This window comes from Psittacula echo (assembly GCF_963264785.1).
Source record: "Psittacula echo genome assembly, chromosome: 4".
Lineage (NCBI taxonomy): Eukaryota > Metazoa > Chordata > Aves > Psittaciformes > Psittacidae > Psittacula > Psittacula echo.
Genome location: NC_137738.1, coordinates 20,001,830 through 20,142,246, shown reverse-complemented (window position 1 = coordinate 20,142,246; position 140,417 = coordinate 20,001,830). Strand labels below are relative to the sequence as shown.

The following is a 140,417-nucleotide window of genomic DNA, read 5'->3' as shown; positions in this document are numbered from 1 at the left end:
GAACAACATTCTTATATCCTCTATTCATCTTGCATCCTCCTCAGCAAAAAGCCTAAAAGAGCAGCCTGCTATGAAGGTTAGCTCTGGATTAGACCTTTTAGGTCGTGGAGACTTCACCTTAACCTGCTTTGCAGGTGGTACAACATCCAGTTGCTGCTGGAGCATGTAAGAAATGCCACAGGAGGTGGGATTTAGTCTTGGGTGCAGTGGGAGAGAGGACTCCAGAGGCAGATTGCTTCTGTAATGCCACTGCAGTCCCACGACATGTAATGTCTGTCTTGTATTAAAATATGTCAGCGGTTGGATGGTGGGGATCTGGGTAAGGCTGCGGCAGCAGCCACAAGTTGAATGTTTCTCACAAATACACATGAAAACAAGCCTCTGAGGTAAAGTGTCTCCAACAGTGCACCTGCAACGCTCACTGCTCCCTGGACTGCTGCAGGGACTCCAGCCGTGCTGCTTCCCGGTTGGCCCACAGGATCTGGTGAACAAGGTACTCGGTCTCCTCGCCCACCCCCGCCATGCGGAGGTCGAACTCGGTCAGAACCTTGTTACCTACCAGCCCTTCCAGCATCTGCTTCCCACCGTCCTGCAAGTGGGTGAGAAGGGAGGGTTAAAGGAGATCAGACAGTGAAATGTGTTGCTTCCCTGCCCTCCTCCCCAGGGCAATCTCAGCTGCAGGCAGTGGGAAGTCAGTGGGAAGATGGTGCCAAAAGGGATAAAGGCCTTCACCCAAGCCCGAAATGTTGCTCACAGAAGAAGTACAGGGAAAGAGTATAACCTTATGCAGCACTCAGTGATATGACATATGCTAATGACTCCCTCTGGGTACAATGTCAGGAGTCCTCAAGCTCAAGCTGGTTAATAGCATGGCTGGTGATGATAACCATGAGAGGAGTCTCTGCTGTCCCCTGTCCCCCAGTTCCCTGCTCACTGCTGGCTAGGGATAAATGGCACTCTGATTAGTGTGCTGCTCCTCATCTTGGCAGTGCCAAGAGCCACAGTGCTGGCAGTGTCCTATCTGGATGCCATTTTCCATTTGGTGAGATGAGGGGAACATCGCATGCAGCTGAAATCCAGCCTGCATGGGACAGAAAATGCAGTGTAGATAGCCTTAGGGAGGCCACTCACTTTGGGGGATTGCTCTCCCTTACCTAAAGCACTGTCTTTAGGGATGTGACAATTTGACTTTTTTCCCCCCACAGCTATTCTTTTTCAGCTAACAAATAACACCTCCTGTCCCCATCTCCTTCATGCAGGTAGTCCGTTTATCCCAGCATCCCGCCTCTTAGACCTTTTGCCAAATAAGTTGGAACAAAAAGGGAAGGAGTCTCTTTTTCATGGGGTACAAAGGTCAGAATTTGATGCATCTCTAGCAAAAAAACCCCATTTCCCCAAGGATAATACCACCAACCCTCTTGCTGGGCTGCTGTGGAGCTTCACAAATGGGTAACAGGAGAGCTCATTGGAAGGAAGATGCTAAGTATAGACATTATTATTTACTAAGCAAAAATCCTTCTATCCTTTCCAACCTTTGCCCCCTTGTATCATTAAACTCAAATGGTTTTCCACATCCAGGATCATAAAACTCAGAACTCACAAAAGGTTTTCTGCCATCAAATCCTTTTAAAACCGTTGTCAAACACGTTGATGCCAATATTCCTGCTAGCAGGGACAGCTGGTCTTGCTGCCTCTTTATTGTGACAGCGAGAAAAATTGAGGCAGTGCAGAAAGTTTAAAAGCCAGCATGATTGCATTTGGCTGTCTAGTTTCAGATTTCTAAAGCTCTTTTTAATCAGCAGAAGAGAAGCAGTCTGGTTGGTGGGCATGTTGCGTACTGCAGCTTTTAGGGATGTAGTAAGATTTGTGGATGTTCTTCTGTCTTGAAAATGTAAGCCTGTGTTTTAGGAGCCACTTACAAGCACCCAGATGGGGCGCTTTTGACCTACCACAGCATTCCAGAGCTGCGGGGTGAGCTAAAGGAGTTTGACAACCGAGCCAATTTTCTAACAGTCTCCTGTGAGTGCATGATGGACAGGAGAGATTCTGGGAAGGGTGATACTATCTATGTGCTACTGAGTGACAGATGGCATAGCAGATCCAAAGCACAGAGGCTATGCATTAGCCCCTCGTCTCATACCACCTATCATTATTATCTACTCCCACATGTGTGAAGCGGCTGTGATTTTTCACAGGCATACTCCCTAGTTTTCAGTTTCCTGGGGGAAAATCCTTCTCTGCCCAAAAGCCCAAAGCCTGGAAGCCAGATTCAGCCCTGTGAACAAGCTGACTGAGATAAATGGATGTGTGTGCATGGAAGATATCCTTCTTCCTGCCATCTGCTAGAGTCTCTTATCTGCTCTCAAATGATTGTTATCGCAGCAAGACTGCAAAGTGAAGGATGCATTTGCCCCTGTGGCTTCAAGGCAGGGCAGGCTGAGCCTCTGCTTTGCAAGGCCACCACACAGGCTCAGAAACTGCGGGGAGAAGGGATTTCTCTTACCAGCCCCAGGTGGTTGCATGAGAAGTTGATGCTCGTCAGGGTGGTGTTCTGAGCCAGGACCTGGGAGAAAAGTGCAGCGGTTGGCTCTGACAGCTTATTGCTTCCCAGGTGGAGAGACTGCAGGGTGGCGTTGGTCAGCAGCGCACGGCCGATGGCCTCCCCGCCTTTGTCCTCCACACAGTTGAGGCGCAGATTCAGGGAGGTCAGGGTGGAGCTCTCTGCCAGGGCTTGAGCAAGAGCCTGAGCCCCTAGGTCATGGACCTGGTTGTTACACAGGTCGAGGGTTTCTAATTTGCTGTGTTTGATCAACTTGGCAATAGCTCGTGCCCCCTTGTCGCTGATGAGATTGTGGGACAAGTTCAGCTCCACCAGGCAGGGGTGATCCAGCAAGTTGTGGGCCAGCAGCCCGGTCTTGTCATCATCCACTCTGCTTTGCGTCAGCTTGAAAACCTGTGGGGATAATGGACAGCAACATTAAAACATTCAGTGCTTTGGGTTGAGCTTTGTATAAGACCTCAAAGGAGTTAAGCCTATGGTCCTCCAAGACAGGATTCATCTCCCTTCATGACAGAAACCTTTAGCCAGTAGGCTGAAGTAGTTGCTTTTAGAGTGGCCAGATACTTCCAGCAGACAGGTTATGCCACTGATGTCCCATGCTTATTTTAGAGAGACATGGTTCATCTCTTGGTAGTGCCTGTTCCTTTCTTCTGACTCTGTGTGATCTCTAACACAGGGGGCAAAATTAAACCAAGATAAAGCCACCAAAATGTCTGCAGAGAATAACAGCAAATCAACAGTTGAACAGTGTCTGAATGAGCACATGCACCCATGGTAACCACATCAGTCTCTGTGAAGGGCAATGGCCTGCATGGCCAGGGCACCTCACCACAGGAGAGGTAATTTCTTTTCTGGAAGCCAAGCAGACAAATATTTCCCAAAGCGTGCCAATCCATGGGGAGAGCACCCAGCCAGCTTGCCCTGGCTGCGCTCCGGCCAGCAGTGACTGCTGGTGGCTTGGAGGGGCTGAGTATCTGCACAGCAGTTGCCACAGAACTGAAGATGGTGTTACTGCCCAGAAGGAAAACCCCTCGTCACCCTAAGGCAAATCTATTACCCCATGCTGTTCTTAGGGGTCTCTGCTCCTCTGGGGCATGTTGACACGTATTTACTGAGCATGACTACCAAAAACTCCTTATGAAAAACTCTCTGGGCTTTTTCTCTCCTCCTTCACAGAACTATGTGAGGACTCAAAGCAGGAGTGTTGCTTTCTCTTGTGCTATAGGGAACATGTTTTGTGGGAGTATTTTTCCCACCGACCCTCTGACAACCTGTTCTAACAAGGATATATGCAGAACAAGGTACTCGGCACTAGGCCAGCAAGTTAACATCTCTGCACTCTGCCAGACTGCAAATTGCAAAAGGAAGGGTGCTGCCAGCAAGTAAAAATGGTCCCTGGGTTTCTATCCCCAAGCAATTTGAAGATTGAGCTGAGGGAGGAAGGTTTGGTTTGGGGTACGTTACTTTCAAGTTCTGGCACATCTTCACAGCGACAGCCAGGTTGCAGCAGTCCTGGTAGGTGAAGTTAAAGAGGTTCCACTCAAAGTTCATGCCACAGTCCTTCACACCGTAAGTGAGATGAAGCTCTTCAAGGTGAGGGAGAGCAGTAACGAGGACTCTCAGGTCGTAGTGGTGCATGGAGGCCTTGCTGAATTCCATATCACTCTCTGACTTAGAGAGGTCATCCCTCTCCTCATTTTGATCCGCCTCCAACGGTGGCAGGAACTGGTCAACCACCAGTTTCCGCACATAGTCTTTGCAGAGCGGGATGAGCTCTAGGACCTGGTTGGGGTCCGTGGTGTTGGGGATGAAACATTTCAGGATGTTCTCCAGGTGACGTTCAAGGAACATCCTTTTCCAGCTGCCTCCATAGCTGGAGATGTCACACACCTGCCAGCGCTTGGTGCAGCACCTCTTCCAGTAGTCCTCATCGCTTATGAGGTTGGCAGTGATAGCAAGTGGAAGGCCAGTGGGAAGCCTGTCTAGTACTTTCCTTTGGTGTTCAGGCAAAAGACGGTCCAAAGTAGGGTTCTCTGTAGGAGATGAATAGAAGGAGAGGTTGGTCTGGGCTGTAGGAACCCTGGCTGGCACTGTGGTTTTGCCCCTGCCCTTTCCCCAGCTGCATGCCCATGCCCTCCCTTCTGCTGGTACTGGCTCTCTGCTCAGTTGCCAGCGACTGGTGTGAGGAGCAAAGCTGGCAGGAACATGTAGGATTCACCTCCTACAGTTCTGTGCAGGATTCCTAACTTTTACAGTAAGACACGAGTTCAACTGGGTTTACTCTGTCATACTTGGGAACTGCATCAGAAACTTATCTCCCAGTTTAAATTCAGTTTGAATGTAGTTTATACTCAGAGCAGGACTTCTGCTCCCAAGAGAGCTAGTTCAGCCTTACAGCGATGGGAGTGCTTGGCTTGCCATTTGCTGAACTTGCTCCCTTTGATTTCTAAGCATACTGAAGGACGATATTTGAGAACAACTGTGTGCTCCTCATGCAAGTCCTTGTGCCTTTTTATCTTAACTCAGGTGTCTGTCTTACCCCAGATTGATTCCTGTTTCTTTCCACTGAGATACGCTCAGCCTTTAGGCTCGTCTTGTTTAACTAAAAGATCTCTTTTCCCAGGAGCTTTCTCCCCTCAGCCTCTTTCCGAATGCTCACCCTAAGCCTCAGCTGGCTTCTGTCTGGTGGAAGTTTTTTGTGGTAAGAACCGCCACAGAAAAGCTGTACGTACTCACACCCTGAATGCTTGGTGACGTACACGGCAGTGCTGAGTAACAGAAGTCATCAGGGGATCAGATTTTGAGACACAAGTGAGGTTAGCTTTGTATTTCCTCCGTCTCTCTGGCTTTTCCTCCAGAAGAAAACCCTGTAGTTTTACCTCAGCCTCTTCCTGGAGCCCAGCTCAGACCGCCAGGTATCATAAGCTCCTGGTGTAAGGCAGCACTGAGCTCCTCTTTACTGTCTTATAGTCCCAATGTGGACACAGCCTTAGACCTATCTTTGGTCTTTGCTGCCATGTCACCAAGTCAGCCAAAAAGACGTATAGGCCCTTCCTTCTCCCCTCCCAGTCAATTCCCAGGTAAGACATCCTTTTTCTGTTTTGCCATGTTTCATCAGTCCACCTGCTTCACAAGCACATTCCCTGCCTGAGGATATAACTTGTCACATCACCACCAAAAGCCATGGAGAAGGCTTGAGACTGTGAGTACAATATGTATTCTGAGATGGTAGCTCCTCTGAGCAGGAAGCAATTCTCTATCTCTTTGTACATCACTCAGCACAATGCGGCTCCATCCTCAAGTACTACCGTAACGTGCATGAATCAAGAGAAGGAAACAGTGACTCCGCAGCCCTGGCTATGGTTGAGGTAAGTGAGTCCAGCAGAGTGGAGAATGAAGAAGAAATGATAGGACAAGGTTAGGGCAGAGTCACATCCTGGATGGCAGCCCAGAGGACTACAGCCATCCCTGGAGTGTACAAGTATATACTTAGCAACTAAACAGTTTGTTTAACTAGCTGCCCGAGGGGATATTTCTTCCCATCTGTTCCTTTGGCAGGGTTGGGTACTGCACTGTTCCCTTCAGATGCATCTGCCTGCCTTGTTGACCCTCTGCTCCCCAGGACTGATGCTCTCTCTCTGTGCGTCCCAGAGGAAACACGCTCCCACTTACTTTCGAAATTGTGAACAATGTGTTGGAGGCAGAGCTCGGTGAGGCAGGGGACAGTGGCGAGGGACCACTCGGGATCCTCGATGAGACGGTGTGCACAGTACGAGCCAGCAGAAAGGCTGGCCTCCAATGAATGCTGCGAGGGAACTGCTGTGCTCCTGTCACCAGCCACTGGCTGCTGCATCCTGCTCAGGACCCACTTCTTCTTCAGGAGAAGCAAAAGGAAAATTGCTTGAGAGTCACCGCTGCATTTTCCAGCTGCAACAGAAAAAGGCAACTTTAGAAAGAGGCCAGTGATGAGAATGGGCTGCTCACACTCCTCCCCTGTAATACACTTGGCTCCTGCCTTTTACTTGCTTGCACTGGAAGCACTGCAGCAAAACGATTTTTCAGCCTTATCTTTACACACTGCCCTGCATAGAAGGGGGGTAATAAGCAGATGTATGTAATATATAATAAGCAGATAATAATGTGGTGTTAATTCAGAGTGCTGTTGAAGAGGATGGGCAGGGATTGATTGTTTACTGTCTTTTCCAGTAAAAGAAATGGGTGGAGAGAGCAAGAGCTGGGTTTTAAGAAAAGGAAAATGATGGTTCTTCACACAGCCTGCAGTTGAACTGAGGAATTCCTTGCCATGGGAAGTTGTGGATGCTGAGAGTTTGTGCAGGTTCCAGGATGAGTCCATGGAAGAGAAACTCCTTGAGACTGCCTCAACGCGCAGAAACAATATCTGGCTCAATATGAGTTGAACATGGATGGAGGGAGAAAGAGTGCTTCTGTTTCTAGCCACTGTTGGAGGTGGGATACTGGGCCAGACTCCTCCCTGGTTTGATCCAGTATGCCTGTTCTTATGATTCTTTGAAGACAGATGCTTTGCAGATGAATACACTATAACTGTATTATTTTTTCTGCACTTCCCAATGCACTCTCCAGCTGAACTCTTTCCAAATATCCATTAACTGATGAGATGAGTGAGACCTGTTCAAACCACACTGGCCTAAGCAGATACGAGCTAAAAGAACCAGCCTGGAGCAGAAGGAAGGATGCTCAGTTCTACTATCTCTGCAGAGCTTCCCCAGACCAAAGTTTCCCATTTGCTGTTTCCTACCCCAACCTGAGGACCTGTGGTCTCAGCTCCCAGGTTCCCACATGTATAGATATGCCTAGAAGTCCTAACGGTTCCCTTACCAGCCCTACCCGTCTGAAAGAGGCAGAGAAGACACTAGGAAGGAATCTGCCCTTGAGTTCAGAGTTCAACAAAAGTACCCAGGCTTGGTGAGCATCTCTCAAGGCATACAGACCCATGCAGATCCTTACTGGGGCTAACTGGACATAACAGGGCTGCAGTGCATGGCTGGAGGGTAGGAGACTGCAGGACACTTAAAAGAAGCATGAGGCAGATGGCTGGATGGCGATGTCAGAGGAGAGGACAGCGTCCTGCAAGACCAAGAGGAGGCCTCAGGGCAAAGGTGGCCTTGCACCCTAGTAGAGTCAAAACGACTCTGCAGTGACATCCTGCACAGAAGGTAACTGCCATGTAGCATCTTGTGCCACGGCATCCCTCAGCCAAACATCACTCTGATCCCAAACAGCTCCTCCTTTGTGAAGGGCATGAGCCAGAGAGCACTCCCCAGATGAAACATCTTAGGTCCTTCCCCTGCACAAGGCTGCTTCCTTCTCCTCTTCCCTCCCAGTCTGTGCTGCCTCAGCCAGCACAGGCCCCTCTCTCTCTGAAAGCTTTGTAACTGGCCTTTCTAGAGCTACTCCCTCTGCTCCTTCCCCCTCCAAAAGACATTTGAGGAACAGCCTGCAAAGAACTGGCAAAAGGCAGGAAGGAAGGGACTAGAGGAGAGAAGCAAAATGATTCATGCAGTAGCAGCAAATATGCCAGCAAAGGCTTCTTCAAATGCACTTGAAGCAGGTCCCAGAAGACAGTAACCGGTTCAGAATGAGAGTGAAGAAAGGATGGAGATGGCAGTGGCAGGGCATCCCTCAGCACAAAGCAGTTGGATGAAGAGCACAGAGGGAAGCTCTATTTCCTGCAAAGCACTGATGTACAGATGACAAAGCAAAGGCTGTAGGAAAATGAAGCCTGGTTTGTCTGAAGAAGGGCAGGTGTGGAAGGACAAGGGAAATGTGGGGACCATGAGTCCTTTCTTTGCAAACCTCCCTGCTCCCAAAGGAAGGTGCTGTGCCACCATTGAGGGGAAGAGAACTGATTCTCCACAGCATGCTGACCCAGCTGAAACCCAGCTTTTGGTGCTTGATGGACTTCAGCAGAAGGGCACAGCTGCATGGCAGTGAGTTGGCATTAACAGAGTAGAAGTGACTGGGAAAAACGTTTTCTCCTTGCTCAGTCCTTCGTCCTATTCAAAAAGCATCTGTCTCACCCTGTCCCCCAGGCCAGTCACAGCTAATTGGAGTTCCTGATGGCTTTCCTGACCTTTTGGAAGCAATTGTTAAAAGCTTCTTGTGGAAACCCCGTGTAGCATCCGTGGCCTAGGATTCACGGCTGGAATGCATGGCTGCATTCCAGCAGGTGATCTGATTGCCATTTTACCTATGGCAGATTGATTTTTAGAGGGTATGTAACCTATGACACATACAGGATGATGGGAAGGACCCCTAAGCACCAGCCGGGAGACAGAGCTGCCCTCAGACAGAGCCAAAACCCAGCTATGGAAACAGTGCAGCCCCTCCATGCATTGCATGAAGCTCACTGGGCAAAGCTCGCTTCCAGCAGGTCAGCCGGTGTGCGCTACCCAGGGACGGTCCAGCCCCTACTTATGATGGCCTCAAAGGAGATGCATACATCTTTGAGTGTCTGTGTCCTGGCTGCTGGGGAGCCCCCCTCGACCTGAGCTCCATGGGTCAGCTCAGCTGGCTCTGTCACCCTACTCATCATCGGTGGGAAGCAAGAGCAAGGCTGTTGTCGCTGCGACAGCCAGCACACAAGGTGTCTGAATCAACCCCACGCCCGTGGTGCTGGGGAAGGGGGGCTGAGTCTGGTGCTGAGTCACTGCTCTTACAGTGCCCGTTCTCATCCCACCACCCCAGCACAGTAAGCTCCCTGCTTACCACCAGGGGATGGGCCTCTTTCACCGCTGCATCCCCTCCACCCTGGCTGCAGGAGTCTCACTCAGCCACAGCACACACGCCAAGTCAGTTTCTACAGCGAGGCTTGCTAAACATGTATTTAAACACCAGAGAAGCGTTGTAATTCATTATCGGTAAGCCAAGTCAAGAGCATTAATGTATGCTCCTTCCCACCCACTACATACACATCAGCCACCTACACTAAAAGGTTTTATGAAATTATAGACAATGAATGTGGTCATGGAGTAAATTCCCAGTTTATGTCATTTAACACTCAGATTAAGCTGAAAGGTAAATTATACTAAAACTTCTATATACATAAAAAAATTAGAAATCACACTTCCCTTTCCAGGAAGAAAGCCACTCACACAGCCAACTTCTGCTGCTACCTGCATGCCTAACAAACCTTCTTCAGCTGAACCTGTTCTGACCTGGGAATAAAAGATTTCTGCTCTTTTCATTCACACCAAAGCCCAGAGAAACCTAAAGAGGAGTTGCACGGAAACTAGTGACCTTTGGCTGATAGCTCCTACCAGCAGTACAAGTGATCCAAGAATCGGAGCAACTGTAAATGTTGCGTTTACTGAAGAGTTTGCAAGTGCAGGAGAAATTCCTTTGGAGTTAGGGTATTCCCCAGCCAAGATCACATCTGCACTGAAGCTCAGCCTACCCAGAAATAGAGGGAGCCCTCACGTCAGTGCAGCAGCATCCTGGCCTTTGTGCTATTCCCTCTACACCGGGCAGGCTAGCAGGGACATTGGCATGCGGTTGACTGGCTAACACACCCCTGATGCCCCTGCCACATGTAGAGACTCGCCACACCTCCTTACACTCAGAAAAGCTGATGCTAAGTGTGCATTATGGCAGCGTATCGCAGGCTTATCAAGGGGCTGAGTCTCTGCAATGGGCTTTAAGGAAGTTTAAACAAAAGGGTGCCAAATGAGGTATCCATTTAGCTTCAGATATAATGGAATTTGCCTGCAATGGGAAGCTGGGCAGAGTAAGGCCAGCCAGCCCTTTGGGGATATGTTTAATGCCCTCACCATAATGCAGGCAGTGCAAGGGGCCAGCGCTGTGGTTCCGGGTCTGTCACCATGTCCAGGTGAGGGTCACTGCCCCACAGGGGGGTCGGAAACACGAAAGCCCTTTGAGACCTGTTGCCCACTGCAGCCCGCGGCGAGGCTCCCCTCCAGAGTCCCCGAGGGGGCGGGATGCTCATTAGCGCGGCCAACCGGTTAACAACCAGAGCTGCAGACGGCCGGGGGCGTGGGGGACGGGTGTCCCCCGAGGCGACCCGAGCTCACGGGGAAGGGGACAGCGATGCCGGGTGTGAAACACGGGGGCCCCTCCTCGCCCTTCGGGGTTTCGGCCGCCCACGGCCGCGGGGTACGAACAGCCCGGCCCCCCCGGCCCGCCCGCTTCTCACCCGCCGCTGCTGCCGCCGGTCGCTGCGGACGCGGACGCGGCCGTTGCCGGGGCGGGGAGGTGGAGCCGGGCGGTGCGGGGGGCCCGGGCTCTGCGCTCAGTATCGGGTGTGTGACGAGCGTCCCCAGCCTGCGCCCTTTGGGAGCACACATCACACTGCTGCCAGCTCTCACGGCAGTCCTGCAAGTCCCACAGGAGCTGGCAGATTCGGGAAGCTTCGCGGACTCTCATACAAAACAGATCTGGTGGTCGTGACGAAGATGTTACAAATGTGATCCGAGATTACCCGAAAGGCTGAGCAACAAAATAATACATGCAAAGAGGCACAGATTAAACAGAAGGATCAAGTGTCTGAGGCCTCCTTTGTGAGTGTCAGAGATCGGGAGTTAGGCTTTGGCAGCAATGTGCCTCTTTTCTAGGTGTGGCCTGGTTCTGTCACTCAGCTCTGGAGAGGACAGTGACACCGCCTGTGAGCCAAGCTGGTGTTTAACACAGCGGGGGTGTCAGCAGCCTTGCAAAGCCTGTCACAAACACTGGCCTCACACGGACCGTATTATTCCCAGGAGCGTATCATCAGGGCTTTTGAGATCTTGAAAAGCAGAAGTGAGAGCAATATAAAGATAGAAATACTTTCTCTTGAACTGATTTCCATGCACGCATTCAGTTTGACTTGAGAGAACTCAACTGCACCCACAGAAATAGCCCTGCTGAGTTGCCTCCACAATTTTGAGCTGAGCCTTCGAAGAGCCATCATCACTGAGGTCTTTAGCCTACCTTTACGGCTGATATAATACAAACGTCATGTTTTGAAGACTGCCCTCTGGGGTCATTGATTCCCAGAGACAGCGTTGCCCAAGTACTGCAGTCAGTTGTTGAACAGGATGCAATCATAAGCTGAAAACAGGTAATGTCGGCTGATAAAAATAGCTGTATTAACTCTTTATCTACCTTAGCATTTATTTCCATGCGTGTAGACATTAGCATGTGTTTCCACGGGGTATGCAGTTGCAGTTTCTCCTCAGGTGCCATGGAGTAGCTGACTGCATGGAGGGTAAAACACCTATATCCAATCCCATATCCATTCCCATTCCTCCTGTTCACATCTGAGGGAGGGAATGGCAGAAGGCACAGCTTCCTGCCCTTAGTAACTAGAGCATTATCCTACCAGCAAATTCCAGCTGCCCTCTATATCCCTCTTGCTGCCAGGTCTCAGATTTCCACCAGACAGCGCTTGTGATGGTGGTGTGCATTATCAGCTCTTCTGTCTTTGCCTGGAGTTTGAGGACAGTGTAACAGTAGCTGAACAACAAATAAACAGGAGAGGATCCAGGTCCTTCAGTGTCTTCTGTGGGGGGAACATACCCCACACAGCATCTTCTGTGGCTAAGGTGAGGATTTGAGTGCTGTTCAGGAGACAGAGCTATGGCTGTAGGGTGACAACCCCTTTTAATGTCCTAGGCATGACGGACTAGAAATGTGTTATCCTACCTGGCTTCTCCCACTTTGATTTCTTAGTCTCTTTGAGGGTGTTTGTAAAGACTTGCTGGGAGAGGAGCCATGTGGGGATGACGGCAGCACCATGACATCCTGGGAAGGGAAGAGAAGGGAAAATCTTTGCTTTTTTTTGACCCGTGTCCTAAAGCTCACTCAGCTGGGTGTGATTTCTAGAGCTGTGGCACCAGAAGCTCAGGCTTTGTCAGAAAGCTCCAAACTGCTCCATCCACAAATGGTCTTTCATAGCATGTCCAGGGAGAGAGACTGTTGGCCTGTATGCAGTCCGTGTGCTTCAAGGACCTGCAGAAATTAAGGACCAAGTTGCCCATCCATGGCTGGCCTGGGAAGCTCCCTCTTTCGACCCAAATATCCACTCTTACATTTCCCTTCTCAGCTGTTGCCCTGGTTTCTTTCAGTAATAGGCTCCAGCAAGAAGCAGAGCTTGGCTTCTCTCAAAGAAGGTGCTGAATGTGGCCCCTCTCAATCTAGGAATCTTCCACTTCAAGGTGAGCAGCTGAGAGAAGGGAGCTCAAGGGGAACCCTCACCCCAGCAGCTCTGAGTGCAAGAAGTGCAGCACCAGCAGTGACTGTGCTAGTTGTTGCTGCGACAGGGACTATTGCTAGGTATTGCCTAGTGCCAGAGTAGGAGAGGACAGTGCCTGGGCACAGAAAGGTGCCTTTTTCTCCTCTGGCCTGCTTTGCCCAGCCACCAAGACAGCCCGCAGCCAAGCAGCTCTCCTCTAATCTGCTTCTTGGTTCCTCCCTGGTGGGGTGGCACCGGCACCAGCTGTCTCCTCAGGGACTGCACAGACACATCTGGTGAGGTTTTTGCCCATGGCAGGCAGCAGCCTGTTTGTTCTTAGTGGCAGCTGGAGGTAGCAGGAAGGGAAGGGAATGGAAAACCACCCTCTGTGCACATGTTGCCCTGTTAGTACATCTCCTGCAGCCCACTTTGTCCTCACATCATGCTGTGACAGCCAGAAGTCACGGTACCCGTTCAGGATATCGTTCTATTTGAGTCCTTTACACCATGTGAGGCAGTTTCTTTAGCTGATGCCTTCAGCGAGGCAGCCCCCGTCTGTCAGATGCGGTTCATCTCTCCCGGGGGGGAAGAGCTGCGGGTACAGCTGAAGGTCAGGTTTGAGAGAAGGCAATTGGTGTTTGATGTCTGCCTGACACCAAAGGGATTCACTGGGGCAGGAGCCAGCAAGGTCTGTCCTTGGCACTGGGGGAGTCCCCTTGCACGGGTGGCTTCTACCCTTCCAGTGAGGAGCACAGAAAGTTGCCAAAACTGGGAGTGGCCAGCAGATTGAGGATGCTGAGGAGCAGGAACTGGCTCCAAAGCCCTGTGTCCAGGCTCTCCTCTGGCTGGCTCTCTGCAGCTCTTGCTGGAAAACTGCTTAAAAGCAGCTAGTGTCTGCTGGAATCATGGGGGAAGTAGCAAAAGAAACAGCATCCGGGAAGGAGGGAAAGGCCCCCTGCACGGCTGGCACTGAAGGATGGGGAGCAGGATGCTCCCTGTGCTGCCGCTCCTCCCAAAGCTTTCTGCTATCCCTGGGTCCCAGCAGGAGCTGTGCAGCTGCTGACAGCTATTAATAGGTAGGGAGAACGTGGGCTCTGTCTCCTACCGCTTCCTGGGATGAATGGTAATTACCCTTAATTAGACTGGATTTGGTTCCACCACCTACCTTCCAGCTCCCTTGCCTGCGCTGGCAGGGGGAGACCAGCCCATCTGCTGCCTGTGCTGGCTCTGTGGGGAGCAGGGATCAGCACTGGGAACAGAGGCTCATCTCCCCAGGACATCCCGCAGGCCTTGCCCATGAACGGTGGGCAAGGGAGGAGCAGAGCTAGCAGCTGGCAGGCTGCAGGCACTGGGCTCACCCTGGTCTTTCCAATGGCACGCAGGAGCCCTGCAGGGAGTGCGATAAACAATCCCACCAAAGCCTGATGGTGCAGATGAGTTGGATGCTCTCTCTTTGAGTTTAATTAAAGAAACAAGACAGGAGAAGAAATAATGAGGGGCTCTGACCTGTCATTATGGTTGGCATCCCCACCACCATGCATCACACTGAGTTCTGTGAAAAAGGGCATCCTTCCTCTGCTGCCAGTGCAGGATACAGTGGGACTTGTCCCCCATTTCCCACAGGGCACAGCCCAGCTGCAGTGGGGTTAGTCAGGATGCGACCTGCCCAAGGGGGTGTTTTTTTCCTTCTTATGCCACTACACCTCTGGCCTGAGCTCTGAAACAGGAGTTTTCTTTCATCCAGGTTATTTTAGTGCAGATGCAGGAATAGTGCAGGAGGTTTTCTTCATCCACTGAGGCTGCACCTCCCAGGAATCACATCCCAAGAAGATGGAGGCAGAACTGGATGCTGTTAGATCTTTCCTGTACATCTCAGACCCCGGCTCTGGAGCAGAACGACCTTTGCCCTGGTGTCTACCTGAGATGCTCGGTAAGGCTGCACTTCACTAACCCCACCTCTGTGCCATCCTGTCCGTCTGAACAGCCACAGTGTCTCAACAAACCCTTGCTGCTCCTCCAAAACTTGGATTTATCCCTGCCTGGTTCAGCTCAGTAGCTGGTAACACTTCTGCTGTGGGAATCCTCTTCCTTCAACTACCATTTCTGCTTGTGGCAGGGAGAGAGGGAAAGGGCAGACACACTGCCTCATCCTGCCAAGCTGAAGCTCCCCAGACAAGGCAGTTTCATTTGCCTCTCCTTAGGTTTTCATTTCTTTTCCCACATTGTATGTTTGTTCTTGACTGAATCACGAAAACCCTCCTGCAGGCGGGATCCATGCCTAGGGACCTACTGGCTCCCATTAGCAAACGCCTCCCTCCGTGCTGCTGGAGCCCTCTCTCCTTCCCTCTCTCTGAGATCCCTCCAACGTCAGGCCAGAAGATTCAGGTCCCTCTGCTGACTCCCACTCAGCCCAGCGTGTTGCATCCAAATGCCAGATGGCACACTAGGCTCAGGCAGGAGCGGTGCCAGGCTCTCCTCCCTTTCTCTCCACCCTTGGGTCCACAGAAAAGAGATGGAGAACCAGCACAGCCAGATTCCAGACTGCCGTGTTTGCTACAGCTTCCCTGGTCTTCAGCCCCACTCACTGTGGGATTGACACGGGAGGTGCTGGTAGAGCCCCAGTGTGCCAGGGAGGAGAGGACCTGCTCTGAGCCTGTCCCCTGTGCTAAGATTAACAAGCAATGCTCAGGACTGGACCACAGCTGCTGTTTCCTCTGTGCTCACTCACCCCTGTTCCTTTCCTTCCTTGTTGGAAAATACCTTGTTTGGCCAGGGTTGCTCACCACCACTGAGTAACTGCCTGCAAAGGTCTGAAGGTTCAGCAAGCTTCTCTCAGCCCCTAACCCCCTCTTAAAGAAATGAAGAGGAGGAGAGGAAAAGCAAAGCAACTGTCCTGCCTGAAAGCGTGGTTTGGAAGCTGTGGGCAGCAGAAACATCCTATTTTCAGTCTTTGGGCAGCAAAACAGACTCAGGGAGGATTTGCTCAGATTTTCCCAGCCTTTCTGCTTCAGATGGCTGCATTAGCAGAATATCTGCTGCTTTTGGCTCAGAACTGGGTGGCCCCTAGAGCAACCCTCCCTTTTCTGTAGGGAATCGAACACTTTCTGCTGGCTCTTCTTGATACCCTGAGATAGGCATCTCCGTTATCACTGCCTGAGCTCTAGGATCTCCACTCTCACAGTAATCCCCACAGATCCTATCCCTGGAGCATGTGTCCCCTCTCTGCCAGGATGCTGCCACTCAGCTCCTTGGAGGGCAGGGGCAAGACACCTTCCTTAGCAGAGTCCAGGAGGGGACATGCACAGAAACAGTGCTACCTGCAGCAGGTCGCACCATTGAGGATGCAATCAGTATAGAAACGCTGGCCACTGGATGCTTTTCCTCACCTTTCTCCTCTGCTCCTTTATTCCTGTGAAATGGGGTGCCGGCTGTGCCCAGCTCCCCTCAGATGTGCTGGTCATGTGCCTCCCTGCCCTGGCACATGGCTGCTGCCTGCAGGGCTCTCCGGCATGGATGGCATCCCCTCGCTCCACAAACCTGGCAGTGGGTGCGTGAGCCAGGCTGGGGCACCATGTGGGAGAGCAGAGCTGGCTGCGTTCTCCCTCGGAGGAGGGAAAGCATCTAGTCAGTGACTTCTATTCCTGGCTGGGCTTGTTGCAGCCTTCACGACATTCAGAGCAGGTGTGAAGCTTTTCCCTTCCCAGGCTGGGGATGGGAGCTAGTGGGAGGTTGTTTTCCAGCACTTTCATGGAGATAGTCTGTTGGTTTTGCATGGTGTCTTTTTTTTCCCCACGGTGATCCATGCTTTGCGTTTATCTTGTGACTCTGTGTCATTCCATTCCCTGCCCCAATTTCCACCTCTCCCTGTTGTGCTGTGTTTTGATAAACCCAAGGTGCTTGGTGCTTGCAGTCAGGGGTAAGAGGTCTTGAGGGATGCGGTGGGGGATCAGGTCCTACAGCACAGTCTGTGCACAGGGAGATTTTTGGAAAAGGCCAGGGCAGGCAGTGCAGCATCTTTTCCTCCTTGTGGCCAACAGAAAGCAGCTCAGAAGTTCAGGAGTTTTGTTAGATTTGAAATGAGGGCATCGTCCCTTCTTGCCTTTTTTACTCTCAAGCCCAGCTTGGCTGTGATACCTGTTACAGAGGGACACCTGGTACCCCTTGCAGGGGCCACCCCTTCCCTTGAAGGCTGGGGATGCTCCTCAGAGCCTGGTCCACAGAAGAGGAAGACCTGCGGGTAGGGGGTTGAGCTCTTCCAGCACCCCTGGGGCTGCGGGGCTGCATGGTGGTGGGGGTACCTGGGGAAGAAGGTCCTATTTCCATCTCTCAGTGTTCCCTAGCATCCTGCATACATCCTGCATCAGCATTTCCAGAGCGTGGAATGGGTGCTCAGAAGGGGAGCCCCATCCACCGTGTTGCAGCAAGGACAACATCGGGGCGGACGCTGATGGAATAGGACAGCCCGGGCGCTTGCACGCCACGGGCTGCTGAGTTGCTGCTGTCCTCTGGTGCCCTTTTCCCACCACAGCAGAGCCCGGCACCGGCAGGGCTTGGAGCTGCCAGCTGCCATCACCGTCCTCCAGAGCCATGCTCCATGACAGATCCGCTTCCCCCTGCTGCTGCGCCCTGCTCCTGGGCGCTCCCCAGCCCCGCAGCGGGGAGCTGGGGCCATGGCACAGCCTCGGCTCCCTCCGTGCTCCCATTCAGGGCTTGGCTGGTGGAGCAGTGCAGCCCGAGGCATTACACTCGTGCTGGGAGGGCTGGGTGAGCGCTGCCGAACGCGTCCTGCTGCAGCTCTGCCACCGCTTGTCTGAATGTCTCTGCCGTGTCTGGCAGCACCGCAGCCAGCTCCGGGAGAGCCATCGGGCTTCCCCCTTGTGCCCTGCCACCGCATCGGGATTGCACTGACAAAGGGCCCCGGGCTCAGTCCCAGCACGCTGCAGGCTCTGCTTGCTGAGCTGGGCTATCTGCAAACTGCACCTTGAGGGTTTGTTCAAGGGCCCTTGAATCCACAAGGAATGACCTGGAGTGTTCCCAAGGACAGTGATGTGCCAAGTCCAGCTGCTGCCTCTGTACCTGGCCTGTCTCCAGGTTATGCCCTGTGGTGCTTCCGCCAGGCCAGTATGAAACCTTCCATGCCTGATTTCTAAGTCCAGCTGTGCCTCTCTGTTATAAGGCTTCCGGGGCCAACAGGTCCTTCTCAGTAGCGCTGCACCTTGGTGGGACTTTCCTTCTTCTAATTCTCTGGCTGGGTACTCAGGGCTGGGTGCCCAGGGTGATGCTCACCCAGGTGAGCTGGGAACACCAGCCACAGAGCCCTCGCTTGCTGTTTTCTCAGCAAGAAACTGACAGCGTTGGTAGCTCCCCAGTCCTCAGATGTGAACAAGGGGTCTCTTCTCCTGGAGCCTGACTCTGGCAGGGAACGGTGGTGCCCATATTAGGGACATTGCAGACATCCCATCCCATGCTGCTGCTCTGGGGCTGTGAAACCCAGCAGCTCTTTGGTTGCTCTCAGGCGGACCAGCCCTCTGCAGGGAACAATCCTGGCTCTCTGGGCCTCTGGTCTGTTCCAGGTGGGTGATTCCTGTGTTTCTAACAAGGCAGGGGAAGAAAATTGAAAGTGCGAGTGAGCAAAGCAGCCAGGCTGAGCCAGGACACGTCAGAGCTGTCTCTGTCAATACCGCTGCCGAGGCAAGCAGGCAGGCAGGACCTTAATTATTGATGGTACTTATAAATAAATGCTGGGGCAGGGAGAGGAAGGTTACAGAGGAGCAGCTGCTGGGAGGGGGAGGGAACCTGAGAGCTCACTTGGTTGAAAGGTCATTCAGTTTGGCATCTCTTGCCCCTTCCTCTGTAAAACTCGGTGATATTGGAGTCGATGGATTATCTTCCTTGTGTGTCTTCTTCTTGCCTCTGCCTAACCCGGCCAGACGGGAGGACAAGGAGGAAGAAGAGGGAGGAAAGACACTCGCAAGAGGGGGCAGTGAGGGAAAGAAAGGGGAGGGAAGGAAACGCCATCAGAAATGTGGGACAAACAGACAAATGAGGAGACAACAAAATTAGTAGAGCAGCAAATCCCAACCCGAGTGTAAATAATTCTTCACCATGTGAAAAGAAGGTCTATGTAGACTCAGATTCATCTTCCTCTTCCTGGGGCTCAAGCCCAGGAAGCGCATGAAATGAGGATGGACAAGGACTAGAAGGAGACATAGCAATCTGGACTGGGGACTGGAATAGTAACCCAGCATCTGTGTAGCCTCAGTCACTTAGGGTGGAGCATCCCAGGAAGACCAGACTATCTGATGGCAATAGCTCTGGGGTAGGGATCCCGCAGCCAGCTGAAAACACAGGAAGGACTTTGGACTGGAATCGCAGAAGGTCTTACAGGTTGACAGCCTCCATGGGAGTCTTAAGTGACTGTGGATGATAGGACTTCACAACTCAGTCTGAAGCTCCCCAGCTTGCAAAAGTGACACACAGGCATTGGGTGCAATATGGACTCAGGCAAGATGGAGCTCCTTTCAGCCTCCCCAAGAGCAGACTCTGCAGGACATGGTCTCCTTCCATCCTCTCTTTGGTCCCAGGGGAGCCATTTCACGTGGTGGGCAGCAGCACCCCAATGTCTGGGGCTGGACATGGGTGTAGCTTTGCTCATCGTCCCACTGAGAGCCTGATCTGGTTGCATGAGGGCAGTGTGTAGTGAATGCCGCAGTCTGGATCTGGATGCAAACCGGGTGATGTGCTGGGCCTCCTCCAGTAGACTAAGCCCCAGAATGACATAAATCAATCAAAATGCATCCCTTGATTTCCCTCCAGTGGGCTGTGTGCAGCTCAGGAGGGTGGGCTGAGCAGCACGGTGCTCCTGACAGCTGTAGGGCTCGTGGTGGAGAGGATGGAGAGGAAGCCCCCTTCTCCCAGCGCTGCGGCTTGTGCTGGTGCTCTCTGGAGCAGAGGTGCCTGTGCTGCAGCTGAGCGAATCGCGCCTCCCCGCAAGCGGCAGAAAACACAGCTGCAATCCGGGCTGACTGCAGGGAGCCGGCTGGTTGTGGAGGGCACGCAGCAGAGGAGAGGGAGCTGCGGGATCCCTCCTGAATTGCCTCTGCTGCCCCCTCGGGCTGTTGGCTCGCCGCTGCGGACAGCGTTCTGCTGAGTTGGAAACGTGGTCCAGCTCCAGCAATGCTTCCCGGGAGCCGGGAACCCAGGGACAGAGGAGGGATTTCAGCCATGGGCAGCTCCTGCCCTGCCCACATGCCCTAACGCTGCGCCTGTCCCTCAGCTGAGCACCTCTAGCGCAGAGCCATCCCCTCGTTTCCCAGACAGCTGCGGTGCAGAAGGTGAGGCAGCACCAGCTCCAGGTGGCCCTGAGCTGCCCCCGCGGGATGGGATGTCCCACCTCACCAGGGGTGCTCTGGGTCTGCGGTTCACTGCTGCAGCCTTGTGTGGGCCGCGCATGGGCACTGCATGGCATGAGTGCCTGACTGCTGTGGGGGAAGAGAGCAGTGTGTGGCTCAGCTCTGCTACCACTGCTAAGATCCCAGCACCTCCCTGGAACGAGTTGCGGGATGCAGCAGCCTGCCCCAGGTCTGGGTGGCAGGGGTGCCAAGGGAGAGCTGGGCTTCTCTGCGTGGTACCCTTCCACTTTGCAGCCCAGGCTATTGAGAGTGATGCTCCTGCAGCAAAGTGGGGTGCAGAAAGGCAAGCAAGTACTTGCTTGCTCTCCTGCTGAAGCCAGGTAGTTGCTTGCAATTGTGGCTGGCAAGCCCTTGCATTGCACGTGCCCTTAAGGGACCTCGGGGTCCATCTGGACTTACGGAGGTGTTGCCAACCTGACAGCACCTGCTCGCAGCAAAAATACCATTGTCTCTTAATGAGTTTCCTGCTTCCTGCCGTCCCTTCTACGGACGTGTTTGGAGTTGCCAATGTGTGCCCAGGGTACTGCTCGCCCCTTAGGTCCTTGATGGCTGTAAGAGAATGTAGGCTACTATTCTGGCCAGAGAACTATATTTAAACCCTTTGTTTCATTCCCCAGAGCCCTCCCAGCTAAGCGCTGTTTGACCTGCCTCTAAAAACAGAGCATCCCGGGCAGAAATGTGGCAGCTACTGTGCTGCGGCACAGGGTGCGAATGCACTGTCCTTGTGTGGCAGGGAAAGGGAAGGACAGGATGTAAGTCTGTGCAATGGGGGTTCATCAGGAGACCAGCAGGAAATGCTCTCTCCCAGGACCAGTGATAGCCTGGTATGGCCACGGCCCAAACCCCAGAATTGCTACTGCAATGACCCATTTACCAGCCTGGGACAATATGGGCACCACAGGTGCCTCCACAGAACTACTCTTTTGTAGGACAGCATCCTTTTCTACCTTCAGTTACAGAGCAGGTTTAGTGCTGCTGAGCTCATGAGATCTAGTCAGATCATGATTTGGTTATGCAGTGACCCTGTAAATCCTTGCAGGCTCAGAAAGAGGAAGGGAAATTCTGAATTCCGTGCCCAGAAAGGTCAAGAGCAGCAAATGAGAAGAAAGAAAATGGGCTCCAAGCTGGAGGGTCCCTCCAAGAGTTCCCTGGCTGAGGCAGGAGATGAACAGCACCATCACAGCAGGCTGCAGCCCCTTAGGGGGCTGGGCAGAAGTCTAAAAGGGGTCAGTAGTTTTTCAACTAAAAATCAGGCCAAAGGGGTTTAATTTTGTGAGGCTGCTGCTGGAGAGCTCAAGCTCTGCTTTTGTAGCATGGTGCAGGAGCTGCTTAACCCAGTATTCCTCTCCTCCTCCTCACACCTACTCTCCAATACCGAAAGGAGACATCATCTCCTGTAGCAGCTATTAATATAGCAACACAAAAAGCACTCTGGGAAGGTGCTTTCCCAGTAAGCTAGAGCACCCCTTCACCTCCCCACATCTGGTATCACTGTGGCTCAAGTGAAACACAGGAGCTGTGCAACACCAGCCACTAACGTTGCTTTCAGCTGACAGCATGAACCATCTCCTGGGACTCCACAAACCCTAAGCGAGCCTCGTCCCAAGGCCCCGAAGCACTGAGCTGGATGTTCCAACTCTCTCCTGTGTTCAGGTTCCTTGCAGACACGTTATGAGGACCTCTGCATCCAGAAACAGAAAGAAACTTGAAAAAGCACTCAGCTGGCTCCGCTACAGCATATAGGAACAGAGGCAGAGTCTGGGGTGAGCAGCAACCTGCCCACTGGCAGGGGGATGGCTGAACTCTTGGCAGCAGAACCTTGGCTCGCAGTCCCCTTTGCAGCAGCTGTGCTTTAAGCTCCTTAGCTGGAAGCAGTATTTACTGAATGAAAGGCTGAAGGCCTATGCTCTTGCTGCAGCTGTCTCTGGGAGCAGAGGAGGACAGTGGGGAGTACCACCGGCCCTTAAAGCCTCCCCATTCCTTCTGCCTCTGAGTCCTCACATTTATGTCTGACACTTATCCAAGTGCAAAATCAGCTCCTGGCACTTTGCAAGATGAGTAGGAGCCACATGAAGCGTTAGGGACAACACACGAGACTGTGGGATGGACAGGCACTGACAAAGGGAAGAAATCCCCTTGTTCTCTAATGATACGATCAAGTCCACCTCTTTTTCCCCAGGTGAGCTGTTCACCGAAGAGAAAAGGGAGAGGAGGCTCTGCTCACAGCAGCTATTCACCCTCTCCCCCTCAGGCAGACAGCTAAAAGTTGTATGTCCCTCATTAGGAAACTGAGCCATTCTCCACTACATCCTCACTAATCCTTATTTATGTGACAGCCATTTCCTGCTCCCCATCCATCAGCATCACTGTGCTTCCACCTCTCCTCCCCCTCTCCCCAAAAGCTTGCAGCTACTGCCGCCTCCACCTCCCTCCACAGTGCCAGGCAACTACCTGCTGGTGAAACCTATCCCTCTGAGCCTGCTGCTCACAGGGTGAAACCTGCTTATATCACTATCCTGTTGCACTTTTGCCTCAGCTACAGTTTGTGATCTCTCTTCATTTAGGTCAATACTGTATGTAAAATAATGGTGCTTTGGCCAGGAGCTCAACATATGACTAACAATGAGTTGAGTTTGCTGGGCCTGCTAATGCTTGTGACAAACAACCAGTTTAGGAGAGAGACCTGCTCACCTCAAGACTAAGGAGCTAACTGCTGCAGGGAGTTCCATGCTGCAACACAGCAATGCCATTCACACAGCTCACCACATCCATGGTGTTTTTTAGGTAGGTGCTGGCAAGGAAGAAGTCAGAAGGCAGTGTGAGAAGGAGTTACAAGGGAGTGGCAGGAAGAAACAAGGGTAAGAACATTCATCCAAAGCAAAGAGGTGGAGGCAGGGATGATTAGAAGGTGCAGCTAACAAGAAACATCAGAGGACTGGACACTCTCTACCCTTTAATGGCTTTAGGATAACACTGTGCCATTCTCCCTATGCTCTCACAGAACATTTATGCTGGTCTTGTGGCAAGAACCGCACCCTTCCAGGAGAAGCAGGATCTGCTGTTGCAACTCATGCTTTCTCAGGCTCAATCCCCATACGCTCATGCTGACAACAGGTAGTGTTCATTGTCAAGTTCCATTGTCAGTGGAATCAGGAGTGGGGTCTCTGCTGATACTGAACGGTCAGAAATCAAGTTCTCCAATGCACTGGTTGCAGCAATGCTCAGCGTGGGAGCTGTTAAACCTTTCAGATCAGCAGGATATGTATTCTGCATCAAGTGTCCACGTAGCTTGCAGCTGGGGTACATACAGCTGTCCTGCCACCAAAGCATCACAGTTTACTCTGAGCAAACTTCAGTGCAGTAGTGAGGGCTCCTTGCATGCCCTTGGCATTTCCACTGCCCTTAGCGACAACGGGAGAGCCTCCTGCCTTCCCTTCCATCTGTGCACAGACAGCCACAGCCCAGTCAGCAGCAGAGAACACAGGGAGGCAATTCTGGGGAAGAGACACAAGAACAAAATCATTTAGACTGGTGAGCACTCTGCAATCTGGATAAAGCAAGGTAACAACATCTTCTCCTCACCCAGCCTGGGCCCTCCCTAACCTGAGGCAGTCGTGACTGTGAGGACAGAAAAGGATGAACTTACATGTTAATACTGTTTGCCCCTGGGAAATACATGTTTACCCCTGGGCAAACATGGCCTGGAACATCCAGAGAAATCTGTGCCCAGCAGAGACTGAAAGCTTATCTGGTCCCAGTACAGTCATCTCACATCCTCCCACTGAGTGATTACCCTCCAACACTGTGCAGATCCCAGAAAAAGCCTCAACGGGGACCTGCTGAGTAGCAGGTCCAATCCCTCTTTGTGGGCAGGGTTATGCTTACCTTGGCCACCTGACAGGCACAGAGCACCTCACCAGAAGCCTGAGGACTGAGCAGCAGGACTGATGTGCCAGGAGACTTGTCACACAGCTGGTTCACTACCTTCATGAGGATCTAGGAAAGGCAGGGAGCAGAGGGATCAGGCTACAGCAAAGGTAACTGGCATGCAGCAGAAAATGTGCCCAGCAGGTCCTTCTTACTGCATGCAGCACCTGAGGCCAACAAGAATTACCCTTGTAAGAATTACAAGTGGATTACTCACAGAGAGGGAATCAGCTGGGACAGTATCAACAATGACAGGTTGGCTGCAATGTTTTGCTAGCAGGCTTTGTGCCTTCTTTTCAGCCTAGAAGAGGAAACAAACAGCACTTGAGGGGCTACAGGTGGCAGAGCTGGCTGGATGGCGATCTATGCATGCAACACATATAAAAAAGGGAATGGAAGTGCTGGTCTGTGGGACAGAGGGGATATGTATGTCAACACCAGTCAAAGTAGGACTGGCAGACTGAAATCTCCACATGGAGACCTGTACAACTCTCCCTCCCCAAAATCAAGCAGATATGAACCCTGTCAAAAGTGGAATAGACAGTGACCCGTTCACTCCCCAGCCTCTCTCCTGGACACACACATTGCCACGTATCTCAGGAGGGCTTCTGTGGCAAGATGCTCCTTCTTTAAGAAAAAGATGGGTTTTGCTGAGAACACTAAGTGACCAATAAGCACTTCCAAAGGGCTTTTAATAATGCAATATCCATATGGCTGGGAGAAATGCTCTGTCCTGCCACCGTCTTACTGTATAACTTCATCAAGCCCACTGTCAGGGCCATCTCCTCCATGTATAAACAAGGAGGCAATGCCTATATGCCCGTTGGTGTTTGCTAGAAGCGCTGGTACGGGGCTGTCCATCCTCACAGGCAGACACACACAGTGTCAAAAGCCCAGCCAGTCACTCACTGCATTTTAAATGATGGCCCTGGTTAATGCCAGTGAAATCAACCTAACAGAGGGCTTGTGTTGCACTGTGTGTGATTGTACCTGCTTTCTAATGCGACTCTAGTGAGCAAGTGGCTGTGAAGTTTGACAGAGACACCAGCTCTGCTGGTATATGCCACACAGTGCTATCAGCAGGCTGCAGGTTAGGGTGCTGCTGCCACAGTACCTGCTTTATCTCCAGTTTCTTGACAGCCGTGTTAGCTGTTCGCTGCAGCACTTTAAGGATGGTCTCTAGTTCTTTTCTTTGCCACTGGGGCATTGCAGTCTCAGTCACCACCTGCAAGACAATTTGCTGTGTAAGGACACTAAACTGTATCTAGACATTATCTGCTAGTTCTCTGGGAAGTCAGGCTGGAGCCTGGCCTCTTCACAGACCCTCCTACACCCCTACGTCATCAGACCCAGCAGTCACTGTGGTGTGTAGCTTTCTTTTCAGCTGGCCACCTAAAGCCTGAGAACCCTCTTTCACTGCTTTACCCTCTCCGCCATTGTCTTCTCTCACATTCCCTCTGGCAGCATGTCACCTGCAACAGAGGCACCTAGACACTGGCAGAAATTTTTGTGATCAAAGAGGCAACAGCACATAGCAACTTGCCCTTGCTATTGACCATGGTAAGTTCTGAACCTGTCAGGAAAGAAGTCACGTGCCTCAAGTCTATAGAGCCTGTGCTGGCATCTTTCTGTAAAGGACTGTAATCCTTACTCTGGTCAACTGGCCCACTTCTTTGGAGAGGTTCTGCATCTCAGGAATAGACGTGCTCCTCTGCTTCATTCGTAGAGAGAGAGAGTCCACTTCCATAGCCAAGCACTGGCCTACTTCCCGAGCCTGAGAGATGGAAAGAAAGAACGCGCCAAATGCAGCAACAGAAAGAATGAGCAGGGATGGAGAACGTGGGGAGGCAGCAGGGTCATAAGCACTGAAGTGCTCTCAGGATCTAGTGGGAAGACACCTACAGAGGCTTTAAGAACAAATGTCTTAAAAAGACTCTATTCGAAAGTTTCCCTCTAGACTTGCAACCGACACTAGACAGTCACACCCTGGGGAACAAGCTGTCGTGCATTCATGCTTCCTCAGTATCTCACACCAACTCATCAGGATTTCCAGGAGAAAAACTTGGCAGCCCCGTTTACTTCTCAGAGCTCATTTTTCATTATCAGAATTATTCATTATCATATTTCATTATCAAAAGCAATCTTGAAACTACTGACTAAAGAAACAAAAGAAACACTAAAACTAAAGTGTTTTAAGTGTCATCAGCTGTTCAAGCATAATTTCCTGAGTTCAGCTGATCTTGGTGTACGTTTCTTATTGCTTTCCCCAACACCAATGCTACAATTAGTAATAACCCTCCTCCTCACACACACACAAAAACCCCTCAAAAACTTAATACAAGTGCTTTGTAGCATTTCCTCCCTTCCAGATTTCTGTGCCCATGATGGTCCTGCAAGACTTTAGACCAGGACAGCAGAGAGTATATAAGACAAGCTGTGGACAGTGAGAATTGCTGTGTGTAGCTTGGACACACGTCCCTTGTTTCAAATCACTCACTCTCTCCGATTACTCTCCCCTGTCTGCTTAACACATGTACAGAGCTTGTCTTGGGGTCTCTCCAGGTCAGCACATCCAGCAAAGCATGCAGATGTGCCCTGCAGCTTTTCATTCCCCTGCACTAAGAAAAGCCTTCCAAGGGACACAGATGCAGAGGGGACAGCCAGCCAAAAAGCAACAGATTTGCAGGGGTGGGCTTTGCCTTTAGTCTTCCCAGTTCCACCGACAGTGAGTCACTCTCCTCTGACTGCAGCCTTAAAGGAAGCAGGCAAACTCGTGGGGCCCCCTGACACTTCCAGATATTTAAAGGACAGTGTGATCTTAGAGACACAACAGCAGGTTTCTTACTTTTTATAGAGACCAGAACCACATTTTGGAAGAAAAAAAGACTAAAGAAAAGAAGCAAAAGGGCTGTATGAATGAGGCCAGAACCCTGTAATCATGAAGTGCAAATCCAACTGTGATGGGCAGGAGGTGAGCAAGAGGTGAAACCAAAGCACAAAAGATCACACCTTTGTGCACCTACCCAAGGACTGAAATTTGTAGTCCAGAGGAGATATGGCTAGGTGATATATATGTATATCAAACAGCTTCCTGGTATTTTTGTGCCAAGTGCTTATCTTGGAAAAGGGGTCTGAGGCTCAGAATGAAAACCAAGGAGACAGGAGACTATGATGGGGGGGATGGATGTGAAGAGTGAGGTATGGCAACAGAGCTGAGTTCAGCGGTGAAGAAGGAAGCCAGATGAGGTGCAGCAGGGACACTCCAGCCAAAGCACAGGGAAGCTAATTGTCTGTGCAGGAACCTACCAAATTGAGTCCTTTTGGCATTATCTCAACATGTCAGAAATCTCAGTTCCCCCTTTCTTACCTGTTTGGCTTGTCTCCCTGTCACTGCAATGACACGGCTAATCCCTTTAACAAGCTGACGCTCATTGATGATAGACAGATCTTCCACAGCTCCTGTTCGTAGAAGGTGCCTGCAAAGTCAGCAGAGAACAGGAAACAAAACAAGCTGCTCTCTGGGAACAGAAATCAGGAAGCCAGCTTTCTCCTTAGACAAGGCTCAAGTCCAGCAGCCCCTCACCAATCCAAATAGCTTCAATCTTTTCTCATCCCTAAAATCCTGATGGTACCCTGTCATGCAACAGACAGAAAGTTGAGGCTACTCTAGAGGAACCTATGTGCTACCCACTCAGCAGGCTGCTATCAAATGGTGCATAACAGCCAAGTTCTGCCTTACTTTCCTTCAGCAGTGGGATGAATTGGGATTTTTCTCTTCTACTTGGCTGCTACTAGATCTTGTAAAAAGTACTTTTTTCCTCCAACTCCACCATTCTCTTGTCAGGCCAGCTCAGAGAGTGGCCAGCAGGCTCCAGTCATAATGTACTTGTACAGACACAGGGCACTGACAACCTCTCCTTTCTTTCTTGGCTCTTCAACACTGGGTATGAAAACAAGTAGAGCGTCTTAGATTCTGTTACCACAAGTAACAGAATTTCAGCTTCACAATTTTTTCACAAAAAACTTCAGCAAGTAATTTCAGCTTCACAACAATTGATCATCTCTGCTCCCATGCAGTTTCTTGTCCCACTACTCCCACAAGAATGATCTCATTACTAGAAAATTGTTCATCTTCAGCTGTATCTACTCAAAGGCCAATTTGTTCCTGTTTGGGTTTTTTTTGTGTGTATCAGCATTGTATTGAGATTGATTAACTCTCCTTTGACTCTCATAACTGCTAAAAGCAGAAGAGGGCAAAGATGATTAATTAGAATGATCAGAGCGGTCTCAAGGTCTGACAACCCTCTCAGATCTTCTGCTGGGTTCGCAGCCCTCCTGCAACTCCAAAGCTTTGTAATGCTGGTGTAACAGGCCACACACTCCTTGTCCACCCTTTGCTGGTGCCTTGTTGCTTCCAGATTGGTTTCAGACTATGAAGCAAGGAAAAATGCTTTGCATTTCACTGGAGTGTTCTCACCCTGAGACTTCCAAAGCTTCATAACTAGCACATCCTGTTCTCACAAGATCTTTCTGGTGAGGAAACTGAGCTGCACAGGGACAGAGAGGGGAGCTTGCAAGAATGTCTCTACCTCAGCCACCAGTGCCCACAAACATAACTTCTGACTGCAAGCAAAAGTCACTTACGTCCCACAGCAGAGCTCCACAGAGGTCTGCAATGCAGCCTCAGAGTCGCGGGTCAGCACACTCTCCACAGGGACCCCCAGGGACACTATCCTCACTGGATCTGGATACCCCTGACAGAGGAGACAGGGATCAGCAGCTAACAACATGGTCCTTCAGGGGCCCTTAAACACTAACTACTGGCTTCAGGTGTCTGCCTCTTTTTTCCCCTGTTCTAGAGTAGCCCCAGAGTCAGGGCAGCACTGCTTTTTCCCCAATACCAATCAGTACAGGGAGGAAGAACAACTGGGTGACACGCAAGCTTCTGGTCAAGAAAAATGAGCAGAAAGCCTGTGCATCACCAGCCTCCACATTTTACAACACAGTGTCCCAAAATCTCATCTCTGTCCTATTTTCCTTTTTGAGTTTTGGCAGTCATTTCCCTTGCAGAAACCCGTTGCATCAATATCTCTTGTGACCCAGATGATCGCTGCTGAAGGAGAACACCTGTGAAGATGCATGCTGCCATCCTGTCATACCTCATTCACTGCACGGAGTCCCTGAACTCTTCTTGCCAGTGTGAGGGGGACCTCAGCCATATGCACAACCTCGTTTTGTTTGATCACATCCTGGACCACTTGCTCTACTTGCTGCAGCTGCTCCACAGTCACAGGGCCCTGAGGAAGTAAATCAGACACCTTCAAGAGAAGTCTCCTGAGAAGTGTACAACAAAGGAAGGAGAACTGGGACAGCCCCCTCCAAGGAACAGCTTGGGGACACCATTTCCCCCTGCATCTCATCTTCCCTACTTGTAAAAGGGAATTGAGAGCATCATGACCATCCCACCAACTCCTCCCATGAGGGATAAGGATTTTTGATACAAGAGAATCAACCAAACTCTTCAAGAGAGATGCTGCAGTGAGTGACAGGTTATCAGGGCCAGTGCTCGGTCTGATCCAACAGCTTTCAGTTCCTGACTGCTCTCACCTGGATGACATCAGGAAATGTGCCACAGCCAAGCTGGTGAATCTTTCAGGCACCTCTACGCTACTCAAGTAGGTGTCATGACTGGTTTTGCTAAGTCCTTTCCCTTCTGACCCTCATTCATCTGCTCAGCAAGCCCTGCTCAGAGTCAGGTCAATGCAAAGCAGAGCCAGTCATCTCCAGAGAACCAAGTTTCCTTGCTCAGATAAACCATGACCTGTCTCTGAAAGAGTGATTATGGCAAGAGGACAAAAAGCCCTGGGGAGAAGGCCAGCACTGGGATGTTGGTACTGCTGAGAACAAGCAAACACAAGTCCATAGTCACCTTGGCGTCAAAGTCAAAGCGCAGCCGCTCTGCTGTCACATGGGACCCTCGCTGCTCTGTGTGCTCACCCAGGACATGGCGGAGCGCGAAGTTCAGCACGTGGGTTGCGGTGTGGTTTGTCATGCACGCCAGCCGCCGGGCCTGAGAGCAAAGACAGGTTGGCAGGGCGTGCTGGTTCTTCACAGCTCAGGGGAGCAGGGGTGGCAGGAAGACAGGGGAAAGGCTGCACATGAGGGAATGGGAAGACAAACAATGGGTAGTACAGCTGTCAGATTAATTTATGTCACAGGGCAGATCTAACTTCTTTTGCCATGGGATCACCTCTGTAAAACAGCAAAGGGTAGGCTGGATACCTCTGGACAGACCAGTGACTTATAGATTAGAGTCACTTGTGAGGTCTCTTTCCCACTGCACAACATGATGAAGAGCAATCTCAGGAATACATGGGACAAGGCTCTGATGTGCCCAGGTTACTCAGGATTCTCAAAGTAAGGTTGGGAAAAGGTTAAAAGCAGTGAGTTATCACCTCATCCACAAAGAGCTGCACTTGATCACCAGCACGCAGGGTTTCCACAGCAATGACCTCATGGATCACGTAACCACCACAGAGACGAACTGACTCTACAGGGAAGAGTATGTCCTAAGCAAAAAGACACAAAGATGAGCTTTAGGACACAGGGAAAATCCAAATAGGTGCCTGCTTGATCTGACTGGGAAACACAACCCCCACTGATCCCTAAAAGACAGTGACAGGGTGGCAAAAGCAGGGAGAAACTTACTGTGAATGCAACCAGAGAGTCTCAGACCTTCCCTGCATCCAGACACTCACTGCACAACATGTTGAGGCTGTCAGCTGGCAGTGGAAGGGCAGAAACACCACCAATGCTGATGAATCCTAACAAGGATGCTTGTCAATGAGAAAATGGACAGCAGCTGCCAAGGCACTTGTCTCAGGCAGCCAAGGTGCCATTTCTGCCTCACTGGGCTGGCAACAGAAACTTGATCCCCACTTCAGCTTGAGAAGTGCTGAGCAAGGCACTATCGCATTCTGCAAGGCTAAAAAGGCAGCATCAGTGCCCAGGGGTAATTCTCAAGAACTGGTATGTGGAAGGAAAAAAAGCTGCACCCCATGTAACTTCCCAAGAGAGGGTCAAAGTTTTCCCTCTGGCAAGGTTGAAGGAATATGCTGCAGAAGTGGAGGTCCTCCCTGATGCTTTTTGGAGGGATAAGAGTTTTTGCACAGGGTCTCAGGTGGGGCACTGCTTGCAGTTGTCCAGGACTGGCCAGAGATGTTACTCAGCTCACAGACTCTCTGATCATTGATTGCCTTCTCTCTGCATTGCAACCTCAGCTGACAAGAATGCAGCACACTGAAGGGAGACCCAAGAAGACTTCACAGTCTTCCTCTGCAAGACAGAATTTCAAAGGGCTGACAGAGACAACCACAGCAGCAGGTACACCTCTGTGAAGATATTGCTGCTTCTTATTCATCCTACCAACCCTGATGCAAAGCCAAGGGAACTGTCACAAGTCAGCAGCTAGTAGATTAACATAGCAAACCAGCCTATCATTTGGGGTATTCTGCCTGGCCTCAGTACTCACAGTGGCCTTGGGTTCAGGAAGCAAAGGGTCTTACCTGCTGCCCTAACCGTATCATGTAGCCTTTGTCACAGTCCTGCCCGCCTTGCTCTGCATAGAAGTTAGTCCTGTCCAAGATGACACCACAGTGTTGCCCTGCCCCAACCTCCTTCTGGAGAGACTGATCTCTGTACAGCATCAGGACAGTGGCCTGGCATGGGCTGAACTCTGTCAGGAGAAAGAATATGACAGCAATTAGTGCAAACACCCTACCAGATTGCTGCAGGAAAGGAGGGACCACTTCCCTGTGCCAACCCTGTCAATACCCAGTCTATTCTGAAAGCTGGCGTTTTCCTTTGCCTTGGTAGGAGTGGAACAGCTGTTGGCAGAAAGCACAAAGGAGCTGTTGTTTGGAACTACGTCACCCTTCACTTACTTAGTGACAGACCTGCTGAGTAGTAGGTAAGCTGGCAGGGACACCCAGTCTAGCTCCACATGAGCCTGATAGAACAAGATGTGGCACAGACACATCTGCAGCTCTCTACACTGCAACCTTGTTACACCTGCCTGCCTTCTATGAAGGGATGACAGACCTGGTGGACAAGAGATAACAGTGATGTTGCCTTCCTTGATGCAGCAAGCTTCTAACATGCTCTTCTGTAGGCTCCTTGAAGCCAAATTTAGGCAATATGGGCTGGGCGGGTAGACCATAAGGTGGGTACTAGCTGGGTGGCTGACCCCACACAAAACTGCTTCATAGTTCAATATTCCTTTACTAGTAGAGCTACTTGGTGGCTGATATTAGGGCATATACCATTTGAGACCGTTCTCTAATGACTACACACTACAAGATGGGATATACCCATATCCTGCTTGTGTATGGCAATGAACTGCTGGGGACTGGTTGACACACTGAAGAGCAGGGCTGCTTTTCAGAAGCATCACAGCAGGCCAAAGAAACGGACTGACAGAAACCTTGAGGTCCTCAGGAGCAAGCTGAACACAAGTCACCAGGGTGCCCCTGCAGCAAGGAAGACTGCCTGCCTGCTGGGCTGTATGAATGCAAACACAGCCAGCAGGTCAAAGAAAGTGGTTATTCACCCCTATTTAGCATTTGTGAGACTACATCTAGAGAGCAGGAAATTCTGGTTGTAAATAGACTTTTTCACTCTGAGTGATAAAGAATAGGGAACAGAGATCTCTGTCATTAAAGATACTGAAAACTTAAATAGAAAAGGCTCTGAGCAACTTGAGCTGATTGTGTAGCTGATGTTCCTTAGATCAAGATATCCACAGATCCCCTCCAACCTGAATTATTCCACAATTCAGAGACTGAGGAGGTGAGGCAGCTCTAGCTTGGAGATTTCAGCCAATGTTACTGCCGGGCTTTTTTCCTCCATTATGCTCTTGCTGTAGGATATATAGCTTGATTTGCCTCACTTTCTGCTTAGTGTGGTTGCCACCAGCGCACTGGGTGTGAGAGAGCTGGCTGTACTCAGCTATCTCTAATTGATTATGACAGCCACACCATCTCTTGCTCTCTGTGGTTTAGCTTTATGCTTCCCCTAGAGCACCAGCAACCTCAGATACCGTCAGTGATAAAAAGCCTGCACTGGCATCTAGTGGGCTGCCAAAGAAATAGCAAGTGCGAGGCTTTAAACTGCTACCTAAACCCTTTGCATAATTCTTCATTCTTCCTAGCACTCACACCCAGAAGCCTAATTGTTGGGGACAGAGTCATGGCTAGAAGAAATCAACAGTCTCTTTTCACCACTGCACAGTAATACCAGACCACAGCTCACAGCCTTGTCACTAGCTCTTGTCACTGGGACACACCAGCAGCAATAAGAAAAGAACCTACTTTGGGATGAGGTATAGGGGCAGGGAAAAGATGTGACAGCAAGGTGAACAGGTTTGAACCACAAAGTGCATGCTCTGCACACATGAGGTTAGGCAGCAGAAGTAGTCTTGTGAGTGATTCTAGTGCCCTCAGGCAGAACTTGCCTTACAGACAGGACCTGGCCACTTACCGTACTGCCCATGCAGCCCAAGTGTGTAGGAGTACTTTGGAGAGTCATCAGTAGCAGGCACGTTGTTGCTCTGCAGCTGAGCCAGCGAGTGCACATCAAGGTGTGTGTTTGTGTCTTCCACCTGTCCTCCCTGTGGGCCACGAGCCTTCCGCTATGGCAGAGAATCACAGAATCAACTAACTTGGAAAACACCTCTAAAGTCATCAAATCCAACCATTACCCCAGGACTGCCAAGACCACAAATAAAGCGTAACATTGAGGGGTATGAGCAAATGATGGGAGATACCTGGGAGCACTCAAACTGATAACTGGAGCTACAAGGCTAGGAAATAACTTATTCACCTTCCTGGAAAAGGCTTGTTTAGATCCAAGCTGATGGAGCTTACTGCTAAACCAACCCCATTCCTTCAAACCCCACAAGCACTCAACACTGCCTTGTGCTAGTCTTGAGGCAGGCCGTAAGCAACAGGTAACACAACCCTCCCGGCACAGCTTGCTGTGTAGCCGTGCAACTTCCAGGCCATTAAAGCTCAGAAGACCAAGACCTTGAACCAATTACTGCATGGGTGCGTGTGTGTGTGTGGTGGGCAATGCAAGTCTTCCAGCACTACAGAGACCAAGGACATTTTGTAAACTCTTCATAAATCACTTATTGTTTGGGCTGTCTAAGCTGGCTCTGCTCTGGGTGCGGAGTTGGACTAAATGATTGACAGGACACTCCTGAACTATATAATGCTACGATAGCCTTCACTCCAGCAACAGTCAGCATCATAAAACACTTCTACTGATCTGAAGAGAATCACCAGCCAACACCTGTCAGTCCCACACCTGAAAGCAAAGGCATTGTGACCCCACTGAGATCTCAGACCTACTTCCCCTTCAGGGAAAAGGCACATGGCCCTGTGGTGCATTCAAAGAGCCTCAGCAGTGACAGGAATTCTGCATCCATGCTCACAGGGGAGAGGGAAGGCTCTGAATTATTTTGACAGAGTGAGTCTCCCTCTTACCTTCGCATCTTCCAGAGCAAGTTCATTAAAAGCAGCTGAATCCAAACTGATTCCCTTTTCTTCAAGCATCAAGTCAATCAGATCCAGAGGAAATCCCAGATTCCCATAGAGAGACCAGGCTACTTCAGCTGTAGGACAAAAAGAAGGACATGAATTCTGTGTAAACACAGAAAACAAAGGTATCTCAAAATCTGCTTTGACGGGACCAGTCTAATATGTGCCTTGGTAACTGTATTCATTTATGAACTGTATTCACATGTGTTGTGTTCAACCAGTAATGGGGAAGAAAAGCCATGCAGTTGTTCTTGCATGAGACTGAGTATTCACAATGCCCCACAGCCCTATTCCTGCTAAAATTCAGTGCAGCACATCTAGACAGCCAGCTGTGCTGGTTGGGCCCCCAGTTCCTTCTTTCAGCTGTGACTTGTAAGAACCTAGTTAACTGGTCAGTAAAGCAGCAAGGGAATGTTTCTAATTTGCCTGGTGCCTAGTTGTGAGAACAAAGTGCCAGAAAACAACTGCAGTCTGGAGAAAGGAGCAACATCTGCTCCTCTGCCAGGGCTACTGAAAACAAGTGGGAGATGCAGATATCCACCAGTTTTGACTGCAATGCTTTGTGAGGGCCTGGATCAAACCATCTTTAAGTTCAGCTTGTCACAGGAGAGAGACTCACCTGGGAAGTTTGTGGAGGGCTCCATCTGCTGCACTGTCCGCTCAATGATGCGCCTCCCGCGCTCAAGGGAGGACAGAAAAGCGGCCTCGTTCTCATTGATGATATCCATGATCTGCTCAAGGATCAGAAGAAGGGTTAGCCACAACACCTTGGGGAGTTTCCCAGCTCACCTCAGCCCTGCTACAGTCAGCTCAAAGCAAATCAAGCAGGTGTCTAACACAGTGTCTGCTTGAACCAGCCTTTTTGTTCTCTAAGTGTCCATCACAACATCGCTTTGATGCATTACTGAACAGTGCCAAAATCACTGTGACTCCTATCACTGTTCCTGTCAAGGAAATACTGAGCATCCACCTGGGGAAGGTTTTAGGCTGACAAATGCTCCCTGTCAGACATTCACGTCTGTGGCCCAATTAAAATTGCATGGCTGGAACAGCCAGCAAAATTGCTCATCACAGTTGCTGTCAGCAGAAGCAAGCCAGGACTGGTCTGAAATCACCAATCCACTTTGGACAAAGAATACCCAGGCTAGGACAGGCTGTACTTGCACTCAACAAAAGTAGCTTTTTTAGAGCAACAGCTGCATCATACCAGGACAAGCAGTCCCTGGTAAGGATCTAGTAGAGCTCCCGCAAGAAAATCTGCCACAGATACCTCTGGTACCCACATACAAACCTGTTCCCAGCATGTCTCAGCCCACCATGAGAACATGGTTATGGAGGAGCCTATACAAACTCTTTCAGCTAAGTCCCAATGAAGGGCTGGCTTTGCCTGACAGCAGCGCCTCACAAAGACAATGAGAGATGGGATTTCTCTCCAGGAGATTCCATATCACTTACCTGGTCTGTATTCTTTGTCAGCTCTGGATAGGCATCTCCCTGTGGAGTGAGCCTCAGTTAGTGATAACATCCTCAGCATCTTCCTCAGGGGATCTAACAGTGTGCTAAAAGTATTACAGAGGCTTCTCAAGGATGTGAGCGTGAAGGGAGCCCTAGCACACAGCTCCAGGGCCAGCAGCACAGGGGAAGAATCACACTTAGAACTTTTAGCTGCTATCTCTTGGTTATCTCCCTGTGACCTGCCTCTGCTAGCCTCTGCACAGCATCTCTTGGCAAACACATCCATTCACCATGGGAAGAAAGCATCATCTTTTAGGATGCTGTTAGTACTCACAGGGACCAATTTCAGATGTTTTAAACAAGATGTAACAGCTTGGAAGCCACAGCATTTAAGGAACAATGTGTGCTTGCATACACTTATACTTGTGCTGACAGTATCTCTGGTCAAACAGGGGCCCATCCCATCACAAATGATCAAGTGACTAGAGATTTTTACTGCTGCGATGCACAGCACCAGATACACCCTCTTGGAGCTTCAAGGTTCACATCCAAGAATGTCTCCTGACAGCATACAGTAAAGGGACATGGGGCTGAACAGGACATGTATGATACTCTTTTCCCCCAGGGCAGCAGTTTTTACTCACCAGCACTTCCACTACAGTAGGCACCAGGGAGGCCAGGAGCCCAGGTGGAGCATGAAGGACTTCAGAGCAAAAGCGGACAGCCCTGCGCAGGATCCGACGCACCACCAGTCTGAAAACAGGGCAGGATTTGCTGGACAGCCATGTAAGCATCCCTGCCCAGCTCCCACGTCCAGCACACCACAGCTCCTCTGGCCTCATCTACTGCCACAGGCCAGCTTCTCTGGGCACTCTACACCCACCCAAGGATAAGCCTGCAGATCAGAACCTCTCCCAGGCTCTCACCTTCCTGCCTCCCCAAAGCTCATGCACTCCCTATATTGGGCCCACACCAGAACCTCTCCCCTGCCTGTCCATATTCCTTTCTAGAGCTAACTCACTCCATCCAATGCCATTTCCTTATGTTCTTACTCTGCTCCAGAGAAGCCAGGGTAGACGCCATCAGTGATGCACACGCACAAGGTGCGCACGTGATCTGCCACCACACGGTAAGCCATATTCACACGGCCAACATCAGCATCCCCAACCAGACCTTGGTATCTGGGCCCTCTGCAGCCCTTAAAAAAAACAGTAAGGAGACAGATCAGCAGAAATTAATAGCAGCAGAAAGAAAAGTTTCAATGCATGAGGCAGCCAGCTACACTTGACATCGTGCTTCTCAACTACCTCTGAACCATGTGCATTTAAGATGCACTCATTAAATTCTTCCAGAGCATTGCAGACCAAGACTTCCAGGTCAGCCAATGCTGTGGCACTGAGGAATTTAAGAAACTGGAGGAAAAATGCATCAGCAGTGCTAATAATCTAGCACATTTCCAGCCTGGAATTCTCCCCAGTTTCCCCAGAATGATGCTCTGGACCTGGCTGGACATACTTCCTTTCTCAAGCTACTACACAGTGGCATATGTAGAGAAGGCTGTGCCATGGCACCAGGCAAGAAGTCTGCATTCATGCAGCTTCTGCTTAGCTATGACTCCAAGCAGAAGCACTGTTACCTTGTGAATGGCATCCAAGATGGGAGTGAAGAGATCCGTATCGTAGTTGGAGCGTTTATTCTGCAGAACTGTCACCAGCCTTTCCAGGCCCATTCCTGTATCCACGTGATGCTGTGGCAAGGGAAGCAGATTCCCGTCCACCTCTCTGTCAGCCAGCCAGGGAAAAAAAAATGCAAAAGAAAAGCAAGGGTCAATTCAGGCACGAAGAAAAGGAGCAGGTAAATCACAGAAAATGAGAGAGTGATGGGTGACAGAAACAGCAGGTGACCCAACAAAAGGAAGTTCAGAGACAAGACTTAACAGCAGCCTGCCTTGTCAGGCACTGTCAGACAGCCAGGATCTGAACATCAGATAGTCAGGATAGACAGCAACATAGGGAAAAAGGCCTTCTAGACAGCAGTCAAAGGTCACTTCTCCATTTGCAGGTGTCTCCAGGCTGCTGCAGACCTCAAGAGACCTCTGGGATGCAGCAGTGAAGGAGAATAAGCAACAGAGGTTGAAGACAGACAGGACAAATAAAACAAAGGGGATCAAAAACCACACTGGATGCATATCCAGAGCTTCCCTTCTTGCTCCTGTGCTGTAACCTCCTGGAAAGCAGCGAGATGTCTGAGAATACAGACATACAATTTTGGAGTCAAACAAGGGGGAAAGACTGGAATTCAGACTAGATGCCTGATACCTGTTGTACTGCATGAAGACCAGGTTCCAGATCTCCACTACATCAGGGTTGCCCTGGTTCACCAGGGCTGCAGCATTTCTGCCACCACCCACGTGGTCATAGTGGATCTCTGTGCAGGGACCACAGGGACCTGTGTCCCCCATCTCCCAGAAGTTGTCTTTCAATGGAAAAGGAAGCACATGGCTGGCAGGCACCCTGGAAAGGCAAACAACATGTGGGGCATGCACACAAAGCATACAGTAGCCTAGATCATACAGCAAGTTGGAAGGGAGGAATCCTTTGTGACTACTACAAACTCAATAACCAAACACATTAGGATTCCTTTGCTTCTGTTCACACAGAATTATTCTCCTTAGCAGGAAGAACCTGGACCAAACCAGACAGGATCTATTCACTGCCCAGAACGGCTGGCAAACATAGTCTGGCTCCTGCTGACAGAGACAGGGTCTCCACTAATGAGCTGCCTTCCTCCTTGGAGTGAATACCAGCACAGCTAAAACCTGATCACAGCGGACAAGGGTGAACACCAACAGCAGCACAGAGCTGGCTGCCTTGGGCTCAAAACCCACATAAAGCCCAGAACAAGATCCCAAAGCACAGCAGCACTCCCTGCAATGGCTTCACACTGAAGCAGCCATTGCTAGCTTTCAGAGAATATACTTTCTGCAGCTCATGACCGAGAAGAAGCAAAGGATCAGAGATCCTTCACACACTTCATCCAGGCCAGCCAGACTCAGGTACACATCTCCCCAGGCTGATGACATCTGAGAAACAGCTTAAAGGTCAAGTGCCCCAGAGCCCAGCTGACTTTTAACAGCTCAAACAAAACAGAAACAAAACGAGTTTAAAACACAACTTTTGGCCCCTACATCTCATTCCCGTCAACTAAAGAGCAAATGGGGGACTATGGAGACAGAAGTGTCAGCCCTACTGCTCAGAACCTCTTCTCTAGCACGCTTACCCCAGGCGAAGCCATATGTCTCTGCACTCCTCATCTGCGCTCAGCCCCAGCAAGGAGTCTCCACCAAAATAGGTGACATAGAGACGATCTCTGGGGATCCTGTAGACCTCTGTCAAGAGCTCCCAGGCCATGCTACATGCCTCCTCCTGAGCAGGCAGGGAACACAAATGAAGCACAGTAATCCAGGATGCAGAACGATGCAGTAAAGCTCTTTAGAATGAGAGTCAAACACCAAAGAAGTTAATTTCTGCTGCCCTCTCCCTTCTGAATTTTAAGGCATATGGCAAAGAGGATGAGGGTCAGGCAAGTGAGACAGCTCACTGCTGCCTGTGTGAAACTGCCATCATTACCTTGCTGGGAGACCTTCAGGATCACAGCACTGTCTACAACCATGTACTTACTAGCAGAGTTACTGCCAAAAAAAAAATAGCATCTTTTATCATTCTCCCCTTTTCAAACTTTGTAGTAAGAAGCACCAAATGAACTGGTAATCTTTTTGCAACATACTGAATGGTCAACATTGGCATCCACATAGAGAACCGTGATTTGTACGTGCTGTTCACAGCTTTGACAGGCTGAGCGCTTCCAGAGCCTGCAGAGCACATTTAGTGGTTCAGAACACCAGCTGACTACATGTACCCCAGGCCACAGAGCTCCCAAGACATAATCTGGAGCTTACCAAAATGCTTTCTGCACAGTCTTGTGTCACTACAGCACAGCTCTGAAAGAAAGGCTGTCTTTCCCCCCCAGAGAAGGCTTGCTCCTACCACCTCACCTTAAAGTAATCCCCAAAGGACCAGTTCCCCAGCATCTCAAAGAACGTGTGATGGTAAGTGTCGCGGCCCACATCCTCCAAGTCATTGTGCTTCCCTCCTGCTCGCACACACTTCTGGCTGTTCACCACCCGCCGGTGCTGCACCAGTTCACTCCGGGGGTGCACCGTGCCTAGGAAGATGGGCTTGAACTGGAAATCAGGGCAGAGAAACATACGCTATTGCTGGATGCCACTGGCACTGGGGGCTGTGCCTTCCTAGCCAGAGATGAATGGGAGGGCAGGGGTGTGATAAGCCCATGTGGGAGGCTGCCCTGCCACAGTTCTAGGCCCCTCACTACAAGTGAGATGTTGAGTTGCTGGAACAGGTCCAGAGAAGGGCAATGAAGCTGGTGAAGGGTCTGGAGAATAAGTCTTATGATGAACAGCTGAGAGAACTGGGGGTGTTTAGTCTGAAGAAGAGAAGGCTCAGGAGGGACCTTATCACTCTCTACAACTACATGAAAGGAGAGCATAGTGAGGTCAGGATTGGTCTCTTCTCACGAGTAACAAGCGTCAGGACAAGAGGAAATGGCCTCAAGCTGTGCCAAAGGAGGGTTAGATTGGATATTAGGAAAAAATTCTTCACAGAGAGGGTGCTCAGGCATTAGTGCAGGCTGCCCAGGGAAATGGTGGAATCACCATCCCCTACAGTGTTCACAAACCATGTAGATGAGGCCCTCAGCGACATGGTTTAGTGGTAGACTTGACAGTCCTGGGGTAGAGATTGGATTTGATGATCTTAATGATCTTTTCCAATCTGGTTGATTCTATGATTCTACCCCGAGAAGCGCCGCGCTCCTCGGGAGCCAGCGGCGGGACCTGCATGGGGCCGCAGCCCCGGGGCGGACGGAGGGAGGAGGGGACTGGGGGAAGCACCTGGTTCATGCCCGCGTTGACGAACAGGAGATGCGGGTCGCCGCGGGGCCGCACGGGGGCTGAGGGCAGGCGGCGGTGGCCGTGGCGGTCCTGGAAGAAGCGGAGGAAAGCGGCGCGGACGTGCCCGGCCGGCGGGCCGTCGACTGCCCCGCGGCGGGGGCTGCAGCACCAGCGCCACGGCACCGCCAGCAGTAGCCTCCGCCGCAGCCGTGCAGCCGCCGCCATGGTAGCGGAAGGCGGAGCTGCGAGGTCCGGAAAGGGCGGTGGCGGAGGGGCCGCCGGGATAGCAGAGGAGCACCACGGGCACAGCACCGCCGTCGCCGCCTCGCTGAGTGCGTGCGCAGCCGTTGCTGGCTTTTCGGGTTCGTTTAGCTAGCGAGAGCGCCGCTGCGGTAGTGGTTGCTCCCGCCTGTTCCGGCGGTCGGCCATGGCGACGCGGGGGCCCTCTCGCTTGGCATGGTGCCTCCGCCGGGTCGGGGCCAGCGGTGGCTGGCTGCTGCTGGAGGCTGGCACGCAGGTGAGCCGGGCCGCGACCGGGGGGACAGGGGCAGGGGCAGGGTCCGTTACCGGCGCCGCTTGGCCTGATTCCTGCCGCTGCCGGCCCCTCCATGGGGGCGCACCCCGGAGTGACGGGGGGAAGCGGCCAGAATAGGAGCGTTTCAGCGCCAGTAATATGCGAGGGAGCGGAGGGCGGGTGTTCGGGTCTGGCTTGCCAAGCTAGGGACTGTTAGAGCCTTTGAGCACCGTCTCGTATTTGTATTGGAGCCGAGTGTGTGACAGTAATCTAAGGGGTGGAGGGTGCTTAGCCTAATTAACAAGTTGATCATAGAATGGTTTGGGTTGGAATGTACCTTAAGATCGTCCAGTTTCAACCGCCCTGCTGTAGGCAGACACCTTCCAGTTGACCAAGTTGCTTCAAGCCCCATCCCAGCCTGGCCTTGAACAGTGCCAGGGATAGGGCAGACATAGCTTCTCTGGGCAACCTGTGCCAGCGCCTCACCACCCTCATAGCAAAGAATTTCTTCCTAATGTCTAACCTGAAAGTCCCCTGTTTAAATTTAAAACCCGTTGCCTTGTCGCTACAGTCCCTGATGAAGTGTCCCTTTCCGGCATCCTTGTAGTCCCCTTCAGATACTGGAAGCTGCTATGAGGTCTCCATGCAGCTTTTCTTCTCTAGGCTGAACAGCCCCAATTTTCTTTGTCTTCGTGTGGGAGGTGCTCCAGTGCCCTTACCATCCTTGTGGCCCTTCTCTGGACTTGCTTTGACAAGGTTAACAGTACATAGCATATTTGAGTTTTGTGGCTTAAGGTATTGAGGTGTATATTTTAAGTCTGTTTCGGTTACTTTTCAGTATGGTCCAGGAATGACCCCTTTTTAGTGATCTGTTTGTTAATTGAAAAGCCTACATGGGTCTTTGTCCTCTTTCTCTTACACCCAGCAGGCCAAGCCCTATACTGTGGGCTGTAAGAGGGTTCCTGCTCTAGTGATGGAAGTCAGGTATGGAATTCAGGTAGTTGGGTGTCGTGGGTTAGTGCTGCTCCTAATTTCTTTCATGCATTGCAAAAGGTACCCCTCTTCAGAGCTCTTTAAGCAAATGCAGAGTTTTCTTACTCTCCCATCATGGGTTTGAAGCCATGAGATGTGCAAGTGCGCTCAGTGAACGACTTGAGTTAATATGTCTGCAAAACTTGCACCCCGGGCTCTGATAATTGTGCAGATTCTCTTCACAAGGTGTTATTACTCTGATTTTCTGCACAGTGCTACAGTCACTGCCACAGGCAACAGTGGGACTGCTGGCATCCTGGTACTGCAGGCAGGCAAGGCCACAGGCTGGTGTTTCAGCTGAAGCCTCTTTGGGATTTAAGTACCAGTGCCAAACTGCCTTGCCAAGGCGTGACCTGCCAGGATTGCTGTGGGCAGAAGCAGCCACCTCCAGTGGGCAAACAGTAATGCCTGAGACCCCTGCTACAGTTTGCATGATGAACTTGATCAATGGGAAGTTTTGTGACCAGCCATATTTGGTCTTGCTTTTGTACTGGTGCTGAGGAGGCCCTGGTGTGTGTGTGGCTGGGTGCAAGGGATTGCTCACGTGGATTAAGCATTTCTGCTGCAACTGCAGGGACAAGTGACGAGTTCATAACTGAATCCATCTGAAGTGTGGAGTCTTTATCCACCTGAGTCTCTGTGCTTTTTACATATGCAGTCCATGTTGACAGAACACCAGTAGGTATGAAGCATTAAAGAAGCAGGGACCAACATGGTTAAGTTTGCTTGCATGATCGTAGAATGATAGAATGGCTTGGGTTGAATGGAACTTAAAGATCATCCAGTTCCAACACCCCTACCGTGAATAGGGACACCTTCCACTAGACCAGGTTGCTCAAAGCCCCATTCAACCTGGCTTTCTTAGTTTGTTTCCTTACATTTAGTTATAACATGGGAGTTCATGTTCTTGCTTTGAATTCAAGGTGAGACCTGTTCAGGTAATGTGTAGTGAATGAACTTTACTGTAGGATCTTGTAGGAATTGGGAGGTATGTGGGAGAAAAGGAGGGCAGCTTTTGTCTAAAGTATAAAAAGCAGAGAGCGCTTTTGTAATATTCTTCCTCAGATTTAACTTCTGCTTCTGCTAAAAGGTGTCTGTGTTGCTTCGTCTGGCTGCATATTCCCGCTGTATTGTGTTGGATCCATGCAGTTGTCTAATGACATGATAATTTGAGAACTTGTGCAGTGGACAGGCGAATAAGAAGAGTGTGTATGATTATCAGATCTTGCAAAGGAGGCAGTGAAAGGAAGGAGAGCAGAGCTGTGCCTTAAATGGCAGCCTGAAGTTAAATCAGATTTAATAAGATATGGTGAAATGGTACAATTAAATTATGTCCCTTTTCCCAGAAGAAGCTATTAGAGTCTAATCTCATTATTCAGATCACTTTCATTACTGGTTATGAACTGCATGTAGCTTAGACTCTGAGCCATGTGGTTGATGGTGTGATTTACAACAGTATTGTGTGTTTAGGGCATGGTTGTATGTGCATGTTTTTGATGGCAGTTTTCTGGGCTGTTTTTTCCTGAATCCTTCCTGTTCACAGACAGTTGAACAGATGCAAGTAGCAAAAGAAGAGGGTAAGAAGTAATCTTGAGACCTGCAAATAATCGCACTGGTTTGAAGAAGTTAGGTGATGACTAAGGTGGGACACAGCTGGATTGAGAGGGGCTTAGAGCAGTTCTGCTGCCAGGGAAGATTTCCATAAAATCAAGGCTGTAGTCTGCCTTAGGGCAATCAATTTTTCCTCAGTTGGAGAAAAAGAGAATACTTCAAACTTTGTAGGTTTCCATTTTCTACCTACTCTTGAATTTAAATGCTGTTTAGAAATAGCTATGAGATGCTGATTTAGATTGATTGCTGCAGTACTTAAATTGAAATGACATAAACTGAGTTTACTATGTTATTGCTGATTGCAGTTACTAAACTACTTTATTTTTAGGTAACTATAGGCCGAGGATTAGATCTCACGTATCAGCTGGTGTCAAAAACTTGCCCCTTGATGATCTCTCGTAAGCACTGTGTTTTCCAGCAAAATGCAGAAGGGCAGTGGACTGTCAAGGATAACAAGGTACAGAGACTGATTAAAGACCTTATACTTTGAGATTTGCTGGAGAGAATGCGTTGTTTGGGCTCAAGCAATGTATTAGCTTTGATATAATATGGTATAAGTGTGATAGACGGTCCATGGGAATGTGCCCTGCCTGTTGTGCACTTCCAACAGGAAGCTTCAGTCTGCTGCAGTTGTGATGCAAACTGTGTTGCTTTCTGAATGTAGATTCCTGTCTTGGGTTAGCATTTTTCAGACAATTGTAGTCTTGCCAAGGACACTTTGCAGCCTGTGAACCTGTTTTGTTCAAAAAAAGAAAAAAATCCCATGAATTTTTGGCAGTATTCAAAAGGATAATGTTCTTGTACTGCTAATGAAAGGATAAACTGATACTCGTTATTGTTACTCCTTACTGTAGTGACACAGTCGCTTTAGTTATAATCAACTACAAGACTTTATTTTTAGAAAAACTATGCTTTATGTTATGTTCCAATAAGTTTCTTCTGAAGGCCCTCCTTAGCTGAGTAGGAATAAGTGTGGACATCAGAGGCCTCAGCTAGGTTTCACTGTAATTTCACTAGCCTGTTTTTTATATCATGATCTCCCTTTTCTCATTCAGGCTGAAAGCTGTAAAATGAGTAACTTGCCTTAAACCAGCACTGATAGAATGAAATTGTTTGACATGTTATGGGAATTTGAAGGCTGTTTAGGTCAACACCAGGTTAGCCAGAAAGGAGCTACTATTAGTAGCCGCTAATAGTGGCTACTATGAAAGTTACACAGCTCTTAAAGAAAACTCTGTTGGAGTACTTGTATAAACTTACAGTAATTGCATGATTGGAAACAACTGTGGTAGATTAACAGTTAACTCACCCTCTGTGTTCTCACTGCTACCAGTTTAAGTCTTTGAGGTATGTCAGTTGTAAATGATTCTGCAGTTCATCTTAAGTGCAGATCAGTTTATTGTTTTTCAGAACTATTTCTTGAGCTTGTCTTGTATCTCATTTAAAACCCCTTTTCTGTTTTGAACATTATCTCTAACATTTTCCTTCTTGTTTGTATTCTCTCTGTATTTATGGAGAACTGTTTTTTCTTCCTTTAAGCAGTGTAGGCTATGCTCCTTTTTCTTTTCTAGTTTCTTCTTGGATTTCAGGTGACATTAACTGTCAAGAATAATCACTGCAGTATTCTATGTTCCTGACAATGATCTATTCTGGAGTCTTTTTATTGGTTAATTTTTATTTCTGAAGGTTTTGGGCAGGTTTTTTTCCCTTGGAGTTCATTCTTTTCCTTCTGCACAAGTGCATCTATTAATGTTGTTCTTAGTGCTTGTACAGAAAATCTGTAATGCAGGAATAATGCACGGTAAGTAATATAATGCAATAACTAATAAATGGGACACTAAGCCAATAAATTGGGTATTGCAAAGTTTATTTAAAGAGGTGGCTTGTTCTGATTGCAACGCTGAAGAGATTGGATATGTTTACGGCTGCCAGAAATAACCTGTAGAGGACTGTGTAACTGCATATTAAATTCTGCTGATTCTCTTTTCAATGGCAGAGTCTAAATGGAGTCTGGCTTAACAAACAGCGTCTGGATCCCTCAAAAGCCTATCCTATTGCTGAAGGAGACCGTATCCAATTGGGAGTGCCTTTGGAAAACAAAGAGAGTGCTGAATATGAGTATGAAGTAATTAAAGATGAATGGGAGAAAATCAGACCCTTTTTAGCCCAGAGAAATGACCTGGGGAAAGCTAAGAGTTCAAGAACTAAACGTAAATTTAGTCCTGAGGAATTGGAGACATCTGGATCAGAAGGCCCCTCAAACTCCAGATCCAAGAGAGACAGAGTGTCCTTTGATAGTGAACTTTCGGGTAAATCATGGGGAAGGGTAGAAGAGGTCAGACAATTCACAGAGAAGATGGATGTCAAGCTGCCTTCTCCTGGACCAAGTGAGGAGGATAGGGGTCCAGTGTGTAGTAGCCCTGTGCATGCTGAGAAAGCTGTGTCTGCCCTGCATAAGGACCAGAAGGGCTCTGGTCTTGCAGAGTCATGGACTGGCTTGGAAAAGCTGAGAAAAACTTTAGTAGATATAACAGAGTTAAAGGTCAGAGTGCAGGAGAAGCAGGCAGCAGTTCTGAATGTGAAGCAGAAGCGCAGGAAGTGTGCTCAAAAGGATATCCTGGCAATGGAGCAAGAGCTGCGGGAGTTGCAGAACCAGCTGTGCATGGAGCAAGAGCATCACCAGCAACAGGTGGAAGAGCTGAAGAGGACATTCTGTAAAGAGCAGCGGAATCTAGAGGTATAATGATGGTAATCTTTTTGGCCTGTGTCTTTTAATTGATATTCATTTCTAATATAAGACATTGATCCAAAATAACATCTTGACCGATACAGTAACAAATAACATTGCATGAATTGCTCCTGTTAAAATTGTCATGGAAGTATTTCACTTCCAGGCATGTGTGCCAAAAGGAAGTGCAGAGACAGAAGGGATTGGACTGCATGAGGAATTAGGAAAAAGGTGCAAAATGATATTTTTAAAATTTGTTTACAAGCAGGTAAATTACAGCAAGATAGTAAAGCTTTTCAGTTGGTAAAAAAGTGTGGTTTTAAATAAATCAAAAGTCTTGGCCTGATCTCCTGTGGTTAGAGAGAACAAGTTGAAAAGAATTCACCCTAATTGTGAATTTCTTTTGGTACATGGCTGTATTAATGCTCAGTTTGCATGGCAAATCCATTCCCTTTCCAAGCAAGTGAATTACTGTATTTTTTAATCCCTGGAAGGAGGTAAAATTTGTTTTCAGAAAGCCCTTTTTTGCAATCTTTGTCTTCAGTATGAGTATGCTGATAAGTAGCTTTTTTAGATAACAAACTGAAGTTTTTTCTATCCATGTTTGCTCAAAATCTGATTTAAAGGAAGTAAGGATTCATCTTGGAGTGAATTTCCCAGTTACTTCCTTTAAAGTCTGCTGCAAAAAGAAAGATACCTCTATCAGAAAAGATACAGAAAGCCTGGAGTTGTGTGCTTAGGCACAATGGGAAGTTCCACTGGAGCTGTAGGTATGTCTGAGTGTGATCAAAGGTAGAGTTGCAGCTTTTTCTCATGTTTAAGCTGTTGCTGACCTCTTTGCTTCTATGAATATGTTAGTGCCTTTACAGCTAGAGCAATGTGGATGTGTTCCAAGTATGTAACTGTAAATGATGCATCCACTTTAACCCTTCACAGTAAATGACTGCTCTAATTTGTCGTACACATGCACGACACACTAGAGTGGGACATCTCAGGGTTTGCTGAAAACCAGGGTTGTTTCTTTCAACATAACTCCTAGAGAGAGTGTGCAAAACAGTTGTTTCCTGTCCCTTGCTTTCTTCAAGTACTTTCTTGTTTATTTCCTCTTCTCCTTCCCTACGCAGGGAGTAAAGGGGCAACATGGAGAAGAAAATCTGAAGGAACAGCTGGCCCAGGTCCTGCAAGAGGCAAGTAATTATGAATCTAGGTTTGGTCTAACTGTATAACTGATACTCAAGTCTTACTGCTGTGGCCTCTTGGTAGAAAACTGTTTAGGGGAGTTTATGGAATTTTAACCAGATGGAATTAAAAAAAAATCACTCTTGGTCAGGAATGTTTTTGAAAGAGATTACCACAACTTAGGCTTTTTAGGCTTTTTCCAAAAGGTCTTCCCTTTTTCGAAAACGAATCTGAAAGCAGCTTCATACAGGGACAGGTTTTTTGTGATCTTTATATGTCAAATACCCCTGGATACTGTAAATTCAAAATGGTGATCATAAAGTGTAACTGAAATGAAAGAGTAACCTGGGAGAGGGAATGAGCAGTGCCATGACACTGGGAAGGCCATAAATAACGGCACTACATTCCAATTTTAAGTTAAGGCTAAACTGCCTAACACCTCAAGTCATATAGACATGTGTTGCTCTATTAGGAGGAGATTAGAAATGAGTGTGCTGAGCGTCATGATTATGGCCATGTATATTTAACAGGATAGCTTATAATGGCCCTTTTATAATTTTCGGAATTGTATTGTTACAGCATCATGCTTTGATGGAAGAACTGAGCCGTAGTAAAAAAGATTTTGAGGAGATAATCCAAGCCAAAAATAAAGAACTGGAAGAAACCAAGGTAAGGAATAACCAAATTCTTAGTTCTATTCATAAGTGAAACATGGTATGCTGCAGCAGAGGAAATGGTTTATTCAGGGTTGGTCTTGACTGTACTTTGCCTCTTACGGTGAAAACCTCCTGTACTTTGAGGTGGCAGCTGACTCTAATTTCCAGGATTGAGGAGGATACACCTTGCCCTGTTCCTAAATAAGTGTTGAACAGTCATTGCTCCATCTTTCGCAATCGTAAAGAAAGCCCAGAGCACCTGAACTGTGTGTTGTGCGTAAGTGAGCCCATTCCACCTGTTCTTCAAAAAAAAAAAAGAAAAAAGAAAAATAATGAAAGTGTCCTTGAAAAGTGAGGTGCTTCATTTTCAGTGTGTTCAAGTAAAACTGTAGTGTTCCAGCTGAAACAACATGTAATTTGAATAATGAATGAGATAAGCCACATTTCTCTCTGTCCTTGACACAAGGTGATGAGTGGAAAATAATGGAGATCCTTTCCTGTGTCTTACCTATGGAAATGATCAAAATGGAAGCACCTCTGGCTGTTTGTTTTAGGTTTTTTTGTAACTCTTCCTGTTTCAAGTATAGCTTCAATTGGAAGAATTTCTCTGTTATTTTTAGAAGCTAGAGCAGGTACCTAGGAACCTAATTTAACTCCAAACAACAACAACAACAAAATTATTGGACAGTTAAATGCAAGTAAATGTTTTAATTCTTATGCTTCCTCATTTTAATATTTGAGGCATTTTGTCTGTTGGGTGTTCTGCTCTTTACATCAGACATAAAAGAACTGTTCTGTTGACTTAAGAAAACACGTGCCAGGAAGAGGTTGAAAGAGGTTCTGAAAAGATTGATCCTGCCAGTAGTTTCTTTAGACTGAAGGGAATTTTGGAAACAGCTGCTGTTCTTGCTTGTAAGTTCTCTACAGGGGATGGGAATATTCTCATTACTGCCAAGAGCACAAAGAGGAAAGAGGTTACAGATCTGGGTATATAATAGACTTGACATGTGGAGACTTGGAAGTTTTCTACTTGTACTACCTTCCCCTGCATGCGTGCTTCCTGCCAATATTATGTTGAGTAAAACCTTGTTCTTTGTTGGTATGTGACCATATGTACTTTTCCACTAGGAGGAAAAGGAAAAGGTGAGAGCCCAAAAAGAAGAGGTGTTGAATCAGATGAATGATGTTTTGGAGAATGAGTTGCAGTGCACGATCTGTTCTGAGCACTTTATTGAGGTATGTTGAAACTGGTACAGGTTTGCAAGTAGAGACTTGAGAAGCTTTCCCTAGCTTTATTAAAGCAACAGTCAAGCTTAGTTTTGGCTAGTTTAACAGTCTCAACAGACACACAGTGAGTTCTGGGTAAGGATGGGACCAGAAATTCAGTCTGTCTACCATAATTCTGAGCAGCAATGTCAGCTTTAATGTCGCTACCTGCACAGAGATGAGTGCTTAATCCTGGGATGCATATAGGCTTGCAGCAGATTTGGGTGGCTTTAACCCGCTGTTGGCAGCCTGCTTGAGGAAGAATAATTTTGTAGTAGACCTTGCTTTAAGTTGACTGCGGTTGGACAGCTTCAGGTCCAGATGTAGGAGGAGGTTAGTAAAGGAAGGGAGGTGCAGTGTTCAGTCAAGTTCTGAACCTTATATATTGTTCAGATAAACTATTTCTTTGAGAAACTGTCTTACTTTAGTTTGATTCTACAAGTGATAGGCTATGTCTGAAACATAGAGTGTTATTTCTGTTTGTTTTCCTAGATCTTCAGTTTTATTATTCATTTCTACTACAGGCACCCTGATGTGTTAGTTGTCTAATAATTACTGAAGAGTTAGCTGAAATTTTAATTTCTGGTTTCTCAGTAACATAAGATGCTATTCTGCAGTATCTGAGTTTTTCCATAATTTATGCTTTTCAAGTTGGGGAAATTTATACTAGAATTAATGCTTTTTCTCTATGTTTCTGACTTGCTATGATCTACAATGAATTCATTAACCAACTTGTAGTACTTGTCTGTACTCTGGCATGGGAGAGTTTTTGTGTGTAATCCCTATGAAGGCTGAAGCAAAGGGGCTTCAGGCTTCTCCACCTGCTTCCCTTACAGGAAGTGTTCATCTAATGTTTTTCTGACTTCATTATTTTGTTTCTTGCCAATGCTTGTGTGATCATGCTCTGATAAGTATCCTTCTGTTGAATTCCATAGGCAGTCACTCTGAACTGCGCACACAGCTTCTGCTCCTACTGTATCAATGAGTGGACGAAACGTAAAGTGGAGTGCCCTATCTGCAGGCAGGAGATCAAATCAAAGACACGCTCTCTGGTGCTGGATAATTGCATTGACAGGATGGTAGAAAAACTGGATGTGGAAATGAAAGAGCACCGCCTGACCCTTATCAGAGAGCGGAAAGGTGAGAGGTGGGTGGATGTGGCATGATGAGTACAATCTCTCATTCCATCTATTTTGTACAACTTTCTTTGGCACCTATATACCAAGGGGATGCTCAGGAAATGCAGCAGAAACACTAGAAAATTAATTTTAAGATATGTTGCATAACTAGCTTTACTACACAGCAAAATAAAATTAAATTAGGAGAAAGACTTCAGTATGAATTCCACAGTTGAGCAGGACGACTTAACCATGTTAAAGCTTACGCTGTTTCAAAGAGATCACTAACTAAATACAAAACTACACGGAACCAGGCACCTTTTGATTAAACTACTGACTATATGATTGCAAAAATGTCAGCAGAGCAGTGATGAGAAACTGAATTCTCTTCTGTGTGCTAGATTTGTGTGGGGAATCTGAAGGGAACATTGGTGTGTCATAAAAGCATAAGGCTGAACTGGCAGTTCTTCTGCCATGTTATTTTTGTGAAATTGAAGCCATTGTGGCTTAAATTCATAACCTCTTGCCTAGTTGTAGCTAAAAGACTGCGCATGATAGCGATGGCTTTAAGTAAAACTCCAGTATGGGGTATTCCTCTTCTGCTTTTCTATTCCATATTTGTTTCTATAGCAATTGATGCTGGTATTTAGGTGTTGGAAAATGTAGAAGTGTCTTCCTGCTGCCCCTGAAAAAATTTCTTTTGCTGTATTCCCTTAAGTAATTGTTTTGTTTCTCTCTCATATGATCCTTCATTTTGCAGTGTGTCAAGCCTTTTACCTAATAAAAGGTGCTTTTGAAACATTTCCGATTCTCTATGGTGACACAGATTGACATTCCTAAGCAGTGTTAGTTCAGACTTGAAATTATAAGCTATTTAAGCAACTTGGCTGATTGCTTCAGGAAATGAAACTCTGCTGAGAGGCTTCCCAGCTCGGCTTCCTGAATTGCTTTCACCTCTGCACACCTGACGCTGCTCTTGTGTAATATGCACATCTGCAGTGTGTCGTAGCGCTACTGACATGTCTCATCCAGTACCTAATGGTGATCAGGCAAAGCAGTACGTTCATGGGAGCCTGCCTCACTTCTATCTGATGAACCAGTGGTCTTCATGCTTGTTTGAACTAAACGGAAATAAGCTGATAGACTACCTTCATATGCAATACTCTTAATTATTTAAATGACTGTTAATAGGAAATTATGTAGCTTCATCAATGCACTTCAGGAAGAAGGATGAATTGTTTCTATTAAACTTTTTATTCAGTGATGGAAACGTTTTGATTGCGATGTGGATAACTGTATGTCTAGCAAACAGGATTTCCTAAGGAGAAACCAGCTGAAAGAGGAATAGTCATGCAGGTGGCACTTCAGAAGCTCAGCCTTTCCAAGAGCCTTAGTAGAACAGGCACCAATAGGACAGCTTATGTTCTTAAATGCATGGAGGTTTTGATGTGGCCGTAAGGGTTTTGAACAACCATTCCTGGTTTGAGAGCTATTTACTACATTCCTCTCTTCCTTACCTGGCAAGGCACTGTTAGCCACTTCCATTGACAACTGTGTGCCAGTGAAGGGTTGGAGAATGTGTCCTCATCTGTATTGTGGAAAAGGCATACAGGAAAGTTAAGAAAACAAACAAAAAACCTCCACAACCCTCTGTTCTTTTAATGCTGAAAACTGAAAAGGCCTATGCTCTGCAGCTTGAAAGATCTATTGCAGACTGAGAGTGAGAGGCTGTAAGTTTCAAAGAGAACTAGTAATTTTAGAGTTTGTGAGTACAATGGTTACTGCTAACTTTTGTATCTGCGTGTTTTGAATGCAGAGAAACAGAATGCGTTGGTGAAGACAGCCACAGACAATGACAGCAGTGTCACTTCTTCCATCTACTCCATCTTGTCGATGAGCAGCTGTGACCATGAGGACTCTGAAGAGGATTATTACTATAATGAAAGCTACTACATTATCTAAACACTCTTACTGCAGACTCATTTGTGTGTGTGCTGCCCAGAACCAACCTAGTGATGTTTGACTGACTACTGGTTGAGTGGACTGGACATCTGGAAGGAGAGACTGTGAAGAGGCTGGAGCTGACAACTAGCAGCATTTGGAAGAAGGACCTTATTTTTTAAATGAATGTACAGGAGCTTGGTCTCTAGAACAAAATTGGGATTGTGAGAGATCAAACTGCCATTATGCTAGATGATTGACATACAAAACTTAGGGTTCCATGATTGCTTGTGACCTGCTCAGTGTAATGTAATAGTTTGTATGCATCCCTGCCCTTTCCTTAGTGAATGACATGTTTAAATGTGTGCATCAGCTTCCCTTATTTCAGGCAGCAGAGGGAATGGCTCTGTTTGAGATCTTGACATCAGGAGAGGTGTATCAGGAAAAAGTGCCAATGTGGGTTTTCCTCTTGAATTTCATCTGACAGCTAGAGTCATCCCAGGCCTCTGCCAGTAATCAAGGATGGCTTGTGGACCCTGTCAGCCTTAAGTGCTTAAATGCATTGTAAGCTGAGCTGCTGGCCATCAGTTTGCTCTATTGGTGTTACCCATTTTCTGTTAAGATAGGATCGAGAAGACTAAATCTTCCAGAATTCCTTAGCTAGTGCTCTTCCCATGTAGTATCTTTGGTTTGTTCCCCCTTCGGGCTTTTACATAAAGGGTTTTAGAATTGGGAGGCAGTGCATCCAGAAGTTATTAACAGTGACTTCAGAAACACAGTTCTTGTCAGCAGCAGAGAGGAACCTTTGTCTCTTCAGAAGTGCTGCTATCTGAATTAGTGAAATGTCCTATTGGCAGGGAAGGAAGGCAGCTTCTGTAGGCAACCACAAGGCACAGAAGGAAGCATTTAGTTATATTGTTTACAAAACATTGCTGTTGAGCTGTGGGTTTTACTACCCTCACAGCAAATGACTCAGAAACTGAACAAGTCTTGACTCATCCTATCATGAATTGGTCTATGAAATTCCATTTTCAGTGGCATATGCTTTAGATTTAGCTGTTACATGGAAAGGACTGTTTTACACTGTGAAAAGAGGATGGGGAAACCCCTTTTCATCTGTAATATTTCTTTGGCTATTTGTATGTACTTTCTGTGTTTATTTAACATTAAGAAGGAAAATACAAATTCATTTCTGCATTAGTCTTTCTTGGTGCAGCTACTGAAGTGAGTGTCTTTCTCCCAGTAGTCTTAGTCTACTTAGTTTTCTCAAAAAAACCCCAACAAAACAACAAAAAAACCCCCCCTCATTTTAGTGACTGTGCTTCATGTTTTGACTGCTGTAAGTGGCGTGACTTTTTTTAACGTTATTTGAAAGACTTGTGGATTCGGGATTTGATGAAAGACAGCCCAACTCTTCAAGCCTGTGGCTGCCCTAACGATAATTTAGCAGATACAGTCATACCTCTTCTCTTCTTCCAGTAAAGAAAGATCCCATTAAAAAGGTGGATGATGATGATGATGCTGTCCCAAGGAAGTAATGCATTCTGACATATTTGATTAGTACAACTTAAATAGGAGGTAGGTCTGATCTGTGGACCAGGCAGCTTCCTTAAAATTGTAGTTAAAGGTTTCTTTTGTGAAGGAGTCATTATCATACCTTGAGTTTTCCTTTTTCCCATGTTCATTTTTTATAAGCGCTGCTGACAGTTTTTTTTGAGAATATATGCTCTCTAGGATATCAGAGAAGGAGATTCCTCAAAACGCTTGTGAAATACCTGACATTGGAACAGGCATTCCTGGTGGAGAGGAGTAGGAGGAAAATACTTGTAGTCTAAGACTGCAGGTTCTTCTAATGTGTATCTCTTCCATGCTGCTGTGCTATTTTTGCTCGGTTTATTTTGCTAAATATATTTATTTTGTTATACTAATGTTTATGCATATTGCAGAGAAGGATAATGCTTCTCTTAGTAACAAGGTAGTTCTTTGGTGTGATTTCTGAGCGCATCCTTTTTTTACTAGAGTATGAAGGATGTAAGTGGCATACCAAACTGTTTCCACTGTTACCAGTAGGTGCATAGTACATAAAGGTCCACAGGGAGAGGTTAAGTAATCCTACTGCTGACTTGCAAAAGCAGACCTGTCCTCCCAGCTCACTGCTGTCAGATACTGATGACTAGCTGATGAATAGACATACGGAAGTGTACAGCAACCGATGCAGCTTCTGGAAAAGATGTCTATGTCTCTTAATACTGTGCTCACCTTTGGTCTAAGGTCTGGATCCTTTCTTCTACTTGATCGTATATCTGAATGTCCCCTTAGAGATGTCATGACCTGAACTGTTGCCTGTCTTGGGATGGCATCAAGCACTTCCAGTCTTGCATCTGAGATTCAGGTTACAACTGAGCTTGTCACTGTTGATGCACAGCAGGCTTGATGCAAGCTCATAACTTGCTGCTTTCAGTTGGAAGATAGCTTTCATGTAGTGTGATAATCAAACACTTCCAGAGCAGCATACTGTTCATCAACATCAGCAGGAATAGATGGAAAGGAGTGCTAATGGATTGCTGGACAGGACCATCACAGCAGATGGTGTGCAGATCAGTCTGAGAGTCACTTTTCTCTTGTACATGTAATCTATCACAACAGTGCATGGTGAGCCTTAGCAACACTGTCAGTTAACTTTCCATAACATGTAATAGGTAATCTAATAATCCAGCTGTGCTCCTCCCACCCCAGTTTAAGTGTCTTTCCAAAGCTATGCTCTGACTAGTCAGTGTTTTGCCTCCTGCTCATAGTCTTTCTTCCCTTTTGCTGGTTTGTTTTTTTTTTTGCCATAATGTCACATAGTTAGACATAAATCTTAGAGCAACTAGATAATCATAAACTGCACTTCCTAAATAGGATACTACTCTCCCTATGTGCTGCTGTGTTTGTTTTGTGTTTCAAGCTTAAGCATTCATGCTTGTGTACTGAGCTGTATGCCCCTGGGTTTCAAGCTTAATGAGAAGTACAAGATAGCTCAATCAGTGCTTGGAATTCTCATGGCAGGCGATCTATAGCCATGTATTAAGCTGCATGGAAAGCTTTGTTGTCACTTGCTTACAAAACTTGTTCTGGCTCTGCTCGAGTAACGGAGATGTGGTTAGTTAATGAAGCACCAGGTGCTGAGCAGGCTCTATGCAGGCAGTTTCTTAGGAAACCTGCGCTGCGTGTGGGACTAATGTCGTTTCCAGCGGGCAGGGAAGGGCAGCGGCCCTGGCCGGGATCGGGGCGTGCTGCTTGCAGTCATTGCTATGGTGCTGGTTAGGCAAGTCTCCTTCAGAAGTCTGAAGTCAGAAACCCCTGTTTTTCGTAGAAAGCGCTGCTTTTCAGTCAGTGGCTGAATTACACGGGCCTTGACACACTTAACACATTTTTACGTGTAGATTTTGTGACTCTATGCTATTTCACATAGAACTCCAATATTTTTCACCCCTACCTCGCCTCCATCGGGAATGACCAAGGCCTCCGGCTACCGCTTTCCCAGAGGGCCGGGCCCTGCCTACGGACAGGGCAGAGCGGGTGGCCCAGGTGCCGCGGCGGATGGGTCGGCAGTGCAGGCCGCCATGCCCTGGCGCCGCCGGCGTTGCCTAGTGACCCCAGGGGTCCTTGCAGAGGGTTTGAGGCTGCCCGCTGTGCGCCTGCGGGGACGGGCCCACCCCCTTGGTGCCGGCGCAGACAGTGCGTCACTGTCGCGCGCCGCCGGTCTGGGGAGGACCCGCCGGGGAAGGGGGCGGTGCTCAGCGGCGTCTCCAGACGGGGAGTAGAAACCGACGGTGGTGGAGGAGGGGCTGGCCGCCAGGACTGCGGGAGACGGGGCCACCGCCTCCTCTGCATCCGTGAGTGCCCCGCACCAGCAGCGTGCCGCCTGCCCTCGGCTCAGGTGATCGCGGCTCGGCGCCGGTACTGGCGGGCTGCGGGAACCCCTGCCCCGGACCTGTGGGACGGCTGGTGCGGCGCGAATGGGGACTGGCAGAGGGGCGGCCGCGGGCTCAGCAGGTGGTGCCCCGGGGATGGGCGTCCCTCCCGGCTGCGTGTGTGCGGAAGGAGCGGGTGTCGGTCACCGGGAAGGTGGTTTCGCATGGTTTGAAATGTAGCGGGAAATCGTGCCCTAAGGGACTCTTGGTAAGGCGAGGAGGTAGATATGCCTAGAGGTGGCTAGGAGCGGTGTGAGCCCCCAGTGCGATCGCATCGTCAGAGATGCTTTCGGGAGAAACAGGAAGTGGCTTCCGGTTTGTTACAGATAAATAAGGAAAAAAAACCCCACCAAACCCCTAAGCCTCTAAATTGACATAAGAGCAAGGAAATGTGAGTTGGTGTAAAAGATCTGCTGATGGAAGGGAAAAGGTTTCTTGGCCACAGTGGGATGATTTCGCAGTTGGAGTTCTGGGGGTGAATAGAGGAGCTGGTTTTAAGCTGCCCTGTCTGTGTTTTTGAAAAAAGTTTGATAACAGAGGTATAAAAAAATCAGCGAACTGGGGTGTCTCTTCTAGCCCAGCGTTTCTATGTAGAAAAATAAACATCAGTAGGATTTTATTGCTTTTTATTGATACCAGGGAGGTTTAGCCAGTGTTCTAAGCATGTGCACCTGTTAATTTTCACCTGCTTTCCTATTCCTTGTTTCTTGTCCTTTGCAGGCCTTCCCAGCTAACTTCTGTTAACTCTGTCTTGAGTGCTGTTCCTTTCTATGGGTTTATGCAGTTTATCAGCCGCAGCCAGAAGCTTGATATCTTGCCAGTGATTCCTGGTCAAAATACAAACACCCCCCACCTTGAGCACATGTATTTAATAGAATTCTGTTAGAAGTCACTGTACAAAAGTTCACAGAATGGTTTGGGTTGGAAGGGACCTTAAAGTTCATCCAGTTCCAACCTGCCTGTACAGGCAGGGACACCTTTCACTAGAGCAGGTTGTTCCAAGCGCCGTCCAGCCTGGCCTTGAACACTGCCAGGGATGGGGCTTCTCTGGGCAACCTGTGCCAGTGTCTCACCACCCTCATGGGTAGAATGTCTTCCTAATGTCCAGTCTAAATCTGCTCTCTTCCAGTTTAAAGCGGTTCCCTCTTGTTCTATCATTACTTGCACTTGTAAAACGTTTGTCTCCAGTTTTCTTGTAGGTCCCCTTTAGATACTGAAAGACTGTTATAAGGTCTCTCTGGAGCCTTTTGTTCTTCAGGCTGAACAAGCCCAACTCTCTCAGCCTGTCTCCATAGCTGAGGTGCTCCAGCCCCAGATCATCCTCACACCCCTCCCCTGGACTTGCTTCAGCAGGTCCATGTCCCGCTTGTGTTGGGGCTCCAGAGCTGAACGCAGGACTGCAAGTGGGGTCTCAGGCGAGCAGAGTAGAGGGGCAGAAACTTCTCTCAACCTGCTGGATATGCTCCTTTTGATGCAGCCCAGCATATGGTTGGCTTTCTGGGCACACTGCAAATTCTTTTATTGATTAACATTTGCAGAGGTGGGCTCAGAGGTGTTCTGAGTCTCTGCTGAGAAACTGGTTCCACTTTGCACATTCTCCATTAGATTGTCTTTATTTCCTCTTTGCATGTGTGTGGTTGGATAAAATTATTTTTGATTTATTACTAGAAACCAACTATCATATATTTAAGTTATCAAAGTGCTAATAACATCTGAGTTATCTTCATCTGCTAGCATTTAATGGTAAGTAGTTGGTAGAAATTATTTGAAATTTAAGTCATCAGTAATAGAGAAGCTTCTGCATAGATTTCCTGTTTGTTTAGCTTAGGCTAGCAATTAAAAAAGGTAAGTTCAAAAGATCCCAATACCTTTACATAAAGGAAACTACAGTTGAGAAGCATGATACTGTCCATGGAACGATCTGTGCCACCATGCTGCTGTGCATTACCCTTCAGCCTGCAGCAGAAAGTTAATTTGCTTAATGTTTACTAAGTGTGTTTATCTTCTTTCAGTGAAAATGAAGAGAAGGACAGAACCTGAATTTAGCAGCCCCCAAAAGAAGCAGAAGAAGATAGAAGACTTGGGATTAACCCTCAGTTCTACTTCAGATGATGAAACTCAATGTAGTAATCATACTACTCAAGGTAAGGCTGGAGGTAAGGTATAGTCTGCTGCTGGTAATCTAAATAATAAGTGGGAATTGAACCAATGTCTCCTAAATCCTAACTGATAGCCTTCAGGGGCATACTTTCTTTAGGGGAAAACTAGATTATTGCTGTTTACAACCTTGGATTGGTGTGATTTTTTTTCTTTTTTTTTTTTTTTTAAATAAGCTTTTTTTTTAAAAAAACCCAACAAACAAACAAAACCGCAACAACTCTCATGTAAACAGTTTGGCCTGGGAACTGCATGAATTCAGAAATAGAAAGTAGAACATTAGGAAGGTGACAGTGCATGGTCCAAAGCAGTAAAAGTTCTTGTAATATATGAGCAGCATTAATCTCTTCAGTCCCAGCAGTTACTTCCCTTTTGGAAACTTTCAGTAATGAGGAGCTGTGGGTGTTGTGCCATGAAGAAACATTATAATCTCTCATTGTTTAAAAAATAAAAATTAGTAATCTTCCCCATCTGCAGAAATGTGATACATTGAGATGAATGCAAAGGACAGGTTGACTGGGACTCCTGCACTGTAGCACCATTGCTTTTGCTGGCTCAGTGTGGTTTGGGGTGGGAGTTATGAGAGCTCACAGGTGTTTGGTTTCAGAAAGAAAAAGTAGGCAATTCATTTACTTAAGCTGGAGTGTGCTTTCTCACCTGGAGCTTGGGGTATGCCAAAGATGGGGCAAGTACCCTACACAGTTGGTGTTGCTGTTGCAGAGTGCTTTAAACTCTCTCAGGATGGTACTTCAGGTTGCCTCATGGTCATGCCTGCTACTTCTGAGTCTTGGGATTTCCAGTGATCATAAAGTGTTAATGAGAAAGGGCCTGAACATATAAAGAAGCCTTCATCTTATGAAAATGGAAGGGGATGTGTATGGGAGATGAGTTTGGGAGTAGTCATAGTGACAGGGTGTGTGTGGTGCTCTATCAAGGCTGGAGGTGAGTGAGGAAGTGAGAGGTGTGGGGTGTGAGAGCTGGGGTAAGGAATGCTGTGTGAACTCTGGGCTGAGCTAAAAAATTCAAACCAGTATTTTTTCTTTTTCACCCTTTTGATTACTGAGTTCATATGGGGTCAAATAGTCTGTGAGTCTTAATGTTTAAGAAACAATTGATACAGTTCAAGTACAACATTTTAGATAGGGTTGTTTAGTAGTCTGTTACACCCATTGTGGTTTCTGATGAAAGGAAGAAGGTTGGGTTAGAGAAGTGATTTAAAGTCTGATCTCAGCTGGGCATGGCCTAGCTAGCGTTAAAAGCAAGGAGAATTGTTATTTATGTAGTGGGTATTGTGTTTGAGGCACATCATGAGCCTCTGGAAGACACAGCTCAAAAGCAGGCAGCAAAGTTAGTTGAAACCATGTATTGAAGAAGCAGAAAGCAGTAACTGACCCTAAAGCAAAAACTTTTGTGATCCTGTTGATTTTGAAAAACTTTGTGAAGGAAAGAGAAATGTAGCTTGTGTGACAGACATTTGAAAATCAGGATGGAATTGGGTACAGAGCGAGCTTCGTTGTTTGTTGTCTATGAAGGCTTTCTTTGCTTGCATGAGTTTCAGGTGAATTTCAGGTGACAAAAGCTTATTTTGAATGCCTGCTGTGTGTGGTGGCACGCAGTGCCTTGATTGGACCACTGGCTTGATTAACTTCTTTTTCAAACCTTTGTCTCTGTCACGGTATTTTTAAACTAGATAGGTGCCTTCTAATGTTGTCTTTCACTTGGGTTTGTATGCCTCAGGAAACTCTAGAGGTGAAAAACTGTCTTGTTTACTGTAGTGAACTTGTGGATCTTTGCTACTGGGGTATGTAGTGGAGTCAGACTGAAGTTTAATATGGGGACTAAGGCATTCAACTCTTCTTCCTGCAGTATTGACCATTTGGTAAATGCTGTGTACTTGATGTGGATTTTTGGTTAAGTTAGGGATGTGTTTACACCTGTAGTTAGGTGAGAAAATCCAGTGTGTTTTATCAAGGTGTCAGTAATTGTCATTATTCGTGGGAGAGGATCTCTGTGGACTTTCTCAACTCCTCAAGGCCATTGCGAAGGTTAGGCACACTGCAGTGTGCTATCATGGTGAGGCTGTGGGCTGCTTTTCTGCTGTAATGGGATTTGCCCAGCCCTCTGTGGGACCTGGAGTCCATTGGCTCACAGAGGTTTTGTGTGTGCCTGAAACAGAGGGGCAGATAACCAGGTGTTACAGTATCACAGTATGTTAGAGATTGGAAGGGACCTCAAAAGATCATCTAGTCCAATCCCCCTGCCGGAGCAGGAACACCTAGATAAGGTTACACAGGAATGTGTCCAGGCGGGTTTTGAATGTCTCCAGAGAAGGAGACTCCACAACCCCCCTGGGCAGCCTGTTCCAGTGTTCCGTCACCCTCACTGAGAAGAAGTTTCTTCTCAAGTTTAAGTGGAACCTCTTGTGTTCCAGTTTGTACCCATTACCCCTTGTCCTATCATTGTTTGCCACCGAGAAGAGCCTGGCTCCATCCTCGTGACACTCCCCCTTTATATATTTATATACACTAATAAGGTCCCCTCTCAGTCTCCTCTTCTCCAAACTATAGAGACCCAGCTCCCTCAGCCTTTCCTCATAAGGGAGATGCTCCACTCCCTTAATCATCTTAGTTGCCCTGCGCTGGACTCTCTCCAGCAGGTCCCTGTCCTTCTTGAACTGAGGGGCCCAGAACTGGACACAATATTCCAGATGTGGTCTCACCAGGGCAGAGTAGAGGGGAAGGAGGACCTCTCTCGACCTACTGACCACCCCCCTTCTAATACACCCCAGGATGCCATTGGCCTTCCCGGCCACAAGGGCACAGCGTTGGCTCATGGTCATCCTGCCATCCACTAGGACCCCCAGGTCCCTCTCCCCTACACTACTCTCTAACAGGTCGTTCCCCAACCTATACTGGAACCTGGGGTTGTTCCTGCCCAGATGCAGGACTCTACACTTTCCCTTGTTATATTTCATCAAGTTACTCCCTGCCCAACTCTCCAGCCTGTCCAGGTCTCGCTGGATGGCAGCACAGCCTTCTGGCGTGTCAGCCACTCCTCCCAGCTTAGTGTCATCAGCAAACTTGCTGACAGTACACTCAATTCCCTCATCTAAATCATTGATGAATATATTAAATAATACTGGTCCCAGTACTGACCCTTGAGGCACTCCACTAGATACAGGCCTCCAACTGGACTCCGCTCCATAGACTACAACTCTCTGGCTTCTGTCCTTCAGCCAGTTTGCAGTCCACCTCACTACCTGATCATCCAGGCCACACTTCCTCAATTTAGCTATGAGGATGCTGTGGGAGACTGTGTCAAATGCTTTGCTGAAGTCAAGGTAGACCACATCCACCGCTCTGCCATCATCCATCCACAATGTTATTTCCTCATAAAAGGCTATGAGGTTGGTCAAGCATGACTTCCCCTTGGTAAAGCCATGTTGACTGCCCCTCATAACCCTCTTATCCTTGACATGCCTTAAGATGGCACCAAGGATAAGGTGTTCCATCACTTTCCCAGGGATGGAGGTGAGGCTGACCGTTCTATAGTTAACCGGGTCCTCCTTGCCCTTTTTGAAGACTGGAGTGACATTTGCTTTCCTCCAGTCCTCAGGCACCTCTCCCGTTTCCCAAGACTTGGTAAAGATGATGGAGAGTGGTCTAGCAATGACTTCCACCAGTTCCCTCAGCACCCGCGGGTGCATCCCGTCTGGACCCATGGATTTATGGATGTCCAGATTGCTCAACTGGTCTCTAGCCCATTCCTCATCGACTAAGGCAAACTGCTCCAGTGACCTGACTTCATCTGAGGTCTCAGGAGTACAGGGCTCTTCAGGACTGCCTCCGGCAGAGTAGCCAGAGACAAAGAAGGCATTCAATAACTCTGCCATCTCTGTATCTTCTGTCACCAGGGCACCCATCCCATTCACCAGTGGCCTACCTTGCCTCTGGTGTTAGTTTTATCAGCTATGTATTTGAAAAAGCTCTTTCTGCTGTCCTTGACCCCTCTGGCCAGATTTAATTCTAAGGAGGCCTTAGCCATCCTAGCTGCCTTCCTACATCCTCTAGCAACAGCCTTATATTCCTCCCAAGTGGCCAGCCCCTCCTTCCATGACCTGTAAACTCTCCTCTTCCACTTGAGCATACCCAGCAGTTCCCTATTTAGCCACGCAGGTCTCCTGGTCCTCTTCCTTGACTTCCTACGTGTCGGGATGCTCAGCTCTTGAGCTTGGAATAAGCAATTCTTGAATGCCAACCAACTATCTTGGGCCCCTTTACCTTCAAGCAGCTTTGCCCATGGGATTTCCCCTAGCAATTGCTTGAGAAGGCCAAAGTTTGCCCTGCTGAAGTCCAGGGTTGCAATTCTACTTGCTATTGTACTGGTCCTACCACACAAGATCCTGAATTCCACCATCTCGTGGTCGCTGTTGGTTCTACATAGCACATTTGACATACTGAAGTGTCCTCTCTATGTGTGTTTCGAGAGGATTTAATAAGTCACACTGTATAGTTCTTAATATGATTAATGAAATGTCTTTCTTCCATTTTCATACTTAGTTTTCTCACTTTTTTTTTTTTAATGTTTGTTTTCAGAGTCTTCCAGTAGCAGCAGTGGATCTGAGAGTGAGAACGATGAAAAAAGACCAGTATTCAGCAATGAGTTCAAACAAGACTCTCTTGTGGAGGGTACTTCATCTCGCTACTCAATGTATAACAGTGTCTCCCAAAAGCTCATGGTAAGTCAAAATAGTTTTAGACCAAACTCTTAGGATCTGATGAGAGCAGAGTGAAAAGAGCAGTCTGTTTTAAAAGCTTTTTGATTCTGATTTTGATCCTCCTTGTATCAGGGTTCTCTGCTGCTTTGTGCCAGCTGCTGAGCAGTTGGGGGAGTCTGGGAGAGCTTGGCTGAAGGGGATCTGCTAAGAAATAGTTGATTCACGTCCAAGGCCTGGGAACAGGGAGGTGAATGTGAAAGGGAGGGCCTCTGTGTCAGGCAGCTTGCTAAACTTGGAAAAAAGAGTCCTACCATGTTATTTTGCAATGTTTGTATTAGCAAATGCCTTGTGAGAAATGCCTTAACAAAGTCTGTGATTGACACTAATTTGTTTGGTCTTGGAGGCTGGCTGGCATACCCTTGTAGAATTACTACCTTAATTATTATGGTATTCCAAGTGGTGCCACTCTGCTTTATGTAGGGCCAGAAATTTCTTGGGAAGGCAGGGAACTGTGAACGATGGCAGCTGTGACAACTGAACTTTAAAGGTGGTCATTTGAACTGCACCGTGTTAGTATGGGGAATAAAGAACTTTTAGGAAGTTCTAAGAAAATGGTTGAATGTGTCATGGTAGTCCCAAATTTAGCAACTTGTTCCTGAGTTGAAAGGCAATAGTAGGCTGTAGAAAAGAGGAGCCTTTTCCGGCACATGCTGTTACAGTTATTTCCTGATATAAACTTTGTCACTGTGGTATCACAAGTATCTTGTAATCCTGAAAGAATTTCTATTCTTGATAACAGAAACAAAAATGTTATTTCCGAGGGCAGCAGAGAAGATGAGATGTATAGTTGTGTATTACTTGAAATAAACAGGAGGCTTGAGACTCGTCTGGCGACTGAATTTGGGTCTCTCTTTGTTCTGTGCTGGTGCCATACTCACAGGAGCAGGGGTCAGCAATCTTTCCAAGATGGTAGGCCTGCTTGTGCCTGCCATTGCCAAGTTAGAAGTTCAGTCGTCTGCTAGAAGCTGGGAAGTGCTAGCTGTTGCTAGGAGTGGAAACGGAGATACTGCCTTTGAAGGAGTGGAATGCTGCTGACCAGCAGGATTATATCTCTACATGAAAAAAAGAACTTTTCTTGCTCACATCAAAACTCAATGGGATCCAGAGCCTGAGAGCTGCTGATTGTGCCTCTGCAGATCAATCCTGTTGCAGATCTTTCAGAATCTGTCCATGTGCATTTTTGGCACTGGGCTACAGTGTGCTGATTCTAGCAAAAGACTATCTTTCACTTGGAAAGTTCTCTCTGAGCCAGTTAGGATGTATCCTTTCAGTTGCCACCATGCAGGAGCTTTTGTTACTGGGTTCAGGAGGCTTTTGTTTGTAAGGCCTCATAAATGTGAACGTAAAGATTGGTGTGATATCAAGTCTGGTTGAATGATGTGGTAGCATTAGGTATGTAAAAAGAAAACAGTCCTTGATTACTAGATGTGCAATATTCTGTCCTCACAAAACCTGTGTGTAACAGGCTAGGTGGCTGTCACATTTGGTGTACGTGCTTCAAGGTCCGTTTTAGAGCCAGGCAGAAAAGGCAATGGAAAAACACCATGTACCTTTGTATAAAACCTGTCAGATGTTCTTGTGTGGCTTGTCGTACAGACTGGTAATAAACAATGTTTTTGTTGCTTCTAACAGGAAGGACTATATGAATAACATTAATTCAAGGTGGATCTTAGGGATTAAGTCTTTTATTTACTTATTGTCTTATAGGTGCATAGTAGAGGGAGTGAAATTGATTGCATTCATGCTTTTGTTGTTGTTCTCTTGTTGCTAAAATTTATGAGGAGAAAAGCCTGAGAAACTAGCAGTTAATGAACATACTTCTTTTAACTTAAGAGATGGGAATGTGTCTTGCATTCCTCTGTGAGTTTTAGGTGAAGTTTTAACTGATGCTTGAAATATATGTGAGTGCATGTTCACAACCAAGAATATCATCACAACATGAATTTTTTCGTGTACCAGCATCTTCTGTTTTATGAACCTTCTGTGCTTATTGAACACTGCTGTGAATGGCTCCAGGCTCCTCACTACTTCTCCCTCTGAGCAAGCAGTCCTCTTCAAGGACTTAGAGGTTATTGAATCTTTTGTAGTTTGCTGTCATCTCAAACATTATTCTTCATCTCTAATTTTCTCGTGTGAAAGTGAAGTTAACTCAATATTAAGTTCTAAAACCACAACTGAGATTAAAAATGCTTAATGCCTTCAAGTCATTTTAGGGTGATATGCCATTTTCCCTGCTATGTTTTGACGTCAGTACTAGTACATAAACTCAAGTGCACTTGCCTGAGTGTGCTCCCTTTGCTTTCTTTACAGGCCAAGATGGGCTTCCGGGAAGGAGAAGGTCTGGGAAAATATGGCCAAGGCAGGAAGGATATTGTTGAGGCCTCCAACCAGAAGGGAAGGAGAGGCTTTGGGCTGACTCTGAAAGGATTTGATGGGGAGCTCAATATTGATTGGCAGGATGAGCCAGAGGTAAGTACTTCATGTTTTGAGTCCCTTTTCTGTTGCTGTGTTTAGGATTTCCCTTCTAGGGATGATGTTCAGTGTTGTCTGGTACAACTGGCTACCATTAAGTAGCTCCTGTGGGTAGACCCAGGCCTTATTTTGTCCCAGAACAGCATGGCGAAACTTATTCTGTATCACGTGTTAATGTTCTGGCACAAAACTAGTTTCAGATGGATTGTTGCTGTGGTCTGTAGGATTTATGTCTGAGTGTGGAGTAGTGAATGTGATTGGTAAACCCTAAAGAGCTTGAAAGCAAATCTAATTTTTATTTGTATATAATTTTTCATGCCTGTGTAGGTGACTTAAAAAAGTATTTTCTCTGTTTAATAGTCCCAAATAAAATGCTCAGATGTTTTGTTTCTGTGTCTTGTCAAGCTTTTAACAGGAAAGAACATTGGGAAATAGAAATCACGGAATTATAGAATGGTTTGGGTTGGAAGGGACTTTAAAGGTCATTCAGTTACAACCTGCCTGCTATGGGCAGGGACACCTTCCACTAGACCAGGTTGTTCAAGGTCCTGTCCAGCCTGTTCTTGAGCAGTGCCAGGGATGGGGCATTCACAGCTTCCTGGGGCAACCTGTGCCAGTGCCTCACCATCCTTACAGTGAAAAATTTCTTCCTGATATCTAATCTAAATGTCCCTCTTTCAGTTTAAAACCATTCCCCCTTGTATAAAGTCACTCTCCAAATTTCTTGTAGTCCCCCTTTAAGGACTGGAAGGACAGTAACCTGGAAGGTCCTAGCCATTGTTAGTCGAGGGCAGCATCACTTGTCCAGTTGTATATGGTGCATGTTATAGTACTTCACTCTCCAGTCTTTGAATTGTTTTCAGTAGTTGAAAATAATATCGGAGATTATTCCTTGAGAACCAGGAATCTGAGACCTGTTCTGTAGGCTCATTGGTTTAGGTCTCATTCTCCAGTGTGTTTCTACAGCTCAAAGCAGTTAACTGTTCTGTATGATTAACCCTTGTGGATGATACTACTATAATAAATATAAGATCAGTAGATCTTAGCAGCCTCTCTTTGTGGAGAAGTAGCATCGCTTCAATTTTAACTGCAGAAAAAATTCCTTTCTGACATCATAGAAGTGTTTTAAGCCTGTATTTTTTTTTCTAACTCTCTCTTCTGCAGTGTTTCTAAAACGCACCTTAGGATCCTTCTGTAGGCTTTTGCTTTGTCTCGATTATCAGACTCTAATGAGAGGAGAGTGGTGTGGGGAGGTTTGTGTTTGAGTTTTATTTAGTTAAAAAAAAAAATAAATCCAAACAAATAGTATTTTAGAGTAGGAGAAAAAGAACTGTATGTTTGGCCCCAAAGTCATGGCATAACACCTTACGCTAGGCTTGGGAGGCAAACTTTCAGGGAGCAATTAGTTGTTATATTTTGCTAGCAAAAACATCTTTGGCTCTTCCTATGTCTTGCATTTGCAGCCTAGTGCCTACGAGGAGGTAGACTGGTGCCTCGAGTGTACCACGGAAATCCCTGATGCCCAGGAGCTGAAGGAGTGGATGACCGTGGGGAAGGTAATTTTTTACATCTCAGTACTTACCAGCCCAAGACAACACAGGACTGCTCAGCCTGAAACAATTGCCTTGTCAGAGAGTTGTAGAACAACCTAGACTGGAGGGAACCTCTGGAGATTGCTGGTGCAGTTTCCTGCTTAAAACAGGTTCAACTACATCAAATTGCTCAAGGCTTTGTTAGCGTTTTGAGTATGACTAAGGATGGATGTTTCACAACCTGTTCATCTGTTTCAGTGTTTGATAACCCAGTTGACGAAAGAAAATTTCTGTGTGGCTAATGGGCATCTTTTTTTGTGTGCAGATTGTGTCCATTGTTTCTTTTCCTATTGCTGTTCATTTCTGAGAATCTAGATCAAGCTTCTGTGTTTCCTGCCTTAGGTGCTTGTAGACAGTAGTGGGATGTCCCTTTCTCCATTCTGAACAAATTGTTCTCTCAGCCTCTCCTCATACACCAGGTGCTTCTGCACCCTTGTTGTCCTGGTGGCCCTTTTGCTGAGCTTATTCCAGTATATGTCTTGTGCTGGGGTGGGGTGTGTGCTGAACTGGATGCAGTATTCCACATGTATTCTCAAGATGCCTAACAGGGAAGAATAATTCCTCAGCCTGCTGGCTATGCTTTTGCTAATATAGCCTATTATGTGTTTGGCAGCCTTCATCCATTACTGGCACATGTTGCATTCTGAAATGATATTCTGAAATGCATTCTGATATCTTTGCTAATTGTTATCTGTGTTCTTATCCTGTTCCAGAGGAAGATGGTGATTGAAGATGAAACAGAGTTCTGTAGTGAAGAGCTTTTACATAATGTCCTGCAGTGCAAGGTGAGTCCCTTCCTTTAGAGGTGAACTGAAAGTTTGGAGAAGTAAGTGAAATATTGAAAAGGATTGAGTAGCTTAGGTGATTGACAAGACCTCAGAACGTTCTCTTTCACCTCCATGCCATTGGTATTACCTAGCGTCCTGGCTGTTACTGTCTGTTCAGAAACCTGATTTGCACCTTGGCCTTCAAATTGATGAATAAAAAGAGTCTCCTTTTCTTAATTGAACTGAAAGGCTGAAGACTTGAATAAGCTAAGGAAATAAATTCCCTTTTCTTCTGTTGTATGTTCCATCTTCTCTCCTAGATTTTTATCTAAATTGCAGTGGAGTGTGAGTGTGTGTATATGTACAAGAGAAATACCTTAGGCTGGGACTGCTTTTAAGGTGGCTGACCACATTGTCAGGCTCTGGAACTATCAGTATAGAATTCTTCAGTGTCACTAAATTTGCTTAAGAACTGGGGTGGCTTAGAAGAAGAGTGAGTATCATCATGTGATATTGAAAACCATTCTGTGTCGGTGAACCAAACCCTGTGTGGAGTTTGCTTTTTAAGGAGAGAAGCATGAGGGTAGCAAATGCTCATGCCTACCTATCCTTCAAGCCTGTGTCAAGTCCAGCTCAATTTTGTTTCTGTCTGCAGAGTGTATTTGATGAGCTGGATGGAGAAGAAATGCGTCGAGCCCGAACAAGGTCTAACCCGTATGAGATGATCCGTGGAGTTTTCTTCCTGAACAGGTTTGCAAAACTTCTAGTAGCATAGTCCCTTTCCTGTTTATGTCCACTTTCAGCCATGGGAGTCAAGGTTGAAACTCAATAGATCCTTATGTATGTAATCACAGGGCTGCAATGAAGATGGCAAATATGGACCATGTCTTTGACTACATGTTTACGAACCCGAAGGACTTCCATGGGGTGAGGGCCTTTATTTAACCTTCAAATAGCAATGCCTTCTCAGAATGGGGAAGGTGGGGAGAAAAGAGAATCCTTAGGATACTAGCTGTGAAAACAAGTGCTTGAAAGAGACTTCTCTGACTGAGTAGTGTAGTTCATGGTGTATCTGGTTTGACTGCTGGGAGCTGTTTCTGGGCCAGTAGAATTTCATCACTTTTCTTTGCAGAGGCCTTTGATAAAGGAGCGAGATGCAGAGCTGCTCTACTTTGCTGATGTGTGTGCTGGTCCTGGAGGCTTCTCGGAGTATGTCCTGTGGAGACGGAAGTGGCATGCGAAAGGATTTGGCATGACCTTGAAAGGACCAAATGATTTTAAACTAGAGGACTTCTATTCTGCCTCCAGTGAGCTCTTTGAACCTTATTATGGTATGTAGTGCATCTGTGAGTGTTACCTGATGTTTTTGCTTATGCTGCAGCCTCTATTTCAGGAGTGGGGCTGCTACTGGGATCTAAGGGAAGCCTGTTTGTAGAGAACTGTTTTGCAAGGTAGGATAGGGCTGTCATCTGAGAGAGTTCGGGATTGGTGAGCTTGCATATCAAGTCACATTTCTGCACTTCTTTCAAGTCTGCTCTGGGAATGGGTGTCCCGTTATCATAATTGGTACTTGAGTGCTTTGCTTATCTGAACATTGTAAAGTGCTTTAAGATTACTTGACAGTATTTTTCCCAATTCACTGATGTCACCCTGGAACACAGTGAGATGACTTACCATAGCATCATAGAATGGTTTGGGTTGAAAGGGACCTTAGAGATCGTCTAATTCCAACCCCTTCCCATGGGCAGGGACACTCCCACCAGGCCAGGAGGCTCAAAGCCCCATCCAACCTAGCCTTGAACACTGCCAAGGATGGGACAGCCACAGCTTCTCTGGGCAACCTGTGCCAGGGCTTAATATCCTCATAGTAAAAAGTTTCTTCCTAATGTCTGATCTAAATCTCTCTTTCAGTTTAACACATTTGCCCCTCATCCTATCACTACACTTCCTGATGAAGAGTCCCTCCCTTTCCTGTAGACCTCCTTAAAAAAATACTGGAAGGCTGCTGTTAGGTCTCCCCAGAGGCTTCCTGTCTGAGATAAGCCACCTCAAATCTCTCAGCTTGTCCTCAGAGGGGAGGTGCTCCATTGTCCTGACTTGCCCAAAGGTCTATTAGCAGCACCAGAGATGGAAATCTTGCCTTACTGGCAGTATGCTTCTATATCAGACCTCCCTTGGTCTGCTTTGGTAATTGATTGTGGGCTTTTAGTAAAAATAAATAAACCAGATTTGGGCTAGAGGCTGCATCTGAATCACTGTGGCTAAGTGAGCTTCTCAGTCTGAAGAGGTTTAAGCTAACATGTTTTACTTTGAGACAGACTAAGCAGGCATACACAGATGATTGCTGCATCTCACCTTGTGGATGGTAACTTGTTAAGTGTGGTCATATGTTTGAGCCCTCTTTCTGCATAGCTTCTAGGAAGAGGAAGGGAAACACAGGGATTGCTAATATTCCTGCTTCTTACTTCACATTGTATAAAGGAAATCTGAGTGTGAATGTCTTGTAGAGAAGAGGGTTTGCTTTTCCACTTCTGTGCTTCCCTCCTGCTTCCCTCAACCACTGACTCTTTTTGACTGCTACTTTTTACACCTGACCATGAACTCTCAGAGAATGGTTAGCACTTCAGGATTAGATCTGTTCAAGTGAAGGTTCATGGCAAGGGCAGCAAGGCAGATGAACACTTTGTTCTAACAGTTGCAGCATTTGGATCTTCATAACTCACTGCAAACTGGTGTTCTTATGGAGAGAAGGAGATGCCTTGGGAAATGAATAGCCCAATGACTTTGATGCATTTTCTTGATCTGTCTGTTACACTGTGAAGTCTAGTGAGATGTGTACAAACTCTCTTATAGTGATGGGAAGGAAGTAGACTACTGTGATACTTGTGAAGAATGGTCACATATTCTAGTGTCACTTCACTTACTGACAGGATGATTGACGAGGAATTTAGTAATCAGAGCATTATCACGCATCCTGAACTCCGCAGCTTTCTAGTCTTCCAGTTCAGTTAACAGAACTTTAGTTGCAGAAGATGTATAGGGACTAATACCAAATAGAAGTTCAAGCTTCTTCAGAGTTATCATTCTCAAGCTCTAGACTACACCTTAGACTAGCATTCTAAAACACCAAGCTGGAGGACAATGTATCTCTTTTTAGAAAGAGCCATATGGGAAAATTGCAAACACTCATGCACAAACCTTATTTCCTTTTATAAACTTGTTCAGAGGGTTATTTTGGCATTGCTTTTTTTAAATTCAGGATTACATTGTGTTTGGAAATAGAGTATTGTGCTTCTTTGGAATGATTTGAATACTTAGCAGAAGGTTGCTAATACATAATGTAAATAATTTGTGAAAACCTGTTATTAACAGTGAGCTGTGCAGTGAGGTTGGACCTTACATTTTTTTAGTAGGTTCAACTATGTGTTGTTCCTACTTGGATGTGAATATTATGTTGTTGTGTCCTCAGTTCTCATCTCGGGGAAGGGCAGCGAATGATGTGTCTTTTGCTGAGGCTAATGTACAACTCATCAGTTGAGCATGGCTGTTACACGGCTTTGTCTAGCCTGGACCACACAATCTGGATAATTTTCCTAAATTAACTGGCATCTTTGGTGGTGAACAAGGGAATGTATTAATGCTTATTTGCCTCTCAAGGTCTGTGTAATTGCTGACTAAATGTTAATTGCATACAATAGATCACCTGCACATACTGATCTTTTGTCAGAACTTGCAAACATGTTAGTAATTGTCTCCTCTTTTTCCCTTAGGAGAGGGAGGGATTGATGGAGATGGAGACATCACTCGCCCAGAGAACATTACAGCTTTCCGGAATTTTGTTTTGGACAATACTGATCAAAAGGGAGTGCATTTCTTAATGGCTGATGGGGTTGGTCCATTTCTTTTTCTTCTTGCTCTAATGAACAAAAATGTTACCTCAGTCTGCATATAGTAGGATATTTGACATGTGTCCGTAGTTACAATGTGAAATTCTTCAAGGCGTGTCATTAAAATTCCCGGTGGCAGTGGTTTTTGTCTTAAAGAAACAGAAATTATCTTGATTCTGTGATTTAGCTGCACAGAATCCTTTGGTTGACTGACAGATGTGTGGATATACTAATCACATACTGTGTGCTTTGCAGGGTTTCTCAGTGGAGGGCCAGGAGAATCTGCAAGAAATTCTGAGCAAACAGCTCATGCTTTGCCAGTTCCTTACAGCACTGTCCATTGTCCGGACAGGTATGTTTTATCCATTCACCTTCTTCCTCATTCTCAAAGGTGTAGGTGGAATTGTGGAAGGATATTAACATGCTATGAAGTCTGCTCTGCAGTGAGGCTTAGTTGCACAGAATTGAACGCATACATGATTGTCACAAAGCAAAGAGAACTGGGACAAATATCTCTGTCTATCTTGCTTTAATTACAAGCATGAGGTAAAATGCATTAGTTTAAAGCTCTGACAATATGTTATGTAGAACACTTGGGCTAAGGTCACTGGTGTGATAACTGGACAGTATATCTGAGTTTTATGACACTAGCTGGACCAACTGCTTCCTGAATACTCTAATAGTACTCTCTGGTTGGAACAAAGAGTAGTGTTTATTCAGTTCATCCCTGCCCCTGACTTGTGGTTTTTCTCCTTTAAATATGCCATCTACGTGATCAGAACAAGATGATGCCTCACGTTGTCTTATATATACCTTATTGTTGCCAAATGATGGACATGACAGCTCCATCTGGTTTTGATGATACCCTTCTGTTGAATTTAGTTAGCCTTTGGCACTGGTACAGGAGATAAAAATTATCATTTATTATTATTAAAATTATCATTAAATTATTATTTATCTTGTGCCCTATGTTTAGAAGTACCTAAGGTGATGATCTACTTGGCAGTAGTTTCAAATGTGATGTGGGAAAAGGAGCAACCTTCTTTAAGTGTTTCCTGTCTGGATAGATAATAGCTCTGTAAGACTGCTTTTTCCTTGGGGAAATTATGAATCTTGTTTGAAGGCAAGGGGCAACACAGACTCTTTTCTTTCTAGATGGCGAGTTATTCTGTTTAGAAAACATCTGTTAGTTTTCTTCTCCAGCCTGAGATTTCTTGTCGCACGTATTAGAGCTCAGGTTCCATTGAGACTTCTGCATAGCATGCTGCCATGCTGTAGGGTACAGTTTGGGCCTGGAAGGAGAAGATGGGGGCATGGAGAGAAGATTTGCTCATGAGAGAGCATGCATACTGATTTGATCCTGGTCAGGGAAATGCTTTTTGCTTTGCTGCAGAAATATGGGGAAGATGGTTCATGGAGCCCCACTGGCCCACGTCAGGGGTGTGGTTTAGTTGCTGTTTAATTGTACAAAAATAGTCTTACCAGTTCTGCAGAAGACAAGCTTATTGAGGTGCCTGATATCTCCTCATTCCCTTATTATCTGCTGGTATAGGTGTGCTTCTTCTGGTTTGTTTTTTTTTTTGTTTTTTCCCAGGAGGACATTTTGTCTGCAAAACCTTTGACCTCTTCACTCCATTCAGTGTGGGACTTATTTATCTGCTGTATTGCTGCTTTGAGCGAGTGTGCATCTTTAAACCTGTGACAAGCCGCCCTGCCAACTCTGAGAGGTGAGATTCTTGAGCATGAGGGACTATTAAAGAAACCCTGTCCTCTAAATATAGTGATAGATGGATTTGGGTAAGTCTAGTGGAGGCTCTGTGAGCTGCCTCAGTTGGCAGCTGTCTTGGAGGAGGAAACATTTCACATGCTTAGCAAATTATGATGTTTGACAAGGTAAAGAAGATACTGGCCAAATTACCTTTCTGGGGAGAAAGCAGTTGAACTGTTTTGCATGAAACAACTGTGGTTCCAGTCAAGCTAGCACATATTATATGTGTTATCATTGTACCTGTCAAGTTTAGCAGAATTGATTTACTATTTGAGCGAGATCTGTGGGGCTTTTCAATAGGGCTGAGTTTCCCAGTCTTTCCAGAGCATAGGAAATGTTTAATGACTTGTGATAGGTAAGATTGCACCTTCCTAGGGATACCCAGGAGGAAAAAATTCCTGTGATTTGGGAAACTGTCCTGATAATGGGAGTGTGGCTAGAAAGTTGGTTGTGCAGAAGATGTGAACCCACGTGATCTCTCTGCCTTGCTCTACAGGTACATGATATGCAAAGGCTTAAAGCTGGGAATTGACGATGTGCGGGACTATCTCTTCATGGTTAACATTAGACTCAACCAGCTGCGTAACTCGGATGTAGATGTGAACCTTGTTGTCCCATTGAATGTGATCAAAGGCGACCAGGATTTCTACGATTACATTGTCCAGTCCAATGAAAAGTGAGTGCCTGTGGGCAATGAGAGCTGCTGCCTGTAGGCAGGTTAATCAGTACGGCTTTCAGATGTAGCTTCTTGCAATCCTGGAGGTACTTGTTGATGATGCTACACTGCTCTGCTTTTGCCTCCTAGGAAGCTTAGCAGAGCAGAGGTACCTCGTGCAGAGAAAAATGCTATATATTGTTAGCGACTGGCCCTGGAGTACTGTCTAGCAAAGAAAGGAGGCTACTGCCTAGTTCTTCCCAGTGACCTTCCTGACATTTTGAATCATGTTGGCAATGATCCATCACTGTTCTAAGGATCAGACTGGTTTCCTCCTGTTGTCCCAACACTCTTCCTTGTTTTGAACAGTAGAACAGTCTTGGTGGCAGTTAACTCGCTTTCTGATTGGAACTTGTTCTCTCTTTCAGCCACTGCAAAGTTCAGATAAAGGCATTAGCGAAAATTCGTGCCTTTGTTCAAGACACGTGAGTATATTCCTCTGGCTTTTGGTGAAGACTGAATTAACCTGCTATAAATTAATTGCTTTGCCCTTCTTTAATGTGTTCTTGATTTGAGCTGTTACTTGGCTTGGCCTTTGGAGCCAAGGAAGTGAAGAGTGCTTTTGGGTAGCTCAGTTTGAGTTATTTGCAGAAGCATGTGGATGGCTGGAGGAGTCCTGAAAGTTGATGGTCTATTATCACCTTTGTTGAGTAGGCTTCCAAGCATTGCATGATTTTCTAATTACCATAAGTGGATCTGCTTCTCAGCAGGAATGTAAGCAGAGAAGTAACGTCCAGCTGGTATGTTCAATTCTACAGTAACCATCTGGATGTGGTTCATAGCTCTTCATTTTCCAGGGGCAATTCAAAGCATCTAAGTTACATACCTAGAATTACCTAAAACTGATGATGGGAATTCCTTATGTAAAACTAAAGCTGTTGCAATGCATAGCTGTTTCCCTGGCATAACTTTCCTGTTCAGGTGTCATTTAGAGATAATATGTAGTAGAAAGTTGAGTGAGTCTGGTAGTCAGGAGTCAATCCTAACATTGAAACTGTTTTATTTCTGTGGCTTTCAGCAGGCCTTCATTACTATTTGTGAGTTGTGCTTTGTACCCAGCTTTGGGAGATTAGCACAAGTTCATGCTAATGAATAACTTGTGAAAATCTTGATGCCCAGTGGTACTTCCATCAGATGGAGTGATAGCTGCTGACCAGTAGTGCAAGCCATGAAACAAAGCTGAACATGGGGATTGGAGGGGGGTGAAGGGTGGGAAAAGAAGACAGCATCCTCTTTTGTGTAACCGGTTGAGGAACAGTGCATGTTTGTCATTCCCAAGCCGAACACTGAAAGATGCATGTCTTATAGGGCTGGGATACGTAATGCTGCAAGAGTAGGGAAGTTTCACCATCTTAACAGTCTGCTGCCTTTATCTAGGACACTGATGGAGCCACGGCAGGCTGAAATCCGAAAGGAGTGTCTCCAGCTATGGGGGGTAAGCAAGCTGCCAAGCAGGGAAGTCGTGAAGGTGTCTTGCTGTGGTGAAACAAGAATGGAGCTGCAGTACAGATAGGACTTTATAGCCAGAGGTTTAGTATGTAGTCCTGTGGGAAAGTCAGAGAGGTTTAGTATGTTGTCTTGTGGGAAAGCCAGAGACCATTTCAAGCTGTTTATGTAAGCAAACAATGTTTCTGATTCATTATGTATGTGTATGCCTTAACTGAGGAGGCTTCTTTGCTGCAGTTCAGAATATTTCATCGCGCACAGAGTGAACTCAGCAGCTAGTTCCCAAGCAGCAGAGCTCTCCAAAAGGTCTTGTTGAGGAGTCTGCAGTTTCCTGAGCTTTTGACTGCAGTGGGGCCATAGATCTGGCAGGCAGTTTCACAGGCTAATTGTGTGACTTCAGTGAAACAGTATTTCACCAAAACATGCATAAAATCAAAGATTTAGTCTGAAACTTTCTGAATTTGCCTATTGTTTCCCAAGAGATCTGGTATGCCTACATTAAATTTGCAAAACACGTGAGACCTTTTATTTGACAAGTTACCTCCTTAGCAACTGGCATTCCAAGGAAAGGGATTCAGGGGCAGGATGTTCTGTCATGTATTGGAACCAGAAGGGTTCTTATGAATGTGTCAAAAACCCAATACTTGTCAATTATTTGTTTTCAGATTCCTGATCAGGCTCGTGTTGCGCCTTCATCTTCAGATCCAAAATCCAAGTTCTTTGAGCTGATCCAGGTGAGACTTTACCTGGAAGCTTGTTCCAAGTCCTTTCCTACAAACAGAACTTTCCCCATAGGAATGAACAGATGAAGAAGCTAGTTCTATGGATCATTGTTCTATGTAGAAGTTGCATTTACCTACTTGTTTTGATGTATTGTGTCTAATCTGCCTTTTCCATACTTTGCTTTTTAGGGAATGGACATCGATACCTTCAGCTACAAACCAACACCTCTGAATTCCAGTACACTGGAGAAAATTCGCCAAGTGTTAGATTACCGGTGTATGGTGTCTGGAAGTGAGCAGAAGTTCCTCTTGGGGCTAGGGGTAAGTGCTGAGAACAGTCTGGGAGTTTTGCTGGTTCATTTCAGTGCTGCTCTTCTGCCTTGCAGTTTCAAGCCCATCCTTTCCTGTCCTTAAAGGCCAGAAAGGATCCCCATCAGCAGTCCCTCAGACTAGTTATTTTATGCTTCTTTTTGTGACTGCACTGCTTTTCACACTAATTAACCCTGGTTTTGCAATTGCAGGCTACACAGAGACCTGTACACTTTCTAGTGTCTCTAATTATCTTCACTGTCCTTTTGAAGGTGTTCTATTTCTGGTTCTTTCTGTGGGTATGAAGTTACTAGCAGATTAGAATGAGTGTTTTTGTTCCTTTGCTGTAGAGATTAAGGTTCTTCCTTGAAAATTCTGACAAAGAAACTGCTTATGACAGCCTAGGACAAAAAGATTCTCTGAGGGCTGCTCTGCAGTTAGTCAGAGATCTCTCTTTCACCCCTGCCCTCATGAAGCTTTGGCTGAATCTGACTTTGCCTTCTACACACAGAAATCGCAGATCTACACTTGGGATGGTCGCCAGTCAGATCGCTGGACAAAGCTGGATTTGAAAACGGAGCTGCCACGAGATACCCTTCTCTCTGTGGAGATTGTTCATGAGCTGAAAGGAGAGGTAAGAGTCTATTCTCCTTTACCAAATGGCTTCAAACACAGTGAGCAGTTTCACCTATTCTCTGTAACATACTGCAGAATAAATGTTCCATCTGTGCCAGGTGCAAGGGTTTTTTTTGTATATGATTTTTAGAGAAACTCTTTTGGATTAAGTTCCTTCTTTCTGTCCAGTGCTAGAGATATGAACTCTTAACACTTTGGACCTGACATGCTACTATTGCCGTACATGCAGTAGCAGATGACATTGCCAACATGACGTAATGTGTTTATGGCTCTTTGAGTACATAATTGCTCAGTAGTGGTTGCAGTCTTTGCCTTGGGGAAAAGATTCTCACGGTGTATTCACAGCATAGGTCATTGCTGCCTAGGAGTTTGCCTGTCCTCTGGCATCTCAGATGAGGATGCTGCAGTGCACACTTGCTGTGGTACCTGATAGGGAACAGAGAGCTGGTGATGGCATCTGCGATCCTGCCCTCTCTCCCTCCTCTGAGACAGAACTGTGTAGTTGGGTTACAGCAGTTCTTGGAGGATGGTGTGTTACTGTACAATGGGTAGCAGAGAATTGTGTGCTTCTAGTATTGAGGAAAGGTGTTTTCTTGCTAGAAGAGAATGATGTTCTGTCAAAAAATAGGCTATAAATCAAAGCTAAAATAGCAAAAGTCTGATCAGTAAATTTCTCTATTGCCCTCTACAGGGGAAAGCCCAGAGAAAAATCAGTGCTATCCACATCCTTGATGTCTTGGTGCTGAATGGCAGCGATGTTCGAAAGCAGCATTTCAACCAGAGGTATGTAGGATCTGGGAGAAGCTTCTTTCTTGTATGTGAGTAGAAGTAACTGAGAAACACCGTTCACAGTAGAAGGAGAATGCTGAGTACAGGGAGGCAAGTGCATTCAGCTGAAACACTGCTATAAAGATGAACTGTGAATGAACCCTCTCTGAAGTTGAAGTATTTATAGCCTTTTCCAGCTGTACCTTCTCTGTGTATGAGGGCAGGTCTCGCTCCTTTCTTAGTCTGGGGTGAGTCAGGCTCAGACTGGGTAAACTGAGCATCCTGGGAATATGAATGAGCATAGCTGACAACTGGCTGAGGGAGAAGGAACAAGCCTCTGTTTCTTTCCTTGGGGACGTGCTGTCTCTACTAGTCCTGCTTTCCTGCTGATATACCAATGTGTTCAGCAGCATGTGGGCTTGCAGGGGGAGCTATGGAGACCCATTCCAAACGGATAATAGGCAGTATCACTTGGCACTGAGCTGGGAGAACAGGGTGAAAAAAAGTTGCTCAGTACCCATTAGGCTAGCAGTGGAGCATGTACTGAAGTGTCTAGTCAGTTATTCTGCTGAAACTGTTAGCTAGCTGCTGTGCCAAAGATCTTGCTAGATTTCTGGATTCTCCTTCTGTTTTCATTCAGGATTCAGCTGGCAGAGAAGTTTGTCAAAGCTGTGTCTAAACCTAGCCGGCCAGATATGAACCCTATCCGGTGAGTTGTGGACTCCTTTTCTCAGCCTGGTGTGCTTTGGTTTTGGTGTGTTGGAGGATGAAGATAAGGAACTGAAGGAAAGTTAAATTTCAAGCTGAAATTCACAGTTCTGTTATATTCAGTGGAAAGAGGATGAAAACCCTTAAAATATCTAAGATAAAGGTTGATAGTGGAGAAGTGTCCTCCTTTCACATATCAGATAGTCTTGTTTTCATCATAGGTGGATTGGCTGGTGCTAATTTTAAATATGTGTTGTAGTAGGTCTATCACCCAGTTAGCTTAATCATTGCAAAGACTTCTATGTCTTTGTCTGCCCTGAAGGGTCAGCAGCAGTACAGAAATACTGACTGCTAGTAGATAAATGAAGTGCTGACCAGTATTTACAGTCTCCAAATGCTTAGCCTGAGGAGAAGGCTTTCCTTGCAATCCCATGAAAGTTCCTGACAAAAAGCTTCTGCTTTGGTTGCTTCCTGACCTTCCATTTCATTAATTCTGCTACAGTGGAGCATAAGAGCATCATTGTGCTGGGTATCAGATAGTTACTGTGAATAAAACAGCTTCTGTTTCTGAAGCTAGAAATGCTGTTGTTACTGTGACAGAAGCTGGAGGAAGGGAAAGAAGATGTTCTTCTTGGTGGCTTAATGAATGATAACGAATGGGATCTCAGTGCAACTCAAGACACTTGCAGTAACAGGAGAAGCTCAAAATGTTGGGGAGGGCTGAAGGTGAAGTAAGGAGAGCTGTAGAAACGGGTTGTAGAGGGGTCCTTTCCTGCTCAAATTGTACTTTTTGACGCCTGATGCTTGTAGCAGCATGTAGGAAATAGGTGGTTAGGGTATCAGATCAGAGGCAGTGCTTTTGAAGCTTTTTGGTTGTCTTTTTGTGTCTCAGAACAACAAAACCAAAAGCAGTTTGACATAGTAAGAGTGATGGCTCCAAATAATCTTTACTGATTTTTTTTTTTTTTCCCCTATTTTGCGAAAAGCTGGTTTTACCTCAGGGTAAAACATGAGTTTGTGGCATCCCTGAGGACGCTGATGATGAGGATCAGGCAGTTCAGTTTTACTGCGAGGGTAGCATGCTGAGGCCAGAACCTGCCTGGGGCTGACCTTGGTGAATTTGCCTTGTGGGAAAACAAGAGCACCTGACTTTTGTTGTCATTCCTCTTCTGTATACCCAGCCTGAGGTGAAAATGCAGCGAGGAGGCTCATATGCTGCTTACGAGCATGCACTGCATGCACATGTCAGGTTTTCTCAAGCAGGAGAAGTAAGGCACTGGATTGATGAGAAGGGTGGACCTTAGTCATGCCTGACCACCTCATGCTGTACAAAATGAACTGTTCGGTGCTCCGTGTAGCTTGGACAGAAGAAGAGGACAATTGAAATACTTTAAAATCACATTATTTCTCTTTTCTCCCCAGAGTGAAGGAAGTTTACAGATTGGAGGAAATAGAGAAGATTTTTGTGAGGTAAGCGAGCAGCACAAGTGAGAAACTTGACAGCCCATTGAGGTTATCAGCCACCAGTGCACAGGAGTGTGAGGGATGTGTTGATCTGTTCTTGAGGGGTCCTGGAGAAAGAGCTGTTAAACTTCATGCAGCTGGTGGCTCAGAGCATCATCCTCCTGAGTTCTAATGCTGTAAATGTGGCCAGTGGCTTTAAACAGTAGGAGTATGAATGGCACTTGAGTTTGTGTGCAGAAGTATCCGTGGCTTGAAAGATGAAGAGTTCATACTTGAAATGGGAATGCCTTTTGGACTGAGTGTGGTAGATGGTCACTGATCCTTCACTGCAGCACTTAATTTGTTACGTGATCTAGACAGCTCTGGCTGGTTTCTCTAGCCATGTCGGGGGAGGCAAGAAACCGAGTTCTCCAGGATATAGTGATTTTGCCCTTTTAGGTGCAGTGCTGCCAGTTTTCACTGTGACCCTCTGGAGAGGCCATGCAGGTTGCATGTTGGGTGCAAGAGGACAGTAAAGGAAGAAACAGGGAATGTCTATCACTGCCTTCTCTCAACATTTAGGTTAGAGATGAAAGTCATCAAGAGTTCAAGGGGAATACCCCGGCTGTCCTACACTGGCCGAGACGACCGGCACTTTGTGCCCACAGGACTCTACATCGTACGGACTGTGAATGGTAGGAAGAGTGTCTCTGCTCTTATTTAACTTTTCTTTGTATCTTCAAGTAAAAAGTATTGACCAGGCTTGCTCCTGTTGTAACTGGGTAAAAAAATTAATGGGAGTATTCCAATGACTAGAGATTAACTGCATGTAATGAGGATTTGAATAAGAAGCTGTGGCTGCCCCATCCCTGGCAGTGTTCAAGGCCAGGTTGGACAGGGCTTGTAGCAGCCTGGTCTAGTGGAAGGCGTCCCTGCCCATAGCAAGGGGTTGGAACTGGATGATCTTTTAAGGTCCCTCCCAACCCAAGCCATTCTATGATTCTATGATAAAGGTTTGGGTATTTATATGATAGGTTTTTCTGTTGCATCTCAATTAACTATTGTTTTCTGTTGCATCTCAATTAGCTATTGTTTGGGTGATTTCATTTCTTTACAGGGCTGATGACTGTCATTTTTAATGAGATCATACTTTGTTCATCAAGAAGATACTTTCCAGAGTAGTACTACGTGGAAATACCCTATTTGGAATGTCAACTTTACATGCAGGGAGAAGGGAGTTTTCTCAGTGAATAGAGAACAGCTGGGAAGGCAGGTCTTCTTGGGGGAGGGAAGGAGAAAGGAGTAAGAAAAGAATCAGCTATTCTTACAGATTCCTCCTCCCTGCTTGCACTGTATGTGTATTGATACTGTGCTTCCCTCCCATCTTGCCATTTTCTATCTGATCCCTGTGACTCTTCTGCAAGATCCCTGGACAATGGCATACAGCAAAAACTCCAAGAAGAAATTCTTCTTCAACAAGATAACCAAGAACACAACATACAACCTCCCTTCTGAATCCATCGCACCCTTTCAGTGAGTACAGGCCAGAGCTGTGGCTATGGAAGAACAGATGTGTGTGTGTCTGGGTATTTGGAAGGGAGTTCTGCTCTGTTCTTGTAGTCATTTGCAGTGCAGACGCAGCTTAGACACCAGCAGGGTGTGCTGCAGGAGCTGGCACCTTCTCATACTTTTAGATGATTCTTGATCTGGATTCGTGGGGTTTGCAATTAATTGCTATGAATAACACACATCTCAACTTTGCTCCCCTGTCTGCAGCAGAGCGCAAGTTACTGAACCTCCCTGCACACAGGGAAATGGAAATTGAGCCCAGTAACTGTAATTTGCTGCATGTCTGTATTTTAAGATACTTGGTTGGAAGTTGATAATATGAGAGCAAATCCCACTTCATTTAGCCCAGGCTGTGCAATAAGCTGTAGACAGCTGGGAGCTGTTTAAAGAGAGTGTGGGGGAGAAAAGCAGTAGCTCCTTGGGAAAAGATGGAGTGGCTTGTCAGTGGACAGCCATTAACACTGTGGCTGCTGAACCCTATCTGTATCTGTTGAGTACTAGGCTAAGCCCATGTCGTTAAGTACAGCAAATTCTGAGTTTGTGATATTTCAGGGCTATTGGGTGAAGATGTTCTTCACCCCTTGTGCTCAGGTGGTCTCAAGAGATGCCCTCCACTACCAGTACCCAGGACTGTGCCTCTGAGCTTGATAGGAAAGAGGGTTCCTGACATTCTCACTTTGAATCTCCTTACTTACCTACAGCAGTGTTCTTAAGAATCCTTAAGCTTTCCTTAACCAGCTAAATTGAAGAACAGGCTTAAAAAGCAGAGGCACAGGATGCTTTTTCCATCCACTTGTCAGGATGGGCTTAGTGTTCTGCCTGTGCACTCTCAAATAGGTCAGCATGAACGGCTGAGGAGGTGGAGGGAGTGCTTGTGTGGGACTCCAGAAAGGATGTGTGGTGTTGTGCTTAGTGAGTACTAATGTGTCTATAATTAGCCACTGACATGTGCTTTTGTCCTAGTACTGCTTTGTTAGAACAGTGGCACTAAATAAGCTATGAATATTAAGTGTCAGTAGTTGTACAAAACTAAAGGCTGCTCTGCTGTCAGTAATTAGCAGCTCTGTTTTCATTATGGCTGGGACTGTGCTGATGCAGTGAGGGAGGGATGTGTGGGATGGATGGCATGAGAGATGGCATTGTAGGACCAGAACTGTCAGCAGCCAAGTGGAGCTGGTTATTTCACACGAGGGGAAGAAGGGGATGATCCTAGCTGGTTTTGTACAGTGTGAATTCCTATTCGTTTGCAAAGCTCCACAGGACAGCTACTGATTCTAGTAAGTTTGTGGTGAGTGATTAGATTGCTGCTGCTGGCAGGCTTTCTGAATTCTTCATTAAAGCCTCTCCATTGCCTGCAATGACAGTTTCTCTCAAAAACTTGGAGCTGGGGGAGGAGGAAGGTTTTTCCCTAATGACATGTCTCCTTCCAGCAAATACTGAACTAAATCTTGACTGAAGCTAGAATTAACGTTTGTTTCCATGGAAATCTCTTAGGCTTGGAAGTTGCCTTAAGGACTACGGAGTTTGTAAGGTGAATGAATGCACTGGTCTTTTTTTAAGGCAACCTTTAGGCAGAATATTTCTGCGTGCCTCCCATTGCTAGGGCAGTTGTCTCTCTAGTGCACTTTGTGGCCAGGATACAGTGTTTTCCTTCCTCTCCCCTGCCAAACTAATGTTGCTCTCCTCTCTGCCCACAGTGTCTGCCATTACAGCCGCCTCTTTTGGGAGTGGGGGGAAGGTGTCAAAGTGCACGACTCTCAGAAAAGGCAAGATCCAGAGAAGCTATCCAAGGAGGATGTCCTGTCTTTCATCCAAGCACACTTCCCCTAACTCTGCTCCCTTGAGGGGTGCAGGGGGGGCTGAGCTCAGCTTTGATTCTTCAGGGACTGATGAGACTGGGGATGTTCCACAACTTTTATCCTGGTCTTCTCCAGAGCTAATTTCCTGGAGGTGATCAAACCAGCAGGTTGTATGCAGAAGGCACAGAACAAGGTTCTACCCTGGCAGTGTCTATGAGCATGGCCCAGGTAGCGCCTGCTGCTGGAGTACCCATGGTGACTCCTGGAGCCATGGCCGAATGCCCTTTTGTCCTGACCTACTGCATGCATGAGGCCAAGGGGCTGGCAGTTTTGTTTGATCCTGTTCAAACATTCAGTGAGGCTTGTGGAGCGCTCTGTGTGTGCCAGAACTCTCCAGGCTCATGCTTCCCTGGCAGTGTGGGAAGGAGCAGAGATGTCTTGGTGGCAGAGCTGGGCAACAGCACACTGAAGGGGCCCTACATTGTTCCTGGCAGCTGTCTCCTTGGCCCATCAAAGGCCTACACTACCCAGTGGAGCATGTTAACTCACTGGTGAATGCTGGCTTTGGGATGCAAGTATGTATTCTTGCTGGTATCTCCAACATTTCTGCTTATCAAAGCACTTGGCTGCCCACTGGCAATTCCTATGTGATGGTGTCCTGTTGGACAAAGGCCAGTGCAGGTGATGAGTAGAGTTCCTGGCACAGATTTGATGTGCTCCGTGCCAAGGCTTTCTCAGACCTCTAGAAGCTGCTGTGACGAGGATTTCCCCTCTCCAGGTCAGTGACTGATCCTGAGCCAGCAGCGTGGGGTTAATTTGTGAACATGTCTACGCCTCATGCTTCCAAGACCAAGGTGCTTTAGTTCTTGGTACCCTACACTATTACCCAGGGAAGAAAGTGGATGCAGGAGGAAGACAAAGGAAGGTTGTGATGTTGGAGGTCTTTAGAGGGAGTGATGGCATTGTCTGACTTAGTTAAAAAAAACCCCAGGGCTTCCATGAAAAGAGATCTTGACTTCAACCATGTTGGTCAATCAGAAGAAATCCTGTCCCCTAACTGTGCTCACTGAAGGGTTACCTGACTTTCCTTTTTAAATGTCAAAGTGGGCTTTGAAACTCTTCATGTCTCATTCAGCCCTGAAATGGCATCTGGGGTGAAGGCACAGAGCTGTGAAACTGTCAGCATGGTATTTGTGTGTCAACAGTGCTCCATGTGCACTTTGGAGCTGGTTTCAAAGTTGTCTTCTGCTGCATGTTTTACCTTCACTTCTGGCTTCCATGGCACTGTTGCCAAGTCTTCCACATAAATCAAGAGATAACACAGTTGACTGCTTTTGGCCAAGCAGCAAAATTGCCCTCCCTATCCCCTTTTGGTTGCTTTTTTTGTTCTTGGCTTGTTTTTAAACACAGATTGACAGTAGGGAGGAAACTGATTTAGGAGTGAACTGTGCCTTAAAGAAAGCTATAGTTCTAGAATCTATAGCACTCATTTAGATTCTTGTTTCTTTCCACACCCATATGTATGATTTGAACAAGCTTTATGTAGCAAGACATGGAAGTTTTCACTTGAAGGTCCATGGGTGCCCTGCACCCCACCCAGAGAAGCCAGCATAAGGATGGTATGTTGAAGTCCTACCGCCACCCTCTAATGCTCAGCATCATGTGTTAGAGGTTTTGTGCTCATTCTCAGCATGCAGTTCCTACTTCCTTCCTTGTTATCCTACAAGTAGTCTGTGCTATCTGAGCTTGGAGCACTTCCATGTCTTCCCAAGCAAACTGTCTTCATATAACCATGTATTAATTCCCTACCGTTTAGTATAAATGAAAGTAACAGCTGCAACACCAGAGAAAATGATCTGCAGGTTTGATCACTGCAGAACTGCACCCTGGCTGAAGGAGCAGCACAGAAGCTGGCATAGCCTGTAAGTCAATGGAAGCTGGAGGAGGCAAAGCTTGGGAGGTAAGCTTACAAGCAGGTAGCCCTGAATACTGTGCAGCAGAGCTGTTCCGTTTCTTCTCAAGCTCTGGCCAAAGTGAAATGTGTCAGAGCACTTCTTTTCACACTGGTGATTACTAGTGCCCAGACACAGGTCTACCAAAGCAGCTGAGGGACTGCATGCTGTTAATGCAGCTCCCGAGTGTTGGTAAAACATGTATGAAAGAAACGGTGGCCCTTACCCCCAAAGAACAAGAGGTCTGTCACAGGCAGGTGTTTTTTGGCTAAGGCAAGGTAATTCCATAAGGGATGCAGAAGAATCTGTCCCAGTGGGCAGTAAAGAACCTCCAGCTGTGGTTTCTAGGCCTGTGTGCAGTTGGCTTTTTAAACCAACCAGTAATTTGAGTTTGGACACTTCTGACTGCCTTGAAGCTGTTCCAATACCAGAAAAGCATGCTGCTCCTTTTGCCAGGCTCCTTTCCTAGGTGTTGTGTCCTCCACTCAGGCCTTTGGTCTCCTGTGGGCTGGCAAGACAGGAGGGTGACCTAGGAAGCACACCAGGGTGAGTGTAGGCCTCTGAGGGTACATAAACCCCCATTAGCCTGCAGGCCAGCTCTTATGAACAGATACTTCCTGTGTACAGAGTTGCCTCCAGCCCCTCATCTGAATTTGCTTTTTAGTTTTATTTTTTAAGCACTGAACCGTGATTCTGAATCCCCCTTCAAGAAGGCAAGCATAAGCCACTACACTACTTGCTTCCCTGCTGCAGGGTAGATATCAAGGGATTATGTTGGGAAGGGGAGGTGAGGAAGGTCTTGCTGAAGAGAATGTTGATGTACATTAATTGCACAATGTATTGTCATTAGGCTATATACCATTTTGTGTTGACTCCTGCTTTTGTTGTCTCTGTTACCAATACAGCCCTTTTAGTTCACAACAGTGCTTGTCCACTTTGCTTCCCACAGAATTGTCTGGCAGCATGTTAATGTGGAGACAGAAATGCCTTGCACCGTTGAATTTTCAAGGCAGTCCCCTTTTAATGGCTTTCCTGACATGTCAGAGCACACTGAAGGGCTACCTAATGTATCTTGCTTCACCAGAGAGTGGACTACAGGTGTCAGTTCCCAGCACTCCTATGCAGCATATGAGGCTGCTTTTCCACTCAATACAAACACTTGAGTAGATTCCATGCCACAACAGACCAATAACATACTGCTGAGATCTTGCTGACCAGGTATGTTAAATGCCTAATACCTTCTATGCTTACTATGGTGCAGTGTGTGTCGGCAGGGAGAATGTAGGATGAGAATAAAGCAGTGGCTGAGAGATGTTACAAAACAGGAAAAAAAAGGAAACCAGGAAGTTACAAGGTTAAATTATTTTATTTAAAGCCCTTGCAGAGGCAATTCCATCCCTGGGACTTGATAGTTCAATTTCTTCTTCCAAGTGTTGATTCTCAAAGGCACAGAATGGCTACCAAGCCTTGATGCACTGGAGAGGTAGGTAGATCTTCTCAAAGCCCAAGCACCCACATCTCAAGCTGGATGTTGCCAGCTTACAGAGAGATACCTACCTCCCATTTGGTTTTGTGGAGGTAGGACTCTTCTGGTCCTTCAAGTCAGTGTGGAGGAGGTACCATACTTATTTAGATCAGCTCTGGGAACACCTGGAATCTTTTGGTCACAATACCAAAGTTACCCTTTGAGAGTTTAGTGTCCCTTAAGCTTATGGCTGAGTCACAGGAACAAAGGTGGCATGTATTCTGGCAGGGCTGGGCAGAGAGCACTTGTCTGAAGCCACAGAGGTCCCCTTCAAAATCGAGAATGTACTGCCTTCCTGCATCAGGCTGGATGGTCTACACTGTGTTTGGAGTAAGACAGCACCACCTTCAGCTCTGCTTGACCAAGTTTCCAGCCACAGGCGTGCTTGATTTCTTGTTTGTCTCCTGTCCCCCGCAATTCTCAGAGAAAAAGATTCCCTGCAATGAGGCTTGGAGAGGATGAGCAATAACAGCAATCTGAAATGCTGATCCTTACCCTTGGCAGAGGCACAGTGGTGAGGAGGAAGAGCTCCTTGCATGAGAGTCATTTGGTCAGCAGGGAGAATTCTTGAGTCCAATCACACTGTCCAGCAGGCATAAATAAGAGCAATCAGCAGTCCCACAGCCACAGCAAGGGCAGCATTCTTGCGGTTCTCCTTATGAAGCATACTCAGTTCTTTCTCTGGGAAACAAACAAAAGCCTTGCCTGTGAGTGTTCTCTGTGTTCCATCTGCATCTCCTTTCAAAAATGTCTTAACAGCACAATGCTACCTTGGCCATGGGCAACTCTTTTGGGATCAGTATGCAAAGCTGCCAATTAAAAGATGTGCTGAACAGGAAGTGAACTAGCAGGAACCCTTTCATTTGCTTTTACCCTGTCAACCTCAGTAGCTGTACTTGGGAATACTTCAGTGCCAGACCAGCTCCTGTTTGCAAATGATCTTGTTCTAGGAGCCTACTTAGGACAGAATGGGTCATTAGAATAATTGCTTTATCTCTTAAAAGAATGTGGAGAGCTATTTTTGCTATCTTTTAGATGTAGCAGTCTTGTAAATACACTGTAGCCACCACTGAATGTTGCAGAATCTGGGTTTCCTCTTTTCCCACAAGTGTTGAACAGGTCTGAGCCTGGACCCCTTACTCTGTTGGGGGCTGCAGCTTTCCCTGGCCCTGGTTTACAGAAGAAGAAACACAGCTGCAAAGATGAAGGAATTGGCTACCAAAAGTAGGAGTTCTACTGATCTCCGCTTCTGTTCCATTTGCTTTCCCAAAGATCAGAGTCCGATTCTTCCTAGCTCTGTTCCACAAGACTTTGCTTGGTGGTACAGGCAAGAAGTGAGGTCTATAGCATTACACACTGCATGGCCAAACAGCTGTAACTGTTGTGCGAGGCAAGGTTGGATGGAGACTCCAGACTGCTTTTGCTGCTGCAGGAGCTACATGGGTTACTGTCTCTATACTTTCTGCTAGCAGCCTCCAGTGGGAATACCCTGGTGCTGCAGGTTTCCACACTGGTGCTAGCATCAAAAGAAGCTTTTAGCTGTCCTTTCTGCCCCTGTTCTTCCCACAGGACAAGCCTCATGCAGCCACAGAGCAAACTGCTTGAATCTGTAAGGTCACAGAGGAGGTGGTCTTACCAGCAGCAAGCAGGCACTCCCCAGGCAGCTTAAACAGAAGGAGCAATGCTGTTGTCAGCAATTGCTGTTTGTGGCCTAATGTGTGTCAGCTGGAATAAGCAGAGATTTAATCAGAGGCCATAGCAGTGATCTAAACAGACGGTGTGCATATGCACTGTCTGTTCTGTTCCAAGAGGAGTAGCCATCACCATTAGGTGAGGCTGTTGCTGCTGCCTGAGCAGCCTGCCACATTGCTCTGTTCATGTGCCAGTGGTGATGGCTGACTGCTGGTAAAAAGGTGGCAGGGATGTGCAGGGTCTTATGCCATTTCTAGTGGTAGGTCCTTAGGGAACAGCTTTGCATCTGTTTAAAGTAACTTAGTCATAGAATCATAGAACGTTAGGGTTGGAAAGGACCGTAAGATCATCTAGTTCCAACACCCCTGCCATGGGCAGGGGCACCACGTACTAAACCATGCCACCCAATGCTCTGTCCAGCTTGGCCTTGAACACTGCCAGGGACTGATCTTCTGGAAACAGTCGTTTAACATGAGTTTTAACTCATTTAATTATAAATTTGCTGACCATGCCCCAAGTTTTCAACTTTCCAGACCTAAAAGGATGCTTGTGCTTCCTTCCTCTGTGTAAGCTCTGGTGCTTGCACTGCTGCAGAGTATTGTCAAGCACTCAGCAGCCTGAAGACATTCAAAGCAGCATCCGTAGTGGACTGGAAATGCTGTCAAACCTGTGGTAGCTCTGAGGGACTCTCATTTCAACTCTGTCTAAAGCAGCACTTGGAGCAAGGACAGACCCTGGCTCCCTGGAATTGGAGGCAGCACTTCAGTGTGAATCCCTATGCTTGTGTGCTGAATGGCCCCAGAAACTGATGCAGTGAGAACCTTCCCCAAGGAGGGCAGACTTTGCTACACTCCAGAGAGCACATGCCAGCTTGCTTAGCAGCCCTCAATTAAAAAGCAGGGGAATAGAGGGGGGATGTTAAAAGCCACTCAAGTCAGTCTAAAGACTGCTAACTTGGGGTAAGTGAAAGGGACATCTTTCCCCCCCTTCATTAGCTGATGCTGGGTTTTTTTTCCCTCTCTGATAGCACAGCTCAAACAGAAGGATCCAGACCCCTATTATAATATGCTGACTAAATTTCCCTCAGTCTAACTCTTCGGTTGAACCTAAATTCAAAGGCAGAAGTCAGAGGTGGCGGGAGCTGGAAGATGAAGCTAAGCTGCAGCACTGATCCCATCCAGCCCAGAGGGACCATTTTTAATGAAGCTCTTACCATAGTTGTCAGCTTTGGTCATTAGTAAGTTTCTGTCTCTCTCCAGTGACTTTCTGTAATGAGAAGACAAGTTCATTACCTGCAAGGCAAACACAGTCTATTTCTTTGCTTATATGATGGAAGAGAGACTGTGCCACTGCCAGGGATATTTGCTCACAGAATGAGCCCCTCACCCTTCACTGTGGAGGGGTGACAGTTTAGAACCCCCCCAGCTGTCAAGAGATACAACAGTTTTAGATTATTTTCTCCTTCCCACAAACTGCTTCCTATCTCTCCTTCCAGGACAGTGTCAGTGTATGAAAGCAGGCTAGAAAGTGTCTGTGTGTGTCAGACAGCCCCCTATTTTGTTCCCCCAGCTGGGGTCAAAGTTCTGCCACAGCTATGGGATAGGGTAGGGTCCCTGCATGCTCTCGGCAGGATCCTGCCCTTCCAACACATCTGGAACACCAATTCTCACCAACTGAAGCTGGTGGCCCTTTGTCAAAGGTATCCTATTTACACAAATTGGTCAACTCAAGACAACAAGCTGAATCCAAGCCCAGTAACAACCAGTTAAACAACCTGTTATTAAACAGAAGACTCCAGATAATAACAGTAAAGACTAAGTCAGGGCAACAGAGCTCTTGTCTTAAACTGCACAAGATGATTAATTAATATACAGTTTAAATACAAGAACAAACTGCCCAAAAGCAGCAGCATTTCCACTACAGCAGTGAGGACGCAGTCAGTCAGACTCTGTGCATGTAAATAAATATGCTCTAACAAATTATCTCCTGCTTCAGAGCAGACAGAGAAAGCAGTAAGTATAACTGAGTTTGTTGTTCCCCCTGAGGCACAGCAAGAACCTGTATGAGGAAAGAGACCCAAATCCATATGTACAGCTAGTTAAGTAAGGGATGGCAAAAAAGCAAGCTACGCTGGAGCAGCAGGAGGGGAAAGGGCTCTTCAAGGCAACTGGAGAAAGGCAGTATGGAGTGCAGCCAGGAAGAAGTGAGAAGGAAGATTTACCAACATGACTGAGCTGCTACTTAAGAAGTTGCTTTGTGAAGAGAGTCAAAGGAAGAGGCTTTGGGAATGAGACGTGAAGAAACCATGACAACTGAACTTCAAAATGGGAAAGCAGAGCTCTCCTTTGTGTGCTACTCAATCAATTTTTATCATGGTACCTTTCTCCAGGGTTTTTTTAATGGTCTGTATTAGGGCAACAGCATTTCTGATTCCATTTCCATACAAGGTGCAAAATTCACAAAAGGCCCCAGGAATCCCTATTCCTAATTCTTTGCTCTAGGCCTTGTATTTCAGAGAGAAATCATACAGATATCTTCCATCCTGTCATGTTATCACAACTGTAGGTTTGGTTGCTGGCCACCTAAGAACCAGATAAAGAATGCACACTGTAAACATAAGAATTTAGGCCTAAGAAAAAACTATTGAGATGAGGAGAGACAGGATGAGACAGGACCATGCACAAATATGGATGGGGATATAAAACCCCAGTGAAGGGTGATGGGGTGAGAAAGAGAGTGGAAAGGAGGAACAAAGAAGTTAAGCTGAGGCTGGTAAGTATCGGGGTGTGGAGATGTCACCACTGCTGGGATCATTTCTAGCTGGGTTCTATAGGACAGTACTGTAAAGCAGACACCAGGACCAACAGGACAGCTCCCTGGGCCTACGATTGAGCTTCCCAGCCTTTTTTTTTGCTAAGAACAGAGCAGCAGGATGTTGGTGACTGGAAGAATGTCCTCGAGCAGAGAGATCTGAGGTTCAGCTGGGAGATTTAGGATCTCTTGCTTCACAGTCTAGAGAAATAGTTCTGCCTCTGTCTGCTAAAAATGTAGGTCAAGTTCCCGCTTGAGTCCCAGCTTTAGAAGCCTACAGTTGCCTTTTCTAGTCAGTGACAGATTTCAGGGGAATTGTCCCTCTTCCCTTTCCAAGGAAAGATGGCGTGTGTCAATGTATCCATACATCCCGACACATTTGCAACACAGGCTCAGATAGAGCAATTTCCCTCAGTCTGGTCTGGCCCTCAATATTAGTTGCTGCACATCTCCAACTAAATTTAGGCAGCTTTGGCAAGGCTTCAGTAGCAGCATGCACGAACCTTTGTCAGACTCAGAGCTGTTTTCTAGCAGGCCAGGAGCTATATGCAAAGGAACTGGCAAGTTTTGGGTGCTGCTTAGCTGGTTATGGTGCAGGTCAGAGTCAGGCTGTTGGTAAGATAAAGCTCTCTCCATAACTCACTAAGCTTTTCACCTTGGCAAGTCCCCCAAGTAAGCTCCAAGTTGAGGCAAGAGGGTCTTGTCATGGGGAACCACACAGTCCCACCCCTTCAAGAGCCCATGTTCAGTACTACAGCAGGTGAAGTGCACAGCCACAGCTGTGAAAGGAGACAGTCACCAATACCTTCCTTCAGGGCTGAGCTTCTCCCTGCGCAGTTTAAGATCCACCTCCTCCATGCTCTGTCTGCAACGTGCCAGCTTCTCCTCCAGCCCATCAATCTGTAAAACACCACAATGGTCCCAGTCATCTCCTCTCCCAGCTAACATAGATCCATGCCCACTCAGATGCAAAGGGTGGCAGCTCAGCCACTCCACCTCCTTCCTCCCCAAATCAAGGGAGGAACTGTCTCAGCCACGTGTAAGGATCACAGCACACAAAGCCCACTGCCTCTCAGATCAGCCTTTATTATACCCCAGGCTACTGTGACATTGTAATCTCAGCCAGCAAAGCCATCTCTTAACACTCGCACTTGTGTGGCCAGCAGCTTTTTCTAAGGTCTAATCCTGTTCCAGCCTGTTCTAGTTTCTTTGCATCTGGCTGCACAAAGAAAGATGGGATGTAAAGCATCTTTATGGAATTAAAATAGGATAAAATAAGAGGAACTGGCCCTGGCCAAAGCCTGAGGTGCAAGGTTTTTATTTAGTGCTGTGAATGAATACAGAAATTCACAGGACATGACTACAACAAAACAACCTCGGCTGGCTGGGTGAAGAGGGGACAGAGACGAAACACTGACACCTACTAACTAATTGTACAACAGCAACAGCAGTCTGCACAGCATGCTCAAGAAAGCATTCCCCACCAGCACATTTGACCTGCACCAAATTTGGCAGCAACATGTTCCCATGCAGAAAAACACTGGTCATCTCCTTGTGTCTCCTCATCAGGCTTCCTAACAGTCACCCTGCCCCTGTGTCTTCCTGTGGAGGGAAGTAACTGTGGATAATGAGAAGATTGATCCACTTGTGTGCAAATGGATTGCCCAGGAGGTAATCCTACCATGGACAACAGTTCTCCAGGGAATCATTCCTCTCTTCTGCCTGCCAACCAGAAAGTAGACATCTTTAGGAAAACTTTTGTCTTTCAGGCTTGCTTCCAGCAGGGGAATAGTGGGATTGGTCAGATAATATGACACAACATCCTAGCCTGAAAGAAAATGGCCTCAGTGCCCTGAGGTGGCATGACTTCTCTTTTTAGCTACTTAGCACAACACTCCTGCTGTGCCTGACTCTCCAAGCAAGGCCAAGGCCAACTGGTGGCTGGCAGCATGGGCTCTCTGGTGGGGAGCCATCACTCACCAGAAGCTAAGAGGCAGCATGGTCCTGGGTAAAGTACTGAGGTGAATGAAACACCAGCTGCCTGGACATCAGCCTCAGCGGTGACCCAGGGCACAAACACTCTCACAAACAGTGATATGGGAAATAAAATCAAAGATAGTGATCCCTAATTACTGCTGCTTTGGGGATGAGATCTGTTTTGAGCTCATTAGCAATCTCACACCTTCTGCTCAGGAAAGGCAGGCAAGCGTTATAAATAAGCAGGATGGGAGAAGAGGCTTGATGTAGAGGGGAGAGAACAAAGCACTGTGAAAAAGGGTTTATGCAGTCAGCTGAACAGTCTCACTGCAAGGAGCACAGTATTGCTGGGGAGGGGCCACATGTAACAAGGCTCAAATTCATCTTTGCATCTTACCAGACAGAAATTTCAGAGTCCTTTGTTATTAGGCAACTCTGCCAGGGCTGTTGAAATGCCATCAGCACAGCTTCCCCTGAGCTCAAAGGAAGCACCAAGGCACATCACCTTATCCCAGAGCACAGAGAATGCTGGTTTGGTTTGCTTGGATGGGGACATGGATAATTTTGAAGCATGTTAGCTCAAAATACATTTGGTCACGGCTGACAGCTGTTCTCCACATCCACATGTGCCAGTTAAGAATGTTAATTCAAGCTGCTCATCACCATCTCTCATCCACTACAGCTCAGTGAGCAAGATGCATTGCCCCAGTCTGCTTCAGGGCCAACCTAGGCCTTCACCCAAGCCAGCTCTGACCATGCTTATCAGCAAGTTGATTTAATGGCAGAGTGCCGTGGAGTGGAGGTGGAGTGTCTGTCCACTCCAATTGAAGAATAACCATCTCCCTTGCCAGTTCCTACCATGTGCAAATGACTGTGTCTCTGCTCCCTTATCTGCTGGAAACCTTCACATACACAGCAGGAGGTAATTCAGCATGTGTTACCTGGCTGCTCCTTAGCCAGCAAACTCACCACAATGCACCATGCCTTCTCTGCAAACATGTTTAAACATCATGTTAAATAATACAATTTCATGAGAGCTTTGGCTGCTGCCAATGCCACCACTAAATTATCTGTGTCACAGCACATCCTACCCTCTCCTCCAGAACCGCTGCTCCTTCTCAGTTTGCAATTGCTCTCACTGGTACATTCTCTGCCCGTCATTTCATAAGACATAACAAGAGAATATTCCACCTACTTTCTGCTGACTAAAAATCTCCAGATTCCACGTAATACTTTAAAACTTTCCACTGGTTGTACAGCTCTTAAATAAAACCCAAAGTTTGGGTCCCCTGATGGAGAGCAATAATTTTGTTAATAAACCACATGCCCCAGAACTGCACCATCAGCTTTGCTGAGCTGTGAGCACAAGGGACAGAAAATAATAATATAGATAAAGCATAGCTGGAGGAACAAGTACTTACTTCCTCCAGAATCTATTTTCTTTCTTCAGGCTAGTCTAGGGCATTAGGTAGGGCTTGTAAGGAAGGCCAAGACTGAGGAGCTTCAGATGTTACCCATTCACTGTGCCTCAGTTTCCCTCCTTATAAATTTGGACAATACTATCTGCCTTCTGGAGGTGGCTCATTTACAAAAGGAACCTCAGACACTGACCAACTACAGGTAGAGCCCTATCTTGGTATGTCAGTGCCACTGCCTCACTTGGGATTTGGGATGTGTTCCTGCAAGCTAAGAGTCTCTCAGCAGCTCAGCGACATAAGACACTCTTCACTGTAGGCCAAAGGAAACAGAAAATAAGCACAGGCAGGAATCAGAGTAATGCCTGGGAGTTACTGATTACCCCCTGGGCTGCTGAGCAAACTCCCAGAAGGGCTATAGCCTGAAAAGCTGTAGCACAAGAAAATCTGCAGAGCTTTGGCATAATGCCCTGCAGCAGCTCTCCAGGAGAGCAATCCTAGAAACGGGTGCATACCTGAGCTCATTGTGGATGGAAAGCTTTCCCTCCTACTAATACATCAGAAGGTTAGTTGGGATATGTACCTAAGCCTGCTGGAAACCTGCATGGAAACAAGGTGCCAAGCTCACTTAGCTGTACTATCACTGCACTTCACACTGGCTTACCTTTTTAGTGGCAATCTCAGCACAGTGGCTTATAAATTGCAAATCTGAACCCTTGCTCCTTCTAGCTCTCCTCTCCATGAAGAGGATCCTCTGGAACAGAGCTGAAGGGCAGCATGCAGAAAGCTCACATAACAACCCCATAGCTTCGCATGGCCTGTAGCAGGGACACAGGACTTCACTCTGAGCAACATCTTCAAGTAGTGTCAGTTAAAGGGGAAAATGAAATGGGTGCTTCACATCCAGGCAACAGTGCAGGGCATGCAGAACTGCCCTTCTGCTGCTCAAGAGCCACTCCAGAAAGTCAAGTCCCAGCGGCTTTGGATGCACACAGGAGTCTAAGACCAGATGCCTTCCTTGCTTCACAAGGTATGACAAGGCACTGAGCCATTTTTGCTAAATTCTGGCAATACCCACTTGCAATCTGGAGACCTTTTTAAACTGGAGAGACCTGAAGTGGATTCCAATCCAAACTGTCTTACATGCTTATTACAAATCTCATTTATTCGGCTCATCTTGGGCAGGGAGCCTGAAATGGTCCACATTAAAGGCAGAGACAGAGAAGAGAAAAAGCAGCAGTTTTGCTTACAGAGTTGAGCTGGATCCCTCTTAATACATTCTGTAATGAATTAATAAAAGCTTTCTTTCCAGCAGAAAGGCTAAAAGCACTTTTCAAGAACTGGCATCCACCCTCCACTTTTATGAGTTCCCTAATTAAGATCCTGGCAAAGAGCCATATCACACATATGTCGACATCCAACAGCATTAGGTAATGAGGTTTTCATCTTCTGACCCTCATAAAACAGATCAAAGCCAACTAAAGAGGTGGGGGCAAATAAAAAAAACCCACCCTTCCCTAAGCAGCCTTCTCATGCCTTGTCACCTGCCAGCACACTTGAGCCATTCTTTTCACAGAAGAATTAATGGCTGCTGCATCCACAAATTCAGCTGGATAATTAAAATCAGTCCAGCAGAGTCGAATTTTGTTTGAATTCAAACGCTAACTTGCAGGTCATGGACACACTTCCATTTTCACCACGCTCTTCAAATCATTTTGCATGCTGGCAAATCATTTTGCAGACGCTGTGCCCATAGCAGGCTTGGAAATATTTACCAGGCAAGCCACTACACACCAGAAAAAGTCTAAATCCTACAGATCAACCCTCTGTGTTGGTAAAGGAGAAAGGGCTCGATCCTACTGCCTGCAAGCACTGCCTAAGCACAGGCAGTGTTTTAAACTCTTTGCAGTTTATAGCACCACTTTTTTGCTTCCATGATTTTTTTTCAGTTGTTCTCTGAGGCACAACTGTATTTTTAAGGGCTACAACATCCTCTGGCCATGGAACAGCTACAGGCTGTGGAAGGAACCATCCCCTCCTCTTTGTTCTGAGCTTGTTAGCAGCTTGTTTCATGTAGTAATCCTAAGTTTGTATTGTCAGTGAATGGCCATTCTTTGTTTAAAATTACAAATAGCATGCAGAGGATATGGACCTAGCTAGTCTAGCCTTGCAGTCATGTTTTGAAGCTTAAAAGGACCTGGTATGCTTAGTTGTTTCTTGCATAGAAGTTTTCCAGACCTTTGATCATCCTTGCCACTCTCTTAAACTCATTCCATTTTCACTATTTTGCTACATAACAGACCAGTCCTCCCAGTTTCACCTTCCTGACAAGTCTTGTCATGAAAGTTCTGTGCAGCTCAGCACTGTCCATAAATAGAGCTGCCTTTCGAAAGGCTACAGAGCTATATAAAAGGAAAAGTGGCATGAGTTTAAACCATCACAACATTAGGGAGACACATTTATATCAATTTAAAGCAGGACATATCAATTACACCTGCAATTTGTAAGTGCAAGCTAATCTCATAAGTGTGCATATAGAAAATTGCATCCATTTAGCATCATGACTTCAGTTAAACAAGCATGACTCTGCCTAGATTAGGCCTTTCATAGCTACTCATGCATCATGTCATATTAGGACTCATTTGGAAAGTTTTCTTTACAATCATAACAGCTCAGAAAGTAATATTGAACCAAATAAAATGTTTAAATTGTGAAATCAGTATCTTGGTTGTCACATATTCTGACACCTGAAAAACAGCCCTCGCATCCTCTGCCTTAAAGGAATTATGTTTTCTTCCTCCTTAACTTCTATTCAGTACCCTTCTCATCACTGCAAGGGGGAAGGATTTTACCTTTCAGTAGTATCTTTGCATTGAAAGGTTTTCACCTGTAACACTCCAAAGAACAGTTCTACGCTCCTTTCAAAAATAACATGTTCTATCATGACAACCTATAAAAAGTAAAAAACAAAAAAAATCGAAAGCTACAAGTCTCCAAACACTTTGCCAGAATATTCTGTAGCAGCTAAAATCAGTCCCTTTTCACTCTGTGACCAGCAGGTCCCTGACAGGCTCACCCTTTTTACCATCTCTTTTTCTCTAAGGTAGACTCTACCACCTCAACTCTCCTTGTATGCCACATCTCAAAAAAACCAGCCAAAAATCCACTGTTTCGACTCTCCCTGCTAGGCTTACTGAAGGGAAGCTTGGACAGTCAGCACACTCCCCTCTGGACCTTCTTTGGTGGTTATATTTGGGTTAGAGTGCCCAGAAATGTCTGCTTCTCCAACAAAAGCCTAACTAGATGAAAAAGACCAGAAAACTACTATAAACTGAATTCCCATTCATGATATAGAAGGACACTCACCTTTACGTTACTGGCTGATGAAACATATGTGACAATCTCCAAGTCATAGAATCATAGAATAGTCAGGGTTGGAAAGGACCTTAAGATCATCTAGTTCCAACCCCCCTGCCATGGGCAGGGACACCCCACACTAAACCATGCCACCCAAGGCCTCATCCAACCTGGCCTTGAAGTCCTTTCCTTGTCCTTTCTTCCCTGGCTACCTTGGTCTGCTGCACATATGCTCAACTTCAGGACAGAGAGAGGTGACCAGTGAGATTCACTGGAGAATCCACTGGACCCGTGGATTCAAATGGCCCCTTTCAGCCATTTGTCAGTAAGTTCAGTGGTTTGCTGAACCCAAGATTGCTGTTCCCAAAGTATCCAAAACACACAGACTCAAACTAGGGGCTTTCCACTGCCTCCTCCAAGTCAGTCTGGATAGCACTGTTCGCTGCAGCAGCTGGAATGAAGCCTCAGAGAGACCTTAACTGACACGCCTCAGTTTGTGACTGCAAATATAAAGGTTAAACAAAGCTTACCAGCAGCCCTCCTGCCATTCAGGAGATTATGAAACACCCAACAATAAAAAGGCAGCTTTAGAACAAAGTCATGCTCCTAAAAACAGTCTCTTCACCTTCTCCTACAGTGATTTACAGGCAGCTCATGTGCTGGTTTATCACCAGGTTACACCAAACCAGCTGCCTGTACCCAGCAGGGTGCTGACTTCCACCACTACACATACAGACCAGGCTGTACACATATTTGCTAGCTAGAGGCAAGAGCTTGCCGCAGCACCCTCCGTGGGTGCACACACTTACTGCCTCTCCCTGCACTGGGTCACAGGCTCACTGGGAGCAAGGGTACCCAACACCATCGTTCAGTCAAAGGCCTAGGGCAGAGGACGTGGCAGTCAGCTCTCCGCTCACAGGGAGGGCTCAGCACGGCCTACCTCGCCTCAGTCTCCTCTACCATCGCACATCAAAATGGCGGCCAGGCCCGGCACCAGCACAGCGCAAGCTGGTTGGAGCAGTGCCCCTGAGCCCCCACAGCCCCAGCCCTCAGCGATACCCTCCGCCCTCTACGGAAACACTGCCTTCAGAGCTAACAACAGCCCCACCTCACCCCTACCAAGCCCGGCCACACCGCCCCTCACCTCCCGAGCCACGCTCAGCCCCTCTCGCCTTCTGCCCATGGTCCAGGGCCCGGGTCGTGCCGCGCATGCGCAGACTGCAGCTTTGCGCCACCGCCCGAGAGCGGCCACGTCTGCAGGGCTGCCGCCATCTTGGTGAGGGGTTGCGCTGTGGGGCGGGCTCCATCTTGGGTAGGGCGCTTCTGCCCGGCCCCCTGCAGCGGGACCGCCCGGTGGCGGCTGTGGCTATGTGAGCCTGTTTTGTTGTGGTTAGCTAGCCGCGGCAGTCAGGCGTGTCCTGCTGCTTTGTGCCGGCGCCGTCCTCAGCCAGCTCTGCCTGCTCCAGCAGGGGAGGCTGAGGGATGGTTGGAGAAGGACTGGCAGGCCGGAAAGCTGATGTGGGACCTCTCGGAGCTATCTCATCTTGCTTCTCCACCCGAGACCCCTGCTCCCTCGGGGTGGTATATGGCTAGACACCCCCTCTGGGCTTGTCAGAAGGCAAAGCCGGACTGGGAGGAGAAGGTGGTTGCTCTCTTCTGCTAAGTAACAAGTGACAGGGCAAGAGGTAATGGCCTCAACCTGTGCCAGGGAAGGTTTAGACTGGATATTATGAAAAATTTCTTCACCAAAAGGGTGCTCAGGCATTGGAACAGGCAGCTCAGGGAAGTGGTGGAATCACCACAATCCCTGAAAAGTGTTCAAAAACCATTAGATGAGGCCTTTAGTGACATGGTTTAGTGGTGGACGTGGCACACCTGGGGTAATGGCTGGACTTGATGATTTTAAAGGTTTTCTTCCAGCCTAAATGATTCTATGATTCAATAATGAGTTGTTTTTTCCCTAAAGGGAGCCAGCTTGATCCTGCTTTGAGCCCCTGTGCTGCTTAGGCCACTCCTGCGCAGCTCTTGTATTGATGGGGTCCAGGGCTTAACAGGGAGGAAGGCAGTATCTCAGAAAAACAAGGCACCACCAGGGCTGCTGCTTTGCTGCATGTTACAGTCACTGAGAACTTCAGGTTGTCCTTGGGGCTCCCATCCCAAACAGCAGCTTCATGCTAAAGCAGCTCCAGAAGGCAGTGGTTTGATCTACCAGGAGACAGCGCTTTGTGCACGCCAGCCAGTTTATTGCAAGATGCTAATCACAGTGTTACATATGCATGGCAGCTTTTGTCCTGACCCAGGAAAGCTTTTTATGAAACACTGCTATCTTGTATTAGAGAAAAAAAGCATGAAACACCGCAGAAATGCATCTGTCTTCGGGGTAGGACATGACTGCTACATGACAGGAAATGGCAGAGCTATTTGCTGACCAAAAAAATAGAAGGCTGGGCAGCAGCGGCATTTATTAGAGACGCAGACTGAATTTCATTTTGGCTAAATACTCTTCTGCTGCCTGAAATCTTGCTAGAGTGGCAGTAGTGCAGATGCCTGTCACAGAAGGAGTGATGCTACTAATGCCTAATTAGTGCGTTTAACCTTTCGTTCAAAAATCCCCTACATTTTTTACTATGGGAAGTGGTGCGTGTTGGTAACAGTACCAGTGTCGTTTTCTCTCTGCAGAAAATGAGGAATAGCTGTACTTTGCTTTGCTTCCCAATTTGTACTTGCCTCTGTGTTACAGAGCCTACAGAGCTGAACCCAAAGGAGCCAGAACTCCCACCTCCAAGGGGAGACACAGATAATGGCATTCCAGGCAGAAGCAGCTTAGTCAGAAAGCAGTAAAGAAGCTGAGTAGGACCCAGTCAGCACCCATGGGGAAAGCACAGCACCAGGGCAGGGAAAAAATGAAGAAGCGGGAGAACATTGCTTGTTCTCCTCTTAGACAAGGCTTGCTTAGTGATTGTAAATACAATCTTAAAATGCATAGAGGTTTGAAGAAAACCCATCTGTTATGGTTTGCAATGGGATGAAATAGCCACCAGTTCAGCAGAAAGTGTTTTCTCCTTTACAAAGGAGAGTATTGATTCAGGGGAGGACTATCAATGCTCCTATATGTGCTTCTCCACAGACATACAGATACCATTCTGTGGCAAGTATGACTTTTGTTGTCACATCTTTTGGGGAGACAGAAAAGGGGGACTGGTTCTTCCCTCACAAAGCAGACCACCATTCCCACCACTGCAAGCAGCTGTTTTCAATTCACATGTTACTCCTTCTGGCCCTCCTGAATCCATCATCTGATAACCTCATTATGCCCATCACCAGGTCTTTGGTCTGCCCTCAGCTGGCACCATCTCTTCAGCCTTTCCTGTGTTATAGCTTAATTTCCTTTGTAATGTCATTCGTGGCACCTACATGGCGACACAAGAAAAAAAAGCCCACCCTATCCTTTTCCTCAACAAATTTATAATACTTTCCTTTTTCAAACCTGAACGACAGATCTGGAAGTTTTTGACATGCAATGGCATCAGCTTTTGTGTTTTAGAATAGCCACTGGCATGAGTATGAATTTGAACTACTCCACGTCAAGTGGCTGCTGACTGGCCACAAGCATATTTAAGCTGGAAATGAGAAGTTTCTATCTGTGACAGCAATCAAATTATGGAGCACACCTCCTGCCAGAGGGATGAGAGGGAAAGAATTAGTTTTCAGTAAGCTCTGGAATGGGATGGTCCAACACAAAGCCTGTAAGAGGAAGGCACAGGATGTGATGACATTAGTGAACACCAAATAATATGTCCAGTAATGAGACTGCATAAGGCCCTGGTGAGAGCCTGCTCAGGGTCTCTGATTAGCCTGTCACTGCTGCATTGAGAGTCACATCCCTGCAGCCAAAATGAGTGAAGTGGCATTAGAAACTAAAAATCGTACAAGTGTGAGTCTTCAGACTTCAAGAGGAGCATTCAGAAGTCATTCCATCTATGTGCCTACAGGCAGGATCAGATACCCTAATGCCGCCCTAGCAGGTGTTTGCCTTACCTGGCCTTAACACACGCCAGGCATGACCTCCTCAGGACCTGTCACACTGCCCGCTGACTGATAGCTGGCAAGGTTTCCCTCCTATTTATAACCTAATTGAGCCTGTTGTATCTTGACCTGCTCTCAAGAGACACGGGGAACAATTGGTCAGCATCTTTCTTACAACCTTATGTATTTGAGGTTTAGTATCATCTCCTCTTCTGTTTTCTTCCTGCTGGACTCAGTCCTCTTCCTTCAACACTATGCATTTTGCACCTCTTATACTGATGTTACCTTCCTCCAATCCAAACTTAGACTGAGCCTCTCTAACTTGGGGTATTGAGAAAGCAAAAAATTGCCTCCTTTGTCTTAGGGGAAGTATGCCTTAGTGATACAGCCAAGGATGAAATTTGCTCTTTTATGCAATACCTTCACAGTGGCAATTCATATTCAGTTCATGGTCCTGTAACTCCTCAATCCATTCCCTCAGTGCTGTGGTCTAGCCAGCTGTTCCCCATTTCTTTACTGGTGCATTTATTTTATTATCATTATTATTTCTTGGGCCCCCAGCACAAGAGGGACTTGGAACTGCTTGAGCGAGTCCGAAGGAGAATATGAAGATGCTCCAAGGGCTGGAGCACCTCTCCTTGGGGACAGACTGAGAGAGTTAGGCTTGTTCAGCCTGGAGAAGAGAAGGCTGTGGGGCAACCCTGTAACAGGCTTCCAATACCTATGAGAAATCTGGAGAGAGACTTTTTACAAGGGCATGAAGTGACAGGGAAAGGGGGAACAGTTTTAAACTGGGAGAGAGATTTAGTTTAGACATTAGGAATAAATTCTTCCCCGTGAGGGTGTTGAGGCACTTGGCACAGGTTGCCCAGAGAAGTTGTGGCTGCCCCATCTTTGGCAGTGTTAAAAGCCAGGTTGAATGGGGCTTGGGGCAACCTGATCTAGTGGAAGGTGTGCCTCCCCATGGCAGGGGGTTGGAACAAGATGATCTTTAAGGTCCTTTCCAACCCCAACTGTTCTGTGATTCTAAGATTCTAATTTGTCTCCTAGTGTGACTTAATTTTTGCAAGCTCGGTCAGCTTTGTATTTTTCTAAACATACTTTGTTTCATCATCTAAGTCATTGAGAAAACCAGTTGATAGATCTGGCCAGGCACCCCTGGGACTGGTCTCTGTAAGTGCTCCTGATCTGACAGCAAACTACTGATAACTAGTTTCAGAGCACATAACGATGACAAATATCATACAAGATGGTTTCAAAAAGCCATACTACACTTCAGGATAGCCTGCATTGCTGGACCCACTCTCTCCACTATTCCAATTACTGTGGCAAAGAAAGTTAACCAGTTCAATGTGGTTTGTTCTTGGCTTTACCTCTGTTGGCTTTTTCTTACAACACAATTATCTTTAAGTGATAATAAATTGATTATTTAATAATATGTTCCACATTCCTTGAGTAGATGGAGAGGTAATGACTGAGGGCTGAGGAATCAACGTTTTCAAGAAGGTTTAGGGTCACTTGCTGATTTTTATCAGAGAAGTGCTGACTTTGAGGGTAATTTAATAGAACAGACATTAAGTGTTAGCTAGTAATTAAGCCTTTACTAGTAAATTAAACAACATCAGGAAATGTTCCCAGAATACAAACTCAATCATCAGAATTAAGTGTCAGCAAACCTGGCATGGTTTGTCTTGGTCCCACTAGGACTGTCCCAGACAATTTCCAGTCATGATTTGGGAGTTATCATTGACAGAGGACCATTCCCAGTAGGCTTTTGCATGAGGTCACTGTGTTTCAGAGGTAAAGAGAGTTCAATAATATGGATGTGAGCCATTTGGTGCTGGTTTGCAGTATTTGTCTAGGAGAATGTTTCTGGGCACTCCTGATTTACTGCCTTCCTACCTCTCTTTGCCTTCTCCATCTACAAGATTCACTATGCTTTGTAAGCACAAATAAATCAGTCGTGTGACAAGTTTGAGGGGAATCTGAGGCCAGACATCTCACTTTATAGATGTGAAGAGTGAGGCACTCTCTGACCTAATCTCTTCAGCCAGTAAGTAACTGGGTTAGCACTGAATCCAGGGGCCTGACCTTTTGGCTATACCATGGGGAGCGGTTGTTTGTACCCTAAGCGTGGACTTCCCCAGCCTGTCAGGCAATGCCTCATGAACCATGAGACAGGAGAGGGCCTTCTAAGGACCTTCTGAGAACAAGTTTCCCCACCACAGTGGGTATACAGCTCCAGTGCCAGGTCTCGTCTCCACTCCCAGCCCTACTGCACCAAATGCAGCTGGTCATCGTGATCATAGAAGGAAGGAAATCACTGCCCTGCATCAAAGCAGAAGCCTGTCCTGTCTGCAGGGGAAAGCTGAGGTGAGTGCAGGCTGGGTGAGTCTTCCTCTGTATGCTTGCACCCATGAAGAGATGGAGGAAAGCATCTTGCTGCTGAGGCAGCAAAGGATGCAGCCAAAGATAAGTGATCCCGGGTACAGGATGACTCCCAGCACAAAGGAATACACAGGAAATGTCACCAGGGGCAGGGATTGACCTCCTTGAGGAACGAAAAATTGAGTGCAGGGAAGGCAGACAGCAAGCTGACAGATGCTTTTAGCTAGAACTGAGCTATGGAGCTTTGGTTTTCCCCCACTTCCTTCCTATAGGACCAACACATGAATTCTCTCCTTCTCCCCAGGACCTATAAGCAGGGATGACGTTGGATCTTTGTGATGATGACCAGGGAACACTAATTCCAGTGCAGATTATGTCTGCCCCTAGCAGGGACAACCGCAGAATTAAATGCCACGAGGGAACAGAACAGCAACAGAAAATGCTGACAGCTTTTTGTAGGCTAGAGGATGCTCCTGTAGGGTGTGGTGTTTTTTTCCTCTGAAAGATAAATGTAGAGAAGCCAACGGACTGCATCTTCAGTTCTCTGCTCTCACCTTGACTGGCTCCACACAGATTCTGAGAACAGCTTCAGATAATAGAATTAGTTAAATGAAATTAATCAAAACAACCTACCTGGAGACAAAACTGGCATTGGTGAAATGCAGAGTTGGGCCAAGAAGGCCTTCTGTAGCCAGGGCTGATGTCTGCCCTCATCAATGGATTCTGTTTGGATGAAATCCTGTGTCCTGCATGCCCCGGTCAAACATGAGGGGCTCTGATGAGTTGTGTGCCTCATGCATGATCATGACTGTCCATGCAGTGCAGTAATTGCAGTGGGAACAGATGGAGTCCTGCTTTTCACAGAGCCAGACACAGCGTGTAATTGTAGATCTCATTCTGAAGCTGAATGAAGCTGAACTCCAAATCGTGCTGTGATAGTGTGGAGGACACGGGATAACTGGAGCAATGGTTTTAGAGATAGGATCTAACAGGGATCCATGGGTCCAGTGAGTGTGACCTACTCTGAAAACCTGGGAAAGGGGTACAGATATACCCAAATGAATTACTGGAAATTGGAGATTCCCCTCTGCTTTAGTCTCTGCCCATTCACCCAGGATGCGTCAGCCCAAGTTTTCTTATATCAGGTTCTAGTTTGGAGGTATTTTTTGGTGCCTGTCCCAGCCACTAACAGCATGGGCATAGTTCCTATCTATTGAACAAGGGTAAGAGCACAGTTAAAAGAATAAATATCTGATTGAGTGTGAAGTGCTCAGATATACTGTGGGGATGGGTCCCTTGTAAATATCTGAGAACAGAGTGAGAGACCCAAGCAGCTTTATGAAGTGCTGTGTTATTGGGGCCACAACCCTGTGGCTAAGTTTATTCTGCAGTTAGCAGAGGTGCATTCATCACAGAGACGGGTGCTGTGGTGCAGAGGCCCGGGGTTTCCTGGGAAGTCACAGAGATCTGTGCATTTCTGAATCAGGGCATGACTGAGTGGATCAGTGTGCCCTGTTTGTAATGTTTGGCAATGTTTACATCAGAGGAGGGAAAACATAGCTGCCGCAGTACTCCAGGACAAATTTGCTTCTGAGCGGCATGTGGGATCTTGGAGAGTCTCATGAGGACACTGCCCTGGGCTTCTGTGCCACTTCAGAATTGGGTGACTGGTTTTATAGCCATGTTTTTAACTTAGGGTCCCTCAGCTACATTCAGAAGAGCCTAAGCCCATTCCTAGAGATTTATTCCCTTGAACAGGCTCCAGAGAGTTGGGAACTACTTATTTGGCAAATGGGCTGTAGAGATTATGGTGACAGGTTAGCCTGGTGAGACAGAGCTCACCCACACATCTGTGCTGGCATCAGAGGCAGCAACTGTGTTTCTGGTCCTTTGCGGGGCAACTGGTTTCTTGCTCAGTCATGTGGTGACCACAGTCTCTGTTCCTGCCTCAACCTCATTTTCACCTTCTCTACCTCCTCTGCTTGGCAGTCATTAGGAGTTAATGAGCCAATGCCCAGTTCTCTTCTGTTTCCATCTTGACTTTCCCACTCAATTTATGTGTGGCATTCCCTCATGTCCTTGTCCCAGGGGCATTAAGATCCCCAGTTTTGCTTGGTGGTGCTGTGAAAGGCATGAGGAAGCTGAACCACATCTGCTGTTTGTCAAAAGCGCCATGATCTCTATCTGGATCCCATGGGGAACTTGTCCTACAAGGTTCCAGGTGCTGTTAGAGTAGTGAAGTGCTCATGGGTTTTGCAGCCTTGCTGACTAGAGGTGGGAGAAGCCAAATGTGTGCTTCTTCCTACATCATCTCTTCTGCACGTCTGTCATGTGGTGGACAGGCTGCTGAGTGCTGTGGCTGATCCAATCGGAGCTGTCATGTGTTATGAGAGAGGACAGCCATGTAAATATATTCTCTGGCTCAGACACCTTACTGTGAAGCTACGCTGAATCTGTCCCTGTCTGCAGAAACAGTGAAGGGCTTGCCCTCTAATACTTGCCCTCTTGCTTGCCCTCTCCTGTGGTTTTCTGGATGGTGGGATGCACTTTGAAGAGAAAGTGCTTTTAGCTAAGCACTGTCCTTCCCAGTCACCATCCTGCTTCAAGTCCCCTCTTGTTTAGCTTAGTGCTTGCTACTTGTGGGTAGGCCCCTGTGCTTCTAGGGGATGTGGTGTACCCTTTGCTTCTTCTTTCCCCTGGGCAATGGGAGAGAGGCTTGTGAGGACAGGGCATGTTTGTGTCTCCCTAAGCAGTGAGGGGAAAGAGTTTGCTCCTACACTGAGACGTCTGCAAATGGGAGGTGACAGCCCTCTGCGTCCCTGCATGCTCCTATGTTGTTTAGGTAGAAAGAGATGATTATATCTTTCCAAGTCTCTGCTGAGCTCCAAGGGGACGTGTAACTTGCTGCCTCTCATCAAGAGGCTACTGGGGAGTCTGAAAATAGCATTATTTCTCCTGCTATCATTTCTGCTTTCTCAAATTACTTCCTGGGTGATTGGTGAAGACAAATGCCCTAGAAATGGGAACCTGACAAGGAATCTGAATGCCTCCAAGTCTGAGATGACCAGAGAACTGAAATCAGACAGACACACACACACCATTAGCTGCTAGCCTCCATGAAATGAATTGAGATTTCCTGTGCTGGGATCCAGCTGGCACCCTAACGAAGACTTCCTTTCGTTCCTGCAAGCAGACAATAAAACCCAACTCAGACAGACCCCCAGCCTCCCCAGCCATTTCTATTATATAAGTAGTCTGGGTCTTGATCAGTGTTTCTTTGATTATCTCTATGTGCCCACATAAATATACTGTGTGTGTACACACCAAATCCATCTATTTATCCACCCCACAAACCATTTTGCTGGGAGACAGCATGGTCTTCTGAATTTTTTATGGCTGTGCTTAGGTTGGAAACAATCCAAGGGTCAAACACTGTGCTGTATCTCCAGTCACCTTGCCAGTCAGCGCAGAGCATGGGTCTCTGATACTTTCTGAATCTCTGATCACCCACAGGGCACTAAATTACAGCTATTACACTGCAATTCACTGTACAATTTTATTCTTTGATACACTACCTGCCTTTGTCTGTCTGCATAGCAGCGAGAGTTGTATGCATTATTTACCAGGCTAAGTATACTGCTGCTGCTAGTGCTGGGGAAAAAAAAGAGAAGGAAAAAAAAGATAAGAGAACTGGAACAGGCTTGAAATATAAAAAGATGACACAAATACAGCTTCCTGGGAAATGGCTTTGTGGTTATATAAAACTTCCTTGAGATTTTGCAGTCCTTTTTGCCACCCTACACAGGGGTGTGCTCGTGGTCTCCCAAAGCTCTTCGGGAAGAAGAGAAATACTGAGGGCAGGCAGATGAGAAGTCCATTCCGGCCAGTGCTCTGGCTTCGTGAGGACCCCATGGCAAGCCCTGTGCCTGATGGGGAAGAAGAATGAAAGGTGCAAGGTGAGCAGAGCAGGATGCTGCTCCTCTCTTCATGAGATACTCCAGGGCCTTAAATTGATCTGTGTTCCTTCTGTTTTGGCCAGAAATCCTTCTGGGCACCAAGAAGCTATTCCTGTGTAAATTCAGTTGATGTATTCCAGCCTTTCTCCAACCTAACCATGGTTTGTGTTCCCTCCAGGTTGTCCTTTGAACCTACTGGGGCAGGGATTATGGAATAAAACCAATTCCAGAAGATTTCCATTCAGTGCAGAGATGATCAAAAAAGATCATAGCCCTCTACTTTGGCAGCCTGAGGAAGGCAGGCAGTAGCTGGGCTTTGCTGCCCTGCATTGACTGCTGAGTCCTTTGGGCTTCCTTCCAGGGCAAGGGTCCGACTGCAAGGCAGCTTTTGGAGCATGCCTGGGCAGAACTGGCTTGGTGATGCTATCTGCGGCTGACTGCTGAGAGGCAGGTCCAGGCTTCTCTGCAGTGTAGACAGCTGGTGGAAGTGCCAGGGCAGTGCTGGATGAATCCTGGCAGGAGAGCAGGACCGAATGGCAGAGCCAAGGCTAGCCCAGAGAAGGAGATCCTGTGCAAAGCAGGCTTGCTGTTTCTATCTGGTGAAAGGAGGTGGGGTGCTCCGGTGACCAAATTGTTGCTTTACTTCCCAAATGCCCTGCAGATGTTCCCTTCACCTCCCCCTCATCAGTGGCAGCAAAAGCTAGACCACCTTACTGTGGCTCTGGTTTAGGTACAACACAGAACACACAGCCCCTTGTCCACCAGGTTGTGAGTATGCTGGATGCGAATCCTGCAGGGAGAGTGAAAACAGCCGTACACAAGCTGCCTATAGGCAGAGCTGAGCAGTCACGCACTCAGACCAGCTCTTGGTCTTTTATTTGTTGAGATAAGCTGCAGCCAAAGTGGTTTTAAATCTAGTCTGTGGTCAGGAAAATGTTTGCTCACTGCCTGAACGTCATGAGGCAAACGTAGAGGGAAGAGAGAGCTGGGGCTCTTATTGTTGCAGAGCTGGTTAAAGTGGCATTGGCCTGTATTGTGGCAGTCGGTGCTCTGATTGTTTCCACTCTCCCCAGTGATTGGGGGCCTTATTCACGTTCTGTTCATCTGCTTTCCATCTGAGCTGGCCCCATTATTGCTCAGCAATACAAAGCAGATTGCAGGTTGCTTTCTCCGTTTGGCCCCCAAAGCAGTCCTTACAGGAGATGGATTTCTGATTGAAATCCTCTCTGTCAATTGCTGCTGGGATTCTTCCAACACAGCATGAAGACACTTCTTGTGAAATTGCTAGCAAGAGAGGGCTGTGTTTCCACAAGGCTCAGGCTCCCACTTCCTTCCTTTTCCTGGTGGTGCGACACTGTCCCCATTTCAGAGATGCTTGGCCCCTGAAGCGGGACCGTCAGAGCAGTCCATGGAGGAGTGCCCCCAATCCTCTCCCCTCAACAAGCAAGACTGTGGGCTGTGCCTACCTAGATAGGCATCTTCCTGAAATCGCTGATGAGAACTGAGTACTTTCTCTTTCCTGCTGAGGTGAACCAGCTCTGGGTGAACCCCAAAGACATCAACTGTCTTCCTGTCCCTTTTGGGGAGCTGGGCTCAGGCCACCTGCTGTGTGCTATGCAGGGTAATGTTGCCCTTTCTTGGGCCAGAGCAGTCCTGACTATGGGAGTAGGAACTGAACCCACACTTGGATGAGATGCTTACAGGGTCTCTGCCCTTGCTGAGAGCTCTGTCAGCCTTCTCAGAATTGCCTCAAGATTGACAGTGTATTTTTTAGCCCAATCAAACTGTATTCAAATACGGGATCCTCTAAGGGATTGGGTGAACCTGTGCATACACCTTAAACACGATCTAAAGACTGGATGGTACAAGCTGTGCTGGGGAGGAATGCAGGAGCATCCTTTTTGTATCTGGTTCTGGAGGCTGCTCTGACAGAGCAATGTGAATACAGCCTGAGAGACTTTTTAGCTCAGCTGGGAGTGGTTCTGGCACAGCTTAATATGCTCCTGCCTTCTTTTGAGGGTAGCACCTCAATCATCAGGATGCTGGTTTGAAAGGGGAGTTCTCTTTGCTGCAAGGTTTTCTGTCTGTGGACAGCAGAGTCTGTGGCTGTGTGAAGCAGGCTAATAGCCTTATTACTTTTTCTCTCAGATTGTCTGGCTGATTAATGTTAAGAAGTTAAACGTCAGCATCATTTTCTCTATTTTATCCTTCACCTGATGTTCTCTACTTCTGTCTCATACCTGAGAAAATGTTTAAATGTCCAAAAGATCATCTGTCTTTTCCACTAGAGCAGCTGGAAAAATTATTCTCATGCCTTACGTATTAGGGATAAAGTAGCTGCCCTGATTAGGCTCATTCCTCTTCCAGGAAGAATATGACCGCTCCATGCTCTATGGATGGCTCTGAACCTGGGACGGCTTGCACATCTCCAGCATGATGCCAGATACAGCTGGCTGCACTGCTCTGGGCTGTGTCTCACAGCCATTGCCTTGGCTGTGAGCACGGCATTGGCAGGCAGTACAGGGACCAGGGCATGGAAGAAAGCAGTAGGGGAAAGAGGCTGCAGCACAAGGTATGCATTTTCTTTTCCAATTTGGGATTTGAACTGTGTGTGGCACATGCAGGTGGGATTTGAATGCTTTTTGATGACTTTACAAGAGGACTCCACTGTTTTCCCAGATTTCACAACCTGGAGAGAGAAGGAAGTTAGCCAAACTACTTAGCTCCAACCTCCAATGGCCAGTCCTTGAAATGACATCAAGCTGATTGCTTCAGAGATGCTCTCAGGGCTAGGAAGAGGCTGGAGAAATGTCATGAAACAGTGTAAGACATCTATAGGGGAAACAAATAGAGCGATTTTGTGTACCAGCTGCTAAGACTGACAAACATGGCTTAGCCGTAGTTTGCTCTCAGGTGGAGCATACCATGGTGTTTTCCACACATACTTGTCTCTGCAGTTCATCTCAGAGAGGAGTGCTTTGTCTTGGTTGACATGCAACCCAGTGAGCACCATGCCTTACTGATCTCACTCGCACTAGCAGATGCTCTTTTGAGGGCTTTGGGGATAAACTGACGTGTATCTTACTGAAACATGTTGAGACCTTTGCCTGGAGCACCAGTCTCTGCTGTATTAAGGTCGTTGTAAATTCCTTTAAAGAGGGTGAAGGCTGGGACTGGAGACATTGAAATGCTGTGAAAGTGTTAGGTCCCAGAGCACTCCTGCCACTCTGCTCCTGTGAGGTGGATTCCTTCTCCTGCAGGGAAATTTACAGATAAAGGCTATTTGGTTCCTTCCCTGAAAGGAAGATGCTGATTCCCTGCTTTGGACCCTGGAGGTCTCTGCCAGCAGCAGAGTCTGCAATGGATTATAGACAAAGAGCCCAGGAAAGATTCCCTGTTCTCCTGGGATTTCCTATATGCAGATCCGTGGGAGTGCACCAAAGGCAGCACTTCCCTATGCAGGCTGTCCTGACTTTGGGCAGCCCTGGCAGCTGACAGCTTTGTCCAAGCACTTTGCATCCAGTGGTGGCCAGCATGTGGTAAGAAATAGATGGTGTTATGGAGAATCCAGCTTGAGGCAGCCCTAACTCTGTGTTCAGCCTACCTGCTATTCCCTGGCAGCTCTGAGGGACTGTGGGGAGTAGCGGAGAATGTGGGTGAACTGATGTCACGGTGAAACAGCAGAGCGTAGGGAGCAGTGGCTGCAAGCCCTTTGGCTCTGTGCTTCCCCGCCGCGGGGGGCAGAGTGGCTCTGGGAGCAGACGGTGCTGTAGAGCCTGTCTGCAGGAGTCCCCAGCACCCAGCCCCGGGTGCATTGCCCTGGAGGAGAGTGGGGCATGGCTGGGACCTCCCCTGTCCTTGTCTCTGCTGAAGGAAATGCTTTTTCCTCACCAGGCATATGTTTGGCATATGAAGGCAGCAGGTACACCAGGTGAGGTGAGACCCACACTGTGAACTGTCTGGACTGAGGCAACGCTTCTTCCAATGTGCTCAGTGGGAGACCTGACTTTTGAATTAGCAAGGATTTTTTTATGACTTCTCTTGCAGTCCCTGACTGGCTGCCAGCCCTGCAAGCAGCAGGGACCCAAAGCTGCCATTTGAAAGCCATGACAATGGGGGACTGGCAACAGAAACACTCTGGATGCACTGCTTGGAGAAGCCCTCAGAGCTATTCAATTCAGAGGCTGACAACTAGCTAATTTCTGCCTTCCCTTACTATTTATTATTAGGAAACTGAAAGCAGACACCTCACCCCTTTGAAATGTCTCCTGGCTTTCCTCTCCCAGTCTCTATCTCCTGTCACCAGCATCCCAGGCACCTCCAGGAAAATGAATGGAAGAGCTGTGCATGGCAGATCCATGGGCCTTAGCAAGAGAGCAGACATCAGGAGCTGGTAACAGCTTGGTTTGGAAGATAACATCCCCAATGGTAGCGCTCCAGGAACACAGATGTGGGCAATACCTGCTAGGAAAGAAAATTTACTCAGCAGGATGGTAGTTGCAATTCACAAGGAGCCAACACCTCATTAATTTTCTTCTGTGTGTAAAATAAAGCTGGCTGTTAATGATATTTAGTCCTTCTTTTGCACCTTCCCTTTGAGGAGCTTGAAAGCATTTTGCAGACACTAATTAGCAATGGGTTGCAATTCCTTGGGAAACAGAAAACAAATAATCAGTCTTTTATACCTGGGGAAACTGAGGCACAAGGACAGTGCTTTTCCTACATGATGCCAGGAGAACATGAAGCAGCAGGTGAATAGGTTGAAGGCCCTGGGAGGTGAAAGCAGCCAAGCCTGTTTTCTCAGAGCAGGCCAGTGTGGGAACACATGCATCATAGAGGGATCTGTAGCCATTTCCTGAGATAACAGGCCCTGAGTTTGTAGGAACAGCTTGCAGGACTGTAGGAAATCCTGACCCTTGCTGCCTGCCTCTCATCTTGAACTGCAGTAGCTCAGGCTGCCCTTTTCTGGCAGAAAGCTGGAAGCAAGCAGAGATGAGTAGAACTGTTTTGTCTGTTGAAAGACAGGCTGAACTGAATACCTGCCAGAATGCTTTGAAGGCTCCTCTGATGAGGGTCAAAGTAGGAAAGAGGAGTGAGGGAGAGAAGAAATCTCCCTGTCACTGGGTGGCTGGTGCTTCTCTAGAATTACTTTGTGCAAGCTTTTCTCTTCTTACTGCAAGCTTAGGACTTGACAAAATATCTCCACTTGGTGGGCTGCAAACCCAGCACATTAAGCAGCAGATAAGCAAAAGACAAATCCTCCCACCCTACCCAGTGAAGACACCAAACGGAGTGCTTTTAATTGGCAGAGTGCTGGGAGCAGTTGACTGGTCTTTAGGTGAGGCTCGGTGTGTCTGAGGTGGGTTTGGTGCCCTGCCCGTGCTTCAGCCTGGCAGTGAGAGGGATGTGTGGGTGAGAGGCAGGCAGTGTCTCTTTTGTGGCCACTCTGGAGGTTGCTCTTTCAGAGCTTTACAGGTACAGCCAGTGATTCGTTGGCCAGACAAACCAGTAGCTCATCCCACCTGCATAAAACAGGCTATAGAACTTTATGCTGGTCCCTTATATTGGGCTGAGCTGCAGGAACAGTGACACATGTTAGGCATCGAAGACTGCTCCCTCTGCTCCTTTCTGCCAAGCTCTGTTCCTCACTGCCAGCTGGGAGGATTTGTCTCTCCTGAAGAAATGTTCCTGGCGTTTGATTCCTGGCTTCCTCACCTCTGCAGTGACAGGCTCAGGGTTTCTCACTTGCCCTTTCCCTGAGCACCGTTTCCACAGGACCTGTTCTCCATGGGCTCTGCTTGGGTAGTCACCCTGAGACCTAGCATAAGCCCTGCTGTGAAGGACAGTGGAGTTTTGGAGTTTTGGACACAGGAGGGAGACGGGAAATTATTTACCTTTCCCCCATCTTATCTAAGTTCAGTAAAGAGATCTTTCATGCAAGGAAAAGGCTAATTGTCCTCTGCTTTATTCAGGTGAGAAGAGATTCTCTTGGAAGGGTCTATTTTCTATTTAGAAAAATCTTTGTCAGCTAATGTTTTTAAGGCCTGGTGAATGCATGGCAACTTCTGTGTGAAATGAGTTTGGCAAGCTCATTTCACATCTAGGCTGTTGGTGTAGTTGTGAGAAACAGGAGCTTGTCTCTCTCTCCTGGCTGTGGTCAGTGAAAAATCCAGCAGGCTTTGGGATCTGAGGCCTTAAGAATTGGGGTCCAGATCCACTGCCAGGCAAGGCAGAGGGAGGGAAGCAGACAATGTTCTTCTTCAGCTTGTCTTGAGACAAATCACAATGTTTCTGAAGGTTTCAGCTGCCTGCCTTTGGGGCTGCACAGGAGAGCCCAAGAGGCATTCCAAGGTCTATCAGGCTCAGTTTATAGGCAGTGCAATGACACCATGCCACTAGCTGTTTTAGAAAGGTTTAATGACTAAGGGTTAATTGCTGCTGAAAAGCATCCCCCCAGGTAGGCTTTTACCCTAATGTAGCAACAGCATGGCTGCGGTATCCTCTGATCCATTACAGCCTTATCTGGAGTTCTTTATACATCTTCTAAAATCCCGTTAATTCATATCTTCCCAGAAGACAATCAAGCCAATTCTGGCTTCATCCTACTTAGCTGTGTATATAATCGCCTACAGTAATCCACAAGGATGGTCTTGATAACTTTCTTTTTGTGTTATATAAAAAATCCACTTTATCCTCTGTAGGAAGAACAATTTTATCTCTTTCTCCCTTTTTTCTTTAGACAGATTAATAATTTCCTGAGTTTATCACAACCCCCATGCCTGTTATACTCTGTACTGTTCATACTCATTACTGATACTAAGTTCAGCATTATCCAATAGTTTAATAGCACTCCATCAGAAACAGCTGGGTTTTATTTGCTTTGCATTCTGCTCTTGGTTTCTTCCTATTTTATTTTTTTCTTATTTTATTTTTTTTCCCTTTAGTATCAGATAGGTTTGATTTGTCCCCTGTGGGTGGCCCTGTGATGTGACTTAGTGTATCCCTCAACAATACCTGGGAGCAAGGGCTACTGTGTTCAGTTGTGCTTGCGGCAAGAGAGCAAGCAAGCATCTGCCACTTGCCTCAACCTGCAAAGATGAGTTGTTTGGTACCTCACATTAGATGTGTCTGGTCCACAGAGCCCCGGATTAGGCACCTTGGCTTTCTGATAGTGAAAGGGAAGGTCACAGCTAACTCAGACTCCTCTGGGACTCAGACATCCAATTCAGCCTCTGCAATCCTTCCCTGAGAGCAGGAAGCAATTCCTGAAACACAGCCTCTCCTCATCACACTGGCTTTCAACGTCTTCCCTGTCCTATGCAGGAAACCAGGAGCTCATCAAGCCATGCTGACAGCTAGCAGGTTCAAAAGGGGAAACATCTGTTTGTCATATGTCATGTAGCTAAGCAGTCCTTGCTGTGGAGTGTTGCATGTGCTTAAACTTTACTTATGTTCAAGGGGAAGTCAGGTAGGTTCATGGAGAAAGAATCAAATCAGTGTTCTAAATACACAGAAACCAAGGTATTTGGATAGATGGGCTTTGGCATGACTGAGTCAGCCTCAGGGTGTTTCTTACACTCCTGACCTCATGGGGAAAACAGGCTCAGCTACCAGTAATGTGCTTGAGGGTTCAAGCCCAAGTTTCACAGAAGCCACCAAGCTGAACACCAGAGCTGGTGGCAATTGATCATTCCCCAGTCCTTCTCTGGGGACAGAGGTAGAAGAGGCTTGAGCCTGTTCCCTCCTGAGCTATGGTGTTGCAGGGAAGGCAGCAGCACTGTTTCCCTGGGGCTGTGCTTCTCAAGGTGGCTGGCTCTGGCAGCATGCTCTGAAAAGGCCTATCAGGGAGAAGGAAGCAGGTGGAGGATTGCCTGGTTGATGTATTGCAATGCTTTTAGCTGCTCATGGAGCAATAATTGTAGCTTATAGGCTCTGCAGGGATGTTTTAAGTATCTGTATGTTGTACTCACATACGCTGCTTAATTCACATGTTAATTGTTCAGTTCCAAATGGAGATGCCCCACCTGTTTCCTTGCTGTGTTGGGCTGCCTAGGTAACCTTAATGAAATGTTTTGCATTCTTGGGATGAAGGATGGTCCACAGAGGCAAGAGCTGATGTGTGATCAGCCCTAGGCAGGGAAAGGTGGCCTTAGTGTGAAGGCCTAATAGATATGTTGCAACTTTTCTCTTTGGGATTGATGACAAACCAAGTTTCTCTGCCAAATTCACTCCTTCTGGGAAGAAAGGGTAATGTAACCCATCTCACAAGGAACCATCAATGCTGATCCCAGTGAGCAGTGGTAAATGAGGCTGAGCTTTTCTGAGAGAGGGTAAATATTGAATGCAAAATGGCACAGAGACAAGTCCAGTCTCCTCTGTAAATCCACTAATGGGTCTTTAGCACCTAGGTATTTACTCTTCAGCTTCAGACTACTGAAGTTATTGTATAACTTTGGCTTTCCAATGAAAATGCTAAAGGTATGGGTGACATCAAGATGACTCACTAAAAACTGGCCAGGTCTTCTGTCAAGGGGGGATACTTTGATCAGGTTTGTAAGATATAAAGCAACAGCTTCATCTGGCAGAAAGCAGGCTGAATTCTCCTTTCCTCCAGAGACATCAAGCTTCTGTGGCCTTGGGAACTGGCAGATGGCTGAACAATGGAGAGATGGAAATGAAAAGCAGTTAAAATCCCTTCTATCAGAATGCTGGAATTATAATACAAGGGTGGCTCTGCCAGCCCTCAGCCTTGTACCTGTCCTCTTCCTCTTCCCAGCACCAAGAGTTGCAGAGAAGGAGGTGACAGCTACTGTGGTGGTCATCCATAAGCTAGAACAGAGCACATGCCCAGGAGGCATGGCCTCTCTCCCCTCCTAGTCAAGTAGCAGAGATCCTACACTGGGCCTGGAGGAGTTAAAACCCCTTACAGAGAGATTTTATTCTGTCAAGTGTAACAGTGGATATTTTCATTATTCATATCGATGGCTTTTCCTGTTCTGAATGCTGCTAAGCCTCTGTCCTCGGTAAAATCCCGTGACAGTGAACTTCAGAGGTTAATTATTCATTGTGTAAAAATAGCCTCTCCTTATATCAGTTCAAAATGCATTGGCTTTCAGGCTAAATTACATGTCCTCTCTTCTGGTGTTATTGGGCAGTCTGTATAAGGGAATGATTTACTTCTGCCCTTCCAGATCTTATTTTGTACCCATTTTTTCCATCCCTTGTGTTCATCTTCTTTCTATACCCTTCTTACCCTACCTCAGTTTACCTATCTCTCCCCATTCAGAAGTTCTACTGGCTTCTAATTGCTCTTGCTGTGCAGTCTGTTCCTACTGCGTCATTTTGGAGGCAGAGCTGCCATAGTCACACCCAGAAGATGGGACGCACCCTTGTGTGTCCCAGGCTTCAATCCCACTGAGATTTTATATTTTATTTTATTTAGCTTCCTTTTATTGGTGTTTTTCAAATGCTTAGCAAATGCAGCTTCCAGCTTTCTTTTCTGTAATCATGTGTTTTGAAAATCTATAGGGAGAAAGCAAGCCAAAATGCTCAGGAAATAGCATACCTCCAGGAAATGAGGATTTGAGACTCCCCCTTTTCCTATCCATTAAATAGTATAAGGCTTACTGAAGAAAGGTGAAGACTGATACCACAAGCTCAACTGGCTTTCCATGGTTTCCTCCAGGACTGATGAACACAGACACTCTTGTGTGATCTGAAGAGGTAGCAGGGGTACTCTTGTAATAGAGCTACTTAAAGAGAGGAGGTTGCTAAAATCTTCTTGCAGCTGTGATCATTTGCTAATTCTATTACCCATGTAGGTGCTACTGCATTTGAAATCCCTCACCAGATTGACCACTGATTGTGTTTTAGCAGTTCTTTGAACCTGTTTTTGATCTTCAATAGCTGCTTACATCTTCTTTTGACTGCTTTGCTTTCAAATGGTGCCAGTCAGTGTGAGGAGTGTAGATGAAGCCTTTTTAAAAGTCCAAATAAACCACCTCAGTTTTCCTTTATCTGCTGTTTTGCTGACATGCACAAAATATCCTAGTAGCTGTGTGAGGCATGAATACTTTTGCTGAAGCAGTGTTGGTTTGTTCCTGTTATATCACCACTGTCATCTAGATGTTTTATTCTTTGCACTTTAATTATCTTTTCAGCTAATTTGCCTAGTTCAGAGTAAGGCTCATTGGTCTGTAATTCCCAGGATCACCACTAATGCCAATTTTAAAGATAGATATGCTTTTACTGCCCTCTAAGCCTCCTTCAATACCGTAGCTTATTTTAATGAAATATCATAAGCATTAGAAGACCTGGATAAGCGACTGAGGCTCTGTGCCTTCCTGATCTGTGGATGCATTATATTCTTCCTTCATCTACTCTCTCAGCCTCTCAGTTCTTTGCAATCTCTTTTTCATTTTGCATGAAAAGCATGATCCTGGACTAGCCTCATCCTCTTACTCTCGTGTCCCCCAAATGTGTGCTGAGAGGGATGCTGAGGAAAGATCACCTTGTTTCCCTGCAGTGTCTTCCGTTACTCTGGCAGTCTCTTTCAGTCCCTTGCAGTTAACTCTTGGCAATGTTTCCTGCTCCTTGCAATAGCTTGAACAGATATTTCCCAGCAGTTTTCATCCATGGAACAACAGTTGTGGTCCCCCAGTGGTGATACAGACCAGTACTCACCAGATGTAAGGTCTCAGGTGGGTAGCATGCACTCCTTATGCCTCTTTACATCACCTCTCATGAGGTGAGGGGAGAAGCCCCAGACAAGAAAAGGTCTTCAGGATTTGAAGACTGCAGGGTTTAGTGCCTGAATCAGGTGAAGGGCTGAAGGGCTTGCTGGAGGTCTCCGCCAGGTGAAAGACTGTGCCGTGAACACTGAGTGGGGGTAAGACAGAAGTCTTTCCTGCTGGAGGCTCAAGGTAGTCCATGGGACCTACAAGACCAGGTGCAGGAGGCTGAACAAGCTTTGGAAGGGCTAGGTCAGGGACTAGCACAAGAGTCCAGCTTCCCTCAGCACCACAAAGATGGTGATGCCCGTGCTGAGGGCCTTACAAATGACCTTATGGGTGAATAAAGCCTGGGACAGATCTCTCAGTAAAACTGGATCCTTTATGAGGCGTAAGTGGAAGCAGGTACATTGCATTTTCCTTCACCTTCTCCCATGCTGAACTGCTCTTTTCAACTAGGATTGATTTATCTACATAAGAATGACATTTAAGGGCAATCTGTTCACATTTGGTACATAGCAATTTATAATCCATATCTGCACCTTGTTTAATCCTGCTGCTCTAAAGCAAGTCTCTTTATCACCAGCTGGAAGGCTCAGTAAGTGAAATGATACATCTTTGCTCATTAAAAACACAACTTCCCTTCTCTATGATGAGTATGTAGCGTAAAACATTTTAGCATCCCATTTGCTTTTCATTTTCTCATGCTCGCTATCTGTCAAATGAGTCTTTTGCCTCTTAATATACTGATTTTGTACGTGTGCGCATCTGCCTTTCAACAGCCTTCTCCAATCCTGTAGGCTGCTGTATCAGAAATCCGGTGCTGGTTTCTAAACAGTGACTCGGACGAACCTCAGCTGAATTTTCTCCTACCTTGTCCTGGTAATGTCACACCTAAGGACTTTAATAGATGTGTCTGAGACCTCTTAATATGACATTTAAACATATAATCTGTCTTGCTGGCACAAGATGAGCAGTGATGGCTAATAACACATCTAAATCCCACTGTGATCATCAGCAGTGTCGTATCTACCTACATCTGTTTCCAAATCTGTCTGGAGATGGGGAGACATGGTTTAATGCTATCACCTGCTGTGCTCCACAGGAGGCAACCAGCTCATCCAACTTGGATTGTCTAATGGTTAGGGGCAGGATGGAGAAGGCACTGGATGTTTGGTACCAAGCAGGGACTCAGCGCTCCCACTTCAGCCAGTGTAAATGGAGTAAAGGCAGCCAGCACAGTCTGAAAGGCAAAGCAGTTCCTCAGAGGTAAATGCTACACAGGTCTGTGAGCTATGTAGAGCTATGAGGTCTGCAGGCTGCCTTGGCAGAGGTGGGATTTAGTTGCCAAAATACTGATGCCTCATGCTGTTTGAGACACCTTGGGGCATCCAGGGTGTTCTCACTGGACCCTTGGCCACCAAAGGAGCCCAGGGAGAATGGGAGTCCGCAGAACCATTATACTAGAATGGTGAATGTCTTAACTATGTGGGAAACATGTTACCTTGAACTTCTGTGCTGGGTTCAGCCTGCTTTTGAGATGGGAAAAGGGTTATTAACATCAAGTATTAAGTGGTCATAGTCATTGATATAAGACAGAAGGCATTAATATAATTTCAGGGTATGAACTCAGACAATGGCATTTGAACATCTTCACCCTGCTGCATGTTGTCAAATTGGTTTGGATTTAGAGAGGAAAAGATTAAAAAAAATTGTAGAGAGCTGTCAAACTTAAAACCAAGAGACCTTATGAATGCCCCTAGAAATGCCCCTTTTTGTGGGCACTGAACAAGCATCAAGATCTGCTGCTTTGCTCAGCAGGATTTTTAGTTCAGAGAGGGGTAAAAACCCCATAAAATAGAGGCATGTTCTGATATCCCTAACAGATTGCCAGATACCTCATTTCTATCCATCCACCTAATGCCTGCACACTGTCAGTGTCCTGAGGACGTATACTGATGACACAACTTCTGGAGAGCTGGATTATTGCACAGATACTTTCTGGACTTTATTTCTGTGTCTGCATAGAAAATAATCTGGCAGCAACATGTAAGAAATCTGCCTGGGTGGCTAAGGGACAAATGAGGACAGTGTGTTTAATTCTAAAGTTGATGCTACATGCTGTCCTCATTTGTTCCTCAGCCAAGCTACTAGCATGTTTTTCTCTTAATTTGATCTGCTACTCCTAGCCTACTTTATTTCTAGCACAACATTTTGCCACAACAGTTACCCATCTGCCAGCTGAACAACCTTTCTTAATGCAGGGAATAAAATAAAACATTTCCTGTGCTGGAGTTCCCAAAAACCCTAGACCAAACCTGTAGGTGAAGCCTGCAGGAAAAGCAGTTCTGGTGCCACCTGGGAGAGTCTCTGAGTATCCTTTACCCACCTGACACTGCCTCCTTACTCCTGCTCTGGACCATCTCAATTTGGTTTTTTTGGCCAGAGGCAGCTGTATTACACTATCAGCATGCTCTCTCTCTTTAGATGGCCAGCTAAGAGCAGCAGTCTAGGTACCAGACAGTCTAGCGATCACACCAGGGTGGAAGCAGACTTCAAATGTGGTCAGTTTGGGAAACATGGGTAATTTGCATTTCTAAACTCCGAAAGACTTGCATGCAGATGGAAAGCATCTGGCATGGGGCTTTGATACATCCTTCAAACTGAATAACACTTGATTAGAGATTAGCAAAGGTAGTATCTGTAGTTAATAAGGGTGATAAATGTGCTCTGGGCATGTCCATGGCCATATCTGACCTCAGCAATATTTAAAGCTTTTGAGCTACTTGTGAAGGATGGACAAATTAGCAGAGGTGAATGGAAAAGGTCATACAATGAAACAAGCATTTTGCCCTGGGCAGATCATGGCAGAGCATTCTGGTAACTTTGTTTGAGAAGGCAGCTGATTTTCTGAACAAAAGAAAGGTGGCAGATCTCTTTATGCTTCAAATACATTTTTATATGATGCCACTGAGAAACCTGTGGAGCTGAGGTATTTGGGGATCAGTAAAGCTGACAATTAGGGTAAAAAACTGGCTCAAGAGGAGATGACAGTAGAGTGTGTTTCACAAGAGTGTACTGACCAGGCTTAAGGGTCTAGCATTGTTTCGTAAGGATGAATCTTATGGCTGATCTGATGTTTTCATTAGTGGAAGCATAGGTGTCCTCTGGTAGAATTTGATATTCACACAAAGGTGGGAGACATCAGCAAGACAGAAGAGGATCGGAATGTAATGCAGCAGAAATCACTTTAAAGACTGAAATAATAGAGAGGTAATAAGGTCTGATACTACAAAATTCAGTGTCGGAAAGTGTGAGAAGCTGCTTATGAAAAGCTCAGCTACAGCTGGGGTCCATGTCTTTGAAACAGCCAGGAAGATAGAGATCCCGGGGTTGCTACTGCATCATATTGGCTGGCTAGAATGGTTTCTCATCAGTGTGTACAAACACATGAAGGGAGAGTGCAAAGAAGGCAGAGCCAGGCTCTCTTTGGTTGTGCTTCAGCAGGACAAGAGGCAACAGGCTCAAACTGAAATATGAGAGGTTCTTGAGCATCAGGAAATACTTTTTCACTGTGAGGGTGACCAAGCAGTGGCACAGGTTGCCCAGAGAGGTGGTGGAGTCTCCATCCTTGGAGATATCAGAAGCAAGGGGATTGAACAAGATGACCTCCAGAGGTCCCTTCCAATCTCAACCACTCTGATTCTGTGTGAGACCAATACAGATAGGAGAAAGGCAAATGCCAGTCCTCTCAAATAAGGTATTTCCTGCAAAGACTGGGAATTATTACTGCCATCAGAAGGGCTCTTTACAAATAAAAATAGGCTGGGAAAAGGCTTTGTAAGCATCAGAAAGGAGTGACGTTCTGCAATAGTTTCTTAGCATGTGTAATGGAGAGAAAAACCTCCAGTGGGGTTTAAGAAGGATCTTGTCAACATGTAAAAGAAATATGGTCATTTGCTTGCCAGAGGGAGCAGGGGATTGGGCTGAGGAATTTAATTTGCAAACCTGTATTTTTAAACTGCCAAGAAGAACAAATCCTCCTTTTAGGGTATTTCTCCAAACCTGAAGCTTCAGAGAGGATCCCTTGGCATCAGCAGGCCAGTGTTATGTTTTATATTCTTTCATTTTCTAGATCATCAATTTTAAGCCCTTGCTGAAAGTTCAACTCTTCCTTATGGCTTCCCAAATTAGGAAAAAGTATAGACATAGCAGACTTATAGTACAATCTTTTGGGCTTTTCTAGGTTGCTGTAAGTCTAGGTTTTGGGAAATCAAATGTGTCACTGTAATGGGCCTGAGTTGCCTCACTGATGCCCCCTGCCAGAGATTTGTGCAGTATTTCCTGTTGGGTGGTTGTCTTTCCCCATAATATACCAAATATTTTTTAACAGTGCTCTCTGGGAAAATTACTTTGCTCAGCAGTTTCACACCTCCGGTCAACTTGCTAAGAAATGAAACACTCCCGTGGCATGAGCCTTCTGCACATTGCACCAGGAAATATTTGTATTCCCACTTCGAATTTTCCTGCTCAGCCGTGGAGGCTCACATGTTTCTTGGGTAGCTCTGCTTCTCCTGGACTTGTCACCAGCTTGCCTGTGGGGGAGGCTGGAAGGAGAGAAGTAGATGTGTGCAGGTCTTATGACACTTGGAAGTGACAAGAGCTGGAGGAGAGGAGGGTCAGGGACATCTCTGTGAGGTCCAAGGTGCAGCTCCATTGCTCCTCCTCCCTCTGCTTGCTGTGCATCTGTATATGCCTGGCATGGACCTCAGTGTGTGCCTTGCAGTGCAGAGCCTCCTGAGCACTATCTAGCTTGCGGCAGGACTCGGAGCGTTATGGAGCTGAGGTTTCCAAGAGAGCAGCTGATTCCAAGCAGGTCTGGACATACATACCCACCCCAGCTTCTGCTGTGAGCCCTCTGCCAGCCACTGCAGCTAAACTCATTGCTAGGAGTTTCTAAACGCAGGAGTGAGAGAGGAAATTCAGGTACCTTCATCCATGCAAGGCTGTGATCAGTACATCCTTATGTCGTGCTCTGCACTGGGGTACTGGTCAGTGTTACGTCTTATTTTGGGCCAATGGAGGAGCTGTAGCATAGAGTTAACCCCAAGCCAAAGGGAACAATAAAATACTGATGTATCTGTCATCTGAGAAGGATAGTTTATCTTTTTTTACTTCAGTATGGAGGTGTGTGTTTTACTGACAGCTTTAGCTGTAAAAGAGCAACAGAAAGAGGTTTGTGCTAGGACACGATAATCCATGACACGCTGGGGATCTGTGCTACTCTGATTTCTGCGTCATAGATAACAGCAATGTCACACTGCATCTCCCCAGCCAAACAAAAACACCACCACAGCAGCAGCCCAGATGCTGCAGCTCTAAGTAATGGTGTCATTGCACTCATGACTGTTACTCAGAGATATTCTTCTTTCTGTGAATATGCTGTGTGCGTTCAGCTTTCCCAGCTGAAGTGGTCTGATCAGCTGGCAAGGCAGCTTACAGAGGCTGTTTGTTAGGTTTGGTCCAGCTTTCTAGTGCTGATGGGAACACAAATAATCTGAAAGATTAGACAGGATCCTGTTTGCATCACTCCTGACTCTAATGGCATTTGTGGCTATGGCCAGAGTCCCACCCGTCCAGGCTCACACTGGGGGAGAGGTGCAGCACTAGGGACCCCTTGCAGCTGGTGTGCAGAGCCTTCTCCATCCTTGCCTTGCTCTAAGACCCCCATTGGAGCTGGGAGCTGAAGCAGATGGGAGTCAGAGCTACCAGCCTTCCCTGTGCACCACACGAGTGGAGAGCAATTCACAAGCCTGGCAGTGTCTGCTCTCTGATAAAGGCTGGACGAGCTTTTGAAGTCTTATGCTTCTGGGCTAACTGCTCCTTGAACAAGGCCTGACAACCACATTTGTTGTGCCAGTTGTCCAGTCAGTGAAAAGGGGATACTGAATCCATTAGCAGATACTTTATTTACGTCTTGTTTCCTCCCACCATTTCCAATTTGCAGAGCTCACTCCTGGCTGTGTTGCTGGCTGACTTGTTTGAAGTGCTACCCTAATGCAAGTGATGGTGACAGGTAGAGGGTCACCCTGCAGATCTATCCAGTAATCTGTAGATTCCTCCTCAGTGGGCTGTAACCTGGACAGCCCTGGCTCAAGAAGCCTGTGAAGGCAGCATGGCACACAGCATGGGGGTGCATGTGACGGTATTACTCTGTCAGGGTGCTCCTAGTGCCTCTTCAGAAGATGGGTGCACAGCAGGGTCCTGGCCATGTACTCAGGACTTCTCTGCAAGCTTCCTGAATCCTTGGCTGCCAAGGAGTGCACAAAAGCTTTCCAGGTGAGAAGGACTATGGGATCAACGCAGGATGCTGCTGCACCTCATAGCTTAGCCCAGAGGAGCTTAACTGCAGAACCCATGTGCCCTGAAGGCTCACTGGTGCCCATTAGAGCAACACCAACATCAGTGCCTGAGCTTCTCATGTAGAGGCAAATCCTGTTTCTGGAGCTTCAAGATCTGGAGCTGTCTGTGCCCTCATTTAGCTCTAAGCCACACCATGCTTGTCCACTATCAGCACTATTAACTCCAGCCTGGACAGGGAGAGTGCCCCATTATAGGCAACAAGCTGTTATTATATGCTGAATAAATTGAGCCCAGACTGGGTCAAGCCTGAGTACAAGGGATGCCCCAAGCTTTGTACCTCCTACAGACATTGCAAATGTTTTAAGCCTGAACTACCACCAGCGCTGTGGACAAAAACATGTGGATTACAGAGCCCTAAGGGCTCATGACCCTCACAAACCTCTTTGTGCTTTTCTTGCAGCATACAGGCTGACTGAAGTGAGAGACACTTCCCCAGGGATAGGTATACCTTCAGGTTTCTTTGTGTCTCCCTTGGAAGAATCCAGCACAGTCCAGTGCCAAGGACTGGTCACGCTGAACCCATCGGTTCATCCTTTTAGTGGAAGCAGGCTGAGCTGCTGCTTTTTGAATCTCAGGAGACTGTAGAGAATATTTCAAGACTCATTGCACCAAAGCCTCCCTCGCTTCAGAGCTTTGATACGCAAAATACAGAAACAAACCCAAGTTTCGCCTTTTCTAATTACTGCTCAGTGCTTGAGATATGTCTCTCACATTTCTGGCTGCCATGGGAAGGTGGTGATGTGGAAAGCTGATGTATATTAAAAGAGAGCCGATTTGGCTCCCTGTTGCTGGCTCTGCTCCTCTCCTTAGAGCCTGCAGTACACCCTGAATTTCTGTAGATGTTGCTGCATGCCTGCAGTCTCCCAGCAAGGCTTTTCACAGAGGGAAGTCCACAAGCCCAGAGTATCTGGAGGAAACTGCACTTTCAGAAGGGCTTCTCTGTTCCCCCCATGGCTCCAGAAAGTGAAGATACAGGCGTAGAGGCTGATCTCTGCTGTCTGACAGTAAGTCTTGAGGAACCCACTAGCTAGGATGGATTGGAATGGGTGCTACAAGGTCACTGTGGCTAAACCTGATGGAGTTAAGAGTGCTGAAAATCATTGCTAACCTTGTGTGCATTGTCTGTCCCACCGGGTTCCTCAGTGCTGCCCCCACACTGGTGGCTGATGCTGGGTCTGAAAACATGGCTGTTTCCAATGGCATCCTGCTTTCTTGGGGAATCACAGTATCACAGTATGTTAGAGATTGGAAGGGACCTCAAAAGATCATCTAGTCTTGCAGGTTTTGTTCTCCTCATTGTGTCCCAGAGCATTCACACAAGTCTGAGCCTGGCCTTCCTCAGCATTGCATGTACTCAGGAGCCCAAGCATGAGGCCTAGGGGTATAGGGGATGCCTTTTATAACGTTAGACTGATGTGGCCTCTGCAAAGTAATCTGCAGAGTTACCAGCTGAAACTCATGGTGTGCAAGCCCACGCGCTCCCTGCGACAGGTCCTGCCCTGGGGATATTAGCTGAAGCCAGGTTAGAGATTGATGTGACTGCTCTTGATTGAGAGCTGGTAGGCAGGAATCAGCTGTGTCCCAGGAAGGTGGAGTAAATCCCAGCAGATGGGAAATACTCCTTTGTGACAGATGCAAGACCTTAGAAGCAAGGAACCTTCAGAAACAATTACCCTGAGATGTGATCTGTGCCAGGCACAAACAGAGTGACTGAGAGACTCTTGCATCAGTGCTCTCAGTGCCATGTATCATTGGGCTTCTCAGCCCCATAGGATGGACAGAGGTGGCAGAGGGGAGGAAGAAGGGAGTGTGGCAGCAGGCTGCACAGGGTAATGGAGATGGTGGGGCTCTGTCTTCTCATTTCTCTATGCCCCTCCCAAGTAAGTCCACCTTGTTTAATTTACACAGGTCTTAATCTGCAAACACAGGAGAAATTTATCGTGAGAGAAATTACTCTGGTTTAAGAAACCAGACAAAGAAAGATGGTGATTGGTTTAAAGAAACAGCCCTGACTGTCACAGTCAGAGCTGGAGCAGAGGACTGACATATTCATGTCAGACCTGACCAAGGGTAGGGGTCACATCTGGGTCTGATCTTCACTACGTGACAGGTGTGGCACAAGTGTTTGGCATATTTGTTTGTAGGTAATGTTTCTTTTCAATGCTTATGTCCTGAAATGAAGGGTATGGTGTTTTGAGAAAGCTGTCAGTGATTGTCACTGTCACGGAGCAGGGACAGAGCTGTGAGCCCTGAACTGAGGCTGATGGTGCTCAGAATAATCAGAGGCAGGTGCAATAGAGATGCCATTGTAAAACTGTGTCCCTCTCCTAAAATGATGGTTGGCAAAGGTCTTTGCACTAAGTGATGTATCTGACAAAGGTCAGGATGGAGGGCTTAGCCCTCTACGTGTCAAAGCAGCCAAGCCTGACTGCCGGAAGGGGAGTATCGATATGTTGAAGGGAGTGCAAATAGTTACAAGGCCTGAGGAGTCATTTGTGCCACTGGCAGCAAGCAGAGCATGGAAAAAATGTACTCCTCTGCCCTCCTCCATGCAGTTATCTCAGTTCTCTGCTCCCTGCCTGTGGCATAAGTCATGGATGTTCTGAAGAGTACAGCAGGGGTCACGGGGCTCTCAGGCTGGGCTGACCAAGAGGAGAACCTGGCAGTTTGATAAACTTGCCACTTGTCATGGTTTAACACTGCAGGCAGCTAAACACCACACAGCCCCTCTCTCACTCCCCTCCCAGGGGCATGGGGAGATAACTGGAAACAAAAGTAAAACTTGTGGGTTGAGATAAGGACAGCTTAATAGGATAGAAAAGGAAGGGATAATAATAATCACAATAACAACAACAATAATAATTAATTAGAATATACAAAACAAGTGATGCACAGTGCAATTGCTCCTCACCCACCGACTGTCCAATGGTATGGAATTTCCCTTTGTCCAGTTTGGGTCAGCAGTCCTGGTTGTGTCTCCTCCCAGCTTCTTGTGCCCCTCAGCCTACTCACTGGTGGCGTGGTGTGAGAAGCTGAAAAGTCCCTGACTTAGGGTAAACACTGCTTAGCAGCAACTCAAACATCAGTGTGTTATCAAAATTCTCATCCTAAATCCAAAACACAACACTAGCTAGCAGGAAGATTAATTCTATGCCAGCCAAAACCAGGACACACTTTTGCCTCAGCTCAAATCCCAGAGCTGAGGGATTGTTGTTTGCCCTGCCTGCCCCAGGCTTGTGGGGATGTGTGGCTCCTGTGGAGACTGAAGTGCTCAGCAGAGCAGAGCGGATGGCGTGCACCTGAACGCAGCCGTTGTGGAGAAGGCACAACAGGACGTTCATGCCCTGTGGGCGTACGGGCTCACATCCCGTGCAGGTGTATGGGATCCAGCCAAATGCGCATCCAACTCAGCATCTCAGCGGCTGATGGTGTGTGCTTGGGACGAGTGTGAGAAGAGGACAAGTGTGCAGTGCAGCTTCTCCGAAATACTCTTCCAGCTCCCAGCAGCTCAGGGACCCTCTGACCAGAGGTCTAACTGAGAGCTGCTTGGTTGAGCTGTCAATAGGTTTGTCTTCCTTGACTTTGGTCCACCACCTTTTGAATCCATATTGATGTTTACCATCCCAAAACCCTGTGGTAAGAAGTCCCACAGCTTAACAAAGCATTGCATGAAGAACCACCATTTCTTGATTGTTTTGGACCAGCTACTTCCTACAATCATTTGATGCTCCCCCAGCTAGTTCAGGTATCAGAAGAGACAGCAGATATCTTTGCCTTTGGCAAATGCACTGAAATCTGCACGTCCAGCCTAGATCCTGGAAAATCTCTAAGGGCAGGCTTAGGCTACATTCAGCTTGAAGGCTGTGGATTGCCCATCACTTTTAGGATTTACAAGTTATGTGGACTCGGATGTCACCCTACAGCAAATAGAGGGAGTTCTTAGCAGATACATCTGTTCTCACGAAATGCCAGGCCAGAGTCAAGGCATGAGCTGCTCAGGAGGTCCTTGCTCTGCAGGCAGAGCTTGAAGCAGGACTGGGTTGAAGAAGTTGGCGTTATTTTGGGTAGCCCCCCCCAGATCACCCTTGTATAGGATGGGTGCACTGGGGAGTGAAGGAGGTTGGGAGCAGCCCTGGCAGGCATGGGCATCTGCCAGGTACCAGCATCAGTCAGGCTGCAGAATATAGGCAGGTTTTGGGGGAAAAGTAATGGATTTTTATTTATTTATTTGTCTATTTTTAAAGAATACTTTAGCACTTCAAAATCCTGCTCAGAAATCTGCTTTGTCAGAGGCTGGCCCTGCCTCCCAGAGTATGCTCCCTTCACTTTCTTTGTGCTTCAGAGCAATCTGCTCCTACACATGTTAAGAAGCACTTAGCAATTGACTAAAACAAAGCCTCAGAAAAGGAATAACCTAAGGATTTAATAAACTGCAAACGAAATTATATAAAAAAAAATTCCCAGGCAGTGGAGTTTTCAGTGATTAAGAAAACACAATTTCCTGTAATTAAATCTTAACAAGAAATGTTATTAAAAACACTCTGTCCCAGCTTTTGTAATAATTGCCCATTCCCCCAGAACAGTAAACAGAATTAAAGTCTGAAACACACACTGTAATCCATGTGTCATTTTGATCAAATTTGCCTTAATAACTTTATCTGGAGAGAAAAGTTGAATTGCAGTGTCTGAAATGGAAACCCCTGCACAGCAAATGTGACATGTGGCTGCTGCTGGGGCAGGGGACACGCAGGGTGGAGGGCGTGCTGTCACTGGGCAGAGATGGGTGACACTGGCAGGGCTGCCCTGTCCATGCACAGGCTCCCTCTATGGCTGCTGCTGCACTCTAAGACCCGAGGATTAACAGGATTAACAGCTCTTGGCTCTACCCCTCAGCATCTCCATCCCAAATTTCTTTGGTGACCCAAACCCTGGCCCACAAAGGTCATCTGCCCATGTGTGTGTTTTGCTGTGCTGGTGAAGCACTTCTTGTGCTCTGTTTCATGCAGTGTTCAATGACACTTCTGCCACCTGCATTTTAGTGCTTGTGCTGGACTTTGTGCCAATGCATCGCTGTCCCCTGCTCCTTGAGTCTGGCTGCTGGGGTGCTCTGGCTGTGTGGCTGCCACAGTCTTGCCCATGCTGCTCTCCATCCTTTCCCTCTGCTTGCCCATGGCTACAGCATGCTGTGCCGTTTCTGCCCGTACCGCCTTCCAGCTGCACCTCCCTCTTGCTGGCCCTTGGCTCTTCTGCTTCCAGGCTCCTCAACACTCTCCCAGCACTGGCTGACCCTGGCTGCAGGTAGAGGGGAGGTTTCTCTCCCTGCCCAATTGCTATCCCCAGCACAGCTGGCTCAGCATCGTGCATTTCCCCTCTGATCCCCTCTAAAACCTCCTCCCAAACACTGGGGATGGGAATAACCATGGAGCGGAGCGCAGCGTGGGGTGCGCTGGCACATCCTTCCCAGGTGGTGGAGATGAGCCGTGGGCTCTGTCAGCCAGCTGACAATTCCCAGCCTAACCTGAGATCATTCTGACAGGAGCTGGGCAGCCCACTCACCTGGGGCAGTTTCTAAGCCGGTAATTGGCTGTCATTGCTGTTGTGTCAGGCTATGCCACCCGCCCTCGGCAAAGCCTGGGAATGGGACGAGGAACCTGCTTGCACAGAGGATGGAAGCTCCTCACGTGTGCCACAGAGGCAACAGGTAGTGATGGGGCCATGGCTGCACACGCTGGGCAGGGCTGTTCTGGGTGCTCCTGCTCTGCATCTTGCAGTGCTGGGGGAAAATAGTGCCTGCTATGAGCAGGAGCTGTCTGTAGCTGGCTTGAAAGGGGAAGGGATCTTGTGAGTAGTTTTGCTGCAGAGAGCTGCTGGAAGATTTTTCTAGGAAAAGCAGAGAGAGCTGGAAAGTGGTGGTCTGGTACCAAAGGGAGAGCTGCAGGCTTGGATTCGAAGTGGTCTTGCTTCAGATGCTGTTCCCAGCCACGGGAAGAGTCTGATTTCTCTTGTAGATGACCAGATGTGCTACAGGGCTGTACAGTCTCTGCCAGCAGTGGCAGAGCATGGCACTGAGCAAAATCTGGCTCCACTATCTGCAGGGACTTCTGACATTTCAGCACTTGCTTACATCCCCAGCTGGAGGTGAAATGTAGAAACTGAGGAGGTTTGAGGGGAGCAGAGAAGCTTTTAAACTACTATGGCATTTTCTGTCAAAGAACAAACTTCTGGACATGCTGTACAATTCTGTTCAGTAGGACACTGCACTTTCCCACACAGCCTCATTGTGCCTTTGAGCTGTAGTTTAAGAATCTGGTGTCCTTGTTCTCCTCTAGTGATCCAGCTAGATGTACCCCAACCCTCGTACCTCCTATGAGATCCTGTAACCTATGGAGGCTCAACTCATTTCATTGCAGGAGATACAGGCCAAACCAAGCAGAAAGGACTCAGTTTCTCAAGGAGAATCTGAAGTCTGAACTATGAACCCACAATGTTCATGGATTCAAGCCAGAAATACCCAATGAACCAGTTGCACTTCATCTCCTGGCCCTGAGTAGAGGACAGATCCTGCCAAGGTAATGCTTGCCAGCCAGCATGATAAGTAAGAGGAAGATAGATATTGAAACTCTATCTATCTATCTATCTATCTTATCTATCTTATCTATCTACCTACCTACTTGCCTACTTGTTTTTCACTCTAACCTCCCATCTTCTACAGTTACACTAATCCATCCATCTCTCTCTAACAGAGAAATGCCCTGTTATGCTGTTTGATGGCAGCATCTCCCTCTCTGAATAATGTTTCTGGAGGAGCAATCATCACAGTATCAAGGCATCACCTGCCTACACAAGAAAAGGCTCAGAAAGTGCTCTATACCTGTGAAATATGGCGATGAACCATTTTCTAGCTTTGAAAACCTCCAGACAAACACAGAGCAGATGCCATCTCTCTAAACAATGGCTTCTTGCAGAAACTAAGTTATTTGCTGTAAGGGATCCAGCAGTCCCGCTACCCTGCAAAAGCTGCATGTTCCCACTGGACTCAGTCCTGCATTATTGCAGGAGGTGGTAGGGCAGACTCCACAGCCCACACACTCCATCAATCCATTTTGCTGGCCAATTTCTTATCTGTCAGAGTCTAAAATGCCTTCTGCTGTCAGAGTGTTTGAACAAACTGCCAAATCCTCGCTCCGTGTCACACTGCTGGCATCTGTTGCTTGTTCTGGCAATAAACCAGTTTATACTGTCACGATCCAACCCAACGGTTCTCCTGAGTCTGTGCAGGATGGCTCAGGAAGGCAGTTTCCTTCCCGTAAGGTTTTTATTAAAAACAACATTGGAGAGAGGAGTTTCTGTGCTGTGATAGTGGAAGCAGTCAGGGGATTGTTGGTTTTTCATAGCATATTGTGCAGCCCTTATTTTATGTGTGTTCTTCCTGCAGGGGATGGCCTCGATTCTTCTCTTCCTGCTGCAGGTGTAAATGAGGAGTCTTTTTAGTGGAGTTACCCTGCTGTGAAGCAGGTGTAAGCGAGAGGAAAATCAAGCCCCATCTAAAAAGAATTGGCAAAGATAAGGTCTTGGGAGCATGTTGGAGATTGCTGCTTCAGTAGGTACTTGAGGAATATTCTCTGTCAACCCAGACAGCAGGGCTGTCAGCAATAGAAACCCACGTTCAAATAAAATCTTCCTCAGCTATTCAGTGGAAAGCAAGGCTATGGCAGGGCCAGGCTTCAAATAACCAGGGCAGCCTCCGTGAGAATCTGCTGACCTCTCAGGGGAGGGCTCGGTGTGACCGAGTAGCTATGATGAGAAGCTGGAGGATTCTGAGGCTGGTTTGAGTACACAATGGCATTTGAAAACAGGCAGCTCTGAACGTTCCCGCAAAGGAGAAATTACTTCAAAAGAACCAGTATCATGAGTGAATCAAACATGTTGCTTTGAAACAGCTTCTTGTGGCATTTCAGCACCTGAAATCTGCAGGGGGTTGAGTTGTTTCCTGCCTGATGTGTCCACAGCAGTGTGTTTAGCTGTGAGACCCTTGTAGTTAGGGTCCAAGGATCTGGGAAAAGTTCATTTGGATTAAAGTCAGTGTGGGGGCCTCTCAGCTGCTACCTGCTAGATATCCTGCTCAGCGGAATGAGATATTCCCAGTATTCCACCTTGTGCCTCTGTCTTTTGGAAGTCTGGCTTTATTGCCCACTAGGAAAAGAAGTGATTGGAAGCCCATCTAGTTTCAGCCACTACTGGCTGCTATATCTTGTCCACGCTGTGCCTTTTCTGGAGAAGCCTAATGCTCACCTGCTGCCTTGGGTTACCACCCCTAGCACCCCTGCCATTATTAAATAGGACAGTGACCTTTTAGAAACTAATCCTACAATCTTGCTCATCTAACATCTTAAACCCACTCTCAGAGATCCACCACTAGGCGACATAAGTCAGACCAGACCCGTGCTGATGCAAAGCTGTAGCATTAGAGGTGTTTACCCATCAAGGTAAATGCTGATTCCTGCACTGAGGGTGTCTAACACTGCTGCTGTGGTGCTGCCCAGCAGTGTACAGGCTTCCCACCTCACCTTCCCCTGGCCCTGCTAACAGACAGTGCTTGAGCTCACTTGGCTTGTACCTTACCTGCACACTTCAGCATCCACTGCTCCTCCTTCTTCTAGGCAACACAGCCCCCTCTTTCTTCCACATCCTTTAGGGAGAGAGCTGCACAATGTGATTAAAATAGAAGGCTGGAAGGAAAGGTGGCTACTGTGAGTAGCAGGTACTGACAAGAAAACCTACAGAGATTGTGTGCCTGGCTCAGTTTCATCAGGGTTTTAGCTTTGGGCTGGTGTTGATGTAGCTGAGGTCATGTTTTATAGTCATTAGAACAAAACAAAAGAAAAGTGAGAGGCATTGGCCATTTTTAGGAATTCCCCTTCTTTGTGTTACTGCAAAATTCTCATTATCTCGTTCTGCACTTTGCACTGATCTTAAGACACTAAAACTGAGATCTTAAGCTAAGGATCATGCTCTAATTTAGCATCACTGTTGCATAGTAATACAGCCCCCTCGGCACTTTTTGCAAACCTTGAATTCTTCTAATCCTGCACTGGCTGTAGGGGCAGCAGAGCTCTCTGGCTGTGGCTGTTTTGAACACCATCCACTGGATCCCTGCCTGTCGGAGTCCCTGCAATCAAAGTGACATTCTTCAAAGTCAGCATGCCCTGCAGATGTATGCATGTAATTTAACCTTCTTATCCACCTGAATTTTTGGTTATCAACCCTTCCTTCCCTTTGAAAATGCCTCAGGAATGATCCCCCTGTGGCCTTTATCATCCAGCAGAGGCCCAGAGATCCTACAGATTCAGAAGGAATGTGAAAATATCTGTTTTTCTCTGAATGGACCCAATGCAGCAAAGATCTGTGGGACTTTGAAGCTCAGGAATTCCTTGCCAGAGGATGTTAAGCTGCCAAAGTTTATATAGGTCCATAAAGAAACTGGACCCAGAGGCAGCTCCCAATGAGCATTTGTGCTCTTCCTTAGCCTTGACACCACTCTTTCTAGCCAAGGGGTGGGCTGGGCTGATGCACAGCTTGCAGGCACACAAAACCAATGTGTGTACCCGTCTCCTGCTTCTCTGCCTGCCTGAGGACCAAGTACCTTTCTGCAGAGGAATGGGGAGAGCAGGTAGGTGCACCAATACGTAAAGCTGAGTCAGGTCAACGTTACCGTGCTCCTTTTCTGGAAGCCACAGACAGCCTTTAAAGCACAAATGTGCCTGTCTGCTTCCATTCATTTGAATTTTGCCTGGCTCTTCTTTGAAAGCTTTGAAAGGGCTCCAAGTTTGTACTGTGTTATGCATGTTCAATAATGCATTTCCTGCTCACGATGTTTAAATTGTTATCTTCATTGTTATTTATTAAAACATCTCCAAGAATGTCTGGACATTCATGGCTCTGCATCTCAAGTGATTCATTAAAACGCCCACTTTCTCTGTCAGAAACTCCACTTTTGCATTATGTTCTGATCTCCAGCACGGAGTGGGTGAGAGATCCCATGTAAGGCAGGATAAAATCTTTATCCCAAGGCACATCCAGAGGGCAGAGGCATCTGTGAAAGCCTTGCAATGAATGTGAGCATAGACTTTCAGTTCTCCCCTCTTGTTTACAGGTAAGCCAGCTGTCCACTAGTGTTAACCCCTGCTTGCAGGGCATTGACCTGCAGCTGCCCTGCCCCGGTCTCTTCAGCAAGGCTTAGGAATTTCAGTGTCACACCTTGGTAACCTGGTTACATGGCTGCTGCATCAATGCCGCCTGATGCCAGGCTCAGAAGATGGGCAGGCAAAGCTGGCAGGCAGAGTCTGCATTGATACCTGCAGTAATCATGGTGAAAACCTCATGTAAGAGCAAAGATAGGGTTTGCAAACTCAGGGAAATACGCTATCTTCAGTCAGCAGTCACCTCTGTTTGGCACTTGTGAGATCACATCTGGAATGCTGTATCCAGTTTGGGAATCCCTGGGAACAGATACCAACAAACTGGAATGAGCCAACTGGAATGAGATGGTTGGTGGCTGGAGCAGCTGGCATGTGAGAATTGTCTAGAGAAGCAGGGAGTTGTTTGCTGTCTCCAGCAAACAAAAGAGCCACTGCAAATAAGATGGAGCCAAATTGTTCTCAGAGACGCACAGCAAAGGACAAGGGGCTTAAATTGCTGCAAGGGAAATTCTGATCACACATAAAGGAAAAAAGGTCATCCCCATGAGAGAGGTCAAGCACTGTAACAGGTTCCTGGAGAGTCTGTGGCGATCTCCATCATGGAGTTATTCATGGGAGGCTGGACTCAGTGACTTCCCTGAATTCTTACGACTGTCTTGACTGCTGCTTATTGGAGGCAACATTTAACAGACAGCTCTCCTCGTAAGAGTCCCTCTCTTGATCTCCAGACAGAGCTTGCTCTTCAAGCTGCACCTTTTGCCTCCTGCCATCCTTACACAAAACACAAATGGTCAAGGAAGATGTTTCTTCCTTCACAGTGACTCAGACTTCCCCTGCCTAGATTTTGGTCTCCCAGATGCAGGCTCCACTTTGCTCCCTCGCGGATAAGACCTCCCTCACCCCAGCCACGTGTTCAGAAGGAGCTTGGCCTGACTGGTTGCAGAGTTCCCCAAATCTCTGGAAGAATGACTGCCACAAGACTTTAGCTTGTTCTCTCTATCCCCCAATTCAAGAGCGAGCAGCATCCAATAAAGCTAGTAGGAGCTGGGCTTTAAAGAATCAAAAAAAGGCATCTCTTCCAAAAAGATGTAATTATTCAGCCTCACTCTTTGCTGCAGAATGTTATGCTAAACTTTCCATTAAGTCCAAAAGAGGAAAACCCACGGGTAGTTACTAAGCATGAAGAAACTGCCTCTGCTGCGGGAAATCTTCGTGTTGAAAATGAGTGGTGAGAAAAAGGATTAAGAGCAAGTTTTGTATATGCCTTCGCTGCTCTGCCATGGCCACTCAGGGACAGGACCCTGGGATCCTGTGGGAACCCATAGGGATGTTCTTATGCAGGGAATAGCATCTTCCTCACTGTAAAACTCACCCCATTGCAAACAGCTAGCAAAGGCCCTACTGACCATCTTCTCTCAATTAGCTAGACAAGGAGCAGCCTGGGTTTCTATGTTTCTTAGGAGAGCATGCCACTTTGCCTTCCCAGGCAGCTGTGCACTTCCTTGCTCTTACCTGGTCAGCAGAGATTTATGAGGAAAGTGACATTTGACTATAGCTGTGCAAATAAGCACTGCTCTGGTTTGCTACAGGAACAGCAGCATTAAAACCCCACCAACCCCAAACCACAACAAATCCACAACTGGGGGTCATCGTGAAATTCATTATTTTTCAGCTTCCTGCTGAAATGAAAACCAGAAAAATTATCTTGTGTTGAGTAAATGACTCAGTTTGAAAGCAAATGTTCTGCTTAGGGATCTAATAAAATAGGTCTAATGGGCTATTAGAAATCTGTACAAATAAATGGTTATTTCAACAAGAAAACCTGCAGCAGCTAATTCAGCGAATGCTGAAACAAAGCCTTTGAACTTCTCGGTTTCATTCCTCTCAGTTGCAATAATTCACCGATTTTTGCAGTGATCCATGACTTGGCTTGGTTAACTCAAAAACAGATCTTTCACTTAGAAACAGTGACCCTGAAAATTGGCTCCTTCTCCTGCTCAGGACCACCCCTGAAATGTACTACAGCTCCTGCCACGCTGAGTTTCACTTGCTGCAGCAGCACTGTGTCCTTGCCACTAATCAGCTCCCCAGAACACCCCTGAGACCCTGCTTCCCTGGTGAAGGTCTTCTGAGACAAAACAAGGTGTCACTGGGCTGTCTGCCTCATTTCAGCCTTGTCCTCATCACGAGTCTTTCTCATTTTGCTTCTGAAGTTTCTAGGTGGCAGTGCTTGCCATGGCCCTTGCTGCCTGGCATGGGAAGTGGCTCTGCAAAAAGCAAAACCAGCAAGGGTAAAAGCCTTGTGGAAGCGTGCTTTGTTTAGGAGGGATTATGGCACGTGCCTCATCTGGCTGGAGGTCCTAAGATCCCGTGGTGTTCATGGAGACCCACAGGATACCTCCACATAGCAGGGCTCAGCTGTCTTGAGAGTGGACAGCATGCATGCTGAGCATTTGTTTCTAAACTTGAAGTGCTAGGTGGCTATGATAATATGGAGCTTTGGGATGCCATGAATTTGAAGGTTCACTCAACAGTGGCGTATTTCAAGCGCAGGTGAAAGTATCGGATATGTCTGTGCTGTCATGGTAGCTCAGGGCTTAACTCTGAACGTCAACTCAAAGTCCTTCGATACCTTCACTGTGAGTCCTGAGGAGCCTTTCACTTGAAGCCTGCATGCAGGTGGCACGGACACAGCTAGCTCGAGCCCCTGGCAGGGTGAAGATGGGCCCTGCTCAACAGGCACGGGGAGATGAGCCAGAGCAGTGACATTTTGCATGCTCTGCTGCAGATGGATTGTGTGTCCTTGGGAAAGCAATTTCCTCCATCTGTGTCTCGGCTCCATCTCCCGCGAGTGGAGCACGGGGAGGGTCACCCGTGTCCCTGGGGCTGAATTCATTAGCGACCATGAGGAGCTCAGTGGTGTCGGTAAGGAAAGCCCTGGGGAGGGCAAAGTGGTGATTAGTCACTTGTGAACACCCCCCATACTCGCAGGGATCCGGGCGCTTGCTGAACCAGCTTCCAGGCGAGCAGGAAGAGTCCCTTCTCTCAGCTGTGCTTCCTCTCAGCCCCCTCTTGCCTCTCGGAGCTGAATGCAGAATTAACATACTTTTCACATGCTGTCTGGAAAAAAGAGATCTCCATTTAGAACAGGCTGTATTTGCAAACATCTGAGCCCAAAATAATGCAAACAAACTGTTGCATGACAACTCTGCTAGTGCTTTACATCCAAAGCCCTTTGCTTAGGATGGAGAATGCTACCCCTTTGCCTTGCTTTTCACTGTCCTCCCCCAGGTGGTGCAAAA

The 140,417-nt window shown here is 47.0% G+C and overlaps 5 protein-coding genes across 12 annotated transcripts; 2 read left to right on the top strand and 3 right to left on the bottom strand.

The window, feature by feature from the left end:
• Window positions 1–418: 418 nt before the first annotated feature.
• DRC5 (dynein regulatory complex subunit 5) lies at window positions 419–10,544 on the bottom strand (the record flags this gene model as incomplete). The annotated part of the gene is made up of 6 exons (XM_080615860.1): window positions 419–589; window positions 2,504–2,953; window positions 4,025–4,593; window positions 6,233–6,434; window positions 9,859–9,991; window positions 10,369–10,544. The coding sequence occupies 6 exons, from the start codon at window positions 10,542–10,544 to the stop codon at window positions 419–421; spliced, it is 1,701 nt and encodes a 566-aa protein (XP_080471986.1).
• A 12,676-nt stretch (window positions 10,545–23,220) lies between these two features.
• On the bottom strand, window positions 23,221–41,429 carry AARS2 (alanyl-tRNA synthetase 2, mitochondrial). The gene is made up of 22 exons (XM_080615094.1): window positions 41,129–41,429; window positions 40,214–40,402; window positions 39,439–39,584; window positions 38,478–38,672; window positions 37,796–37,940; window positions 37,212–37,357; window positions 36,804–36,912; window positions 36,160–36,198; window positions 35,324–35,435; window positions 34,651–34,778; window positions 33,644–33,794; window positions 31,672–31,841; window positions 30,562–30,675; window positions 30,036–30,176; window positions 29,266–29,403; window positions 28,751–28,860; window positions 27,474–27,582; window positions 25,758–25,880; window positions 25,221–25,331; window positions 24,324–24,407; window positions 24,065–24,175; window positions 23,221–23,673 (listed from the first exon to the last, which is right to left on the bottom strand). Exons 1-22 carry the CDS (start codon window positions 41,351–41,353, stop codon window positions 23,509–23,511), a joined length of 2,961 nt encoding a protein of 986 aa, XP_080471220.1. The 5' UTR covers window positions 41,354–41,429; the 3' UTR covers window positions 23,221–23,508.
• RNF8 (ring finger protein 8) lies at window positions 41,422–56,385 on the top strand. 3 transcript variants are annotated; one of them, XM_080615095.1, is made up of 8 exons: window positions 41,422–41,645; window positions 44,614–44,742; window positions 46,282–47,022; window positions 48,138–48,200; window positions 48,772–48,861; window positions 49,977–50,084; window positions 51,050–51,254; window positions 53,049–56,385. In XM_080615095.1, exons 1-8 carry the CDS (start codon window positions 41,556–41,558, stop codon window positions 53,192–53,194), a joined length of 1,572 nt encoding a protein of 523 aa, XP_080471221.1. In that variant the 5' UTR covers window positions 41,422–41,555; the 3' UTR covers window positions 53,195–56,385. The 3 variants fall into 3 exon arrangements, with proteins under 3 accessions (XP_080471221.1, XP_080471222.1, XP_080471223.1); XM_080615096.1 differs by having other exon boundaries at window positions 51,050–51,261; XM_080615097.1 differs by lacking the exon at window positions 44,614–44,742.
• Window positions 56,386–56,940: 555 nt separating this feature from the next.
• Window positions 56,941–87,539, top strand: CMTR1 (cap methyltransferase 1). 5 transcript variants are annotated; one of them, XM_080616192.1, is made up of 24 exons: window positions 56,941–57,095; window positions 59,142–59,273; window positions 63,882–64,024; window positions 66,374–66,532; window positions 67,999–68,091; window positions 68,841–68,912; window positions 69,550–69,644; window positions 69,749–69,821; window positions 70,027–70,225; window positions 72,665–72,783; window positions 73,037–73,133; window positions 74,376–74,508; window positions 75,046–75,225; window positions 75,633–75,689; window positions 76,642–76,699; window positions 77,376–77,444; window positions 77,622–77,753; window positions 78,253–78,375; window positions 79,069–79,160; window positions 79,786–79,854; window positions 81,276–81,323; window positions 81,879–81,991; window positions 82,721–82,829; window positions 84,563–87,539. In XM_080616192.1, the coding sequence occupies exons 2-24, from the start codon at window positions 59,147–59,149 to the stop codon at window positions 84,693–84,695; spliced, it is 2,493 nt and encodes an 830-aa protein (XP_080472318.1). In that variant the 5' UTR covers window positions 56,941–57,095; window positions 59,142–59,146; the 3' UTR covers window positions 84,696–87,539. The 5 variants fall into 5 exon arrangements, with proteins under 5 accessions (XP_080472318.1, XP_080472317.1, XP_080472321.1 ...); XM_080616191.1 differs by having other exon boundaries at window positions 56,941–57,211; XM_080616194.1 differs by having other exon boundaries at window positions 56,961–57,051.
• A 132-nt stretch (window positions 87,540–87,671) lies between these two features.
• On the bottom strand, window positions 87,672–100,593 carry CCDC167 (coiled-coil domain containing 167). Of its 2 annotated transcripts, XM_080616197.1 has the most exons (4): window positions 100,538–100,593; window positions 93,450–93,544; window positions 91,047–91,099; window positions 87,672–88,822 (listed from the first exon to the last, which is right to left on the bottom strand). In XM_080616197.1, the coding sequence occupies exons 1-4, from the start codon at window positions 100,574–100,576 to the stop codon at window positions 88,719–88,721; spliced, it is 291 nt and encodes a 96-aa protein (XP_080472323.1). In that variant the 5' UTR covers window positions 100,577–100,593; the 3' UTR covers window positions 87,672–88,718. The 2 variants fall into 2 exon arrangements, with proteins under 2 accessions (XP_080472323.1, XP_080472322.1); XM_080616196.1 differs by lacking the exon at window positions 100,538–100,593 and having other exon boundaries at window positions 93,450–99,576.
• Window positions 100,594–140,417: the final 39,824 nt, after the last annotated feature.

What these genes read in the sequence shown, in the direction of transcription:
- AARS2 (XM_080615094.1), bottom strand. Translation starts at nt 41,353, where the DNA reads ATGGCGGCGGCTGCACGGCTGCGGCGGAGGCTACTGCTGGCGGTGCCG. An exon ending in TGGGCTGCATGGGCAGTACG is followed by an intron (nt 31,842 to 33,643) that starts GTAAGTGGCCAG and finishes TTCTCCTGACAG; the next exon opens with AGTTCAGCCCATGCCAGGCC. An exon ending in AGAAACTGGAGATAAAGCAG is followed by an intron (nt 24,408 to 25,220) that starts GTACTGTGGCAG and finishes TTCCTCTTCTAG; the next exon opens with GCTGAAAAGAAGGCACAAAG.
- RNF8 (XM_080615095.1), top strand. Translation starts at nt 41,556, where the DNA reads ATGGCGACGCGGGGGCCCTCTCGCTTGGCATGGTGCCTCCGCCGGGTC. An exon ending in TGCTGGAGGCTGGCACGCAG is followed by an intron (nt 41,646 to 44,613) that starts GTGAGCCGGGCC and finishes CTTTATTTTTAG; the next exon opens with GTAACTATAGGCCGAGGATT. An exon ending in GTTCTGAGCACTTTATTGAG is followed by an intron (nt 50,085 to 51,049) that starts GTATGTTGAAAC and finishes TGAATTCCATAG; the next exon opens with GCAGTCACTCTGAACTGCGC.
- CMTR1 (XM_080616191.1), top strand. Translation starts at nt 57,175, where the DNA reads ATGGGGACTGGCAGAGGGGCGGCCGCGGGCTCAGCAG. An exon ending in GTGTCTCCCAAAAGCTCATG is followed by an intron (nt 64,025 to 66,373) that starts GTAAGTCAAAAT and finishes CTTTCTTTACAG; the next exon opens with GCCAAGATGGGCTTCCGGGA. An exon ending in ATTTCTTAATGGCTGATGGG is followed by an intron (nt 72,784 to 73,036) that starts GTTGGTCCATTT and finishes TGTGCTTTGCAG; the next exon opens with GGTTTCTCAGTGGAGGGCCA.
- CCDC167 (XM_080616196.1), bottom strand. Translation starts at nt 93,592, where the DNA reads ATGTTAGCTGGGAGAGGAGATGACTGGGACCATTGTGGTGTTTTACAG. An exon ending in AAGCTCAGCCCTGAAGGAAG is followed by an intron (nt 91,100 to 93,449) that starts GTATTGGTGACT and finishes TTCTCATTACAG; the next exon opens with AAAGTCACTGGAGAGAGACA. An exon ending in GACCAAAGCTGACAACTATG is followed by an intron (nt 88,823 to 91,046) that starts GTAAGAGCTTCA and finishes TTTGTTTCCCAG; the next exon opens with AGAAAGAACTGAGTATGCTT.